This window comes from Lissotriton helveticus, chromosome 2_1 (assembly GCF_964261635.1).
Source record: "Lissotriton helveticus chromosome 2_1, aLisHel1.1, whole genome shotgun sequence".
NCBI classification, from domain to species: Eukaryota; Metazoa; Chordata; class Amphibia; order Caudata; family Salamandridae; genus Lissotriton; species Lissotriton helveticus.
The window spans coordinates 1,409,457,875-1,409,602,053 of NC_136059.1; the positions used below are offsets into that span (position 1 = coordinate 1,409,457,875).

General features: G+C 44.8%; 1 pseudogene; it reads right to left on the minus strand.

The window, feature by feature from the left end:
* Positions 1-108,963: 108,963 nt before the first annotated feature.
* LOC144819137 (uncharacterized) lies at positions 108,964-112,112 on the minus strand (annotated as a pseudogene).
* Between the last annotated feature and the right edge of the window lie 32,067 nt (positions 112,113-144,179).

The window sequence follows — 144,179 nt, forward strand, 5'->3', positions numbered from 1 at the left end:
CACAGAGTCATACACCTCCCAGCCACCCACACACTCACTCAGTCTCCCATAAAAATACTTGGTCAACCAATCAATAACCCATATAGTTACTCATATAGCTACTGATCAACACATGCAGCAGTTTACAGAACAACAGACATAATGATGCACAAATTAAGACAGTTTAGTCACTAACCCATGCACTCAGTGAGACACATTTAATCACTCACTCATACAGTCAGTCATGCACCTACTAAATCCTTCGTCCAGACACTTATACATCCACTCATTCTTCAATATGTAAGACATATTTAAACTTTACAGAAACATAAAATCACTGGATGTTGTCATCAGTGATGTCATTTGAGATGTCATCAGTGATGTCATCAGTGATGTCACTGACCATGTCATGAATGATGTAATATGTGACATCATCAGCAGTGGATTGCGGGTGCGCGATATATAGTTAGTGCAACTAACTATATATGGAATTTCAATGGTTTTGTGTGAGTAAAATAAGGTTTTGTAAATGCTAATTCCTAACTATATATGGTCTATAACCTATGGTTTTTTCAGTGAATATATATATATATCCAACCAAAGCAGAGTCCCATTCAAGAAGTACGCCTCGTGAAGGTAAAATAAAAGCCCACTTTATTGGTGATGAACAGCCTGCCAGCAGGCTCATTCCAGGAAGCATAAGTGTCCAAAGTTCAGCCGCCAGACGCGTTTCAGGCGAAGTGCCTTTCATCAGTGGCGTTAATTGGCAAATGCAAGCTGGAGGCGCTTACGGGAGAACACTCCGTCTTTCATCCCATGCTCCGGTAGGCGTGGCCTCATATGAGGCCTGCTGGGTGATGTAGTCTTCTCCTAATTGTCCACAGTGGGCGCGCCTCCACGCCTGTATGAAAAAATCAGCCTAGCAAAGTGGATCTTCCAGGGCTGCACCTGCCCCGCTTTGCGCGCTGTTCTCTGGGGCACCGGAGCTGACCTCCTCTGCAAGATTACAGCTCCGCCTTCACTCCTTCGTGGACAGCACCATTTGGATACCATCCAGGATCCGCCGTAGCGACAGGCTCGTTCTTGCGACCGGGAGGGCCGCTATAAATCCAACCAAAGCAGCATCCCATTCAAGAAGTACGCCTCGTGAAGGTAAAATAAAAGCCCACTTTATTGGTGATGAACAGCCTGCCAGCAGGCTCATTCCAGGAAGCATAAGTGTCCAAAGTTCAGCCGCCAGACGCGTTTCAGGCGAAGTGCCTTTCATCAGTGGCGTTAATTGGCAAATGCAAGCTGGAGGCGCTTACGGGAGAACACTCCGTCTTTCATCCCCTGCTCCGGTAGGCGTGGCCTCATATGAGGCTTGCTGGGTGATGTAGTCTTCTCCTAATTGTCCACAGTGGGCGCGCCTCCACGCCTGTATGAAAAAATCAGCCTAGTAAAGTGGATCTTCCAGGGCTGCACCTGCCCCGCTTTGCGCGCTGTTCTCCGGGGCACTGGAGCTGACCTCCTCTGCAAGATTACAGCTCCGCCTTCACTCTTTCGTAAAACCCACTTTATTGGTGATGAACAGCCTGCCAGCAGGCTCATTCCAGGAAGCATACCATCCAGGATCCGCCGTAGCGACAGGCTCGTTCTTGCGACCGGGAGGGCCGCCAGATGCATTTCAGGCGAAGTGTAATCTTGCAGAGGAGGTCAGCTCCGGTGCCCCGGAGAACAGCGCGCAAAGCGGGGCAGGTGCAGCCCTGGAAGATCCACTTTACTAGGCTGATTTTTTCATACAGGCGTGGAGGTGCGCCCACTGTGGATAATTAGGAGAAGACTACATCACCCAGCAGGCCTCATATGAGGCCACGCCTACCGGAGCAGGGGATGAAAGACGGAGTGTTCTCCCGTAAGCGCCTCCAGCTTGCATTTGCCAATTAACGCCACTGATGAAAGGCACTTCGCCTGAAACGCGTCTGGCGGCTGAACTTTGGACACTTATGCTTCCTGGAATGAGCCTGCTGGCAGGCTGTTCATCACCAATAAAGTGGGCTTTTATTTTACCTTCACGAGGCGTACTTCTTGAATGGGACTCTGCTTTGGTTGGATTTATAGCGGCCCTCCCGGTCGCAAGAACGAGCCTGTCGCTACGGCTGATCCTGGATGGTATCCATATGGTGCTGTCCACGAAGGAGTGAAGGCGGAGCTGTAATCTTGCAGAGGAGGTCAGCTCCGGTGCCCCGGAGCACAGCGCGCAAAGCAGGGCAGGTGCAGCCCTGGAAGATCCACTTTACTAGGCTGATTTTTTCATACAGGCGTGGAGGCGCGCCCACTGTGGACAATTAGGAGAAGACTACATCACCCAGCAGGCCTCATATGAGGCCACGCCTACTGGAGCAGGGGATGAAAGACGGAGTGTTCTCCCGTAAGCGCCTCCAGCTTGCATTTGCCAATTAACGCCACTGATGAAAGGCACTTCGCCTGAAACGCGTCTGGCGGCTGAACTTTGGACACTTATGCTTCCTGGAATGAGCCTGCTGGCAGGCTGTTCATCACCAATAAAGTGGGCTTTTATTTTACCTTCACGAGGCGTACTTCTTGAATGGGACTCTGCTTTGGTTGGATTTATAGCGGCCCTCCCGGTCGCAAGAACGAGCCTGTCGCTACGGCGGATCCTGGATGGTATCCATATGGTGCTGTCCACGAAGGAGTGAAGGCGGAGCTGTAATCTTGCAGAGGAGGTCAGCTCCGGTGCCCCGGAGAACAGCGCGCAAAGCGGGGCAGGTGCAGCCCTGGAAGATCCACTTTACTAGGCTGATTTTTTCATACAGGCGTGGAGGCGCGCCCACTGTGGACAATTAGGAGAAGACTACATCACCCAGCAGGCCTCATATGAGGCCACGCCTACTGGAGCAGGGGATGAAAGACGGAGTGTTCTCCCGTAAGCGCCTCCAGCTTGCATTTGCCAATTAACGCCACTGATGAAAGGCACTTCGCCTGAAACGCGTCTGGCGGCTGAACTTTGGACACTTATGCTTCCTGGAATGAGCCTGCTGGCAGGCTGTTCATCACCAATGAAGTGGGCTTTTATTTTACCTTCACGAGGCGTACTTCTTGAATGGGACTCTGCTTTGGTTGGATATATATATATATATTCACTGAAAAAACCATAGGTTAGAGACCATATATAGTTAGGAATTAGCATTTACAAAACCTTGAAAATTCACTGAAAAAACCATAGGTTATAGACCATATATAGTTAGGGATTAGCATTTACAAAACCTTATTTTACTCGCACAAAACCATTGAAATTCGCATATATAGTTAGTTGCGCTAACTATATATCGCGCACCCGCAATCCACTGCTGATGATGTCACATATTACATCATTCATGACATGGTCAGTGACATCACTGATGACATCACTGATGACATCTCAAATCTCTCTCCATTTGATTGATTGTTATCCAAGCATTTACTGTTTTAGAATTGGTTCTCTTTGGTTCATTCTCTATTTACAAACAAGCACGGAGTCGCAATACTCTGTTTAGTCTTTGCAGATAGTGAAAAATCGTGTAAAAAAACAAAAGGAATCGAGCAAAATCAGTAGGCCACTAATGGGATCTCTTTTTGACCTCGCTAAAATAGAAACATTAGGAACAACCCCTCATGAGAAATACAAAACTAGTGAGATGAACTGAGCTCCACACCATGATGGCTGCAAGACAGCTCGGCTCCGCCACCCACCCCGCCCAAAATAACGATAAACTCTATGCAAATATTACAAATATATACAACACACCAGCAAAGTAACAGGGTAAAACATTTTATTAAATAACTATTTACATAACTATTTTATACTTTTTGTTGCCCGATCCGGCTAGCTCAATCGATCGAGCATGAAACTCATGCACTCTGATAGTTCAAAGTTTTGAGGAGTGCTTGTTAGACTGTCTGAAGCTTATTTGCACCTGCTACAGCTTCACTATTCTCAATGTAAGTGGGGGCTGTTTGAGGACGTGACTGCATTTGAAAACAATGTGATGCGGTGCCTCCCTGAACCGCTTGACGGAGGCCCCCGAGGGACGGTGTGATGGCGCGGACTCGGAGGGGGCGCTTGGCTCCGGCCCCCTCCCCAAGTCGTGTTGCCCTGGTGTGGCCTGAGATCGCCCCCGACATAGGTGGCCGGCTCCCGGGGTCAAGCGGAACTTTTTGCCTTTTGGTGACTCTTCCATTCTTGACCTTGTCCCACAATCCGTTTGACCTAAAGACACGCTGTAGTGGGGCGCCCCTTTACCGTTTCAGTTGCCATTCGGCCCGCTTTTGCTACACTGTGCCTCTTCCGCTATTCAGCTGTTTACCGCCCGCTCTTGCGACTACAGCGTCTCGCTCACCATGTAGTTGAGTTGCTCCCGCTCTTGCGGTGCAGCGATAGGCGGCTGCCACAGGACTCTCAAAATGGCGGCCGGCTCTTCAGATTTGGGCGTGGTCCACTAAAATGGCCCTGCGACACCTTGGAACTCGGACGCTTGTCTGCTAGGGCTTGGGCTCCATTCTCGAAAGCGTCCCCTCAGCCTTGAAGATTCTACAAAAGTCTTGGGGGCCCCCGACTCCCGCAGGCTTCTGGTGGGGAGCGGCTGCCATGATTGCTCGTGGAATGGCCACGACGGAGCTACGAGATGGTGGTGCTCTCATGCTGACGCCAGCTTCAGTCTGAAACATCCAGAAACACTGTAGACTACCAATTTGATCAGTTCCGGTAGCGCCCCAACGTGACCCGGTAGAGAAGAACTTGCCCTCCCCTCTTTGACTGATGGTTCTTGTTGCCTGTCCCTTCTGTTGTCATTTAACAGAACTATTTAGCCTGCTGAAAGGGGTTGTGTTCCGACCGCTGGTTGGTGGAGACATTTTGACTATATTCTGGACCTGCGTTGTCGCGTAATGCGTCATATGACGCGCCGAGTTAGCGCATCCGGAAGTGCTCCGGTGCGCGAAGCGCAGCTTCCCGGAAGCGATCCGGGGCGCGGCGCGCAGCGCGTAACGTAAGCATAACAGGTCATGTGACTTGTTAATAAAACTTTTCATTGGTTCATTTTACTTTTCTTATTCTAATGATGAAAGGCTTGGTCATATGACCTAAAAATTACACTTTTTATTACTTTCGAACATTATTTTTTCTTAAACATATATGTTATAATGTTCCAGGCTAATGTACTTTCCCGGAAAATTTACAACTGTCCTGCAAGTAAAATATATTCCTTTTTCGAGAAAAAGGGCGTTTCTTCGTCCCATGACGGAGCCGTTGAGCAAAAGAGGCTCGGCCTGCTGTCTTAGTCGCCGATACGCCTGAATATCAGATTCTTATCGATCACTTTATGTTGCAGGAGTAGAAAACACAACAGCCCTTGACCATTTATTTTTACTGCGTTCCTGCGTATTATACCTTTTACCCTTCATGTAATTGGACTGCTTTATTTCACTTGCCTTTTACTGATTCGAAAACAGTGACTATTATTAAAAACTTTACCAATGTAAATACTACTACCATGTTTTCTTTTAAAAACCTTTATTGTGAAAATGTCAGTATACAAATACGGGCCTATAACCACGTGGGCCGGCCACGGAGCAAACTGTAATCGTATATGATGAGGAGACATTTACACTGTAGAGGAACGTAACGGGCGGGCCATTAGGTTGCAAGAACTAAGGTGTCTAACAGTTGCGGAATCGGTGGACGTACATTTTATAATTAAAATACGACAGGGCCAGTTACAATAAAATTATCTAGATATACATTTACGGGCAAGTACCATGGGTGACGTTAATTCGAACTTTCAATAGTACAGTAATCAATAACACATCAGAACTTAATATCAATAGGGATGTCGAAATATTCAATCAATTCTCGTCCCCGCCCGCCATGTGCTTCAAAACTGCATACGTATCTCGTGATATCAAGGTTGTGCAACCAGTACACAACAAGGAGTTACGAGTCCCGATTATTCCGGCGCCATTTTGGGCGAGGACGGGCAGGTCCAGGATATAGTCAAAATGTCTCCACCAACCATCGACTATGATGATGTTCATATGCTGTATTTATTAGAGTAACACTCATCTGTCCACATGAAATTAATTTGCCACAATCTAAACATGTCATTTTAAGCTTTCCAAAGTTCTTCTGAATATTTGGGACCGTTTCCCTTGCCTCTGATGCTGTCAGTGCCACTTCTTTGGTGAATGTACTGGCAGGTCGGGGGTTGTCCTCCAAATCTCTCTTTTGTGCAGCACTATAATTAATCGGTGCCACCTCTCCATATGACGATGCATGGTATAATTACCATAACTATATTTTTTTTCGGTTCCTCTGGAGAGTACATCGTGGCAGATGAGGCAGGTAACGTACCGGGCATTTACCTTTTTTGCATGTAGAGGAAAGGAAAAAAAATTCGAGCGTCCGAGTTCTCAGGTGTCCCAGGGCCATTTTAGTGGACCAGGCCCAAATCCAAAGAACAGGCCGCCATTTTGAGAGTCCTGTTGCAGCCGCCTGTCGCTGTAGCAGCAAGAGCGGGCGAAACTCAGCTAGACGGCGCTCCACTGCAGATGAAGTGCCTCAACCTGGAGAGGCTCGTTTGCGCCGCCTCCCCCCCCCCCTTCGGGCACCCCACGCCGTCTGTCGGCGCAGCATTGTAGGATGGCCACACCAGTGCGGCAACTTGCTAGACACCACCTCGGTGCCATCCGGATCTCGGCGCCTCACTGCAGATGAAGTGCCTCCACATGGAGAAGCGGGAGAGGCTCGTTTGCGCCGCCTCCCCCCCCCCTTCGGGCACCCCACGCCGACTTTCGGCGCAGCATTGTAGGATGGCCACACCAGTGCGGCAACTTGCTGGACACCACCTCGGTGCCAACCGAATCTCAGCGCCTTGTGGTGTCTTCCATTCCGAAAATATTGTTGGCAGCATTTTGAAAGGAAAGATAAACAGCCGTTTGTGGCGCTCACTACACCGTTCTCCTAGTGAGTCTCATATTGTTACATTTAGGAAGAATGTTGAAGAGTAGTATGTTGAAAATCTGAAGCCATTGTTCTACAAACTCTCAACCAGCCTTGGATGGAAAAATCCTGAAGAATGTACAAACTGAAAACCAGTTTTTGTCTGTATAGCATCAGCAGCAACGCTTGAGTCAGCTTTGTGTGAAGCCGCCATTTTGATTCAATCAATAGCGTCCCCCTGCACACATTCAGGGACCTGGTCGTATCTTCAGGTCAAACGGATTGTGGGACAAGATGCACAAAGGAAAAGGAAAAAAGTTCCGCCGGACCCCGGGAGGCGGCCGCCTATGTCATGGGCGATCTTAGGCCACACCAGGGCAATAGTGAAGCTGCAGCAGGTGCAAATAAGCTTCAGACAGTGTTACAAGCGCTGCTCAGAACTCTCAACTATGACACCACCTCGGTGCCATCCGGATCTTGGCGCCTTGTGCTGGTTCCGGCCTATTCACACATCGGTCCGCTACTGACGCCACCTCACAAGCCAACGGGGCACCCCACGCCGACTTTCGGCGCAGCATTGTAGGATGGCCACACCAGTGCGGCAACTTGCTGGACACCACCTCGGTGCCATCCAGATCTCGGCGCGTTGTGCTGCCTTCGGCCTATTCGCCGCAAGTGCGCACGCAACTCAGCTGCATAGCGAGTGAAACACCAAGGGGCGCCCCACTGCAGCCGAGGAACCTCCATCTTGGGGGCGACGCACAGGATCACATTGCTTTCCAATGCAGTAAGATCCTCAAACAGCCCCCACTGACTGATGCGAACTCACAGGCCAACGGGGCGCCCCACGCCGACTTTCGGCGCAGCATTGTAGGATGGCCACACCAGTGCGACAACTTGCTGGACACCACCTCGGTGCCATCCGGATCTTGGCGCGTTGTGCTGCCTTCAGCCTATTCGCACATCGGTCCGCTACTGACGCCGCCTCACGTGCCAACGGATTTTCTACGCTTTTTATAGCCCTATGCCGCATAACAGGTCATGTGACTTGTTTATAAAACTTTACATTGGTTCATTTTACTTTTGGTTTCCTAATGATGGAAGGCTTGATCATATGACCTAAAAATAACACTTTTCATTGGATTAAAACATTTTTTTTTCCCAAACGATGAAAGCCCCACCTTGTTTCTGGATGTTTCAGACTGAAGCTGGCGTCAGCATGAAAGCACCACCATCTCGTGGCTCCGTCATGGTCATTCCGCGAGCAATCATGGCAGCCGCTCCCCACCGGAAGCCTGCAGGAGTCGGGGGCCCCCAAGACTTTTGTAGAATCTTCAAGGCTTAGGGGACACTTTCGAGAATGGGGTCCAAGACCTAGCAGACAAGCGTCCGAGTTCCAAGGTGTCCCAGGGCCATTTCAGTGGACCAGGCCCAAAAAGGAAAGAGCCTGCCGCCATTTTGAGAGTCCTGTGGCAGCCGCCTATCGCTGCACCGCAAGAGTGGGCGCAACTCAGCTGAATGGCGGATTTTGGCACAGTGTACCAAAAGCGGGCGGAATGGCAACTGAAACGGTAAAGGGGCGCCCCACTACAGCAGACGAGCCTCCACCTGGGGAGGCCCGTTCACGCCGCCTCACCCCCCCCCCGGGGCGCCCCACGCCGTTATTCGGAGCAGCATTGTAGGATACCAAAACCAGTGCGGCAACTTACTGGACATCACCTGGGTGCCATCCACATCTCAGCGCGTTCTGCTGCCTTGGGACTATTCGCACAACAGACCGCTACTGACGAGGCCTCCCCCCGCACCTCCCGGGACGCCCCACGCCGTTTTTCGGAGCTGCATTGTAGGATACCAAAAACCAGTGCGGCACCCAGGTAACATCACCTGGGTGCCGTCCAGAACTCAGCACGTTGTGCTGCCTTGGGACTATTCGCACAAAACACAGCTACTGACCATTGTTGCTTCTTTTTTCAAAAAAATTTGTAAATGTATTTACTGTTTTTGTTGCGTTGTATATATTTATAAGTTATTAAAGTTTTATAATCCTACTACTTTGTTGGAGTGCTATATATTTTTAATGTGACACATAATTGTAAAAACTTTGATGTACAAAGAGGCATCCCTGGAATCTTCCGCTTCAGGCTCGGTCCCCTCCCCAATCACAATACAGGATGGTTTTCAGATAGTAGGAACACGTGTGGTGTGACGGATCTCATCGGGTGGGGGCCTTGATCTACTGTAACTCCTTTGAAGAGGGGTGATTCTTTACAGCTGGGGCCATAAACTACATCTGCAGGGCTAGGTGATAGCCTGGGACCGGCCTGGACAATCGGACACAGAGGAAGAGGAGTGTCAGAGGGTGCGGTAGTGAATAGGGCGAAAGGGAGGTGTCGGGCGGGCACAGGGTGTGATTCTCAAGGAAGAGCAGCGCAGATGGGGGGAGGTTTATTGCCCATGCATAAGACAGAGAGCGGGGGTGACCAGTGCCTGGGGGAGATGCTTGCGAGGGTGGGGAGCCATGCTAAGGATCGACAGCGTGCAGAGAGTGGGTCTGGTCAAGACATCTAAAATGGCTGCCGTGCACGACAAAAGTGTGGCATTTGAAAAAAGGCAAGATGGCGCAGACAATGTTTATCAACACTTCCTGATTTCCTTCGAATCGAACGTTAACAGACGTTATCTCTCCCACACTACCGGTCCCCCTGGGCTTAAACGCCGAGATGGTAGGGACTGCATCCCGTGGAGATAGGCCGAGACGTCACTCAGCAGAAAAAAAAAAAGTCTATAAACATACAATAAGTTAAAAGTCAATCATTCTTGTTTCCTTGTAGTACGCTCCCCAGTCCGCTTTCCGTTACGCGTACCGGGCGCACCCCACGAAAAAAAATGATTTTTTTTTTTTGCCCCGCGGGGCCCTTTTAAAGCCTTCACATCAAACCTAGGGGGTCAGGGAGGATCTACTATGCCCCCTTATGGTCATTTGCCCCTTCGCTTTGGCCTCCTCTTGTCTCTCGATCCTACCGAGAGACAAGATGGCGGCCGCTCCGGACTGTTTAGAATGTTGACAGACACCGGAGAGCCAATCAGCTTCGCTTCGCGAAGTTCCGTTACGCGTCAAGTACGCGAACCGGGGCGCTGCCCGGAGCGCTGTTACAGATATATATCTTTTTTTGAACGTTAATTTCTCAAAATCCACTGGAGCACATATATTGAGACCTAGCAAAGGCACATCGGGCTAACAGTCCCTACAATTTTGCCAAGTTTCGTGCAAATCCATTCAGCCGTTCGGCCCCCCCTTGACAAACCCCCCCCAAATTTTCAGTGGCTGCTCAGAAACAAAATGTTCAATTTTCCTGAAAATGTCAGCCAATTCCGTCCACAAACGCCAAAGTTATTAGACATAGAATTTTCAAAAATCCCATAGAGAAAAAATCCTAACTATATATACCTACTGGCGACCGCCAGTAGGTAATATATATATATATACATATAATATATATATATTACCTACTGGCGGTCGCCAGTAGGAAGTTATAGTTAGGACCTAGTTTCCATAGGAAATCCGCAACATTCTATTGGGAATAACTTTGGCGCCGGTTGAGGAATTTGCGTGTAATTTTCTAAAATTTAGGCCAGCTCCGCTGTGCTCCTTCCCCGGAAGTTTTGGGGGGATTCGTTATGCGGGGGCGGAGAAAAAAGGGGGGTCCCAAAATGTGTTTTCACCATGTTAATTTCCTTAGGAAGTTCAGACACGACTACAGCCCGAACCGCTGATTGGAATTACAACAAACTTTGCAAAATTGTAGGGACTGGTACGCAGAAGTGACTTTACTATATTTGGTGAAAATTGCTCCAGTGGTTTTCACAAAAATTAACTTCGAAAACACATATATATCTATAGGCGCGCTTCGAGCGCTTACCGGTACGCGTACAGGTAAGCGCACCCGGCGCGCCACGGAAGTGCGCGAGCGGAAAGCTGATTGGCTCTCGGGTGTCTGTCAACATTCCAAACAGTCGGGAGCCTCCACCATCTTCTGTCTCGGTAGAATCGAGACACAAGAGGTGAAAAAAAAGGGCGAAATGATTAGGAGGAGGCAGGGTAGACACCCCCTGACCCCCTAGTTTTTCTGAGGGGGGCCTAGAAGGACCCTGAGGGGCAAAAAAACTTTTTTTTTTTTAAATTTCGCGGGGTAAGCGTTGGGTACGTTCCCATGTACGCTTCCCGGTACGCGTACCCTGAGCTTATCACAGGGAAAAACTGTGAAAAAAATAGTGTAAAATAAGAATTTGGAGTGCTTAGAGGTAGGGTAGCTCTAAAAAGAGCTGTTGTGTTATGTGAGTGATTAAAGTACCTACAAGTAGGTACCGATGCAGAGTCTAAAATTCAACAAAAAGACTCTGTTCCCCTCATCTGAGAAATATACACCGTCTCCTTTGTAGATATCTTGCATGTAGTAACGCAAGCTATTGTGGTATATGGAACCCATACCATAGTCTCTCAGGAAAGTAGAAACAGATCCTTTTGGGACCCCCTGAGAAGACCTAGGGGGTCAGGGGCACTCTACCCTGCCCCCTTTTCACGTTCTGAACTATTACATTTCACTCTCTTCTGTAACTACACAAAATTGCGGCGATAGGGTGCATCAGTGACAGACAGTGAGAGAAAGGAGGCAGGAGATGAAGAAGAGATGTCAAATACACATTGGAGAAAATATAGTGGGAGAAGGGAAGTACATATGAGTAAACTTACTATGTAACATAAAAATGTTGCACTCTATTGTATATGTATCACTTTATACTACAATCACTTCGCTACTACCTCATAAATTAGAAATAAAATGAATAATATGTCAAAGAATTTTTAATTTCTAAATATTAATTTATTGTTCTGAATTTTCGTAATTTAAAAGAACTTGTAACATGTCTTCATCAGGACTTTCCTCTTCAATTACATCATCAGGAATCTCCTCATGAAAAGTCTGCAATGATGATTCTTGGAACTCTATGGTCTCCAAACATTCGATGAATTAGCCGTCAAGAGACTGATCACAAAAATCACTCAGGTCATCTCCTCCAAGAGAAAATATTTCATTATTGGTACTGTCAATATCCGGGACATTTAGAATCTCAATAAATGTAGTGGAAAATTCCAAAGAAATTTCAACGGTCTCTTCATTGTGATCCATTTTTATTTTAATTTCTTGCTGTAAATTGCAGAAAGAAATAATCACTTCCATTAATCGTTTTTAGTAATATATAATATAACACTAGCTTTATCAAGTATTTAGTTCTTTAAAATTAATATGCACACATAAAAAAAAATATATAATTATATCAGTAGAGTTGGGGCACTGTAGGGGTCAAGTTGACAAAGGTACTTCTGAGTTTTTAACAGTGAAGTTTTCTTTGAGCAGTGTATAGTATCAGGCAGGAACTAGAAATATAAAGCACTGCATGTGATGAAGCCTATCTCAATCCATAACTATAACAGAAGGACTGTAAATAACTAACAGAAAATATTTTTCAAATTATCTTAAAGTGTACAACATAGTTCCCCTTACAAATTAACAAATCACCTTTTTGAAAGTAGGAGAAGAGTTAGTACTGTGTAAATCTAACACCAGAAATTGAACACCAAAAATTCCTCACAAATGTACCTCAGACAGTAGTATCACAAAATGGCCGTGTTTTCCTCTCATTTTAGATATATACATAACCAATCAAACTTCATCACACACAAATTCAAAACCAAAGTAACATTTTAATTGGTTCTAAATGTCAACACTTTCAAATGTGTTTTCCCCATGCAATTTTCCATAGGACATTTAGACTCGGCTACAGCTCGAACGGCTGAACCGAATAACACCAAACTTGGCAAAATGGTAGGGACTGGTACGTAGTAGGGCCTTTTCCATATTTGTTTAAAATAGCTCCAGTGGTTTTTATGAAAAGTAACCTCAAAAACACATAGATATCAATTTGCGCGCTTCGAGCGCTTACTGGTACGTGTACCGGTAAGCGCACATGGCGCGCCACGGTAGTGCGCGAGCGGAAAGCTTATTGGCTCTTGGATGTCTGTCAACATTCCAAACAGTCCGGAGAGTCCGGCATCTTGTGTCTCGGTAGAATCGAGACACAAGAGGTGTAAAAAAAAAGGGGGAAATGATTAAAAGGGGGCAGGGTAGACACCCCCTGACCCCCTAGGTTTTCTGAGGAGGGCCTATAAGGAACCTGAAGGGCAAAAAAACTTAAAACATTTTTTTTTATTTTCGTGGGGTAAGCGCTGGTTGCGTTCCCATGTACGCTTCCTGGTACGTGTACCGTGAGCGCACCACGGGGGAAACAGTGTAAAAAATTAGAGTAAAAAGATAATTTAGAGTGCTTAGAGGTAGGGTAGCTCTGAAAAGAGCTGGTGTGTTATGTGGGTGTTTTTTGTACCTACAAGTAGGTACCGATGCAGAGTCTAAAATTCAAGAGGAAGACTCTATTCCCCTCATCTGTAAAATGTACACCATCTCTCCTACAGATGCCTTGCATGTTGTAACGCAAGTTGTTGTGGTATATGGAACCCATACCATAGTCTCTAAGGAAAGCAGAAACAGATTTATTCACATGTTTCCTTGCTTTCTCAATTTGTGGACAAAATTGGTTGGACCAGTTCCATTTTTGCCTTTGGCATATATTAGAATATACCAAGGCAGTTTTTGGAAAAAGTGACATCAATTGCCCAAACATGTCCTTTAAAAGCATTTCCAGACCGATCCCAGTCAAAGTGCCCAGGTCATTTCCACCACAGTGCACAATTATGAGGTCAGGGTGTGGTAGATGCATAAAGGATTTTACCAATGGCATCAATTGGTGACATCTCAATCCTCTCTGGCCAATCCACATAATATCCACATTTGGTAAATCAAGGTTTTGAATACCTCTGTTAGCTGCATATTTTTCACACCAGTGAACAAAGCTATGACCCACAATCCAGACTTTAGGCATCTTCAAGGTAGATGTGGTTGTATTCAGATGAGTTGTGGAAATGAAATGGCAGTTTGAAAGTAGGAGTTATGAAAAAAAAGTGGTTGAGATTCAGTGCACTTTAAAGAGAAGAAATGATTGGTGAATGTTAAAATTCTACACTGAAAATTAGGGTGCATGCTTTTGTTTTTTGAAAGAAGTAATTCTAATGGTTGAGAAAAAGTCATTGAAAGAAACATTGCACATGATTAGCTAGTATATTGAGAGCTCAAACACCCTTGCTGGATTCATTTGCAACATAGTATGATGAACTTTTCACCTGTGTGTTGAGTTAGGTGGGAGTTACCATGGTAACAGGCTGAATGAGCACTGGGGGGGATGGGTGAATATTATGTGACTTTGAAAGTGTTAAAATGTGGAACCAATTAAAATGTCGGTTTGGTTTTGAAATCGTGTGGGAAGAATTTTGATTGGTTAACTCCAGGGATATGTGTGAAGAATTACAGGGAATCTGGGCCATTTGTGGTTGCAGTGTTTGAGGTGCATTTCAGAGATTCTGCTGAAGAAAATCTGGTGTGTGTGACTGACACTGCTCTAAATCTTCTAAAGCATTTTTAAAGGCGAGTAATGAATCATTTAATATAGATAGACTGCTGTATGCACTATGGGGAAGATTAAGAAGCATATTGGGCTTGTTTATTCTTGCATTGTGTCTCATGTTTCTATGTAATGCTGCCAAAAAAATTAATGGTGCATATTGGAAATGTATTTTGCAAATGAGTTAGGTTTCTGCCTTGTAATGTAGTGATCATTAAAATGGGCTGTGCTCTGTGTGTAAAACGATTTACTATGCTACATGTTTTTTGATAAAATGTAAGATGGTGCTTGATGGTGAGATGGTATGAGCGGAGACACACATATTGCATGCAGAGACAGACATGGTAGATTACATGTAACATCCTGGTCATGTGCCTAAGATCACACTGTGAGTCAAGCTTGATTTTAAATGAATCCGGGTGAATAATTTGCTTAGTTGACGTGTTTAATAATATGGGAATACATGTATTCTTGAAGTCAGTTAGGCTTTAGGGTTTTTACTAGTAGAGAATCTTAGGCAGCATGTCTGTCTGGCCTCTTAGTTGCCAAATAGGCTCTAAGCTGTGCAATAAAGATCCAGGGTGTGCTGTTGAAATGAAAAAGGAATGTTATGTCTTGCTTCTATATATATGGTCTGTTTTTTGCCAGTAGAGACAGTGAGATATTATGAGCACAAACACACATAGTGGAGGGAGAGACAGACATGGTAGATTACATGTAACATCCTGGTCATGTGCCTAAGATCACACTGTGAGTCAAGCTTGATTTTAAATGAATCCGGGTGAATAATTTGCTTAGTTGATGTGTTTAAAAATATGGGAATACATGTATTCTTGAAGTCAGTTAGGCTTTAGGATATGTACTAGTAAAAAATCTTAGGCAGCATGTCTGATAGGCATCTTAGTTCACAAATAGGCTCTAAGCTGTGCAATAAAGATCCAGGGTGTTCTGTTGAAATGAAAAAGGAATGTTATGTCTTGCTTATATATATGTGGTCTGTTTTTTGCCAGTAGAGACAGTGAGATAGTATGAGCACAAACACACATAGTGGAGACAGAGACAGTCATGGTAGATTACATGTAACATCCTGGTCATGTGCCTAAGATCACACTGTGAGTCAAGCTTGATTTTAAATGAATCCGGGTAAATAATTTGCTTCCTGGTTGCAGCCATGTGTACAAGGACCAGGACGCTATCCCCGAGACAACTGGAAGGGTGACCTTATCATCCTGTATTCCTGCTATTGACTTTTTAACCATTTTTAACTTTTTAAACTGTGTATGATTTATACCGATGTGAACCTTTATACGTATGTACAGTGGATACCTTGACAGATTTGAACCCTCGATTGTTTTTAACTTCATGAACTTTGTTAAAATTGTAATCAATTTTTTACTATATGTCGTTTGTTGCTTTTATGATTTTAAATGCAATCGAATAAAGCTTGTTCTGACTGACTGAACCCGGGTGAATAATTTGCTTAGTTGATGTGTTTAAAAATATGGGAATACATGTATTCTTGAAGTCAGTTAGGCTTTAGGATATGCACTTGTAGAGAATCTTAGGCAGCATGTCTGTTAGGCCTATTAGTTAATTTGCAATATGCACCATTCATTTTTTTGCCAGCATTACATAGAAAGATGAGACACAATGCAAAAAGAAACAGTACCCTTTAAGCTAAGAGATGCAAACTGTGAGCAGACAAGGTGACATTATTGAAAAATGTGAAAATATAAATCCTTATTTCACACAGACACTCAGTGTGATCCTTGTCCAACATGTTAAAGCCATACATTTTACCATAAAACATTTACCAGAGTGACATGAGACACACGGAAAGAGAGAAATGATACACACAAAGAGTGAGATGGTGCAGGCAGAGAATGAGATTAATAATAAAACTGTACTGCACTGTTGCTGTGACACAGTTGCTGTGCTATCATCTTACTTATGTTGTAAACTAGTGTTTTTATGGTTCACTTATAGTAATTGCTATGTAGTATGTTAGTAGTGGTCTATAATATGTTATTTTTTCTTTACCACAGATTGTAATCATCTATAGAAAGATAAAAGAATATGCCGACGAAGGAAAGAAGAATAGAAAGTTACAAACATGGTTTATTGGCCAAGAAAACGCAATTAGAAGATTCATCCAAAACACAATCTTCAGTGAAAAAAAGAATGCTCCTGGTAAGCAAACAAAGGACTTTTTAAGGAAATTAACGCAATGTAAGAAAAATGTGATATTGTTTCAAAGAAAAAAAAAACATCTGAAAATACAAAGAAAAAGCAGAGTGCCCCAAAAAATGTTAGACCTGTAGAAGGAGATGATATTGTCTATAGTAATAGAAGGAGAAATCAATTTATTGACATTCGTAGAGGAATGTTTTATAACAGAATTGTTTTAAATTTATTAAAAAATTTATAAAAAGAAGACTGATTTTTATAAGAAAAAGCAAAGTATAGTGAAGATTGTGGATCATGCTTTTGAAGTGAAAAAAAAATTCAGTTTAGTAATCAATAGAATTCGTACTCTAGATAAGGTAATCAATGTTTTGAAATCAAAATGTAAGTGGAAAAGAGTAATTAATCGGAACAATTTTTGTGATGTTTTTTCTGGAGATTGGAAGCATAGTTCAAGTTGTGAGCCATTTTTTAATGAAGAGAGTTACTTTCAGGATAATGATTTGGTGCATGCAGTTGACACCAGTGGTCGAGCATATGAGGTGTTGGATGGTTGTCCGGTTGAAAAAGAAAAATTGTGCCTAGAAATGCAGAAGAGGTGTTAGCTGATGAAGTTTTAGGGAGATGTCCTAAGGCTCCAGTGTATACTTAGAATAGTAGTAGTATTTGTAGTGTGCAACAGGATTCAATTGATTTGTTTCTCAATTTCTTACGGACATATACTAAGAAAAGTCTAAAACAAAAGTTGAAAATGTTGCAAGAGGTAGATCCTTGCAGAGTGAGAGAAAAAAACAGGTTTGCATGGGCATTCACTGGCTTGTCTTTCAAGAAAAGTATGTCAGAGTGTTTTTCACCATTTTAGGATGTTAGCAGTGCATCATAATAAAGTGAGGAAATTAGTGAGAAGGTTGTATTATGCAAAAAGTCCAGCACTTAAGCTAAAACAGTTAAACAGTGCTCTTTTGCATGGATCTGAATTAGATGTGAAGAACATTTGTGAAGAAATTGAGTTTTGTTCTTTTGGTGAAAAAGAGGACAGTGCAGAAACTGATACAGTAATAGAAGTTAATGTGGAAGGGAATGTACAGATTTCAAGTACAGAAAAATTTAACCATGAAATTACAAAGTTTAAGGTCAATTCAAGTGAAAGGCCTAATTTTTCTTATGTGTGTTGTCGAAGAACTCATTATAAGAATCAGACTAGGTTAGTTGATTTATATGTAAAAAGTGAAATGGAAAATAATAATGAGTGGAAGGATTTTGCAACTTATTTGTTGGTAGAAAATTGTTTCGATTTGGGTTCTAATCAACGTATTTGTAAATATTGTTATAATAAATTAAATGAAAACAGAATGCCTGCTAGAGCTGTTCATAATAATCTGGAGTTGGTAGACATTCCCTCTGAATTGATGGATTTAAATACCTATGAGTCTATTCTGATTCAATGTGTGCATCCTTTTCAGGCTATTGTTCGCATGGAGCCTAAGACAGGGAAATTGCCTCCTTCAGATTTACAGAGAGGATTAAAGGGAAGAGTTGTTTATTTGCCTCTAGATTTTAAGAAAAATATTGATACAATTGGTGTAGAAAAAGTAGAAGAGGAACCTCTGGTTATTCTAGTTAATGGTGTTCCGACAAAGAGTAAGAAAATCTGGCAAGAATTAGTGGATGTTAGGAAAGTCAAAAAGGCAACGTTGTATTTGGTAAAAAACAATCACTACTAACAAAATGTATATGTTGGAGAAGAGGAAACAACTGTAGAAGAGGACAGTGATTTCTCAACTGGGCAAATTGAAAAAGTTGATGTCTCTAGAAGTGAAGAAATGTATGAACATTATAGTGTTCATCCTTTGCATTCCAAAGAAGTAATGGGGAATGGTATTGACTTGTTTCAAATGAAAAAAGCATACGGGAGGTCCCATTAGTGTATGGGAAGAAAGTTTGGAAGCTCGTTGTTTTCCTCAGTTATTTCCAACAGGCATAGGTGGACGATATGATGAACACCCTGTGCAGATTCCTGCATCTGAATACCGGACTTTAAGAATATATGCAGAAGATCCAAGGTTTCGCCAATGCATTCCATATTTGTTTCATCTACTGTTTGAGAGTGACTTGTCTGGACTTTCTTATGCAGTGAACCATATACTGAAAAGTGGAGTACATCTGCAAAATGTTTCAGCAAGGGACTTTATGGATAAAGTTAAACTGCAAGACAGTGTTTTGGAATCTCAGCTAATTAATCTCATGGCATGTCAGCGTGGTACTAACGAGTATTGGTACCGTCGTCATGGGGATTGAAATGTATGCTAAGAAACTTAGGAACTCCAACATGGTTCCTCACTCTTAGCTGTGCTGAGTATGCTTGGGAAGACTTCCTTCAATTTCAACAAGAGGCAAATGCAAACATTGAAAATATTTAATACAAGACACCTGGAGAACTGTGCTCTTTGGATCCAGTTAATGTATGCAGGTATTTCAATCATAGGTTTGAAGCTATGATGTCTTTTATCACGAACAAAAAAAATCCTCCCCTTGGAGAGGTTTTGGATTTCTTTTGGAGAAAGGAGTATCAAGCAAGAGGTGCTCCTCACATACATATGCTGCTATGGATCAAAGATGCACCCAAATTTGGAACAGATTCGGATGACACAGTGATGAGTTTCATTGAACAGTATTCTACATGTGCTGTTCCAAAAAGTACAGAGGAAAACAATTTAAGACATCAAGTTTTACGCTTTCAAACCCATCGCTGTGGAAAATACTGTCGTCGAAAGTTCAAATCCAAGGACAAGTTCTACACAAAATGTCGTTTTGCATTTCCACGTCCAGTAACATCGAAAGGAAGAGTGAACAATTTTATGTCATCTTTACGACATACTGTGATAAGAAAATCACCAAAAAATACATACAACTTAAAAAGAAATGAAGACTCCAAATACATAAATGACTACAACCCAGTCGTTTTGTCCATGTGGAATGCTAACATGGATATTCAATATGTTGCTGACAACTCTATTGCTGTGGCTCGATATGTGACGTCTTACATCACAAAATCAGAAAATACGGAACTGAAGGAAATGTGGGAGGAAATTTCACATAAAAAGAGTCTAAGTAAGAAATTGTACAGTTACAGTCTGGAGATGTTGTCGCATCGAGAAATTGGAGCATATTAATGTTCTGATCGGTTATCATCAGCAAGTCTATATGCAAAATCTAGAACAATCATTTGGGTGAGTCTAGGTCTTGCTGCAACACGAAACCGTGTTTTGAAATCTGTACAAGAAATTGAGTATTTGGCGGAGAAAGAACCAAACAGTACAGATATTTTGAAGACAAACATGTTGGATACATACTATCCAAATAGAAGTAGTCATCTTGAGAATGTTTGTCTCTATGAAGTTCTGCAGACCTATACTTTTAAGAGGAAAATCACAGAAGATATCAATAAAGGAGTATATGCTGTAATTGGATGTGAAGGATGTCTGGTGAAACAAAGAAAAGGCCATTTGATTAATCATCGAAAATTGAGTTGCGAATCTCCTGACAAAAGGGAATTTTACTATTTAGCTCTTTTGCAACTCTTTAAGCCATGGTGTACAGAAGAGGAACTACTTGGAGATTTTCTCAGTTATGAAGATTCCTTCAATGCAACCAAGGATACCATAGAATGTCCTGTTTTTTCAATTATCTGCAAATGTTGAACGAGGAAATACAACAAGAAGCTACAATTGCAGCAGAGATTGCTAGAGACAGTTCTCAAGATAGTCAGAGTTCTGCTTCATTGAGTCAGGATCCACTAGGAGGACCAATTATCCAAAATGAAGCTGCTACTGCCATGGATGATGTGGAAAGAGCCATGGAACAAGCTCAGGAGGATGAAGTTAACTTAGAAGATTTGGAAAAAGAACTAAACGTTGGACAGAAACAAATATATGATGAAGTCACAGAAAAGATTGAGCATGGTTTAAGTCATGAGAAAAAAGAGTGCTCATGTACGTCATTTATGCCTGTCCGACTGTACGTCAGTGGAGAAGCAGGAACTGGAAAAAGCTTTCTGATTAAAGCAATTGCAACTTATCTGCAGAAAAGCACGGAGTCATCACAGTCTTGTGTTGTTACCGCTCCAACTGGGTTGGCAGCACATAACATTAAAGGGATTACTTTACATCGTTTAATGATGCTGCCAGTAGAGAATGATAATAAATTACAATACCACAAGCTATCTGGAGAAGCTTGTTATGAAGTTTCCAGAGTCCTGAAGAAAATTAAACTTCTTATCATTGATGAGGTAAGCATGGTATCAAATGTAATGCTTGCTTTTGTGCATTTAAGAATGCAAGAAATTCTTAAAACAGAGTATGATGTGTTATTTGGAGGCAAACACATCATTGTTTTTGGAGATCTACTGCAGCTAACTCCAGTGAAACGACAACCAGTGTTTAAAATGCTCAAGATACAAGGAAGTGCCTAGGAGCATTGGAAATGTTAACATATGGTTAAATTTCAAATATGCAGAACTGCTTCAAAATATGCGACGATTAATTTCAAATTTGTTTCCAAATAAAATATTCTCCCAGAGAATATTTTTAAGAAAATTCCGGAAAACAAATCTGTGATATGCTTGATGCCAATTCTGCAAGAATGTTCAATCTTCAACAACAAAATGTTAAAGTTTGAAAATCAAGAGATTGTGAAAGTGGAAGCTATTGATAAAATAGAGCATGAAGGAGCAACTATTATTTTGTCATAAAAGTTAAAATCAAAGTTGGATTGTTTAGAGAAGACAATATCAAAAACTGCTGGTTTGGAAAAGACTCTGTATGCATGTTTAAATTGTCGTATACTTTTATGATGGAATTTACATGTGGAAAGAGGTTTAGTAAATGGAGCAATGGGTCATGTTGTTGATTTTGTGAATCACCAAAATAGAGATGGAATTGAATTTTAAAAAATGTAATTTGATGGAATTGAAGAAGTACAACAAATCAGTCGTTGTTCTGCTCGATTTTTGCTTGTGAAAGATTAATATGTCCGCCGAAAACATTTTCCTGTTTCGTTGGCATATGCGGTGACTATTCATAAATCTCAAGGTTTAAGTGTAGATAGTGCTTTGGTAAATATTGGAAGTTCTGTGTTCAAGGAGCATATGGCATATGTTGCTTTATCTCGAGTCAGAACTTTATCTGGATTGCACTTGATTGATTTTGATGAGACAAAGATTAATGCAGATCTAAATTGTGTAAAAGAATATAATAGGTTAAGAAGAGAGTAAGCTCTAAATTTACCTCAAATCCTCTATTTGAAAAGCGTGTGGTAGGCCGAAAAAAAAGAAATGAGAAAAATTGTAGTGAAGTTGTAGCAAAAAGAAAAAAGTAGATGAACCAGTAATTGTAAGTAGAAAGGGAAAGGATTCAGTTAAAGATGTTGTTGGATTTCAGTTTGAAAACATTTCTGGTGTCAACTGCTATGCTAATGTAGTGGTTAATGTTGTTTTTTTCTCCAAACTTTACAAGAACAGATTGTTGAAAATCGGGATCAAAGATGTTGTTGTTTGTTGAATTCTGTGTTTGAGAAATGTAGCAGTGATAGAACAAAAATAGAAAGTGTTTCTGAAATTCGAAATGTTTTAGACATATGTTCTGGTCTAAATCAATTTTCACAGAATATTCAGCAAGATTGTCAGGAATTTCTAATGTATATGCTTGTTGTATTGCAAGATGAAGGTATAGATGTAGAAAATCTTTTTGGCCTTTCTTATAAATGGCAGCATAACTGCGACAATTGTTCCTTTTCAAGTACTACTACAATAGACACTGAAAGATTTATATATTTGACTTTACCAGACTGCAAATCAATGTCTTTTAATAATATAGTTAGAGAAGCAAATCTAAACATGGTCTGTACTCAATGTAAATCTGCAATGCTATCAACATTATTTATACAAAGATATGGACAGTATGTAATTTTCATGTTCCAACGATGTAGTCCTGATTTATTTATTTATTTATTATTTATTTATTTATTTATGTAGTTTATAGAGCGCATAGCTACCCCCGAAGGGGTGTCCCGGCGCTAGAACCAGAGCCTCAAGGGAAAAAGGAAGGGAGGATATCAGCAGGATGGGGATCAAAGTCCGGAAAACAGCCAGGTTTTAAGTCTAGCACGAAAGATGGGTTCAGAAGAACAGAATCTGAGATCGATTGGAAGACCGTTCCACAGTTTGGCAGAGATAACACTGAACCCTCTGCCGCCCATTCTGGCGCGTCTAAAGCGAGGAGAGATCAAGAGGCGTAGGTTGTTAGATCTCAGGGATCTAATGGAATGAGATATTGACACTCGCTTTTTGAGGTAGTTGGGTCCAAGGTCGTTGATAGCTCGGAAAGCGAGGGTAAGGATCTTGAACTGAATGCGGCTAGCAATGGGAAGCCAGTGGAGCTCTTTGCGATAGGCGGTGACTGACTGACGGTAGGGGATGTTTCCGATCAGTCTGGCTGCCTCGTTCTGAACGATCTGAAGCCGGTCGATCAGATACTGAGGAGCACCAGCGTAAAGGCTGTTGGCGTAGTCCAGGTGAGACGTATTGAGAGCCTGGGTAACTGTTCGGCGGGCGTCCAAGGGGAGGTAGGGAAGTATCTTCTTAATCATGCGCAGCTTCATGAAGCAGGCAGATGTGACCTTGTTGACTTGAGCTTTACATGAGAGAGAGTCGTCGAACTGATATCCCAGGTTGCGGACTGAGCGGACAGGGGAGAGAGCGGGATCAAGTGCCGTGGGCCACCACCGTGAGGGGGGGATGGGATTTTTCTGGTTAAAAAACAGCACCTCTGTCTTATCCGCATTGAGTCTTAAATGATTGTTAGTCATCCAGACACTAATGCTGTCAAGACATTGGCGGAAGTTGGCGAACGTGGAGTCCGAGTGGTCTCTGAAGGAAAATATCAGCTGAGTTTCATCAGCATAAGAGACCACTCTGACTCCGCAGGACTCCACCACAGCGGCCAGGGGGGCGAGATAAATGTTGAAAAATAGAGGGCTGAGGGCAGAGCCCTGTGGCACACCACACAGCGGGGGTTTATCCTCTGATTTAAAAGGCCTCAGCATCACCCTCTGACTTCTTCCAGTAAGGAAGGATTCAATCCAGGTGAGGGCAGTGCCGCCAATGCCGACCTGTTTGAGTCGGTCTAGGAGTGTGGAGTGGGAGACCGTATCAAAAGCGGCGGATAGGTTGAGGAGGACAAGCATGGCCTCCTCGCCCCTATCCACACACTCACGGACGGTCTCAGCCACTTCCAAAAGAGCCGACTCAGTGCTGAAACCCGCTCGAAATCCGGATTGTGAGTCGTGCAACAGAGAGTTGTTCTCCAAATACTCCGTAAGTTGCAGTTGCACGGCCTTTTCCAGGATTTTAGCGGGTTTGGGGAGGAGGGAGATGGGGCGGTAGTTAGCGAATATTGTGGGGTCGGCATCAGACTTTTTCAGGATGGGGACCACCAGTGCTTCCTTCCAAGTGGTTGGGAAGAAGCCATGGTGGAGGGAGGCATTCCAGATGGAGAGAAAGGAGTTGGCCAGTGAAGGGGCCAACTCACCCATAAGTTTGGCAGGGACAGGGTCGGAGGGGGCACCAGATCTGCATTGGGTGAATAACCTGAGTGCGGTCTCAAGGGTCAGCTTGTTGAAGGATAGTAGGGAAGAGGATACCGGGGACCTAGTGTGGGGGGGATAACCCATTGGAGAATGAGGCACAAAGATTGTTTATTTTTTCAAGGAAATAGTCAGAGAGTCCATCGCATAGAGCCTGACTAGCAGAATTCTGCGTGGCCCTAGCGGGGGGGTTGATGAAGTCTTTGACGATGGTGAAGAGGATTTTTGAAGAGTTCTTGGCGTTAGCAATTTGTAGTGAGAAGTAGTCTCTCATAGTAGTTTTTTTTTGTTTAAGGAAATTTTTCAGAGCGGATTTGTAAATGATTTTGGCTTCAGGATCGTAGTTCTGCCTCCACTTGCGTTCGAGTATTTTACATCTGCTTTTTTCCTCACGGAGGGTGGTAGAGAACCAAGGAGCAGAGGGGCGGGATCTGGCGGAGGAGATGGATTTAAGGGGGGCGATGGAGTCGATTGCTTGGAGTAGAGCAGTATTGAGCCTAGAAACATTTCCATCAATGTCAGTGGAAAGATGGTCCGGTTGAAAGTGGAATAATGGGTCTAAGGTGGCACAGGTGACCTTATGCCATTTTCTTCCCAGCTCTTTTCTGGGGACCGTAGGGGCAGGTTTCAAGCCCAAGGCAAGGTCGAAAGGGATAAGATAGTGGTCAGACCCGGTGAGGGGGAGGGGGGGGAGGACTGTGATATTAGAGAAGTTGGCAAAGATAAGATCAAGGGTGTGACCCGCAGTGTGAGTAGGGCCATTGACTAGTTGTAAAAGATTCAGACTTTTCATAGTTTCCAACAGGTTATTAGCTTTCGCGCAGAGAGAATTGTCTACGTGAAGGTTAAAGTCACCTAGCACCAGAAAGTGTTGGTGTTTGAGGGAGAGATCAGCCAACTGGTGAGTAGGTGCAGTAAGTGAGAGGGTGGAAGCGGTTGGGGGGTTGTAGACTAAAGTACCCGCCAGTATTACTGCCGCAGAGTCGGAGACAGAGAAATACATAGCTTCAATTATCCTGATGTTTGTTAATTTGGTGGTAGTCAAACGAAGATGGGATTTGAGTATGACGGCTAAACCGCCTCCTGATTTGCCCCCAGCCCGGTTGATGCACTTTATGGTGTACCCTGGCGGGGTGGCAAGGTGGATATCAGGGGTAGAGGAGTCTGTGATCCAAGACTCAGTGAGAAATAGAATGTCGCAATAGTCAGAGGTGATTGACATCCAAATATCGTTGGCATGGCGGGGCAATGACCGGCAGTTGACCAAGCCTGCTTTCAGCTTCCGGGGGTGAGACAGGTGGTTCTGCAAGTTAAGGCGGGGGGGCAACGAAGGTTCCAAGGCGGGAGCATAAAGTTACAGTGAGGGCAGTGGAAGGGGGCATCTTACAAGTGGTCAGGACTGCAGCGAGTAGTAGCCGAGCAGGTAGTGGGGTTTAAAAGGAGTAGTTGGGTTTTGGTCCAGCACATGCGGGCAGAGACAGCCGGACGGGCAGGGTGACTGGCCCTAGGCACGGTCCAGGCGCGGACGGGCGCAGACGGGCTTGCCTTAGGCGCGCCTTCGGCGCGCAAACGGCGCGCCCGCTGCGCCCGTCCGCTGCACGTACGGAAGTGACACATGCTTTAAGCAGGTGAAGGGTGAGGCGTGGCCACCAAGGGGGCGTGGTCTAATCGCACGCCGGCAATGCCGCCGAGTTGGTTTTACAGAAACCCGCTGTCAGCGCTGGGGCAGCGCTGGGGCAGCAGAGCGGTGAATTTCGCAGTGACAGGTCCTGTGCAGCAGGTAAGAGTGCTAGTAAAATCAGCAGAATTAAAGTGACACACAAATATAAAAACAATCTTTCTCTACCTCCCGGCTTTTCGCCTCAGGAGGATCAGGGTTCTGACAGGCAGCGCTGTGGCTTTGGCTTAAATACCCGTTCAAAAGGGGGCGTGGCCACCAAGGGGGCGTGGTCTAATCACACGCCGGCAATGGCGCCGAGTTGGTTTTACAGAAACCCGCTGTCAGCGCTGGGGCAGCGCTGGGGCAGCAGAGCGGTGAATTTCGCGGTGACAGGTCCTGTGCAGCAGGTAAGAGTGCTAGTAAAATCAGCAGAATTAAAGTGACACACAAATATAAAAACAATCTTTCTCTACCTCCCGGCTTTTCGCCTCAGGAGGATCAGGGTTCTGACAGGCAGCGCTGTGGCTTTGGCTTAAATACCCGTTCAAAAGGGGGCGTGGCCACCAAGGGGGCGTGGTCTAATCGCACGCCGGCAATGGCGCCGAGTTGGTTTTACAGAAACCCGCTGTCAGCGCTGGGGCAGCGCTGGGGCAGCAGAGCGGTGAATTTCGCGGTGACAGGTCCTGTGCAGCAGGTAAGAGTGCTAGTAAAATCAGCAGAATTAAAGTGACACACAAATATAAAAATAATCTTTCTCTACCTCCCGGCTTTTCGCCTCAGGAGGATCAGGGTTCTGACAGGCAGCGCTGTGGCTTTGGCTTAAATACCCGTTCAAAAGGGGGCGTGGCCACCAAGGGGGCGTGGTCTAATCGCATGCCGGCAATGGCGCCGAGTTGGTTTTACAGAAACCCGCTGTCAGCGCTGGGGCAGCGCTGGGGCAGCAGAGCGGTGAATTTCGCGGTGACAGGTCCTGTGCAGCAGGTAAGAGTGCTAGTAAAATCAGCAGAATTAAAGTGACACACAAATATAAAAACAATCTTTCTCTACCTCCCGGCTTTTCGCCTCAGGAGGATCAGGGTTCTGACAGGCAGCGCTGTGGCTTTGGCTTAAATACCCGTTCAAAAGGGGGCATGGCCACCAAGGGGGCGTGGTCTAATCGCACGCCGGCAATGGCGCCGAGTTGGTTTTACAGAAACCCGCTGTCAGCGCTGGGGCAGTGCTGGGGCAGCAGAGCGGTGAATTTCGCGGTGACAGGTCCTGTGCAGCAGGTAAGAGTGCTAGTAAAATCAGCAGAATTAAAGTGACACACAAATATAAAAACAATCTTTCTCTACCTCCCGGCTTTTCGCCTCAGGAGGATCAGGGTTCTGACAGGCAGCGCTGTGGCTTTGGCTTAAATACCCGTTCAAAAGGGGGCCTGGCCACCAAGGGGGCGTGGTCTAATCGCACGCCGGCAATGGCGCCGAGTTGGTTTTACAGAAACCCGCTGTCAGCGCTGGGGCAGCGCTGGGGCAGCAGAGCGGTGAATTTCGCGGTGACAGGTCCTGTGCAGCAGGTAAGAGTGCTAGTAAAATCAGCAGAATTAAAGTGACACACAAATATAAAAACAATCTTTCTCTACCTCCCGGCTTTTCGCCTCAGGAGGATCAGGGTTCTGACAGGCAGCGCTGTGGCTTTGGCTTAAATACCCGTTCAAAAGGAGGCATGGCCACCAAGGGGGCGTGGTCTAATCGCACGCCGGCAATGGCGCCGAGTTAGTTTTACAGAAACCCGCTGTCAGCGCTGGGGCAGCGCTGGGGCAGCAGAGCGGTGAATTTCGCGGTGACAGGTCCTGTGCAGCAGGTAAGAGTGCTAGTAAAATCAGCAGAATTAAAGTGACACACAAATATAAAAACAATCTTTCTCTACCTCCCGGCTTTTCGCCTCAGGAGGATCAGGGTTCTGATGGAACTAAATTGACAACTTTAATTAAAAATGTTGTGGCTTCTCAATTAACAATTTCAGGAAGAACCTTTGCAACTGCAGCAATTATTTACCATGATGGTCCTTCGACAACATCAGGACATTACACAGCTATTTAAAATGTCAAAAAGGCTGGACTAATTGTAATGATACTCAATTGACTTTCAAACTACGTTTGCTTTCTGACTTACAAAATTCTTACCTAGTGTTCTTACAACGGAAATTTTAGGAAAGGTAATTGGCCTATGAAGATTAGAGCAGTTAATAAAACTTAGTTTACTGTTCAAAATTACTTTGTGATTGAGAGTGATCAAGATAATAAAAAACTTGTACTTGTCATAGAGGTAGTGTAAGTGTAAGTGTATCATATAGTGAGTGATATCAGTATTATAGGAAATGTTGATCATGACTGAGCCACAGCTGGAAATATAACTATTGTTACATGATGTAAAAGATGTTGGAGCTTTTCTTTCATAAACTCGGGTAAATGGAAGTTTAACAGAACTATTGAGTAATTTCCAAAGAAAAGGACTTTCCATATACTATTTGGCCTCGTGGAAAAGTAAGTGGATCAGAAATGAATTAAGATATGTTTTTTCTAAGTTTTACATTATTTATTGAAACATTGTATGGGTTTTTTAAACACAATGTTTTTGATTGTGTTTTTTTGCCCACTGTCATATGATGAGTAGTATTGAACTCACTGTTTTAAGTGAAATTCAATATATTCTGAGAACAGCAAAAATAAACCATATAACATGTTGTACAAGTTATTTTATATTTTGTATTATGAAATATATATTATACTCCCCTTGTCTCACGCTCACTTTCCACCCTCTATGACCCCTCTTAACTCACCCTCACTGCCCTCTCATCCTCCCTCACCCCGTTCCCTTACTCCACTTCCCTCACTACCCCTCATTCCTCAGTCCTTCACTGCCCTTTCCCTCTCTCCCGTCCACCACTTTCCAGCTCTCAGTCACTCTACTTCACTCCCCCTCCCCTTCTTTCCTTCCTTTGCTCCCACAGTAATTCCCCTTCCCTTACTCACCTTACTCCACTTCACTCACTCCTTCTCTCACTCCTACTGTCCTCTCACATCCTCACTCCCCTTCCCCCACTCTCTCACTCTTAGCCTCACTCTCATCGTCCTCTCACTCTCTCACTCCTCTTCCGTCACGCTCACTCCTTATAACTCACCCACACTCCCTCACTTACCTTTCTTTGCTCCCTTACTTAGTCCTTTTCTCTCATTCTTTCCTTCACTACCTCTATTTCCTCACTCCCTCAGTCCCCTTGTCTTACACTCACTCGCCTTTATCCACCCTCTATCACTCCTCTTTCCTCAACCTCACTGCCCTTCTCTCACCCTCCCTCACCCCCGTTCCCTTAATCCACTTCCCTCACTTATCCACATTCCCCATCCTTAACTGCCCTTCCCCTCACTCTGCTCCCGCAGTCACCTTTTCACAGTCCCACTGCTTCACTCCCCTTCCCCTTCTTTCCTTCCTTTACTCCCTCAGGCATTCTCCTTCCCTTACTCAACTTACTCCACTTTACTCACTCCTTCTCTCACTCCCTCCGTCCTCTCACTTCCTCACTCCTCTTCCCTCACTCCCTCTCGGTTACCCTCACTACCTCTGTCCCTTCACTCTCTGACTCCCCTTTACTCACCTTTACTCACCTTCCATCCCTCATTGTTGTGAATGCACCCTCAGTCACTCCCCCTTCCCTGTCACTCACTCCCCTTTCCTTACTCCCCTTTCTTCCTTTAGTTTTGATAACTCACATTCCTTTAGTATCTTACTCACCTTCAGTTCATTTCTCTCTCCCTCTCTTCCTCTCTGTCACTGAATCTATCTGCTTTATTATCCTCTTAGTAATTTGCTCTCCCTCTATTTCTTTTTCCCTCTCTCTGTCATTTACCATTCCTTTGTTTCCCTTTCTGTGTCCTTCACTCCTACTTTATCTCCTACTACCCTTTGATGACTTTTAATCTCCTGCCTTGTCTCTTGTATTTTGAAATATATATTATAAATATTATAACTTACTTTTTTTATCTCTTCCACAGATATTAAATTTAGTAAAAATATGTAATTAAGTTTACATTACTTATAAGGTAAGTTTGACATACAAAATGTACTTTCTCATCACTCTTTTCCTTAACCTCACTACTGTTCTCTTACCCACCCACACATCCGTTCCCTTACTCCGCTTCCCTCACTTATTCTCGATCCCCATGTTTACTTCTCTTTCCCTCACTCCCCTCCCACACTCACCTTCTTTCAGACCCCCTGCTTTACTTCCCTTTCCCTCTCTTCCCTTCCTTCGCTGCTTCACTCTTTTCCCTTCCCTACTCACCTTACTCCATTTCACTTACTCCTTTTCTCACTCCCTCTTTCCTCTCACTTCCTCACTCCCCTTCCCTCACTCCCTTTCTCTTAGCCTTACTCTCTCCGTCCCTTCACTCTCTCACTCCTCCTCCGTCACGCTCACTCCCTATAACTCACCCACACTCCCTCACTTACCTTTCTTTGCTGCCTTACTCAGTCCTTTTTTCTCACTCTTTCCTTCACTACCTCTCTGTCGTCACTCCCTCAGTACCCGTGTCTTACACTCACTAGCCTTTATCCACCCTTTATCATCCCTCTTTCCTCAACCTCACTACCCTTCTCTCACCCTCCCTCACCCCCGTTCCCTTACTCCACTTCCCTCACTTATCCTCATTCCCCATCCTTAACTCCCGTTCCCCTTTCTCTCCTCACACACTCACCTTTTCCCAGTCCCTCTGCTTCACTCCCCTTCCCCTTCTTTCCTTCCTTTGCTCCCTCAGTCATTCCCCTTCCCTCACTCACCTTACTCCCCTTTACTCACTCCTTCTCTCACTCCCTCTGTCCTCTCACATCCTCACTCCTCTTCGCTCACTCCCTCTCTGTTACCCTAACTCCCATTGTCCCCTCACTGTCTTATGCCCCTACACTCACCCTCACTCACCTTCCATCGCTCATTGTCATGAATCCACCCTCACTCACTCCTCCTTCCCTGTCACTCACCCCCCTTTCCTTACTCCCCTTTCTTCCTTTAGTTTTCCTAACTCACATTCCTTTAGTATCTTACTCACCTTCACTTCATTTCTCTCTCCTTCTCTTCCTCTCTGCCACTGAATGTATCCATCTCATTATCCTCTTAGTAATTTGCTCTCCCTCTATTTCTTTTTCACTCTCTCTGTCCTTCACCATTCCTTTGTTTCCCTTTCTGTGTCCTTCACTCCTACTTTATTTCTTAGTACCCTTTTATGACTTTTAATCTCCTGCCTTGTCTTGAAATATATATTATAAATATTATAACTTACTTTTTTTCTCTTGCACAGATTTTATATTTAGTAAAAATATGTAATTAAGTTTACATTACTTATAAGATAAGTTTGAGAAACAAAATTTACTTTCTCATCACTCTTTTCCTTAACCTCACTACACTTCTCTCACCCAACCACACGCCCGTTCCCTTACTGCGCTTCCCTCACTTATTCTCAAATTCCCATGTTTACTCCCCTTTCCCTCACTCCCCTCCCACACTCACCTTCTTTCAGACCTCCTGCTTTACTTCCCTTCCCCTCTCTTCCCTTCCTTCGCTCCTTCACTCTTTACCCTTCCCTTACTCACTATACTCCACTTTACTAACTCCTTCTCTCACTCCCTCTGTCCTCTCACTTCCTCACTCCCCTTCCCTCACTCTCTCTCTCTTAGCCTCACTCTCTCCGTCCTCTCAGTCTCTCACTCCTCTTCTGTCACGCTCACTCCCTATAACTCACCCACACTCCCTCACTTACCTTTCTTTGCTTCCTCACTCAGTCCCTTTCTGTCACTCCTTCCTTCACTCCCTCTATCCCCTCACTCCCTTACTCCCCTTGTCTTACCCTCACTTACTTTTATCCACCCTCTTTCACCCCTCTTTGCTCATGCTCACTGCCCTTCTCTCACCCTCCCTCACCCCCGTTCCCTTACTCCAGTTCTCTCACTACCCCTTATTCCCCATCCTTCTCTCTCCTTTCCTTTACTTTCATCCCCCACTCACCTTCTCTCAGTACCTATGCTTCAGTCCTCTTCCCCTCTATTTCCTTCCTTCGCTCACTCACTCATTCCCCTTCCCTCACTCACCTTACTCCACTTCACTCACTCCTTCTCTCACTCCCTCTGTCCTGTCACATCCTCATTCTCCTTCCCTCACTCCCTCTCTTTTAGCTTCACTACCTCTGTCCCCTCACTCTCTCAGTCCCCTTCCCTCATGCTCACTACCTTTAACTCACCTATACTCCCTCACTTACCTTTCTATGCTCTCTCACTCAGTCCCCTTCTCTCACTCTTTCCTTCACTCCCTCTGTCTCCTCACTCCCTCACTCCCCTTGTCTCACACTCACTTGCCTTTATCCACCCTCTATCACCCCTCTTTCATCAACCTCACTGCTCTTCTCTTACACTTCCTCACCCCGTTCCCTTACTCCGCTTTCCTTACTTATCCTCATTCCCCATGTTCACTCCCCTTCCCCTCACTCACCTCCCACACTCACCTTCTTTCAGTCCCCCTGCTTCACTTCCCTTCCCCTTGTTTTTTTTTGTTTATAGCATCTAGCTCATGTGGCCTATCAAAAATATATTCATTATTGATCTTACATAAACTAGACCTCACCTCGGCTAGCCATGGGATTGTAAAGGGTCGCCCCCTCCCCCCCGGGCTCAGCGCTACTGCAGGAACGCCCATACGGGCGGTATCACTAACCGACAGCCAAAACCGGCTACACCTCTCTCTGTCTCCCTGCAGGCACCGACAGTATCCACGGAACACAGCGGACCGGAAGCGACCTGGATTGACCCCGGAAGGGCACCGACTACCGACGGACCGGAAGTGACCTCGCCTGACCCCGGAAGCCGTTTCCCAGGAACACAGTCGGATGATAGAAAAGCCAGCGACGCGGAGGAGACAGGGTTCCCAGCGGTGGACTCGTGGCAAGAGTTGGCGATACGCGGAGAACCGACGGCGGAGTCTGCAGGAGAGAGGACGAGCCGAGAGAAGGAGGAAGAGGAAGACGTCTGGTGCGAGGATTGGTGGCATCCTCAGGAGGCGGCTGGAAAGCGGCCGTAACTCGGATGAGAGTTACGGCGGGGCACGTGAGTGAACTGTTAACATTCTCCGTGCTTACCCTTCCCCGTGTAGATAGTGTAATTAGTGTACAGCTGTTCTGCATGCACCAAAGACGCACACCCCACTGTATATTATAGGCACCCTCCACTGTACATTATCCTCCACCCCACACCCCCTTTTTTCACCCTGTCCCTATATCCGGTCTGGTCTCTTCCCTTCTTTCCCTACCCTACCGCCCTCCCTCACGGTCCGTTTCCGCCCTCACACTCCCGGGTGCTGGTGTCAGTCGATCGAGTTCCATGTACATAGGAACTAACTGCCCTGTGTCTCTTTCCATTATCTCCGAGGGACGCCCCAAGGCCCGCAACCCGGAAGAAGCACCCAGCCCAGCAGTGGACATCCTGTCTGTGTTCTTACCTGCGGACGCTCCTCACAAGGGACCATCCCGAACCCCAAAGACTGTACCTAAAAACCGTGCACCAGAGCTTGTCTTTGTGAACTGCAATAAAACTCGTGCTAGCCATAGCCCATTTCATCCGGCCTCCACGCCTGTTATTCCGGCCCGCACAACCCCACACATCACAGGGATATTCATGCCTTTTTCACATTTGAGGCAGTCTATTATAATTTCTCTTGTAAGTAACACTGCCGTGTTCTTCCATATGGCTAGCCAGAATAGTGCGGGTGGGCCCTAATGTAATCTTCAATGTAATGTAAATGTAATTCACTATGACAAACGTATTGGGACGTAGAGTTAGGGGCTTCAATAAGTTTTAGACAAAACCTGTTCTCCTGGTACTGAATATTACTACATTTGTGGATACCCCATACCTCAGCGCCACAAGTTGCCATAGGTATGCACTGAAATGTAAAATTTAAGATGGCTAAAATAGCCCCCAACCTCCTGGTTTGGGGTGGAATAAGTACCAAATTGATTGATTAAAACAACTTGTTACTGTAATATGCAATATGATCTGTCCATGAATCATTAGCAGCAAAAACCATCCCCAAATACAGAAATTCTATTGCATTGTAAACTCTGGTTGCCCATAGAGATAACATTTAAAGAGTACTTCCTCAGGTCACAGACCATTATAAAAGATTTTTTAAAATTAGTACATAGGTCTAAAGAGGCCATAAAGCCCACAAAGCCCTGCACTAAAGACGCAAAGCATTAGGACAGCTTCATTGGCATATAACAGGGCTGGGAGTATATGGCCATTAACTTGGGACATCTTTGGTTAAAGAGGCATGTAAATTGTTAATATATAGAATAAAAAGTAATGGGCCCAGAACGCACCCCTGCCGGACCCCTCTGAAAACACCAATATCATTAAAAACCTCCCCATGTACGTTAATTCTAATCCTGGCTTTTAAACCTCTATGTAAATATGCTAAAAAGTGTATTAGTGCCTCATCCATTTCACAATCTTAAAGGATAGACCATAGATGGGACCAGTTAACATAATCAAACGCAGATGTCAAGTCCATGAAAGCCGAGTATATTGGTGACCGCCGGGCAATTCCATATTTCCCAATCATTAAGTTGAGATTAAGGCATTGTTTAATTGTACCCGCGTTGTTCCTAAAGCCACATTGGGAAAAATGCAAGATAGAGTTCTCCTTGGCCCAGATCTTAATCTTGTTGCATAAGACCCTTACTAAGATTTTCAGCAGGGTATCTATCAAGGAAATGGGTCTATAGCAACCTGGCTGGGAGCGGGAGCCCTGTTTAAAAATTGGAACGATAATGCTAGTTGACCATGTGCTTGGAAGTGGGCAACAAGTTAAATTATTAAAAACATTCAGCAGAAGCGGGTCCCAAATATCCGGTTTATGTTTGCTAGGATCTATGGGTAACCCGTCAGAGTCTGAGGCTTGGTTACCCAGGCTCCTGTACTTGGTTTCCTCCACTTTGAACAAGGATATCAATACTCCTTTAGGGGTGGGAAACCGTGACAGGTCTTTATCATGTTTCGAAGCTGTAGATATCACGGAAAAGGGTGCTTCCCATGCCTCGCTGGTTAAATTACAACTAATTGGTGTTAATGTCTGTCCCATTGCTCTCATATCTTTAACCCCTTCAGTGCTAATGACAAGGGTAACTCGTCATGTAGGGCCCATTGATTTCAATGGAAAGTCAATGGACCTACATGCACACCCCTTAGCAGCCAAGTGGTTAAAGATGGCCCAAAAGAGTTTACCATTCTTTGAACTTACAGCACTAGCAAGTGCATCCAAATGTTCAATCAGTATTTCTTCCTTCCTCAGGGAGGTAACTAACTTAAACTTCTTCCTTGTCAGTTGAACTGATAGATGACACCTACGTTATGCAGATAGGGCCTTACGTAAATGGCAGTTTACTACTGAGCACTCACTATTGAACCATCTGGGGACATGAGGTGTGGTAGGAATGGGTTTCATTCATTCAGATTTAATTGCTGGGTAAAGTTTGGTATATGCAATCATTACTTCAGGATTGGATTCCTGTACTGTCAAACAGCTCCCGAAAAGTATAGGGATTTCCCTAACTACCTTGTGAAGCAATTCTGCAGAGTCAACCCCTCACCATACCAATCGCAATTTATCTGTTGAGGGCACCAGGTTCCTTGCACTATAATCTATGTTATACACAGGCCTAGGGTACACTCTCAGCACTGCTTCAATCAGGTTGTGATCGCCGTGTGATGTGGGAACATCTTTGGCGTGCAGTAGAAAGTCCTTTAGACTAGGGGAAATAAAAATATAATCAATCGTGGCGGCACAGCCCCTGCCCTGAATGTTGGTTAAGGTGAGTTATCATTGTTATTAAGAACAACAATGTCCATGACATTACTTAAATTGTGATATTGCAAATGCTCCATCAGCTCTACACCCCCATTACAAATTTGTGCTCTGCTACAAATCCTGGGAACAGAGCAGACTAGGGGGGGGGGGGCGGTAACTTGGCATTAAAAATACCTCCCAGACATATCCCGGCTGTGTTACCAAAGCCCTTCGAATTCCTTGGGGAGGTAATAAAGTCAAAAAGATTGATCACATTTGCGTTGGGAATACTATAAAAATCGTTTTTATAAAAATGAATCAAATACCGAGATGTTCCCCTTTTATATTTTAAAGCTTGGAATTTATCACTATGGGTTTGTAGGGCCTTGACGCTACCCAGACCGCAATATTCTCCCATATGGAGAGACCACCAGACGGGTGACTGAATTTAGGGGATGTAGCTAAAATTTTAAAACACTCAATCCCTTCAAGATTTATGTCTTTGGTCGCCCACTTCGCTTGAAATATTAGGATGTCACGTTGCCTAGCTAACTCCAACTAATATAAGTTCTGTTTTACAATCTGCATGCCTTCTCTTCTCCTGCACAAATGGCAAAAGCACCAAAACACTCATGCTTACCTTAACGGACCACTTCAGCCAGGCACTTAAGAATGACAGACAATCCAAGAAGAAGGCAGATGCCCTGCCAAATTTGGCAATACAGTATAATTTTTCTTTTAGTAATAATTTTGTAGAATTGTGTGTTGTTTCCTTCACTCCTACTTAATTTCTATTTACTATTTTTCAAAGCTAGGTGACAGAACATTTAGATGTGTAATAATATATTATAACTTGGGTCTTGCTGATGGACTTTGCAATGCATTTAAGTTAACTGTGCCATAGTCTTTCCTTTGCTTCCTCCCACAACAGATTGATGATGGTTGGCTCCTCATCGCCCAGATGAATATTGCCTTTGTGTTGTGTTTGTGTTTTTTAAACCTTTCCCCAAATCTCCTTTCTCATTCAGTCATCAAACCCCTAACCCTCTTTTCCCAGTCTGTGTGATTTATTGAGGTGTGACTTAATGAATTACACCATTAATTGATCATACCTTTGGTGAAAGCAACACCAACTCAGTGCAGGTTATTCAGTACTTCTATTACCTAATTAATAGCCCACACTGGCCTCATTTACTCACTGATGTATAAAAAGTGATTGATATTTTAGATATAGAAGAATATCATTTGTCAGCGTCATCATTCAGGCATTGTGTTGCATAAAAGCTGAACCGTGTCTATTCCAGATTTTGAGTCCCCTTCACAATTCGAGTAATTACTACTTTAGTTTTATTCAACATACCAGCTCGCATTTGCTCTGAATAATTTAGTACTGCATGTTATATTTTTACTATTAGGTATTCTTTGTTGTGTAGTAGTATAGTCTCAATTGTTTTTAAAGCTATGATATAATAATATATAACTCAATAACTCCCTCTGTATTCCTCAGACTGCCTCATTCAGTTGCTAAGGCAGCTGGGTGACGTAGCCTCACCTATTGAAAGTTTAATAAAGATGTATTTTCATATTTCAGCTTCTGTGCCAAGTTCTTTATTGATATTAGTAAGTATTCCCTGAACTTCTATATTACATTTCTTCATCAGAGAAGTGGCTTTCTGTTGGAGTGATCTTGTCAGGAGACGGAAATCTACTGAGGAGGACAGAACAGGATTCTACTAAGAAGGTACTCTGTGCACAGGGATTCTGGAGATTCTTTGATTCTGCAGCCCAGTATATTTCTGATCTTCCTGATTTTGATCCTCCACATGATGTCACTCCTGACTGAGAACCTTTGTGGCATGAGTATTCTTAAAAAGACCGTTAGGTCATGTAGAACTTGACAGTTAGAATTTGGATAACCTTTTGATTAGTAAAAGTAAGAGTTAAGTATAAGTGGGTCGCTCCCAGTCCTTTGTTCCTTGGTCCTTAGTTTGGTTCTTAGTTTGTTTTGTCCTTAGTTTTATTTGAAGATTGCAATTTTCAAAAACCGAGGGTCTTGTATATTTACGAGTGTAACGATAGAGATAGCCCCTTGAAGTTTGAAGCTAGATTAGTGAGCTATAAGATGCCTGATCTTAGCAAATTTGGAGCTTTGTGTTGGCCAACTTTGTATACGTTTGGATAAGCCGGTTTCCCCTAAAGGGAATATCTAAATAGGTTTAGATTTAAAAACATATTTCTTCCTTGGTGATTTTGCATCCCTAGGGAATTAAAATATGACATAATACAAAACAAGGATCCTTTGTTCTGCGCAGTTTTAGGAATGAAGATATGCAGAACGATTTTGTTTGGTGTTCTGCTAGCCAAAGCTAGTGAATTTAGTGTATTTTCGCTTCTTGGACACACATCAGTCTGTTGGGCTGTTTTTGCAGTCTTTTCAAACACAATTGAGAAGCGTTTCTTGTAAATATGACTTACAACTAGTATTTGCAAATGGTTTGGTTTAAGTACAGTCTGTGGGCTGTCCTTTATTTCTGTCCTGAGTATTGATATGTGGGTTAAATGTGTGTTTAAATGTCTATGTGGTTTTCTCATTAGTGCAACTTTTGTAAGTGAATAGCGATGGCGCTATTCACGAAATACATGGCGCGCAAAATGTCTAAATGTTTAAAATAATAAAATTAAAAATTCACATACACTAGGAATAAAGAAGCCTCAAAAATGAAAATGGTGTGTTTTGTAGGAAAACAAGCTTATAGTATTTTTTTTGCTTACAAATATTGCATCAGATATTAACAGGCAAACACTCTTCAGCTGAAGTAAAGTCTTGCTGAACTCAGAAGTATATTATAGAACATGCATTTATGTGTTTTCGTTTGAAAAAGACTGCCATTTGTGCTCATGTTACAATGCTGAGAGACAATCTAAATAAACAGGAGTATTTACTTAGCCAGGGTTTTGCTCTTAGTTAAACACGGGTGAATACTTGCATTTCAGAATGTTGTTTTCAAAAGGTTCCAAAACTAAGGTTCATTATTTTGTATTACAGGAAGGCATTCCAATTAAGGGGTTTCTCTCTTTAAGCATTTTTGTAAGCGTATTCTGGGGTCTGCTGCTAAATAAAATTGTCCTTTTTATAAAAAAAAGATAAAAAGTGGCGCAAACATTTTGTCATGTTTCAAGTTAGGCGTCTGTGCTTAGGCTTGTAAATGAGTGCGTCTAAAATGATAGGCAAGGGATGCAGCTTGCTCTTATATGTGGAATTATCCAAAATAATTGGGTTTATTAATTTTTTTATTAATTATGAAAAATAATAATTAAAAATAGGTGCTACAAAATTCGTTTTTTTACTATTCATGAAGCTTAATGCTCATACTATGACATCCTAGCATTAAAATGTAATTTAAGTTGTGCTATACTGCATAATGAGAACATTAGCATATGAAATTTCACTTAGCGCAGGCGTAAAAAACTCATTTTTCTAAGGATTTACATGAGATATGACTAATGTCTAATCTCTGTAATGTGTAAAGAACATTCTGAGGATGATTAATATGTAAAACAATTATAGGATATTTATTTTTAAGTGCCCCTAATATTAAAGTCGAATTTGGGTAAAATAGACCATTTAAAACAGCATTCTTGCCATTTACAATAGCTTTAAAGTGCTTTAGGCTTCAGTAAATGCATACATTTAGGTATAATACAAATTTGCAGGTTGTCCCCATTTGGGTTTACTTTTAAATGGCCCAGTGAGGTCCAATTAAAGTTGCTGAAATGAGTACCATTGCAACAAGCATTTGTTCTAAAAACTGGTATGTGTGTTATTAGGTTCTGTGAATCACTCACAGTAAATGTAGTAGGCCTTCTGTCTTTGTCAGCCTCAGAATGAGCCGAAACTGTGGGCTAGGAGAACAGGCTGCTCAAGTTGCGCTAAGATGCTATCTTTAGTTTTCCTGTAAACAATGGCGGAGGCTGTCATGTTCACATTTGTGACCTTTTAAATTCGAACCTTGTCTCTGTGAAATGCAGAATAACCTTGCTAAACAGGCCTCTGAAAGGTGGAATTTCTGGTTTCTCCATAAGCACATCAATAAAATTAAAGAACTTAATTCCAAAGGGAAATATAAAAAAGGTTTCTTTAAAAGTCCCAACATCATGACATTTTTATTTCTGCTCTAAAAAATAATGTCTGCTAGTCGCTTTTATTTGACAGAAAACGAAGTGTTGCATTAAGTCTTAGACAAAAAAAAATACGATGCAGCCTTTTACTAACATTTTGAAGCCTACATGAATAAGTAAGAACGATTTGCCAATTAAGAATTATTTTTTATCGTGGAGACTGTGGCACAAGGCTAATATGGAGTGTCAGTGAAAGGATTTTACTTTTGGAAAGTTAAAAGGGCTTCATGTTGCAAGGTGACTGACAAGATGGTAACAGTTAAGTAATGGAAATTTATTTTTGTGTTTCTTAATGTCTATCATGTTTTGTCTTCTGATTAAAAGTTATAATTGATATTCGTTTGTTATCAGAAATGTCTCTCTTTTGTGTGTTGTGTATGTTTTTTTTTTTTTTTGCTTCTGCCTACAGACCATTTATGGATGGTTCTGGGTGATTTAAAGCAGAGAAGACACGTGAGTTTGGTTGGTTGAACGGAGATGTGTTTTTGCGTAACTCCTTTGGAACTAAATGTTCATGTGTTTTTTATGTTTGTGTATTTGGTCCTTTCATGAATTGTTCTTGCTGGTCCTGTATGTTAGACAGTTGTATTTGACAGCAGATATCCACTACTGGTGATCTACTGTCAAAAGGAGGGTGAGGATTTTAAGCCTGACAAATTAAGCAGGCCTGAATATTCTGTTTTGGGCTGCAGGTTCACAGTGCATAAAGTACAGGACGTGCTTGATATACAGCAAGTATATCTGATGGCTTGACATGTGCGTTCTGTACGTTTTTTTTGCATGTTTTATGTTTTATGTTGCTGCTTATGATACTATTACAAGTTTACCTGTGTTGTAAAGGGATATACATGACGATGTGTATCCTGAATAGTTGGGTAGATTTGATTTGACACTAAATTTCACAGAAAGACAGACAACACTGCATCAGTGTATGTCAAATTTGGCTTTAATGGTATTTGAAGGAAAATAAAAAGATATACAGGAAACAAGGTTTCACCTACAGTAACATTACTGCCCCCTTTCCTGTAAGGAACAGGCAGCCCTAAATTTATATATCCTAATTGGACGTAAGGATAAATTATAGATCTGTGACTCTTGTACATGGTGACCTAATTTCTATATTAGATTAGTCAGTTTTATTCTTCTTCCTAAGTAGTATATGGCTTTGTACCATAAAAGAAACCAGGTTTCATTTTTCCCTGAAGAAGGAACTGGAACATTAGCTGAGATTACCGTATATGGTGTAGCGGCCAGCGGTAGAGTTAAATTTGTAAACTATTGTGATTTTTTTTTGTGTATCACCCATACTCTTGGTATTATGTCACATGCCTGACTATCACCCAAGCGCATCGTGCCTAGTTATTGGGGATTTTAGCTGTGTCCTAGTCCCATTTCTCTTTTCCGTATTCCTTTCACCAGTCAGCTTTTATTATTAATAGTGTATTGTTCAGGTTCACACTTTCAGATTGCAGTAATGTACCATGGACCCCCATCTTATGTATAATTCCCTTTTGCATAACTAGACTGGTTTCTAAGAATTTTCTTTAGGCCTATTCTGATGCTTTTCCAGTCTGACTGTTAGGGTAGTGATGGACTGATTAACTGACTCAATACTATAGTAAGATAAGCTTTCCACCTCTATAGGAGACACCTTACGTTTTTTTGAATATGACAAATTCAATGCCTATTCTAATTTGGTTTTTAGTTCCTTTTTTCTGCTCCTTTAATTTTTGATGGACCGGATGTATTTTAAATAATGGAAATACCAGGACTCTCTTTTGTATTGCATAGTCCACCTGATGCACAATTATTAAAGGAAGGTATCTACATGTCCCTGATAATATGTATTATGTGATCTCTCTTTTGAGATGTTCTAGATGAGGAATTTAGGAACACCTATATGTAATCATTGAGATAAAATGTGTTTACTCCATTAGACGATGCCACTATGTGTGAGGACATCCATTCAGATAGAATTCCCATGTCGCTATCTACCCTTAGATGGTGAAGGATATGCTCTCACACGGAAACCCAATTGAAGTGCCTTTGTTTTTGTATTGTCTTTGAGAATGACAGTGTATTTCAACGCAGAATTGTCCCATGGCGTATGGCCACTCCTTTGAAGATTGCAGGCCACCTGTTTTCAGTCCTTTTGTTATACAATGAACTGTTTAAAGCATCGCACTTGCTTCATCAGAAGGCGTTCAACATCAAAAAAAGAGGAGCTGGTTTTGCCACAGAACCAGAATTTCAGTGCAAAAGAGCGCCTGTCTGAGGTACTGGGTTGTTCAGAACCGGTACCGAACCGGTAACCTGTCATGATCGTGAGGCAGCGTACAGCCCCCAACCCTCACCTCTCCAGGTTGCGCATGTAAGTACGAAAGTTGTAGGGACTACATGTCCCATAAGGCCAAGGGACAAGCAACAGGAACACAGGAAGGAGCACACTCCTATATAAGTCCCGCCTCCTGAGAAAAAGGCGCTTGACAAACTGCCGTCGGAGCCTGGATGCAGGTTGCTGTATCTTGCCTACACTTTCCTGTGCCCGTGTGTTTTTGACCTGAATGAAACCCAAGCCTTGGAGCGCCATCGCGCTTTGTTTAAGTCCTGCCTTCGATCGCGGCACTGCCGCGGAACAGAGGGAGGAGCCGCGTCTCGATTTCCTTGGAGCCGCTCCGGAGACGCCGACCCTTGCGCTGTGTGGGAGAGTGGTGTAACCTCTCCACAGCGGCACTTTGGTTCCACCTGCAGTCTCGGTTCTGGAACCGAACCTAGAGACTTTGTGGAAAACTTCTTTTCTTTGTTCACGACTTTGTTTTGGGAAGTCCCGGTACCCTGGGGTATCTGGCAAGCCAACCGTGATATCCTCCGCACTCCGAGGACAGGAGTCGGAGGAGACACAGAGACAGCACCTGGCTGCCTGCGACGGTGCTTGCCGGTATTCTTTGTTCTCCACTCGCCGGACCCGCACTTCCAGGAGCCTGCCTTCTCTGACACACCTCAGCATTCAGAAACGCCCTTTGGACGCCATCCAGGACGCTTTTCATGTAAGTGCGTGTGTGAATGGTATGAGTCTGAGAAGGAGTGGGAGGGAATACAGTGCTACTCATTCTGTTCTTGTTTTCTCCCTAAATGCAGGGGTCCCAGAGGGAGTCTAGAGCAGGTCTCCGATTCCTGTGAGCGAAACAGGCTTCTTTATTATTTTGTCCCCTTCCCCTTTTCCCTAGAATACTTCACTACCCATAGTGCTCTGCTTCATTGTGGTGGGTGTAGTATTTAGGGGACATTGGGAACTACTCTTCACGGCATCGTTCCCGCTGGCTGTTCTTAAGGTTAGTGGCTGAGTATTGTTGGCGCTACTGACACCTGACAGATTGTCAAGCCCAAGTTACTAGCCAGCCCGAGCGATGGATACTAACGCAGTACTCACCTCGCTCTTAGAAAGCTTTAATGCCTTACAGCATGAGGTTCATTCCTCTAGGCTCGAAAACCAAGACTTACGGAAAGAGATGGGCACCATAAGGAGAGAAGTGGCGGGGATTTCCAGACAAGGAGGTAGATCCTATATCCGAGAGGCAACCCTACCCCCTCCTACTCAGGCCACTCAGCCCGCTACGATCACTCCCCCAGACGGAGGGTTCTTTGCTCCCAGTTCCCCGGCCCAGATAGCTGCAGGACCCGTTCCAACGGTGCACGTTCTCCAGCACTCGGGAATCCCATTGGCCCCTCCTGAACGGTTCTACGGGGATCCGAAAAAGTTCGAAACATTCCTGAACCAATGCCGCCTGCATTTCTTGTGCAAACCCGCCATATTTCAAGATGAATCAACAAAAACAGCGTTCATTGCACTTGCCCAGGGGTATCTCTGACCACTCTCCGCTCTGGCTTCGTTTTGAGGTTGGGGTGGAAGCAGCGGGCAGGGTGGCTCCCATTAATCCGTGGTATCTTACCTCCCCTGAGACCCGCACCCTTTTACTTAAGTCCCTCGACTCGTATTTTCTGGATAACGAGGGGTCGGTTTCATCTGCTGTGTCCCTGTGGGAGGCCTTTAAGACTGTGATTCGTGGGCAGGCCCTCTCCCTTATTGCTGAGGCTAAGAGAGCGAGGAATAGAGAAGTGGTTGATCTTGAGGGGGACATTTCTGTACTGGAGGCGGGCTTGGAATCTGGTGTCACGCCTGAGAAGCTCCATGCCCTGGGTCTGAAACAATTTGATTATAAGTCCTTGGTCACGGATGCCGCCAAAGTGATGTTTCGGGAGCAACAGGGACGTTTGTATGATGTGGGTGATAAAGCGGGTAAATTGCTGGCGTGGCTGGATAAGAAGGAGAGAGCTAATCGTGTGGTACCCGTGATTCAGTCTGCCTGTGGTGTGAGTGTAACGGACCCGATTGGGGTAGTTGACCGGTTTGCCGAGTACTTCCGTGTGGTGTATACCCCTGTGTCTGTGAGGGATGTGGTTGACTCTCGCCTTCTGTTGCGTGATATAGCCCTGCCCATTGTTTCTGATTCGGACCGTGTGGCGTTGGACTCCCCCTTTACGGTTGATGAGATTGCTACTGCCATCCGTTCCCTCCGTTCTGGCAAAGCATTGGGCCCGAACGGGTTGCCAATCGAATTGTACAAATTGCGTCCGGATAGGCTTGCTCCGTATCTCCGCGCCATGTTTCTGGAGTCCCGGGAACGGGGTATTCTCCCTTATGACCAGAGACTAGCCACAATAGTTGTCATCCCCAAGGAGGGCAAACCACGTGATCTTTGTTCCTCCTATAGACCCATATCCCTACTAAATGTTGAACCCAAGGTGTTGGCGAAACTCCTGGCCACCCGTCTCTTGGCGGTCATTAGTGACTTGGTCCATCCGGATCAATCTGGATTTATCCCACATCGCAACACGGCTCTGAACCTACGTCGTCTTCATGGCGCGATCGCGAGGGCGGGGCTTCTGACGGAGCCGGCCATTTTGGCATCGTTGGATGCATCCATGGCCTTCGACACGGTGGAGTGGCCCTATCTTTGGGCGGCTCTTGAGAAATTTGGTTTTGGGCCTGATTTTATTGGTTGGGTCAAGTTGCTGTACGCGGCACCTCTGGCGCAAGTGGTGGTGAATGGTAGGGTCTCGGCTCCTTTCACCCTCGGCAGGGGTACCCGTCAGGGATGCCCCTTGTCTCCATTACTGTTTGCTCTCGCCTTGGAACCGTTGGCTGCCTGTTCCGGCTTTAGATCCTGGTGCTAGCAATGTTCCATTCGAGGAAATTGCTGCCTTTGAGGCTGAAATGCACCATCTCACTTATGAAAAATAGTGTTACATTCTCACGGAAGGAAGCTCATCTAACCTCTTCTCCAGCACTCTGTATGTTGGACTCTGATACTCAAGATGGATTGTTGTTAAGGATAATCTGTCTTTGTACCTCCATCCCCCTTTCAAAAAGGACACAGTGCTTTGACTGGTGCAGATTCCTTTACCATTCCCCCTCCTACATGTCTGGCAGTCATGAATACAGATAGTAACCTACTGCATAACTTCGGATATCTCATTGTCCTGTGTGGTCAGCTTCCACAAGGACAATTGGTTTAGGGGTGTCTGACATCGTAAAGCTAAAGCAAGAAGTTGTCTGACATGAGGTGCCATTCTGTTGCCTAGCAGTCTGACATCATAAAGCTAAAGCTAGATGCTTTCTGACTAGAGGGCTACTCTGTTGCGTAGCAGCTGACATCATTAAGGTAAATCAAGATGTTGTCTGACATGAGACAGGATGCCCAACTGAAAGATGAGATGGTAAGATGAAAGAAATTAGGACTTTATTTAGACTTGAACATTTCTACGAACGGAGGTTTGAGCAAAAGAGTCTCAACTTCACCGTTGCTGAACCATCTCTAAAGGGGATTCGCTGGTCTCCGGACTTTGAAGACCGCGTTTCGCTTTACGCGGATGATATCCTTTTATACCTCACCTCCCCGCGTAAATCTCTGTCTGTTCTGTTTGATGTTCTTGCTTCTTTTGGGGCCAACTCGGGCCTCGTTATTAATTGGGCCAAGTCCTGTGTATATGTTCTTTCGGGGGTTTTGCCCCCCTTGCCGAGTAGACTTCCCATTCAAGTGGTCCATTCGGGCTTCAAGTACTTAGGGATTTTTATTACGTTGGACCCGACGCTCCGCTTTGAGCATAATCTCCTCCCACCGTTGCTTAGACTGCGATTGGATGTGGCCCGTTGGCGCAAGCTTCCTCTATCACCGCTGGGCAGGGCGGCCCTGTTTAAAATGATGTCCTTGCCGCGATTCCTTTACGCGCTTCACAACTCTTATGACGCTATCCCTAAGACCTATTTCCAAGAGATTGAGAGTCTTCAACGGCAGTTGATATGGGATGGGCGACCCCGTATCGCACTCGCAAAGCTCACCATCCCCTGGTATGACGGGGGCATGGCGCTCCCCGATATCAAGCGATATTATTGGGCTTCCCAGTTGTCAGCCATTAATCATGTGATGTTTTCCCCGGGTCGTAATCCTGCATTCGAGATGGACAGACTCCAGCTTTCAGGTGGGGACTTTACTAGAGCGCTTTATTCCCGATCGGCCGGGCGCCATCTTGTGGGCCCATCCAGGATTGCAGTAACGGTGTGGCGGGCTGCGAGTGTGAGTTTGGGGTGGGAGGATCGATTGACGTTAGCGACACCGCTTTATGCATCCGAACGTTTGGGCGGACTCTGGTCTACCAAGGGTTTCGACCGCTGGGATGTGATTGGGATCTGTAAGGTGGGTGACGTGTACTCGAATGGTTGTGTGAAGTCGTTCCAGGCCCTCCAGGCGGAATATGGTTTGAGTGGTAGGGAATTTTTTCGCTACCTGCAGGTCCGACATGCCCTCGTCTCAGTCTTGGTTCCTGATGAGGCCTTGCCTGACTCTTCCCCCCTCGAGGACCGTGTCCTTGATGGGCATCTTCCCGATAGTACTATTTCTCTGATTTACAAGAAGTTGATTAATAATCGGGTGGACTTACTGATCCGACTTCGGGAGGCTTGGGTTCGCGATGGGTTGGAACTGGACGACGAGGATTGGCAATCGGCGCTCTCTTCTCCCAAGGAGGTGGCCATTCCTGCCCGTCTCCGTTTGGTTCAGCTTAAGATTCTTCATCGAGTCTATGTCACTGGTCCGCGTCTGGTTACGATGGGCTTTTCTTCGGATGGGCTATGCAAGCGTGGATGTGGCTTGAGTGCGACTTTTTTGCATATCCTTTGGGAGTGCCCGGTTATAGTTGCTTATTGGACTGCTGTGCTTGAGGTGATGACTGCTGTTACGGAGGTGGCCCTGCGACCGGAGCCTCGCAGATGTCTGTTGAATGTATGGGAACCCACTGACTACTCTGTGGCCCAGACCAGATGGGCTACCCTTGGTTACATGATTGCGAAGCGGGATGTCGCGCAACTCTGGGGCGCTTCCAGGCCCCCTGAGGTCTCGAGGTGGGAGGACAATATGGACTGGTCCATGTTTCGTGAAAAGACGGTTTATGTGGCCAGGGGCAGACCCAGGGCGTGGACGAAGGTTTGGGGCCAGTGGAATGATTATCGTGGGGGTATTTGCACCCCTCCCCTTGACAACACTGCTGAGATTGTCCTTTCTCCCTAGACTAGAGTTCCCGGAACCTTTCCGTAAGGTTTCTTATACTTCCGGTTCTCCCCGCTGCTCCCCTCCCCCCCCCCTCCCCGACTTGATTGGAGCCTCCGGGCTCTGGGTGTGTTCTCCTGATCGTGGAACCGTCCCCTCCGCTCTTTGGGCTGACCTTAATTATCGTCCATTCGCCTTTAGTGTTTATGTTTTCTTTTTGTAAAAATAAAAATACAAATTGTTCTGTGATGTCTATAAAGTAACGCTCTGTACTTGAGCTGTACCTATCCACGGGTGTATATTTTCTTACATGCATTTTGCCTTGTTATTAGCGGCCAGCCCGTGAGGTTGTAGGCCCATTCTTGTACTTTTCTATGCTTACTCCAATAAAGGTTTTGAAAAAAAAAAAACAAAAAAAAAACAGCGTTCATGATGTCGTATTTGGGTGGAAACGCGGCGAGCTGGTCCATTCCTCTAATGGAACTAAACGACCCTGTACTACAGAACTACGCAGGATTTTGCCTTGAGATGAGAAAACTGTTTGATCGCAAGTCGCACATGCTAACCTTAGATCGAGAGTTGTTAACCCTTCGTCAGGGTTCCCAAGACCTACTGTCGTACATCACCACCTTCAACAGATTGGTTGTGGAATCTGATTGGCCCCCAGCGAAAAGGACTTCTCTTTTCTATCAAGGGCTTCGGGGGGAACTAAAAGATGTGCTCTCACAGGTAGTACAGCTACCGCAGACCTGCGAAGAAATGATTGACCTCACTGTGCAACTGGATCACCGTTTACTCGAAAGGAAGGGAGACCGGTCCAAAGCGGACGTTCGTTTTATGCCTTCTAGACCTAGAGGGAATCAAGAAGAACCCCCGAAACAAGGTGACAAATCAGAACCCATGCAGATTGGGGGAATTCGAGGCCCCTTGACGGCTGAAGAACGAGAGAAAAGAAGGAAAATGATGCTCTGTATGTATTGCGGAAAAGCAGGCCATTTTATCAAAGACTGTCGTGCACGAGCCCAAGTCTCCAACCAAAAACCAAACTCAAAGGGACAGGCCATAGTCCGAGGAATAGAAGGGTCGGGAAACGAACAGGCTTGAACCGGGGAGAGGTCACTGGTTCAACATGCGCCTGGTCAGCGATCTCTTCTGTGATAGCGAATACCCTCCAGAATACAGCAGCCCACCTCACTGTGGAAGTGCGGTTCAATCCAGAGGAGACCCATCAAATCGTGGTAGCTGCCCTGATAGACTCTGGAGCGACTGGTAATTTTATCGACCAAGCCTACTCTCGTCTGATAGGAGTGGGATGGCAGAAGAAGAAGGCCCCCACGCAAGTCCACGCTGTGGACGGAAAAACCCTCACATCGGGACCTGTCTGGTATAATACGGTCCCTCTCCGTATGAAAATGGGAGAGCAGCACTATGAAACCATTCAATTCGATGTCATAGATGCCCCGCAGTTCCGCTTGATATTGGGAATGCCGTGGCTCATAGTACATAACCCTACTATCGGATGGGCCGAGCGCACAGTACAGATGAACTCGGTATACTGTCGCGAACATTGTACACCCAAGAGGAGGGAAAAGGGGACGCCTGAAGAAAGCAACAGGGCCGTTTGCCTCGCCACTGCTTGCCCCCAGGAGGTATATTGCAGCACGACCCTCTTGCCGGGAGAATACGAGGCATATCGCTCAGTGTTCGATAAACAATTGGCCACACAACTCCCCCCTCATCGGGCATATGATTGCCGAATAGAGCTGATCCCGGGAGCGGAAATCCCTTGTAGCAGAGTATATGCTTTAACGGAACCGGAAACGCGGTACCTCCGCAATTATATTGATGAACATCTTGCCTCCGGTTTCATCCGGCATTCCTCCTCGCCGGCTTCATCGCCCCTCTTTTTCATCTCGAAGAAGGACTGTGATGAACTTCGCACCTGCATCGACTATCGGGCCATTAATAGAATCACAATCAAAAATCGATACCCTTTACCCTTGATTCCGGTTTTATTGGATCAACTGAAAGGGAGCAGGTACTTCACGAAGCTGGACTTACGCGGAGCCTACCACTTGGTGAGAGTAAAACAAGGGGATGAATGGAAAACCGCCTTCAGAACCAAATTCGGCCTCTATGAATACAGAGTGATGCCCTTCGGGCTCTGTAACGCCCCCGCGGCGTTTCAGTACTTCATGGATGAAGTGCTGAGAGGATTACTAGAGACTATCTGCATCGTCTACATCGACGATATACTAATCTACTCCACCACTCTGAATGAGCATGTGAAGCATGTAAAGACCGTCCTAGAGCGTCTTCGAATCCATTCGCTATACGCCAAATTGGAAAAGTGCTTGTTCCACGTCCAGGAAATAGCCTTCCTTGGGTATATCATCAACAAGGACGGATTCCAAATGGAAAAAGGCAAGGTGGAGGCGATAACCCGTTGGAAAACACCTACCAATGTCCGAGCTATCCAGTGTTTCTTAGGCTTCGCGAACTACTACAGACGCTTTATCAAAGACTTTTCGCGGATCATCCAACCCATCTCTAGCCTTCTCAGGAAAAACACCCCGTATGTATGGGGTACGGAAGCGGCGAAGGCCTTCGAAACACTCAAGGAATGATTCACAAACGCACCTATCCTGCGACATCCAGACACTCAATTGCCGTTCATCCTAGAAACGGATGCTTCCCAGTATGCTTTAGGAGGAGTGCTCTCCCAAAGACATCCATCCACGGGGCAACTCCACCCCGTAGCTTATTTCTCGAAAAAACTGACTCCTAGTGAGATCAATTATTCCATATCAGATAAGGAGCTCCTCGCAATTAAGAGGGCATGCGAAGAGTGGAGACATTACCTTCTGGGGGCTCGGCACGTAGTTGAGATCTACACAGACCACAGAAACCTGCTCTTCCTAAGGACAGCAAAGGCGTTGACGCCCCGACAATTGAGATGGACGTTGTTCTTCGCCGACTATGATTTTGTAATCAAGTATAGACCAGGCCCCCAAAACGGCAAGGCGGACGCCTTGTCGCGGAACGAAGACGTACAAGAAACAGGCCAGGAGGAAAGAACGGACACACCCTCCATCTTACCGGCTTCCAGTTTCACTGATACGAATCTAGGGTTGATCGAGTCCCACGACTTCTTGGACGACCTAAAGGTGGCAAACTCGGTACTAGACAGCGAGGCATGGATTCAGGAGGACCCAGAATACCGCACAAAAAAGGACGACCTTCTCTACCAGGCGCACGCCTTATATGTCTCACACTCCGCTCTCCAGCAAAAGGTGTTAGCATGGGCTCATGACTCCATCGTGGGAGGACACTTGGGACGGAGTAAAACCATCGCCGCCATCGAACGCTCTTTCTGGTGGCCATCACTGCGAAAGGATGTGGAGAAATACATACAGACCTGTGCTATATGTACACAAGGAAAGGCAAGCCATGCAAGACCAACAGGTCTTTTGCGCCCTCTCCCCATACCTCCTAAACCCTGGCACACCGTTTCGATGGACTTTATAGTCGAGATGCAGCCATGTGACGGATATACCACGATCTTAGTTGTTGTGGATCACTTGTCCAAAATGGGCCATTTTATACCGCTCAAAAGATTACCCACATCCGCAGAGTTGGCATTTGTATTTCTCCAGAACATTGTACGATTACATGGAATCCCAAACGTCCTAATCACAGACAGAGGGTCACAGTTCATCTCCCGTTTCTGGACAGCAATGTGCAAATCCATGTCCATTGAAGCGAAACTGTCTAGCAGCTATCATCCTCAGACTGACGGAAAAACGGAACGCCTCAACCAAACACTGGAGCAGTATCTCCGTTGCTTTTCCCTACAGAACGCCACCGACTGGTATCCGATGTTATGGGCCGCCGAGTTCACATACAATAATTCTGAACACAGTACATTGGGGTGCTCCCCTTTTTTTTGTGTCAACGGTTTCCACCCTAACATACTCCCGTTTGAATGGCCTATACAGTCTCGCCTGCCAAGTGTCTGCGAACACCATGCTCACCTGAGGGCGGTATTGACGGATGCTAAGAGGCATTTGCTAACCGCCCAACGCTCACAAAAGCAACAAGCGGATAAGAAAAGGAACCCCGAACCCACCTACCAAGTTGGGGACAAGGTCTGGTTAAGCACGAAAAATCTGCATCTGAAAGGCGTGACCAAACTGAAACCCCGATATGTGGGACCCTATGGAATTGAAGAAGTCATCAACCCTGTTGCAATGAGACTGTCCTTACCCGCTTCCTGGCGCATCCATCCTGTCTTTCATGTCTCTCTCCTTCTCCCATGCCCTGCGAGCACTAGATTGCCTGTTCGTCCTCAGCCCATTGACATAGAGGGGTGGGATGAGTACGAAGTACAGTCCCTCCTGGACTCCAGAGTAGTGCGTGGAAGGATCCAATACTTGGTGGACTGGAAGGGGTTCGGGGCGGAGGATAGGACCTGGGAACCTGTGGAGAACCTCCATTGTCCTGACCTATTGGAACAGTTCCATTCCACCCACCCGGAGAAGCCAGGTCGACCTCCGAGTCGGCGGTCCTTGAGAGGGGGTTCTGTCATGATCGTGAGGCAGCGTACAGCCCCCAACCCTCACCTCTCCAGGTTGCGCATGTAAGTACGAAAGTTGTAGGGACTACATGTCCCATAAGGCCAAGGGACAAGCAACAGGAACACAGGAAGGAGCACACTCCTATATAAGTCCCGCCTCCTGAGAAAAAGGCGCTTGACAAACTGCCGTCGGAGCCTGGATGCAGGTTGCTGTATCTTGCCTACACTTTCCTGTGCCCGTGTGTTTTTGACCTGAATGAAACCCAAGCCTTGGAGCGCCATCGCGCTTTGTTTAAGTCCTGCCTTCGATCGCGGCACTGCCGCGGAACAGAGGGAGGAGCCGCGTCTCGATTTCCTTGGAGCCGCTCCGGAGACGCCGACCCTTGCGCTGTGTGGGAGAGTGGTGTAACCTCTCCACAGCGGCACTTTGGTTCCACCTGCAGTCTCGGTTCTGGAACCGAACCTAGAGACTTTGTGGAAAACTTCTTTTCTTTGTTCACGACTTTGTTTTGGGAAGTCCCGGTACCCTGGGGTATCTGGCAAGCCAACCGTGATATCCTCCGCACTCCGAGGACAGGAGTCGGAGGAGACACAGAGACAGCACCTGGCTGCCTGCGACGGTGCTTGCCGGTATTCTTTGTTCTCCACTCGCCGGACCCGCACTTCCAGGAGCCTGCCTTCTCTGACACACCTCAGCATTCAGAAACGCCCTTTGGACGCCATCCAGGACGCTTTTCATGTAAGTGCGTGTGTGAATGGTATGAGTCTGAGAAGGAGTGGGAGGGAATACAGTGCTACTCATTCTGTTCTTGTTTTCTCCCTAAATGCAGGGGTGCCAGAGGGAGTCTAGAGCAGGTCTCCGATTCCTGTGAGCGAAACAGGCTTCTTTATTATTTTGTCCCCTTCCCCTTTTCCCTAGAATACTTCACTACCCATAGTGCTCTGCTTCATTGTGGTGGGTGTAGTATTTAGGGGACGTTGGGAACTACTCTTCACGGCATCGTTCCCGCTGGCTGTTCTTAAGGTTAGTGGCTGAGTATTGTTGGCGCTACTGACACCTGACATAACCCAGCAGTGTCAGGGTACACCCAAAGACCTCGAGTACTTTCCTGATTCAGACCACAGAAACTCAGAGTCTTCTAGGTGAAGTCAAGGATCGATTTTATTGGCTGCAACCAAGTAACAGGCGTCCTAGCAGTACAACAACACGGGATGTATATTCTCAGGAGACTGCTCAATCTTACAAAGCGAGGCTTCTCTTTTTATACAAAATATTGTGCTTCAGGCAAACATTCTTGGATTTACAGTATACCATTCACATATTTTCACTGCAAAGGAAAAGCAGAGTCATGATGACAAGCCCACATTTCTGTTTGTCCAGCCCACAACAAATTACCCGGCAAGGCCCAACATTTCCATCAGATACCGGTGGACCCCCAATAAAAACGGGCACCTCCCCATCATAAAGCAAGTGAGAGAGAAAAGAGCAGGGACAGGTGTGAGCAAGATTCGGCAGGGTGTGTGTGCGATGAAAAGGGTTTATGGCCTGTTGTGCCTTGATGCTATCTCGTTCGGCCACTGGGAGAGGAACTGACCAAACAGGTTTTGCCTGGGGCAATGGTTCCAGCTTGCCCCGGTCGCAGAAAAGTCAATTAAGGTGTACGTGTCCTTTGGAATCGAATTTGGCTTAATTCGTCTGCCTATGTGAGGGCAACTCACAAAATGGCTGCCGTACACAAAATGGAAGCCAAGGGTTCAGGACGAAAATGACGATTTCGAGATGAAATCGTCACTCGAATATGACGAAAATGCTTGTACATAGTGTACTAGCCATTCTCGGTCTTTTGATATAAAAATCGTCATGTTACGACAAAGTTTTATTCACGAGTCCAGAATTTCCAGAACTACAACCCCTCCTTTTGCCCTTACGTAGGCAATTTAACCTAATCTCATGCTAATCTGAGTCCAGGTCTATATTCCTAAAGTCATTGAGATGTTGCTGTAACATCATTCTAGTACTTAGTTCGTCTCTTGATACAGGTTTCCTTACACATGATGTAGCACAGAGGCCTCATATTGCAGGAGCACACTGCACGCACAGACAGAACAGGAAAAGAATTGCTAAGACCATCCCTATGACCATCAGAATTTTCCATCCCCAGCCGGATATCAGTTCCCAGAACCATCCCATTTACGACCAATCTCCTTTATCCACATGAATAGATTCGGAAATCTTATGTAGTTTGGAGATGGCCTGGTACACTGTTGGAGCGTTATCTGGAATGAAAACACAGCAACTCGATTGGATCAATTTACATTTACATTTACATTTACATTTACATTTTACGGTCTGCAAGTATGACATCTAATGCGACCCTGTTCTGAAGGGTCATGAAGGGTCATAAGACGATCCGACTGGAGCTCAGCAGTCAAGTTACTAAGGGCACCAGCAGTTTCAATTACGGTGGACTCAACCACCTTTGTCAATTGCCTTATGTTCCTGCTGTTAACCATGGGTCCCCAGAATGGCAGAAAACCCTTTACGAAGTCCCCAAATTCTTGACCTGCAGTGTCTTCTTTACTCAAGACACCTCTAACTACCCTTGTCTTGTGGTAGTCTGCAGCTGCTGTGTAGGTGGGAGGCAACAGGAACGAAACAAAACATGAGCCCGAAAAGTCAGGGGGCAACCATGGATAGGCTCTATCATGGCAGATGAAATAGGTACCCTTAGCTGCTAAAAACGCAGGGGAAGTCTGAGACCCAAAAACATACGTTTCAGTACAGATACTCTTCCCTAACTGAGCCCTGGGATTCTTGCCAGTACCTTGCAGACACAGGTGACCCTGATGGGGTACAATCCAAATCGGGGACGATCTCTTAGCTTGCTGTTTCTCACTCAGAGTAGCTCCATAACCGGTCACGTTCCATCCTATATATGCAAGTGTCTCATCTTCGGGGGTAGTTTCATAAGAAATATCTTCCTTAATCATGTCGACTATACCCTTAACCAGAGCACTATTCCTAGGATTGTCTTTTACAGAACGTAGGGGGTGGACTTCACGTGCATATATGAACATTGTTCTGTATGCCCACACAGAACCATTATGGCTGAAAGGCAGGACCAGATAAGGGATACCTTTATCCGTTGTGTGAGGCATGAGACCACACACCCAACAGTTAGTCGTGTTCATTACAAGTTGGTGTTGGTGCAAGAACTGGACAAAGGAGTTATTATTAAACTCTAATCTCCTAGCGGATTCATGTTCAGGAAGAGGTTGGAAAGAATGAGAGGAAACAGTAGGAGGAGGTATGGGCGATGTAGTGGGTGCAAATGTTACTCGAAAAAGAATAAAACATATCCTATTAAAAACATTATCATACTGAATAACATGAAAATGCACAATACCAAAAAGCTTTTCTTTGTCATCATTTTACATATCTTGGCTTTAAAGTTCATTATTTTGGCAGGTCTCTCCATCTCGAAAAACTCCATCCTCTCTAAAGTGCTGCCCGCGATGGGAGGTTGTTTCTGCTAAGGAATGCTTCTGTCAGTCTAGGGCAACTCCCTTTGACCAACCAGAACTGTCGACCTAACGTCGTCAGCTGCACCCCAAAGACTTTGGGCAATCGCGGCCCTAGCAGCGGAACCCGGATGGTGGTTCGAAAAACAAAAATAAGCAAGTTTCTCAGATGGGAGAGCTGCACTTTCAAAAATAGCAAAAAGGAAAATTTTATTTATTCGTCCATAGGTCTCGGTCTCAAATTATAACGTTTTCTCCCAGGTACTGTTTGGTCTTGAAAAAGGAGTTCAGGTTCTGTAGTGTCCAATCGAACTGACGGTGATACAGCTCGTTGCACAATAATTGTCACTCTCTTTTTCAGTAAGTGTTCCTTTTACACGTGCATCACTGAAAGGCAGAAAACGTGGCACGGTTTCAGTCTCTGAGTCAGCAACACCCTTCTGGACCCACTGGTCGTACGACAGAGGTAATGGTACCCTTTTACAATGGATCCCGTGGATCCAGTGCTTCTTCCCTTCCACTCGAACAGCTGATCTCGTGGAAAGAAGGACGAGGTGCGATCCGGTCCACCTGGGCTGGTCGTTCGCTGGAAGTTCTTCACGAGAACCCAGGATCCAGGGTCGATGGGGTCACCTGGAGTTTCAGAGACCGGAGGCAGGGTGTCATGGACCTGTTGATGCAAAACACGCAATTTAGCCGTCAATTCGTATAAATAATCAAGCAAAACAGGGTGTTCGATTTCACTGAACTTTGTGGGCCTTAGCACTCCCCATATGTTGGCCGGGCGGCCGAAAACTATTTCATAGGGACTAAGTTTCACTCGCGAATGCACAGTCATTCTGGTGGATAGGAGTGCTAAGGGTAGAGCGTCAGGCCATTTAAGACCTGTGCTCGCTTGTATTTTGGCCAATTTTAACTTAAGCGTGCCATTGTAACATTCTACTAGTCCAGCTGATTGGGGGTGATTTGCAGCGTGGAACTTCCGTTGAATGCCTAGCACTTCGCATACTTTCTTCATCACACGACCCACAAATTCACTCCCATTGTCACTCCAGACCATTCTAGGCATTCCAAATCTGGGGAAGAATTCTTTCACAAGGGCTTTCGCTGTGGACAAGGCAGTATTGTCCTTTAGGGGATATGCTTCTACCCATCTTGAGAAGGCACAAACAACAACGAGTACGTATTTTAAGTTGTTGCACCTTTCCATGTGGATGAAATCTAGCTGCAAAACCTCAAACGGATACGTAGGAGGTGCAAAATGACCAGCTGGAGTTGGGGTTCCCCTACCAGGATTGTGTTTCAGACACACCATGCAATTCTTGACCACATTCTCTGCACACTTGGGAATTCCTGAATTTTGCCATACTGGAGCCAACAACTTGCAAATCCCTTTCACGCTGATGTGGGCCATTCCATGAGCCATTGTAACCACTGCAAGCACGTACGCATCGGGTAACAACCATCTCTGATGCTCTGACAATTCAACCCAACAACCATTTGCATCCATTCTACCCGTACTTTCTCTCCACATGTTCAACTCTTTCTCTGTAGCCTCAGCTTGAATAGACTTCACACTCTCTATCGTGTCTTCACACATTCCAACATCACCAACCCATCTTGCAGGACCTGCAACATACATTCGGCTCATCACATTCCTTGCAGTTTCTTTCGCGATTTTGTCAGCAAATGCATTTCCACGACCAACATCATCAGTCACCTTCTTGTGAGCACTACATTTCACAATCGCCACTTGCAGAGGCAAGGTCAGTGATTCAAGAAGCTCATTCACCAACTGACCATGCTGAATCTTAGCTCCATGCGAAGTCAGGAACCCACGTTCTTTCCACAATCGTCCAAAACTGTGAGCCACTCCAAACGCATACTGGCTGTCGGTGTAGATGTCACTTTCATTCCTTTCGACAACACACATGCTCTTGTAAGTGCAATCAACTCTGCTGCTTGAGCTGAATTATGTGGAATACGTGCAGCTTCAACAATTGTATGCAAAGTCGTGACAGCATATGCTGCAGTCGTGTCACCATTCGGGAGCTTGAAGCATGAACCATCCACCCATAATGTACCATCACATTCAGCAAGAGGAGTGTCCTGGTGTCTATTCTCTCTTTCGTTTCTTCTTCTGTTCTAAGAAAACAAGCATGCTGTTCTGAAGCATCTAATTCCTCTACAATCGGTAACAACGTAGCTGGGTTTAACGTGTTACATCTTTTTATGTGCACATGACTTGCTAACAAGGTTAATTCGTAACCTGACAATCGAGCACTAGTTAAGTGCTGTGTCTTGGTTCTGTTTAACAACGTGTCCACTGCATGTGGAACCATCACAACTAACATGTTATTCATCACTAAACCAGCAGACTGTCGAATAGAAACAGCTGCTGCCGCTGTTGCTCTTAAACAACTTGGCAATGCTTTAGCTACCGGATCCAAAGTCGACGAAAAATATGCACATGGACGCTGCTTGTCTCCAAACAACTGTGTCAACACGGACAATGCACAACCTTCTTTCTCATGGACATACAATGTAAAGGGCTTACTGTAGTTGGGGGTACCCAACACAGGAGCCGAACATAATGCTGTGCGCAATTCAGAAAAACTTTTCTGACACTCTTCAGACCAAGGAACGGGATTGGGTGTATCTTTACACGTTAATGCCACCAAGGGTTTGGCTAATAACGAAAAATTTGGAATCCACTGCCTATAGTACGATGTAATGCCCAAGAAAGCACGCACTTCTCTCTGTGTTCTTGGCACACTCAATTTTGCTATTGCCTGAATTCTTTCTGGGGTCAGTTTCCTTTCCTCCTTCGATAAGAGATGACCTAAGTAGGTCACTTCTTGTCGACAATATTGCAATTTGGAAAGTGACACCTTGTGATGCAAATCACACAGATGACGCAACAATGACAACGTGGCTTTCTTACATATTTCCTCAGTATCTGCAGCAACAAGGAAATCATCAACGTACTATACAAGAGTAGCACCTTCAGGTAAAACAATAGTATCAAGATGTGTCTTTAAAGCTTGACTATATATTGATGGACTTTCACAGTAGCCCTGGGGAGCGCGTTTAAAGCGGAAGCTTCGTCCTCCTAAACTGAAGCCAAAAATATCCCTGCTCTCCTCAGCAATCGGGATGCTGAAGAAAGCATTCTTCAAGTCAATCACCGAAAACCAGGTGGCAGAAGCTGGAATCATAGTCAATAGGGCAGTAATGTCAGGAACAACTGGAAATTGTGGCACAACTATTTTATTCACCTCTCTCAGATCAATCACAAATCTGTACACAGGTGGCTGGGAAGGGTCAGTTCGTTTCAAAACAGGCAGAACAGGACTATTGCAAACGTTGCCTCTTGTCTCTTCAATCACATCTTTTTCAATCAGATCGTAAACGATCGCTAGCAACGCTTTTTCACCTTCACTAGAGATTTTATATTGGGGAATGCGTGGCATTTTAACATTGGCTTTCAATGTTACAACATATGGTGGTATTTCTAAAAGACCCACATCATTAGGACCAGTAGCCCAAAGAATATCAGGAAGAAACGACAATTCTGTTGGAAGTTTATCCCTTGACAAATACATTGGAGAAACCACTTTCTTACCCAGTGTAAGTTGTACTCCCGAAGGAGAACAGTACAAAGTCGCATACAATCTTTTTAACAGATCCAATCCTAACAAGTTTTTACCACAACCTGTTGTCAGAATAAGGGGTGCTTCGAATTCACAAGGACCAACAGAAAGAGACAAAGGGTCTGAAATCGGATTTCTAACCGGGGCGCCAGAAAAACTTACAGAAACATTCATTTCGCCAGACAAAGGTGCGCCAGGGAGTTTGGAGTGCATAATAGAACTCTTTGTAGCACCAGTATCCAACAGAAAAGGCTCTGACACACCTGATGTAATCACCTCAACGTATGGTCCACTCTGATCTACTGGAACTGAAACAACTCCCTCTCTTTGTCTATGGCTGTCCTAGCAATCATTACCTTCCATATGCTCATCTTCTGCATAGTAATCATCAGCATAGTACTGAGCTGTCCTACCAGATGCGTTATTCTATTGATCGAACCTATTCATAGAATTTTGAGGTGGAAGGGGACGTGCATTCTGAAGGATGTTTCCACGTCCTCTACCTCTAGGCGCTTGCTGAACACCTCTACCTCTTGTGTTTGACACACCATTTGCACGCTGTAATAGAATAGGGCAACTATACTTAAAATGACCCTCTTCCTTGCAATACGAACACTGGTTGGGACCTACAGGAACACGTGGCTGAGTATACTCTACTCTTTGCCTTTCAAACTGTTGAGGTTGCTGATAATTATTCTGATAGTTATTCTGACCACCATTATTCTGGCCACCACCACCACGTTGCGGATACGCTTGCTGTAACAGAACCTTCGTTTTCAACTCTTTAGTTTTCTTTTCTGCTCTATCTTTCTCATCTTTGTCTCTATTTTCATAATATTGTGCAGTAGCCAATATTTGTGCTGAAGAGGAAACTGCCCATGAGCTCTCTGAATCCTTCAACTTTTTACACAACTCGGGAAGCAGATTGTGCACAAATTTATCGACGAACAATCGCTGACCACCTTCTGTGCTCATATCTTGACCACTGTGGGCGACAAACGTTTCTTCAAACCTGGTGAAGAAATCTGACAACATTTCATCTTTCTTCTGCTTACATGCAGACAATTTATCCCAATTTACACGCATCGCAGGCATTATAGTTTTCATATAATCAATGATCTTACCAGGAAGTTCTGCTACTAAAGGCTCAGGTTTAGCACCACCAATTTGTAGGGCATCTGCAGCAGCAATATTAGCCCATGAGTCACCTAATTCCTGATCATGATCTGTGTGGCGAATCTTTCCCCATAAAGGCTGTGCAACAACATTCCCAAATAACATATCGATATCGGCTAAATTCATGATGCATGACCCTGCAGTCTGTGACAATTCCTTGTAATACCCTGCAGGATTCTTACGGGGATCAGGCAATGTCTGTTTAAGGGCCAAAACTTCAGCTCGCTTCCATGGGACATGTACCCACACACGCTGAAAATGAGGCTGAATAGGTGGGTTAGCTTGTAGGTCCCCTTCCCTCCATTGTGGGGGAACTTCTCTCATGGGATATTGTCTTCCCTTCTTCTTAACAGAAGACTCAGACTCAAACAACGACTTAGAAACACCTTCAGTCCTAAGTGACAACAACGTCGCAACTGCTTTCTTAACGTCTGAACCCACAATTGCGCCTTTTGAAAACTCAAACCGTACATGGCTCAGCTCGGGCGGATTAGAGTCCAAATCATTTTCCTCTAAATCTTCACACAGAAAAACACACATTTTTTCAAAAACGTATCTCTGCTTTGATGCTTCCCACTGATGGAAGACATCCATAACAGAATTTAGATCATATATTGTCGGGTCAGTCACCCATCTATGTGCCAAATGATTTAACGTTTCCTTCTCCCTAGAATCAGGCTGTTGGCTACGCAACTGTTTATGCTCAGAGACAGGAGCCGGACTTGCCGCTCCAAAGAAAGGATATAAAATACTAGTAACAGTACTAGCCACTCTCTGACGAACAGAAGGAGAAGTCGATGAAAAGACAAGAGGGAAAGCAGGGTGAGACGAGGCAGATGCAGAGGCAGTGTCAGGGGAAGTACCAGGAGTGGTAGTCGATATAGTAGTCAAAGTTGTAGGAAGTAGAGGAAGAGCAGGTGTAAAAGTCGGTGGCCCTTGAGGAGGCTGCACCGGAGGAGCAGGAGCCAGCTGAAGAGTAGCTGGTGGGTGCTGTGGAGGAGCAGGAGGTAATGCAACCACGGGTTGCGCAGCTGAAGGTTGCGGAGGTGCCGTAGCATTTTGCGCAAAGGGGGATGGCGAACTTAACAAATGCGCCATTAACGGATCTTTTTCAAGCTCTTTTGCTGCATCTTGCTGAAGAGGCGGCAAAACTGGATAGCATTTATCAATGACCATTTTACGTTGCCTGTGCAACTGCTCACTCATCTGTTCTTCTTCATTGTCTTTAAACTGCATAGCAGCTTGCATTATCGAAATACCCCTTTCTCTCTTATTTTTCTTCGCTAATTTAATTTCCTTCTGTTTGGATTCCTTACGCCATAGGCGGAAAGAGTCAAACATTGCCGGCCGGGCTTTCTTCTTAAAAAGTTTAACTTCAAGGTTATCTAAGATTTCCGTGTCAAAGCTACCATATTGGGGCCATTTTAAAACACCATCTTTTCTGGTGTATTTGATCCACACTTCATTGTATGTGATGGGGCCTACTCCATGTTTCACATACAGTTCATAAGTTGGAGTTCCAACCGGAGGAACTGGACACGAGTCCTCCAATCGGGAATCCCTATTACTACAACCAAGACAAAACAAATTTCCAAGTCTGCTAAGACCAGGCATCTTCGCTCTCTAGTCTAGCTCCAAACTTCAAAGGATTATCGATTACGATATTCTCGTGAATACACGAGTCCTTCGGTTTTGGCACTTGCAAGTTCCAAACAAAGTGATCCCGAGGATTACCCAAAACTAAGAACCAACTAAGGACTGGGAGACGCTCCACTTATACTTAACTGAGATATCGATGACGTCACCAGAAGACTCGTCTTATCGTTTCGCTCTACCAAACTTCAAGGGTCCAAATCAGGGCGATAGCCAGGGCAGCAGTCCTTCGTAGCCGTCGGGAAGCGGGGAACCTCGCAGAAAAGACTTTCGGACCACGTCGACATGCAGGGGTCGATGAAGTGGTTGGCCTTCCTCCAGAATTTTCACACGAAGCTCCTCACAAACCTCTGGCTGGACCGGTACCGCTGGTATCGCCCCGCGTTGGGCGCCAACTGAGGTACTGGGTTTTTCAGAACCGGTACCGAACCGGTAACCCAGCGGTGTCAGGGTACACCCAAAGACCTCGAGTACTTTCCTGATTCAGACCACAGAAACTCAGAATCTTCTAGGTGAAGTCAAGGATCAATTTTATTGGCTGCAACCAAGTAACAGGCGTCCCAGAAGTACAACAACACGGGATGTATATTCTCAGGAGACTGCTCAATCTTACAAAGCCAGGCTTCTCTTTTTATACAAAATATTGTGCTTCAGGCAAACATTCTTGGATTTACAGTATACCATTCACATATTTTCACTACAAAGGAAAAGCAGAGTCATGATGACAAGCCCACATTTCTGTTTGTCCAGCCCACAACAAATTACCCGGCAAAGCCCAACATTTCCATCAGATACCGGTGGACCCCCAATAAAAACGGGCACCTCCCCATCATAAAGCAAGTGAGAGAGAAAAGAGCAGGGACAGGTGTGAGCGAGATTCGGCAGGGTGTGTGTGCGATGAAATGGGTTTATGGCCTGTTGTGCCTTGATGCTATCTCGTTCGGCCACTGGGAGAGGAACTGACCAAACAGGTTTTGCCTGGGCAATGGTTCCAGCTTGCCCAGGTCGCAGAAAAGTCAATTAAGTTGTACGTGTCCTTTGGAATCGAATTTGGCTTAATTTGTCTGCCTATGTGAGGGCAACTCACAAAATGGCTGCCGTACACAAAATGGAAGCCAAGCGTTCAGGACGAAAATGACGATTTCAAGGTGAAATCGTCACTCGAATATGACGAAAATGCTTGTACATAGTGTACTAGCCATTCTCGGTCTTTTGATATCAAAATCGTCATGCTACGAAAAAGTTTTATTCACGAGTCCAGAATTTTCAGAACTACTTGTCATGTGCTGGTTAACCTCTGACAGTGTGCAGTCCCTTGAGCCCCTTGGCCTGAGTTTTGGCCACACACACACCCCCTTTTTCCTTTGCTCCAACGGAAGTGCAGTGCACCGGAGGATCCAAGATTGGCAAAAGGCACTACATTCTGGTGCCCATGAAAGAGCAGCCTGAGCGTCCTCTGACACTGAATGATGAGTGTTGGAGCCTGAGAATGGTCCCGGGTATGCACGAGATGATCTGTGCCCATGACCAATGAAGAGCACAATATCTGTAGTGTCTGCCGCAGAGGAGAGATACTGGTGCACTGCCTTGAGACATTAAGACTTTTGAATGAGCTATGAGTGTTTGCCAGGAGGGCACTCCAACGGATCATGAAAGGCCTAAATGAAGAGGCCCATGCAACAACAAAAGAAGATTTGATGAACAATAGAAGCCTGCCCGAGAGGCTTTTTGAACGGACTCTGGGCATAGTTGGTTGTACAAATGGTTTCCGTGCGAGTGCATAGAATGGGTGTTAGGAGGCTGATTGTTTTGCTGGCATTGTTTTAAGTACTATTCTGTTTAGTAAAAGCAGAATAAAGTCCATTCACTGTGGAAGAGTATCCCCTTTTCACCTCAGAGCATTAATGAGGGTCACCACTGTTTCACTTGAACATACAATAAATTACTGAAATGCATAGGAAGCCCTAAAAATGTTACTAGATAATTTTAGGATTTGCTTTTTTTTGCTTAGGGTTGTGAAAAATTATAATTTCATTTGTAATAGTGGTCACTACTTTCTCCTGTTGTCTATATGTTCTTAATACCGTGTTTTCTAGTGTTTTATTTTAAACATGATGTTGTCTTTTATGGGTGGACATCTGTACCCACCTCCCAACCTATGTCTCTTCCTACTACTACTTCTTTGCATTCTTTCCATATTTTACCTGAACATGGACTAGTTAGGAGGTCAGAGTTTACTGATAATTCCTTTTGTACAGTTTCTGCATCAACACCAGTTAGTAGTGAACATCACTAATTGTTGGGTGTGTGGTCTTATACCACATACTACAGATAGAGGTATTCCCTATTTGGACCTGCCATATATGGTCTTTGTGCTACTACGTGTGTAAGGAGACCTGTCCCGAGAGAGTTGCTAAGTAATAGGATTATGCTCCAGCAACATCTTGATGATCTGACGAGTATAGACCTGGATCCAGATCGATGTGAGTTTAGGTTATTGCCTATGTAAGGGCAAAAGGAGGGTCTGAGGTTCCGTGAATTCTGAACCTGGGTCATAAAGGTCGTGGTTCTGTTACGATTTTGCTAATAGTGAACCGTAAACAGTGAGCTCAGCAAGTATGAGTGTTTTCATCATGTTACACCGATGGATTCACTGTGTATTTGAAGATTTCGTTCTGAATCCTTGGGTTCCATTTTGTGCATGGCAGCCATTTTGTAGTTGCCCTCACATAGGCTGATGACTTTAGCTGACTTCTGAATGACCCGAGCGAAGGGACCCTCCTGCCTGAAGCCAAACCTGTTAGGCCAGTTCTTTTCCCAGTAGCTGATCAAGATTAAGCATCAAGGCACAGGACATCACACAACTATGTCTTATCTTACACCTGTCTCTGCTCCTTTCTTTATGGCCTGTTTACGATGGGGATGTGCCCGTTTTTATTATGAGTTTGTTCAGCTTGTGTAAGAAGGAATGTTGGTTTTTTTGCATGCTTGCAAAAGCTAGGACTGCCCCTTACTTTTGTGCTGAGTCATGTAACCCTAAAACATATAAAAGGCCTTTGTCCTCTGTATTCCTCAGACTGCCTCATTCAGTTGCCAAGGCAGCTGGGTGACGTAGCCTCACTTATTGAAAGTTTAATAAAGATGTATTTTCATATTTCAGCTTCTGTGCCAAGTTCTTTATTGATATTAGTAAGTATTCCCTGAACTTCTATATTACATTTCTTCAGGAAGCTTGGTCCCATGAAAACGGAATACTACCCATAAATCAAACTGTTTTTTTAAGTGTTCATGGTACTATCACTAACCTTATGGTGCTGAGCCTAATTAGAAACAGAGCAAAGGCTAGAGGAACATCGCTCTACATGTGTTTCTTTGACTTTAAGGCAGCTTTTGATTGCGTGCCACGGAACAAACTTTGGGCTAAACTTCAGCGTTGGGACATTCCATCCAACATCATTTGTGCAATAAGGCTAGTCTACTCTGACACTTGGGTCAAGATAAAAATTGGTAATGGCACGCATGTATCAAGGAAAGTGCAAACAAAAACCAGCGTAAAACAGTGCTACGTGTTAGCCCCCTTCTTTTTAATTTGTATTTGGGGAATTGCTCAGCAGAGCTAGATGGGCAGATTGCTCTTGCACAGAGTGTTGGAGGCCGCCCAATGTCTCACATTTATATGCCAATGATCTCCTGTTGTTTAGTAGTACTCGAATAGGGCTCCAACGGTTGCTTAATTGTCTTGTAACTTATACATAAAAGTACGGCTTGGAAGTGAAGGAAACTAGTGTGATGGTTTGTAATAGGGGACCCAACAAAAGACGAAAATTGTATTTTGATGATAATATCTTGGACGAAGTTCCCTCCTTCGTATACTTTGAGGTCAAAATTGATGAAAACGATGCCTTCGCATCTCAGAAGAAGGCAATTAGAGTAAAAGCACAGGCCATTAATTATGAATTTTCAACATTGGCTAGATCCATTAAAGGTCATGAACTGAAATCTTTGGGAGCAGTCATGAAAGCAAAATTGTTGCCAACCTTCGCATATGGATCAGAAATAATGCTAGGCGAGGAGGCTCCTTTCCTTGGCACATTGTTAATAAAATCTTATAAGCAAACTTTCCGTCTTCCTAGGTCTGCCTAGCCCACTCAACTCCGCTTAGAATTCTGTCTATAAAAACAGTCTCTTGCCAGGCTGGTGGCATTTCTAAAGCTTTGCCATGAATTGCGTGCAGCAGTCCATAAGACCTTGGCAAGCCTAGTCTGGTATGAGATCAATTTACAACAGGGAAACGGCTTCCACAAGAAACAACTTGCTAATAGTATTAGGTTATTAGAGTTTGGGAACCTTTGGAACTCTAATATCACTGGACCATCTTTTAAGAAAGTGGTGAATAAGTCGACCAGGCTGCACTCTCTCCCAATTTTGCTGATGCTCCCAGAGGCCGTATCCACTGCCATGCCTGCCGCCTGCTGCTAGGAGAAAGGTGAGTTGGTGCTGCTCATAGAAAACGAGCGCAGCCTGCTACACCTAAAAAAAAATGGCACAGGCTGCACACCTTCTCTGTAACACTAGAGCAAGGCAGGCGGCTCCGTCTACTGCTACAGGTGGTTTGGTGAGGCCTGAAGCTACAACTCCCCTGCGCTGGGTAGGGGAAGAGAAGAAAGAGGAAAAGGAAGAAAAGTAGGAAGGAAAAAAATAAGAAAATAAAGTGAAAAATAAAAAAAGTACAAAAGTCACGCAAAAAAACAAAAAACATATAAGAAACACAAACACAAAGACATGGTAAGATAATAAATAAAAATGAGGGTTAGACTATTTTTAGAGGTTTAAAGCAAAAGTAGGCTTTGCACCATAAACAGACCAAAAACTAGATGGCCGCACCCATGCGATCCATGTGATGCCATTCACACACGATTTCTAGAGCAAGAACCCACTTTGCATTGCATATGACGTAGAATGTCATGTAAACGGGCACAATGAGCGACTCCACCCACTCGGGGAACTCCGTGTAGCGATGCAGAGTTTTTTTGACACTTTGCAGAGTTCCGCATAGCACGAATATGTGAACTCCTTCCGGGACTAATTGTGCTTTACCTTCATGTTCAAGTTCAATTACTTTATTTGGCAGCAAAAGCAACCATAAAAGTACAAATGTTAAAATAACAATGAAATCAATCATACATTATTAAGAGTAAATAACACTGCGGTAAAAGGAGACAGTGCAATGTCCATTCAAGATGAATTCATGCACATTAACAATAACATTAAACATTGTGATAAGATCATAAAATTAAAAGCAGAAAAAAATGTATATAGCAATATTTTTCCTAATAATACATTCCTGTAAATAAGGGCAAAATGCGAAACAACCTTGTAAAAATGTGTTCAGTTACACTGCCAATAACAATACCGATATGTCACTCAAATTTTCATAATTCATTGACGGCTACTTTGAGAAAATTACGTACATGAAAACAGCAATCTATATCTGCCAGCTGTTGAAATTGGTATGAAGTTGGTCTGCATTGCTGAAAGTAAAATTTTGTAATAAATTAAATAAAAAATTTTTTGCCTATTTTATATAACATTTACAGAAAAAGATGTAAAACAGATTGAACTGATGTGCCATCACATGGACATAGGCAGGAACAAAAAAAAATCGGATTGCCCAAGGGAAAACAGAGTAAGTAAATAATTGTACCTGCCCTAAAATGAAACAATACAGATCTTTGCCAACAACCTTGCATGCTAAATAGTTCGTTACCCGAAGTGCCTAAGGTGCTCAATAACAAATATGCAAAAATTTAGGCATTTTCCCTTCCCTTGCTAGACTTTGTATGTGCATAATTTCTAATAATATAGCTTTCACACTTTTATCCCAATAGTACTTGGTAATCAAAGAGGTAGGACAACCCAATGTCTTGAAGAGTCTTTTGTATCATAGGATAGCCAGGTGATACAAGTGACCTTAACACATGCTAGGCAGTCTTTAATGATGGCTTGGTACAAAGTTGCGTCTTTGGTATGCCACATAGATAGCCATAGGAGTTAGGGACAAGCTCTGATGCAGCCCTCAATATAACTCATGTAAAGTTCCTTGTAACATGTGAAGTGTGATGTAGATAGAGGAAGTGACAGCACCCTACAACTCACCTCGATATGTAGCCAGAGGTACAGATTGAGGGCCTGATTCAGAAAGGTAAATTTACACTTTTTGTATGTTTATGTTTGTTTTGGAAATCACGAATTCTGATTTAATAGTAAGTTTACGACTGTGGAGATTCTGCAGTTGAGGTGAAGAACTCCACAGATAAAAATATACAAAAAATGCTATCTGTTCATGTGTGGAGTTCTCTAACCCGACTGTGGAGTCTCTGCATTGTAAACTTAATATTAAATCAGAGTTTGTGAATTCCAAAACAAACGTAAACTCCAACAAAAGTATAAGTTTACCTTTGTGAATCAGGCCCTGAGTTTATAGATCTGTAAAATAGGGAGAAGTGCTCTCCCCTCAGGGGGCTGGGGAAGATTAATCAAAGAGCCAACTGATGTGAAAAGCTTTAATCTACAATTTTTTATATTGGGCATTCATGAGCAAGATGAATCAAAAGATACCCTAAGACATGAAAATATATCTATTTCGTCCACGCGTTTGTTGCCGACAGCATGAGAAAAACAACAAATGCATTTAGGCCACATGTCATAATATATGAGTTTGTGAAATTGGTGTGCAGGTCCAAGTTGGCCATAAATTGTGTAAAAGATGTTACTAATAAGCACAGAGCTCTGGGGGTTTGGGCCATCAATAATGCATTGTCTGCATAGAGGAGCGTGGGAAGGGGCTGTACCATCAACTCTAAGCACATCCGGGATAATAGTAGTTAGGTCAGAACTCAAGTTGATAATATATAATGTAAATAGAAGGGGAGCCAGAACTCAACCCTATCTTATATACCGGGATATTTCAAATGTACCAGAAAGTTTGATATTCTCCCCATATCTTACTCGACAGGTCATGTTCTCATGCAGGGTAGCAAGGACATACACAAGAGCCTCGTCCAACCCTGTAGAAAGCTGACTCTTTACACGGTGGACCAAAAAAGAGGCGCACTATGCAGAGTCCAAGCACACCCCAAAGGAATTGCAGGGGCACACATAAGCCTCCTGGTGCTCTGTTTTGTGGCATATCAGAGGGCAGTGCTAATAATTTACTATGCACACAAAGGCAGTAAGTGAGACACACTCTTTTAAAAAAAAATGTATTAAGGAAAAAGGCATGTTACAAAAACAACACATCTGCAGACAGGGCGGTTCATACAGTGGACGGTCTCAACCCTCTCCTAGAGCACATCGTACAATAACTAGATGGCAACCTTATCATACAACATCAAGACCCTCAGCAACATTTTCTCTGGTCCAGTGTGGTGCACAAATCTCCCCTCTTTAGGTGTTCCTCTGACCCCAGACATGTGTCAATTTGTTCGGGTATCCCCTGGATTCGTAGATGGATTTCTCGGTCACCATGCATCAATTCATATCGTTGGACCAGTCCACTATTTTCAGCGGGTTTGGAGCCCTCCAAAGTCATGCAATATTTTGTTTAGCAATCATGAACCCATTCGACACACAAAGTCGCTCTCTGGAGTTCAGGTCCGTAGGGTCCCAAATATTTAACAGTGCTAACTTTTTGTTACAATGAATCCATTGCCCCAGTGCCTCCTCCATACGGCCCACCACCCATTCCCAATACCCCTGGATCACTGCACATTCCCAGATAATATGATTAAACATGCCTTCCTGCCCACACTACTTCGCACAGCCGCCCTCCATGACGTAACCCATGCGAACCAGCAAAGGGCCTGACAAATAGGATCTATGAAGCAGCTTAAGTTGTAACAGTCTGAGGCAGGAGGAAATGGCCACCTCGCGAGGGGAAGCCACCACAGCCCACCACATCTCCTCGTCCAAACCTGCGACATCGTGGTCCCACCTAGCCCGCAGGCTGGTAAGCGGGTCCGCCATAATACTAATGAGTTTTTTATAAACAAGGTAAATAGCATTTTCTGGTAGATCACCATTAAGTAGTCTATCCTCAAGCGTGGAGGTGTCAGGGAGATCGCTACCTCTAGGGAGAACCGCGAGCAGGGCATGTCTAATTTGAAGATACCGAAAGTATTCAGATTTAGCAAGATCGTATTCCTCTTGCAGTAGGGAAAAGGGCACCCCATTTCCAGACTTCCAGAGGTCGCCAATCCTGGAAATGCCAATTAGGTTCCACTTGTCAAAGCCCTTAGACCGGATCAATCTACCAAGTTGTTCGCTGTGTCATAGTGGCGTGGCTTGGGTGAGTTTGCCCTCCCAGCCCAGACTCCAGTTGCCCGCCTTCCATATAGCCACCGCGTGCCCTGTTGGGCCAGCGAGGACAGTCCGCAAGGGTTACTCATAGATCGCACCACCGAAACCACCCCCCCGGAAGAAGCCATCTATCAATTTGGAAGGCTGGGTCTTTATGCGAAAGATGTGGGCACTGGTTAATCGCAACTGAGTAATATTTTTTAATATCCGGGAGCCCTATACCCCCATTGAACCACCCGAGCGTAAGTTTATGAGTAGCGATATGTGGTGGTCTACCCTCCCACAAGAGATCTTGAACAACACCTTTGAGGTCTCTGAAATACGTTAATGGGACTAGAAGTGGAGTATTTTGTAATGCGTATGAGAATCTAGGAAGGGACATCATCTTGAACAGGGCTGCGTGCCCCTTGACTGTCAGCGGAAGCGACTTCCAATGGAGAATGCACCAGTAGTGGTAGAAGATTTTTATCAAAGGATCAGAGGCGGTCTTTCGAGTCCCAGATTCCCAAATATTTGAAGCCACCAGCTGCTTCCGCTAGCTTGCAGCCCCGGGGAAGCAAGGGCCGTTCACCACAGAGGACGTAGAGCACCGACTTCGACCAGTTGATGGTATACCATGAAAATCTGCCAAACACGCAGAATATGTCCAAGACGACGTAAAGGGAGGCCGCCAGGCAGGCCAAGTAGAGCAGGATGTTGTCCGCATATAGGGAAATGCGGTCCTCCCATTCCTGTGTCCAAAGAAGGCCCCGGATAGCGGAGTCCTGATGGACCCAAGATGCCAAGGGCTCTAGGGCCAATGCAAAAAGAAGCGGTGATAGAGGACAATCCTGTTGGGTGCCTCTACCGAGAATGAAAACTGGGGATTTCCTGTTGTTGACAACCACTTGTCCAAGCGGCTGGCAATAAAGAAGTCACACCCAGTCGGTGAACTCCGACCCAAACCCCAATTTGTGGAGTACGGCAAACAGATAAGGCCATTCAATGATATCAAAAACTGATGCAATGTCCAGGAATACCACAACCAGCATCCTCCCTTATAGTGTGTACCCCACCCAGAACCCCGTGAAGCCTGCGCAGGTTAACAGAGGTGTTTCTCACTGGCATAAATCCCGATTGGTCTGGATGGCCCAGGCGTGGGAGGACCCTGAGCAAATGAGTGGCAAAGATCTTCGCCAGGATTTTCGCTTCACAACTAAGCAATGAGATGAGTCTAAAAGGTGAACATTTGTTTGCGGGTTTGCCCGCTTTGGGGATGACGACTATGTTTGCCAGCCTCTGATCCTCACTGTCATGAAACTTGGCGACAAAGTATGGGTGGCTCTTACTCGCCGTGATCTTGAACAATTCTATAGGTATGCCATTAGGACCCGATGCTTTCCCTCCCCGCAGGTCATGGATGGTCTTTTCGACCTCCTCCACTGCGATCTCAAGGTCCAAGTCAGAGTGTTCTTCCCCAGTAAGGAGCGGCATCCCAGATATCACGCAGGAGAGAAGTGGAATATTCCTCAGAGTGAGTTGTGCGGGACGTGTAAAGTGCCTGGTAATATTGGCTGAACGAGTCCGTTATGTCTTGGGGCATAGTGAGAAGGGGAGGAGAGTTAGTCTCCAGCTCCACAACAACCCTCTGGGCCCTGTCCCTGCGGTCCAACCAGGCCAGCAGTCTGCCTGCCTTGTCTCCCACATCGTAGATCTTACTGAGTGTGGCCCGATGGTATGCCTTAGCGGCCTCTGAGGCCAAGTCGGAAAACTCCTTGACTTTTATGCAGAGTTTCTGGCATACTTCTGTCAAGTCATTGGTTCGAACCACAATTTCCAAGTCGAGGATCTCTTCCTCCGAGCACGCCATAGCGGCCCCTCTTTCCTTTCAATGTCCTGCAATATGGGACAGGACCAATCCCCTTATGACTACTTTGTAGGCCTCCCACAGCACCGTCGACGAGTCAACCGAACCGTTGTTTTCTTGAAAATAGAGATCATCTCGGTCAGGACCTTATCTCTGACGGAGGGATCTGTGAGATACGATGAGTTGATCTGGCCACACAGCCTACCGTTGGTTCCCCGACTTCCAAATGACATAGAATAGGTGAATGATCAGAGATTCCCCTGGCTAGGTGCTGAATGTCTCTAACCATATGGATTTGATGAGCGAGCATCAGCACATAATCTATCCGGGACATGCTACGGTGAGGCCCAGACAGGTGTGTGTATTGGAGATCAGTCTGGGGTAAGCCCCTCCATACGTTGACAAGGCCCATTGCACCAAGAAAACTATGGATCCGCTTGCAAGAGGGCGGCAGATCCCGCTGGGGCAATCGGTCAAGCGAGTCAGAGACAATGGAATTAAAGTCACCCCTCATCAATAACCTGCCATCTGGTAAACCGAGAAGGAGATAACCAAGGTCAATAAAGGCTTGGGTATGCAGGCCTGGCGGCACATAGACCGAAACTAGGTTGAGAGTTCAACCTTCCTGAGTCCCTGGGATGGCTACAAATCTGCCTAGAGCATCATTGTGGACCGAGGCCACAGTCAGGGGGAAAGATTTTTGGACCAGGATGCCCACCCCCGTGAACCGGAGCCGAAGGCTGAGTGAGCCGCCTTATGGAAACCCCAACGGGAAAGGGCTTTGCATGCATTGCCCAACAGATGCATCTCCTGTAGGAGTATCACATCCGGGGCATGACGCTTCACAAACTGGAGAACCACTCTCCTTTTAATTTTGTCAGCCAGCCCATTGACATTCCATGACATTAACTTAAGCTTCTGCTTTGTAGCCGTACCCATTACTCCTCTCTAGAGGAAGACATAAATCCGGAGGGAACCGCCGGGAGTAACCCTTAAAGGGAGACTGTCCCAGGTGTCATGAACCATTCACAAAATTGTGCCCTAAAGTCGAGGAACCCGCACCCGCCCATGTACAAAACCTGTCAGTAGTGTCATGCCTACAGAACAAAAAAGTGCAACATACATTAAAACAATCCCCCAGCACAAGAAACCAGCCCCAAAACCCCCCTCCCTGCCTCCCTGTGTCAGAACCTCCCGCCCATCCAAACTAGCAGAGTGCTTATAGCCCATCCTTACCATACTTGTGGGTGTGTGTGCCAACCGAGCACCCGTCTATGCAACTAGCAACTGGTACTCACATTTGATTTAACAAAGAATTATATCAATTGGAAGCAGCTAATAAATCCCCCAAAAACATTTTGGGGACACTACAAAGAGGCCAAGGATCACTAAAAAGTCACATGAAGTCTGTTTCAGAGGAGTCCACTACCAGGCCCTGTCTCAGCCCGAAAACATGGACAACATCATAGGAAGAGAAGGCAATATTAGGTTCAGTCCGCGGAAACAAGAGCAACCCCACCATCCCTAAGGAACCTACATACAGACCGGTCACGCTGGCACACCAGCCGCTGCCTCATGCTCTTCAGGCGGGGTACTTCTTCCGGATAAGTTGTGCCCTCCTCCAGCCTCACTCTCTGGACGCGTTTGCTCCTCAGGCCAGCCGTACGCCATCCATCAAGCCAGTCCCGGGCCTCGTCGGGGTGGTGAAAAACCAAGCCTTCCCCTCCGATTCCACCCTTAGCTTGGCAGGGAAGAGCATGGCATACTTCAGTTCCTGCGCACAAAGCACTTTTTTCACATCCTGGAAGACTGCGGCGCTGACGCTGTACCTTGAGGGTGAAGCCCGGCTAGAGGGTGATATGGCTGTTCTGGAATGCCAAAGGCGCCGCTGACTGGGCAAATTGCAGGATGACATCTCGGTCCTGGAAGGTGAAGATCCTAGCCAGCAAGGGCCGAGGGGGCCCCGGGCCTCGGCCTGCTGCCCGGCAAGCGATGAGCCCTTTCAACAGAAAAGAAATTGGAAAGGCCAGTCGGCTTCAGGTAGGTCATGATCAGTTCTTCCACAAAGAGGTCCGCTGATGGCCCCTCTGCCCGCTCTGGCACCCCAAATATGCAATCGTTATTGCACCAGGAGCACCCCTCGTAATCATCCAGCTGTGCCTCCAGTTTTGCGGCGTGGGCCTGCATGCCCTCCATCTTGCATTGCATGTCAGAAGTGTCCTCGATCAGGGAACTTGTCTTTATCTCAATGTCTTTCAACCGTGAGTTCATCGAGCGCATGTCCGCCCGGATAAGGGACACCTCCGAGGACACAGCATCAATGCGTGACTCCAAAGAAGTATGCACTGTTGTAATGGCCTCCATAATATCCTTCAGCGTTGGTTCCTTCTTCTTCCTCCGGCTTCTCAGGTGTAGCGCGTCCTTCCTTTATGCTCGCGCCAGGGCCACCATCCCACGAGTACTTGGCCAGCTTGGCCTGCACCACTGCTTTAGAGCTGCAACACTCCGCTATGGCTCCGCAGACATGGAGTACAAAAAACGAAGGGCAGAGGACTGGCCCGCGCAGGCGGCACACAGCCTGGCCTGTCCCTCAAACCGCAGCAGGCCAGGCCCGTTGGAGCAACTTAGGTCAAGGAATATAGGCATACAGGCACCAGCAGCACATACAGGCACCCCCTGCAGGAGCTCCAGGTTGGCGTTGTCTGCAAAGCACACCGATTTCAGGGCTCAAGACCAGCCAGGCCCGGCAATCCCAGAAGGCCCCCAACAATGGGAAGGCCCAACAACCCCAACAGTACGCCAGAGGTGGCTGTCACACGATGCGTTTCCTCAGTGTCCCACAAAGAAAGTGAAATCAGACCAAGGACTCCAAAGGCATCTAGGGATCGCACCCAGCCAGTGCAGTGTCGTCAAAGATGGTGGGATCCAGGTGGCCGGACTAACATTGCAGTGCGGGAGGAACGGGGGTCCCAGAAGGGAAGCTACGCCACGGAGACAAAGTCACTCCTTGGGTGTCAAGCCGCATTCGCGTGAAGTTGAGGCTGCACCGCCTCCACACACAACAGATAGCGCCCGGGCGCTGCCCCAGGCCAGGCAAGGGACACCGGAATCATCACTCACTGGTGTCACTGATGGGGGCAGGCAGGGTCTCTTCACTGCTGGCGGTGATCAATCAGTCCCGCCAACTCCAGGATCACACCTTCCCTGTGTCTCTGGGTGTGCCGCCACAGCTGCAGGCGCCAGAGCACAAGTTCCAACAGGGCCCATTCGCCGGGAGTGTCACGTGGATGTTAGCCCCACATGATTGCCAAATCAAGGCCGCAGGCCGCGGCACTGCGTATGCCGCGTTCTCAGAGAGGCGGTGCTTTAATGGGCCAGAAACTCCGCCGCCAAGTTTGTCGCGATCCCCGAATGGAAAATCACAGGGATAGTCTCTTTAGGTCCAAAGAGTCGTCTGCTGCATTCCGGTGGCTCAATCCATCAGCTGCCGGATCAGTATATATCGGAAATTCTTTGTAACAGGGGCGCTCGGACGTACCCGCCTCAAGAAGCGGACATTTCCCCTTGCGGTTGGCGACACCCCGGAGACACACTCTCAATAACTAAATCCACCACCAACTTATAGAAATAGCACATATTTGTATATACATTTAGAAACCAAGATCATCAGAATCGGGTAAGTATTTCTTGAGTTATACATTTTTTCATCTTTCAAAACTGGACACTGCAATTTCTGGGTCGAAAATGTAATCTTATGGAAGAAAAACATGTATTGCATTTGGGCACTTAGCAGCAACTTACAGGACTGTTCTTCAGGACTTAAGGGGAGCAGTGGCAGCCTGCACCGGTATAAGAGGTGAGGTAGGGCAAGGTGGGAGGGGGGAGTCAACAGACGGCAGAATATACCTAAATAAATAAATATTACCTATTCCGTCATCTGTCGGCTTCACCCCCGCCACGCCCTGCTTTGCCCCACCACCCAACCAGCCCACCACGCTTACCTGTGCCAACCGCCGCTGAAGGTGAGTATGGGGCAAGGTCCAAGGCTACCCCAACAGATCGCCTTGCGAGGCTCTGGGGCATCCAAGTGCAGAGGTGTGTCAAAGCGTCGGGTGTCCAATTCACTTCAATGGGAGAATGTTTGGTTACAAAGAGGCTGCAAGGTGGGACTGAGGGGCCAGGCCATGGGAACCCGTGGGGGGCTCGATGCTTGAGATCCTGGGGAATACAGGGACAACCTTTGTCCACTTCTCAGGCTGTGGGGCTCCGGTGCAGTGGTGTCTTTTGGCATCTGATCCCATGCTGGAGTCTCTCGTGGTTGGAAGGGGCCTGCAGAAAGAGGCTGCAAAGACTGAAAATCTGGTCTGGGCAAACCGTGGGATGGGTTTAGCTTCTGTGGGTCTCGGGTCACCGTTGGCACCATCTCCTCTCATCGGTGCTTTGAGGTGTCGGGCAGTATTTCTTCATTTATGCCGCATAGGGGCAAACAGGACAGCTAGGTCACTCTTGGTGTGAGTCTCACTGTCCCTGAAGTCCCTCGATGTGCACGTCAGTCTTTCTTAGCATCTGTGTCTGGACTGGACACAACAAGCCTTGGCTGCTGCAAGGGGTCCGGCACCCTATGTGTGGGTGTTGTGCGGCTCAGTTAGTCCTGGCGCCCACAAACTTGGAGGGAGGATTGATCTGACCTGTAGGAGCATGGCTACCTCTTCCTGCACAGCTGCTGGATTGGTTGGCTCCGTAGGCGACAGTTCAACGTACTAGGTCTTGCTTCTTTGGTGCCTGCGTTGCAGGGGAGTAGTACCTGTACTCCAAGGGAGTTCCTTTGGCAATTGGCAAAGCACTGGCAGCTCTCTGGGTTTCTCAAGGTCTGCACCATGGCAGGATGAGCTAGTTGCTCCATAAGGGTCAGGTGTTACAGACAGGCTGAAAAGGGATAATGTCTGGTTATTTATTGCACTGTGCATAATTTCACTGAAAATTCAAATCTTCACTGTATATAACCATTATTAATGTATTCTGCATATTGTTCCCCACCCGTTGCCTTATCACAACTAATAGGAACATAGGCGATAATGAGGTGGAGAGTGATGTCTTGCTTTGGCACATTTTCCACAGAGTGAGTGATGCCAATCTAGACGCTTGACTATTGGAAAACACCGATCACAGGTCTGGCGGTATCATTCCATTAAATATAGGCTTAACTAACCACCGTATATGCATATGTCAGCGGACAGTTACTGCGAACTTCGGCTTCTCCACGTGATATGTTCACGAATACTGAATCGGCAATGCCGCCTCACGACCTTTTTGTATTATACCGGCTCCAATTCAAACATAATTGAAGCGCTAACAAAGCGGACAGCAGCCGCGAATACGGGTGACTCTCATCCCCGTTTCACTAACGATGGTAGAATCAATCACGCCACCCGCGTTGGTTGTTTGGAATGTACCGGTTTTCAAATTTAAAGATTATTGTAGCGCTAACCCCGCATTCAATTTATCCTATTCACACTACCAAGCGGACAGCAGCCGCAAACACGGGTCTCTTTCATCCCCGTGTTACAAACGTCGGTAGATTCAGACACATCACCCCGCATTGGCTGCTTAGCAACCGCCCGAGTGCCAGGAATGTGGAAGCATCCTCGCGCACATCAAAGCAAACCCTGCGATGAGACTTATTAATTCAGTCCGCAGAGTGTTTTGAAATATTGTGTTCTCTGGCCACCACCCCCACCACTCTTCCCCCAATCACCTTTGTATATATTACCGAGTCACCACAGCACTGAGCACCAAATGTCACCTTTGTCACATATTACTTGTCACGATGTATATATTCTTTGACAGCTTTGCAAATGTAAAATTTGGTATTTTTATGAATAAAGCAATTTATAAAAGCTCCTAAATACCCTATATGGTTTGTGTGTGTATTACGATTAATTTTTCATTGTATGTGTAGTCTTTTGAGTAATCCAAGTACCTCAAGAAATATTTTGCACCCGACAGAACCAATTGTATTCTGGTACAGGCAGGCTGGCAGCATTGGCACCGAGTCAGTCATGCTCCTCGGTTCTCGGGTCAGCAGTCTTTTTCTTGGTCCACCTCTTCTTTTGGTCTGTAGAAAACTGAAGACATGACATCAGGGGGTCCCATAAATACTCAATTTAGGGGTGTTAAGGGGAGTGAGGAGTAGTAGCCAATGGGATCACTACTAGATGACCACTTCCTTTGGAGAGTGTGCATCCCTCTGTCCCAAAATCTAAATTTCACCACGCACAGTATGGTGGAATTTCTAAAGTCATGTTCACATCAGGCCTGGTCACCCTAGAGGGGTGTCCCACCTTGCAGTGCAACGCTCCTCCTGCATAGCTAATTTTCCCACCTGTCCTGGTGCCAAATGGGCCCTAGACAGGGGGGAGGTCATCCCCTCACCTCTGAGGGTACCCGTATTTGCATACCAAAGGCATTGGGCTCTTTGAAGCTCCCTGCCTTGGAATGCTAATTTGCAGGTCATCCTATGGGAAGGGGTGCAAACACCCTCTGCCCAAGCAGGCATTGTTCCTGACCTCCTGAGAGCAAAGACCCCCAACCCTGAGGGTCATAAACACGTCAGTGGTAGCAGGCTGGCTAAGACCAGTCTGTCAGCATACCAGTAGTTGGTAGGTTTTCTGGGGATACCTCTAAGATACCCTCTGGGTGCATGCATTACAAAATCCATCACTGGAATCAGTGTGAGTATATTAATACGAGGTGTTTGATACCAAACACCATATGTTTCAGTGAAGCCAGTATGTAACTGAGGAACTCGTTTTGGCCAGTGCCCCATACATAAATTAAGATGGCATACCTGCTCACTTGCAATATCTAGTAATAGAACTAGACATGCATGGCAGAGGCATATCTGCTCATGTAGATGTGTCCTCACATACAATATAATGCACCCTGTCTGACAGCTCAAAGGCATGCTCAAGGGGTGACATATATATTAGATGTAATGACTTTGGGATGACACACAGGATCTTTCATGTCATGTTTTCACTCGTGGTTTGCCCCATCTCACACAGCCTGCAATGGCAGTCTGTGTGGAATTTGTATGTGGGTCCCCTAAGGTGTGATAAGATATGCTGCAGCCCTTAGGGACCTTCTTTGGTACCCCAGCCCAAGTTACCTGGGATAACAACTACTAAGGATTTACTAGGGGGTTTAAGTCCTTTGCCAATTGCAGCATATTTAGACAACACCATGTTTTAGGGAAGGCGCACTGGCACTGAGGTCTGGTTAGCAGGCCTCAGTACACTATCAGAGTAGAAAATGAGCATCTATTAGCTAAAAATGGGGCAAGAAGTGTGGGGGGGGGCAACTGCAACAAAAGCCTAGTTTCCCACAAACCCCATAGCAAAAAGCAGCATCCAAAATTTCTACTGGATTACTCAATCAAAGGCAGGCAACAAATCCATAAAACTCAAATGGAGTGGGCAACGGTTGGCCTTTGTATACTTGCCAATAATTAAGTTTAGGTTTAAACACTGCTCCATAATGCCCACACATTTCCTAAACCCATATTGGCAGCTTTGTAAGATAATATATCCTGAGGCCCGTTCAAAATTCTACCTAATATTTTGACAGACGTATCAATTAGGGAGATCGACTGATATCAACTGGGCTCTAAGCAATAGCCTTTATTAAATAATGAGTCAAAATTGAAATTGACCAGAAACTGAGGAAAGGGGTCCGAGCAAGACTGTTAAAAAAATAATTTGTCAAAAGTGGCGCCTAAAGATCAATCTCACACTTTAGCAAACCTATAGGGACCCCATCAGGTCAGTTGCCTGTAGTAAAGATGCTGAGTCATCATGGTTCGGTAAATGAAGCTTTATTCCAACAACCCCTACAGGTCTAAACAGTTCTTTTTAAAAAAAATATTTTTATTGATAATCTTTACACCAATTTTTACCCCCTCCCCCGCACCAGTCAATTTCTTTCAATAGCAGGTAAATTTCTAGATAATCACATAAAAGATTCCAATGCATACTTCAAAATATATACATAAACAAAATTAAAGAGAGAAAAACAATAATCAACAATAATCAACAATAATCAACAATAATCAACAATCCATAGTCCCAGTTCCGAGGACAAGGATGTAGAGAGGGCAGAAAATACCCCGAATTGCATATATATATTTTTTATCCCATCCAACTATACACTCCCCTAGGCACTTGCCATCCTACTTTTCCATTCTGCAATAGGCTTCCACAACTGTATACCAAGCGCTCTACCCTTTTTTCCCCTTCTGGCGTAAATAGCTTTCTCCAGATTATACATATACAATAACTTGGCCAACCAGTGCTGGAACGGGGGTGGTATCTTATCTTTCCATGCAGCTGCTATACATAAGCGCAGAACAGCCATAGCCACAAACATAAAACCCCCATCTTGATATTGCTGTGAAGTACTCCCCTCCACTCCTAGTAGTATTACTTCTGGTGTCAGCTTCAATTTATATGCCAAGGAGTTGTTGAGGAATGTTTCGATACTTTTTATTAGCGGAGAAAGGTTTGGGCATCCTGCAAACATATGCACTATATCTGCCTCCATACTGTCACACTTAGGGCACCGAATCCCCTGTGTTCCTCCCCACTGAGCAATTCTGGCTGGTGTGTAATAGAGTTTATATAGGGTCTTATAGTGTTGTGCCTGCAACGCCGCCGAGCAAAGGGTTTCCCGTCCTAATCTTAGTGACTTTAAGAATACGCCCTCTGGTACTCCTAGGGCTTCCCTCCATTTGGTCTCATATTTTTCCAAGTCATCCCCTCGGTGTTCTATTAATTCTGCATACAACCTTTTAATTGAGCATAATTGGCCCCCCTCCACCATCTGTAATATCGAATTTCCTTTAAAGCCCATCGGTCCGCCTCGTTTATTTCCTAGGAAACTTCTTAATTGCAAATATTTAAAAAAAGTCCTATTGCTAACACCAAATTCCTGCTGGATTTCTGTGAATTGCCGTACCCCTCCCTCCCCTATTAAGTCCCCCATATTTTTAATTCCCGAACGAGCCCATTCCTTGAATATAGTATCTGCAAATATTTCTGATGGCAACGTTGGATCGTCCACTAATCTAGTGTATGCATGAAATCTCCCCAGGCCAAAACTTTTCTTAAATGCTTTCCATATTTTATCGGCAGCTTCTAATGTCTTGAACCTGGTTCGCTTAAAATAACTTGGCTCCGAGTACCTAAGGAAAGCATTGTTTGTCTCCTCGCCGAGTATTATCCCATACACTTCCGTTGACCCTGTTGGGATTTCCGTTTCCCCCTCAGCCCCTCCCAATAAACCCGTCATCTGCTGTAATGCTGCCGCCCAATAGTACATTTTAAAATCTGGCAACGCCCATCCCCCCCTATCCCGTGGTAATGACATATATTTCAATGCTCTTCTCGTCTTCCCCTGGGACCACACAAATTGATTTACCATATTCTCCAACTTATAAAACCAAATCATACTAAAAAACAACGGTATTGTTCTAAATAAATACAACAATTTCGGCAACAAATTCATTTTTACGTAGTTTACTCTGCCTACTATGGACATGTGTAAATTATTTACCCTATCCAAATCTTTCTTTGCTTTTATAATTATGGGGTTGATGTTAATTTCCACCAATTTTTCCAGTTCGGCCGTGATCGTGATACCTAAATACATCCCCTCGTCAACCACCCGTGCATCTGTGCATATTGTATAAGTGTTCTTTATAATTTGTGACTTGGTTTTATTCAAAGCATACCCCGCTATTCGTCCAAACCGATCTGCCTCTAGTTCTATTTCCCCTATTGCATCTATTGGGCTGGATGTAATAACCGCAATGTCATCTGCATACGCTAGGACTTTAATATCGCCCCTACTAGTAGTTATCAAATTAATTCGATCATTCTGCTCTAACCTCAGTATCAGGGGATCAATGTACATAGCGAACAAGAGGGGTGAGCAAGGACATCCTTGCCGGGTACCCCTTGTAATAGCCAGAGGTCTAGTGCGACCAGAGTTCACCCTAACACAGGCAGTAGGATTCGTATAAAGTGATTGAATAACTTTGACAAAAACTTCACCTACCCCTCCCCTTCTTAAAACCGCCCACAAGTAATCCCATGCCACCCTGTCAAAAGCTTTTTCTGCGTCCAGTAAGATAGCCGCTATAGGATTCCCTTCTACTGCCTGAGCGTCAAAGAGTGTTATCATTTTTCTAATATGTAAAGTAGTACCCCTTTGCGGTATAAAACCATGTTGATTAATGCTAACTAATTGGGTAATTATCTTAGCAAATCTAGCTGCCTGTATTTTCGAAAATATTTTGGTGTCTGCATTAATTAATGTTATAGGGCGGTACGACCCTGGTTCTGTTGCATCCTTTCCTTTTTTAAGTATTATTACAATATCCGCCCCTGCCCAACTTGCCGGAATTGCCTGCCCCTGCTGCACCCCCCTAAATGTTCTTGCTAGGTCTTTAAATATTGAATGCAGGAATACCTTATAGAACTCTCCTGGTATCAAGTCTGGCCCTGCTGCTTTCCCCTTTGGTAAACCCAATATAGCCTCATTGATCTCCTCATCCCTCAAATCAGCATCAAGAAATTCTCTATCCTCACTATTTAGAACTTTACCTGGAGATATCTAATTCGGAACAGGACTCTGAGTCTGACCCCGAATCTGAGACGGGCCGGACCCAATCCTCCTTCGATGATAGTATTCAGAGGCAAACGGTTGTGAGAAAGAAACAACAAAATACCAGGAAGCAGCAAAGAAGGATCCGCCCTAGACATATGACCTGGGACTATTCAGCAACCTCTGAGTTGTATCACGACGAAGGAGGTAATAGGACCCGGCATAATAATGGTTCTTCAGGCACGCAGACTCAAGGACAGGGCCCTACAATGGAGATGCTCTACACAACTCTTAGGCAAGTGCAGGGAAAAGTTAGAGCTGAAGCTAAGAGAGCGAAAAAAGCAAGCAAAAAAATCGAGGGGTCACTAGGCAAAGTGAACAAGTTGTATGCGGAGATGGCTGGTCGAATGACAGAAGTGGAGGAAAGAACTGGCCAACTGGAGGACGAAGTCTCTCAGTGGAAGGAGTTCAAGACGGCGCAGGAAAAATTCAACGAGGACTTACAATGGAAGGCAGAAGATGCGGAGAACAGACAGAGGAGGAATAACATTAGGCTACTGGGGATCCCAGAGGGGGTCGAGGAGCAGAATCCTAGGGCCTTTGTGATCACCTTGCTAAGAGAGTCATTTCCAGAGGTCACTGCCTGGAATTGGGACATAGAGGTACAACGGGCCCACAGATTTCCTCTGACAATTAAGAAATCATATGGCGCTCCTCAGAATGAGAGACCAAGGGCTATGCTTATATACATTGGGAATTTCCTGGCCAGACAGGAGATTATGGACAAGGCTAGGCCTCAAGATCACCGGGCCTTTAAAGGAAACTCCTTCTTTGCTCGTCCGGACTTTTGTCACGCCACGGTTGAGAGGAGATGGAGATTACGGCAAATGATAGATCCGTTTCAAAAAGCTGGATGTGAGGCCTACCTCCTGTTTCCTGCAAGGCTGAAAGTAATATTAGAGGGGCGCACTACAATGTTTTTCTCGGAAATCAAAGCACAGAGCTTTTTGACTGAACTAAGAGAAAAGGGAAAAAAAAGAAAATAGAACCACAACTAGAAAACAAGAAAACAAAGGATGAGATGCTAACTGAACTGGTCGCAAAGGACTTAATGGGGTGCTGGTCGGAAAGGTCTTAATGGGGTGATGGATTATAGTACTTTGTAAATACTTTGTATAGACACAGGGGGAGTTGCATTGGTAGGACACGATGAAGGGGTAAGGAATTCTCAGAAGGGGGTTATGGGATATCTTTAAAATCAAATTCTTTACTTTTGTATTTGCAGCTAATAAAGGAGTGTACATGCAGGGAGAGGGGGGGGGGGCACAGCACCACTCATGGGGATTGGGAACCAGTCATACGTAGGTCAGGATTGACCTTGTTGCCTGTGGAAAGGGGGGTTGGGGGGGTTAGGGGGGGTAGCACCAGAAAGAGAAAGACAGGGGTGATCGTGCAGGTTGTGGGTAAAAAAGAGAAACAAGATTCCAGCATACAGGGGAAAGAAAAGAAATTGATGAAAACGAGAAGAAGCAACAAAAATAAGAACCGCGTAGGATATCGGGGCATAAGAGATGGGTTAAGAGAAGGGAAGCATAGAATGTTGGAAGTTCTGAAAATCTCCTATGAGTACAAATATTAAAATTGTGACTATGAATGTATGTGGGTTGAACGACAGAATAAAAAGACAGCGGGTAGCTCTATTACTGAAAAACACCGGGGCGGATTTCTTTTGCCTACAGGAAACACATGTAGAAGGGAGTAGGTCTTTTTTGCTGGAGCAAATGGGTTGTAGGTTACTTGCCAATTCCAAACAGGGGGCTAGAATTAGAGGGGTTGCTATCCTGACAAAACATTCAGACATCAGAACGAGGAAGAAATTTGAGGATCAGTGGGGGAGATGTGCCTTGATCGAGTGCTTCATAGGGGAAGAATGGGTCACTATAGGCTCTATTTACGGGTCAACAGAGGATGATCCAGAGCTGTTTGATTTTCTAGACACTGAAATATCCGCATGGGCGCCAAGAGTTATCTTGGCAGGAGATTTTAATATCGATGGGGCCAGGGGATTGGGGTTAGACTCCACGGGACAATACCAGGGGAGGAAAAAGAGGGTATGTAGGGCAATACAGAATCTAGCAAGAAATAATGCATTGATGGATGTGTGGGGGGCAAAGAAGCCCTCTGACCCTGGCTACACATTTTTTTCAGCTCCGCATCGGAAATGCGTTAGGTTAGATTATTTTGTTGTGTCTAGGACACTATTAGGTGACTCGGCGATAGATAGGATGCCAAGGATACTGTCAGACCATAATCCTCTAAAATTAACAATAGAAGGAAGCGGGTTCAAGAGGGTGGTAGGTTCATGGACATTTGAAAGGGGATTGTTGAAAGATGATGATTATATTACACACATGCACATGTGGATTAGGGACTTTTGGGACATTAATAGGGGGAGTACCACCATTGGGAACGATTGGGACACATTTAAGGCAGGGGTAAGAGGTGAGACACTGAGCTACTCTATTGCCAAACGAAGGAAGGAAAGAATAGAGACTGAGCGGGTAAATAATGTCTTGAGAATAGCGGAAGCAACATTAGAATAAGCCACTTTAGACAGTGTGAGTACAATGAGCGGGTATTGGAAGTAGCGATAGCAAGAGCAGAGGCTGTAGAAGGAGTGGCAATTAAGGCTGCTAGAATATACGATACACAAAGGGAAAGGTGCTATGAATTTAGTGAAAAGATAGGACATACCTTAGCAGCACGTTCAAGACAAAGGGTGGCCAAGGGAGAGATTAAGGAAATAAAAGATAATGCTGGGCGTCTAGTTATGGATGAGAAGGGGATAGCAGAGGTATTTAGGGAGTTTTACAGCAAGCTATACAAAGAAGAACAAGTACGAGACGGGGGGAGATAGCGGACTATCTACAGAACATCCCAGGTAATGTTCTAAATAGTGAGGATAGAGAGTTTCTTGATGCTGATTTGAGGGATGAGGAGGTCTAAACAGTTCTGAGGTTGGGGAGTTAACGGTAAAGCTGTTAACGGTAAAATGTAATGCAGAATGTTGTGGGAACCAATGGAAAGGGGAAGGTGAAACAATAATGCCCGCTCTCGTGCAGGTAAGTCGCGAGTCAGTTACTGTCATGCGATATGGCATGGCGCACAGCGATTGCAACACATCTTTCTCTCTTAAACATTGTTGACAAGTGCATTTTAGTCACAGATAAAATCATCACATTTTTTTTGTTTGTTGATGAGTCTACCAAATCTTCCCGTGATGCCATGACTGTCACCTGCAACATCTAAATCAGTGTGCAAATCGATTTCATCTCTCTGGTCAGGTGTGTGAGGATCAGTTGGTTCACTGGAAGGAGGGACACCATCTTCATTGGAGTAATTTTATTTCTTGGAAGCATTTCATTACAAGAATTCATAAATCTGGGTACAATTTCTGGCTCATCATGCTCAACCCATAAGCCATTACTGCTACCGCTCAAATGTTATTGAACAAGCTGTTTGCCATCTACATTGCAGTTAGCTAATCTGTTCATGTGCAACACTTTGACATCACTGAGTTTAGCTGCGTTGTTGTACAACTTGCAGATGCGAAGGGGTGTAGTAAATCTACTTTCTCCTTCCTTGACTTTTTTTTCTAGACAAACTTTAAACAGATCTCCACACTTAAACGAGTGAGCTTTGACACCATGACTTTTGTCATACCATTCTTTTTAGCACATTTGTGCTTCCTCAATTTTGCTTTTGATAGATTCAACGACCATTCAATTTGTTTTGAAGTAGGCATACACCCTAAGTCTGTGCTAATGGGTTGTCTACTTCTCATGAGGACAAACAGAGATTCATTCGTGCTAGCACTGGGTGTCCAAAAATGAAATGACACAATTGCTATCAGCACTTGGAACAATTTTGATCTCTGACCATTTTGAAAAATGATCCATGACCACCAGAATGTATTGATGACACAATCATGACCTTCAATAAGTCCTATTATGTCCAATCCTATTCTTTCCCACGGCATTCTAGGGGATACTATTGGATTTAAGGGAACCTTAAAAACTTTAGGAATTTTGTCTGAGTCATTGCCACTTACACTATTTCCGATTAAGAATTCAGTCTGTTTATTCACCCCAGGCTACCAATAGTTGTGTTTGACCCTTTATTTAGTCTTAGAGACTCAAAGGTGGTCAATGTGGCAAAGTTTAAGAATTTTCTTTTTGAGCGTGTCTGGGGGAACAGCTTTTCCAATCCTAAATACTATATCATTTTCTATGCTTAATTCATCTCTTAGTTCCCAAAAAATACCGGCATCACTGTCAAGGTGTTTTTTATCTGGCCACTGACTATTGATGTATTTACAGACATTTTGTAGTGTGTGATCTCTCTGCATGTGTTCTTTCCATTCTGTACTTGTGATGCCATTAACATCTTCATCATAAAGCAATGCAACGGTCTCACAGTCCTCTGGATATTCATTGACTTCTAAGTTGGGTAAAGGTAATCTACTTTAAAAGTCTGCAACTTTGTTCTTGACATCAGGCCAGTATTAAACTGTAATGCAATAAATAATCTGGTAGTTTAATGGACATTTTGCTCAGTCTGGGAGAAGCGTTTGTAAGCCTGCCGTAAGTCTGAATTTTGATAATGGGTTTGTGATCTGTTTGTAGATGAACATTGTAACCCCAGACGTAAACTCTGAAGTGGATAAAAACCCACAAGCATCCAAGTATTTCACGTTCTATCACTGAATACTTTTCTTCTGCAGGGGTCAGTGATCGAAACACGAAAGCTACCACCCGCTTGTTGTTGTCCGAGTATTTCTGTGGGAGAATAGCCCCAAGCCCCTTGTTGCTGTTATCAGTGGTGATGAAAATTTTAGCTTTAGGATCGAAACCTTTAAGAAAAAGTGCACTACTTATTTCATTCTTTATGAGTTCAAACGCATTCTGGCATGATTGGGACCAATTGAATTGAATTTTACTCTTAAGTAAATGCCAAATGTAGTATGTCTTTTCTGAGAAGTTCTGTATGAATATTGAATAGTATTCGGTTAATCATCATCTTTGCTGGAGGGACATGGGGGCATTTTATCAAGGGGGTTTATCTCTGCTTTTTTGGCTTTAAAAGCCAAGAAAGCGGAGATAAAATTATCTCCCTATTACCTAGCTGTCGCTAACACCAGTTAGCGACAGCTAGTAGGAGATAGCGACCATCTTGGGCCCCGCTTTGCATGTCAGTGAAATTTATCACTAATGACATGCAAAGTGGGCGTGCCAAGATGTTAGTGACTGGAAACAGTCGCTAACATCGCTATCTCCTATTACCAACTTTTGGAGATATTCGCGCTAAGCGCGATTATCTCCAAAAGCTAACATCTGCCCCTGAGCAGTTCTTAGCCATGTTATCCAATGGTAGGTGGATAACATGGCTAAGTGCATTAGCTCGGTAATGCATGAATATCTCGGACTTTTCAGCGATATTCATGCATTTCGGCTGATTTTTATCGCTTAGGAGATAAACCTTGATAATAGCAAGGTTCCTAAGCCGCAGCTCGGCGATAAAAATATTGCCGCTAAGCCAACATAGCGATAATCATCGCTAGTTGTTGGTAATATGCCCCATGGTGCTTTGATGATGGCTTCAACGAGACCCTGTTTAGGTTTAATACCATCCTGACTGATGCAATGACCTAAATACACAACCCTGTTTTGCGTGAATTTACATTTATCTAATTCAACAGCTAAACCATTTTGTTTTAAAATATCAAACACCTGTTTTAATGTGCATCATGTTCCGTTTTGTCGCTGCCCATGACTAGGCTATTGTCTTGGAAGAACTTTATGCCGACAGTGCCCTTAAAGATGGATGAAATAATTCTTTAAAAAGGGCTGCGGCAGAAGCCTAACCAAAAGGTACCCGAGTGTAGCAATAACAACCAAACGATGTAATGAAGGTTGTGTACTTTTTGCTATCAACATGAAAAGGTACCTGGTGATAAGCAGACTTTAAATCGATGATGGAAAACAGTTTCATATCCTCAGTTGCATTAAAATTTTCATTGATACGTGGCAGTGGAAACTGGTCAACAAGTATATTCTTGTTAAGATCTCTAAGATCAATACAAAGCCTAATTTTGCCATTGAGACGCTTAACCACGACCAAGGGAGAAGCCCATTCAGCAGATTCAACCTTCTCAATGACCCAATAGTGACAAATCTGTTTAATTCTAACTCAACATCATCTCTTACTGATAACGGTAAATGTCTGACTTTATGTACACCTGGTGAAGCGTTCTCCTTTAATTCGATTTTTTATGTTGCAAAGTGTTAAGTAAACCCACTTTTCCAGAGAAGACTTCTGGGTATTCTTTGAGTAAATTGTTGTTACATTCATTGTTATCCTCAATAGACATGACTGGATCAGAACTGTTTGGATCCAAAATGATCCCTAAATTAACTTGGTCATTCCACCCAAGGACAAAGGGTCCTTTTTATCACCACAAATAGTTTGCAAATAGCTTTTCTACTTTTAACTCAAATTCAAGTTCACAAGTCCCAATAAATTCAATGTTGTCACCTGTATAACTTTTAGCTATTACATTACTGTAGAATGTTGGGGAAACCAATGGGAAGGGGAAGGTGAAACAATAATGCCTGCTCTCGTGCAGGTAAGTCGCGAGTCAGTTACTGTCACGCGCCATGGCACGGCGCACGGCCGTAACTGTGATTACAACAGTGCCTTACCACCATCAATTTGCTGAATGGCCTCCACAACTTCACAAAGCAAAAACAATAAACCTGTCTGTGGATTAAAATTAATAGTAGACTGTTTAATGAAATCCACAGAATAAATTCCGGAAGAATAGCCTTCCCAAGCTGTGCTCGAGTTATGATAGCTAGATAAAGTTAGAAAGGGTGTGTAGAGGCTACTGTTGACCAAAATGTCTTAGGGATATTCAAAGACGCATCTTCCACTTATTGCACCCATTTTTGGGTAACAACTTTGGCCGGCCTTTTGGAAACAGCTGCTTTATATATTTTATGCATAGCGGTTACTGTGACAGGATCTCTGGAGTTGGCAATGAGGGTCCTATGCAGCTATTGATTGACACTTGAATAGTCACTATTAAACCATCTTGGTATATTGCTTTTGTTCCCCATAGGTTTCAGGAGGGCTTTTCTTATGCTAGGGCAAAGGATGACGGAGGAACCCACAACCAAATCCCTCTCAGACTTCTCCACCAGACAGACCAAGTACACTTCACTATTATCCCTAAGTAGTAAGGATTTAAGAAAATAAACTGGTCCTCAGACCAGTCGGACCATCTGAGGTTGATTGGGGTCTATCAATTACTACTGCTGCTTTTTTTGTTTTTGCTGCATGTAACAGCAAGACTGCTTCAATAGGGTTGTGATCACTAAACGTTGAAGTAAAAACAGCCCTGCGCTCTAGGAGAGAAAGATGTAGTCAATCACAGAGGCATAGCCTTTCTCTATCAGTAGGAGGTAACATTTCATTTAAACCCCCTATTTACATAACATTACATAGATCATGGGAGGCAGCGTGGGTGCCCAACTCCTTTCCTCACTGATCTAAAGGACCCATGTTCCCCACTGAATCTCCCGTCAGTGAAAATTCTCTCAATTGTGCATTAAAATCACCACCTAAGATCAGGTGTATTTCGTGCCCCTCACTAGGATGAGCTATCTTCATTGAATCAATAAATCCAAATACATTGGAAACCTAGTGTTCGGAATGTTTAGCAAATCACAGTTTCAAAAATTAATCAAAAAAACACCAAACGCTTTGGACCCCCTTAACTGGCGTCTTCACATCTAAGACTGACTAATCCAGATAGGTAGACCCTCAGAGAGCTGCCCATGCAGAGATGGGGTTGCTGGTGTGCAGAAACAATAATGCGCCTTAAAATTGAGGGGTAACAAGTCCCAAGTCTCCTGGAAGAATAGAATATCAAAACCGATTACGAATAATGGTCATTCTAACAGGCCGGCTGCATTCCAAATCGAAATTCTTACATTAGAGGATAGCATAACATTTCCATTACATATATTTTGCAATAAGGAGAAGGGGGGAGGTTGATTAATTTGTATAACAACAGGCCCTACCTTTTTGATTCTCTTATTATCAGGAAACAAACATTTTTGTTCAAATTTGACAACATATCAAATCTATTACTGACCTCCATGGCTGGCAGGTAACCCTGCTATGGATGGAATGCTGGGGGTTTACAGAAGAAACCAAAGGCAGTGTGACAATCCCCATACAGTAGCTCTCTCAACCTGCATGCAGATTCAAAATATTCATGACATAGGCCGGATGTTTAAAATTCACCACAATACAGTCCCCGACATGTGATGTCCTTTTCCGAGAGCCCAACCTATCCTACCCTGTGGGCATTGCAATCTTGTCACTGTGTGTTATATTAAAGTTTCTATTTCTGCAAAACCGGTAAATTATTTTATTGTGCAATTTGACCCAGGATTCAGACTGATTCTGTACATCAACACTAGGGGACAGGGTGATGGTGGTGGGAGATTCAAAACCATTTGGTATGATTGGGATGTTCAGTTCAGCAGCACTAGGGCCACATACATCAGTTATCACGCGAGACTGACTATCCTTTGAAGTGCGCACTAGTTTGGAAATAGGGCAAGTATTAACTGTAGAGGTGGGGTTACCTCTCATCCCAAAATTACTTCCAAGGGGTGGTTCTCTTATGAGCACTATGTAGGCTTGAATTATCACCCTCAGCTATGATCCCTCGAGTACACCCTAGGGGGTGTTGCTGACTGCGACTACATTGAGAGGCTTGATTGATAAATGTCATAGGTCGGCTCTCATTTGTTGAGATGAACAAAGGCTATCCAGTCGCTCTTTAATACGACTGACGCATTCAACAAGAGGGTGCAAAGGTTCTCCTAAAATATACTAAAGTTGTCTGCACAAGTTTTCAGCATGCAAAGGGCCCGCTATTGGGATATCTCACCCTAGCCATGCGCAGCTGATCAGGGGGACATATTTTCTTACGCTTGACCATCTGTTTTTGCAGTGAGGAGGCAGCCGCAGGACAAGATGGGGCAGGAAAGATCTCGTTCCCAGGATTATTGTGGGCAGTACAGAGTGCAGGTTAAAGCTGTCCCCCAACACCACTACCTGCCCCCCTTGTGTTTGCCTGTTCATGTCGAGGTAGATTATCTGGTTGTGGTCACTGATCAAAAGACAATCTACGCTCTGTGTTGGAAATTTCCTGTGTCATGATTCCTACTGCTCTGCGAGGCATGCTAGTGGGACCAGTCAGCTTGTATTTACCCATGATAAGTGTGAGAAGAAGAACAAACATTCACAAAAAATAAACTAATGACAAAATAATTTCCTTGTAACGGGTGAAGGAGAGAGGGCCCAGCTGTGGCATGGAGGCTGATAGAATGAACTCTGACTCTCGGACTGTATTGGGGTCAGAGGAGATTGTTGAGGGAGAGAACTCTGAGCGAGAGAGGACAGTTGGTGAAGGTGCATGAATCAAGCCTCACTGACCTTCATTTGTCTTCTGCACATTCTTTCTGGGGACATTACAATTTTGGCAACAGTCTTTGGGATCAGCTATCAGGAACTGGAGATACACCTTAACAAGGCGACACCGGTGATGAGAAATAGTTCCTGGTTTTGAGTAACCTGCAAGGGGGACCGGTGCTTCGGATCTATGACAAAATATAGAAAGATAAAATATCGACCTACAAAAATATCCGAGCACTAATATCGATGTCAACAATATCGACATCCTATCTACAAAAAGGTAAGTACAAAAATTTCGAGAAAAAAAAAATCGATGTCAAAAATATTGTTTTTTTTAAAATATTGTTTTTTTAAATGAAAAAAGATGTAAAATTATTTAAACAATACTTAAAAATATAATAAACATAGTACAACATATATTATATTATTTAAAATTAATAAGTAATATACATGATGTAATAAAAAAAAAATTAAACATATACATATACCATATAATATATATACTTAATCATCAGTTGTAATATTTATTGTAATAACTTATAAATAATTAAAAATATTATGTATTACAAATTCATCTATACACATAAAAAATAACATAAATAACAATTAAATAACTATGCAAAACAAATGAAAAAAAGTTAATGTATTTTTAATATTTTTTTAATTAATTACATACTACATTAACTAAAACAATACAAAAATTATTAAGTAACAGAGGGAATAAAATACTATTCCAATTCCCAAAAAAACAACAGTAAGGAAAATGTTGGATAGCAGAGGGGTAAAAATTACTATTCTTACTCCAGAGAGTGCAGCAGTAGGGAAAGTGTTGGATAGCGAAGGGGTAAACATTACTATTCCAACTCCAGAGAGTGCAACAGTAGGGAAAGTGTTGGATAGCATAGGGGTAAAAATTACTATTCCAACTCCAGTTAGTGCAACAGTAGGGAAAGTGTTGGATAGCGTAGCGGTAAACATTACTATCCCAACCCCAGTTAGTGCAACAGTAGGGGAAGTGTTGGATAACGTAGGGGTAAAAATTATAATTCCAACTCCAGAAAGTGCAACAGTAGGGAAAGTGTTGGATAGCGTAGGGGTAAAAATTACTATTCCAACTCCAGAGAGTGCAACAGTAGGGAAAGTGTTGGATAGCGTAGGGGTAAAAATTACTATTTCCACTCCAGAGAGTGCAACAGTAGGGAAAGTGTTGGATAGCGTAGGGATAAAAATTAATATTTCCACTCCAGAGAGTGCAACAGTAGGGAAAGTGTTGGATAGTGTAGGGGTAAAAATTACTATTCCCACTCCAGAGAGTGCAACAGTAGGGAAAGTGTTGTATAGCGTAGCGGAGGGCAAGATGGCTGCCGACAGGTTGTGGTGAACAGTCGCTGCTAGACCTCTCTCCTCTGTATCCCCCCTGAGGACCCTTACCTGAGGATGTGTGCTCCCCGCTGATGTTTGAGCGCCTGATCGAGGAGAGCCTTCGTTTCTATGAGGCTCTGAAGAAAGCCATCACCAAAAGACTAAAATTCAGGGTCTTATATCCAAAAGCGGAGTCGGGTTTAGGAATCCTTGGTATTCTCGGAGTTGCTCAGGGGGCGAAGTGCCGTAGGATGCCTCCGCGACCTCAGCGGTCAGAAAAGGAAAGAGAGAAGGGGAAGCCCCCGCCAGACTGCAATGCCAGTAATGCCAGCAAACAACCTCAAGACGCCGTGAGGAAGGAGGCCACACCAGAGATTTTGAAATCGGGCGCAACACGAAAGATCGCCGTCCCGACTCCAGCGATTAAAGGGAAAAAAACAGAAGTCCGTAGCAAAGTGCCGGCAAGGGGTGAGCAGCCCCTAGATAAGGCACTGACAGCTGCATCGGACACAGAGAAACAGAAGGTGGGGGCGCAACCACGAGGCAAGGATGTTGTTCTCCAATAGCCCACTCTGACAGAGGCATTTACCCCGAAAAACGGGCAGAGGCTGGAGGAAAGCTTAACCCGCACGGAAGGCGTCCTCGAGGACCCTGCAGAGGAAGCTACCTTGGACGCGAACGCGGCTCTGGGCATTGCTAGGCAACGCTCGCGCATAGACTTGGCTCCAGAACTGCATGGAGACGGAGGAGGCGGCGGCGACGACAGAGGCGGTAGCAATGGCAGAGAGCTCGCAGACAGCCCATTAAGGTTAAACAAAACTATGGCGATTCCTGTAACCCCTGAGACTGCCAGAAACTCGGGTAAGACTTTTGATATTGGCATTGGAGGAGCATTGGCACTGGTAGATAATGGCGGGAACGAGACCATAGGGACCAGGATACCAGGGAATACGGATATGTTGGACGCCCTTATGCAGGTCGAGGCCGAGCTGAAGGCAGGGGGCTCATGGGGCAGCAATGTTAGCCTGGTTAACAAGAGGTCTCTGATACCCAATAGTATGGAGGTGGTGGATGGTGCAGAAGGAGGCTCAGCAGAGGGGGCTTGCTTTTACTCTGTAGATGAGGAAACGGATCTCTCAGCCACAAGCGAGACTGGGACAAAGGGGGAGGATGTTGGCTCACTATCGGACTCCAGTCTATCAGGAAAATAAAGCACACAGAAGAAAAGATGTACCAAAGGGAAAAATCAGACCTCGGGCTCAGGATCTCCTACCAGAGGGGGTAAAAAGCTTGTTTGGGACTACTCGGCCACTTCACAGACCTATGAGGAGGCTAATCCATCACAGCTTCAGGCCCCTTTGGATGCAATAACTAACACACTGAAACAGATTCAAGTGGAGGCCAGGGCCCAAAGTCGAAGGGCTAGACATGCCACGAAGAAACTCCATAATACTCTGAAGAAAGTCAATAAACTGTACGAGGGTATGGCAAACAGGGTTACCGAAGTCGAAGAGAGAACAGGAAGACTGGAGGACGATATGGGAGCTTGGCAGGAGTTTAAAGCTAATCAGGAAAAGGTGCCCGAAGACATGCTCTGGAAGATGGAGGAGTTCGAAAACCGCCAACGGCGGAATACCATTCGCCTCTTGGGGGTGAAAGAAGGGACAGAGGGTCAGAACATTTAGAAATTTGTTGTAAATTTGCTTCGTGGGGCTTTTCCGGAATCAGACTGGCAGTGGGAAAAAGAGATACAGCGAGCTCATAGGTTTCCCTTTGCAATTAGGAAAGGGCGGGGAGGAGGAGGCGGTCAGACAGGTAAACCACCTCTTTCCAGAGCAATCCTAATATATGTTGGGAATTATCTCCTTAGAGAAGAGATTATGGAAAAGGCAAGGCCAGAGAGCAGACGATCATTTGAGGGCACCTCTTTTTTTGCTAGGCCGGACTTCTGCCACGTCACCGTGGAGAGGAGGTGGAGGCTGAGGTAGCTTATTAAGCCATTTCAAGCATTGGGCTCTGAGGCTTACCTCCTATTTCCAGCAAGACTAAAGGTGGTTACAAGAGGTAACGTAGAAATGTTCTGGTCAGAAATCAAAGCTCAAAAGTTCCTGGAGCAAGTAAAGTCACAGAAAGGAGGTTGAAAAGGTCGAAAAGGAGGCGCTCGGTTAACTGAAGCTTTTAAGGATATGAAAATAAGATGTCAAGTTTTGGGTATTTTGTTTAAGGGGAGCACTGGGATTTATAAGGTCTCTTGGGGGGGGGTCAGAGAGGGAGGTTAGCAACTTCCACACACTGTAGCAACCACATATAGGTCTAATTGACCTATTTGCCCGTAGAGGGGGGGAAGGGGTAGGATCTGGAAGGGTGGGTAGGAAGGGACATGGGGGGTTAGGGGGCGAAGGGGGGAAGAAACCGTTGACACAAATTGGTTTGCACTGGCTGGTTCAGCACAAGAGAGGACAGAGCAGTCTTCAAGCAAAACAGCAAATGCAGTACTTGGTTATTAAAATACAATGTATGCAAACAAGTGATGGTCTTAAATTGAGAAATGACATGAGGGGTTGGTCATCAACAGGAATGGAAGGGATCTCAGCCCATGGGGAAATGACTATAAAATCTTAAAGTGTTGTAGGATTGCTACCATAAATATCTGTGGTCTAAACGATGTAAATAAAAGACTCAGGGTGGCGGCACTGTTGAAAACTCTCCGATTGGATCTAGTATGCTTGCAAGAAACGCACATTGAGGTATCAAAAGTTATCTTCTGGGACAATTGGGATTTGTTCTTCTCGCAAACTCTAAGCAGGACTCTAGGAATAGGGGAGTGGCTATATTGGGGAGGACTGGTAATGTTGTTGTGATCAGGAAAAAGGAGGACGAGGGTGATCGATGGGTGATTTTAGAATTAACCTTTAAAGGGGAGAAATTCACCCTTGCTACGGTCTATGGATCAACGGAGGATGACCCCGAGGTACTTCAGTACTTGGATATGGAATTGGCACACTGGGTAGAGGCAATAGTTATATGCGGGGACTTAAACCTACACGATCCTAAAAGTACATTTTCACAGGTGGGTGGATATTATCCGGGTAGGAAAAGGAGAGTGTATAGAGCATTATCTGATCTGGTTATCCATAATTCTTTGATCGATCCTTGGGTTAAGATTTATCCAAATAGAGACGGTAGCACATTTTATTCTGCCCCCCATAGAGTTTTGGTCAGATTAGACTATTTTTTGGTTTCAGGTCCCTTGCTGAAGGGAGCAAAGATGGAAAAACATCCCCGGGTGGTATCTGATCATAGCCCTTTAGTTTTAACTATTGCGATAGGTCAAGATCAGAGGAAGGAAAGACAATGGACCTTTGAGAGAGCTCTCCTCAAGGATGAGGGATATAGGGAGTATATGGAAGGCTGGATCAGGAGCTTTCTGGATATCAACAGAGGAACAGCTGCTCCAGGGGTGGTCTGGGATTCGTTCAAGGCCAGTGTTCGCGGGAAACTATGAGCTATGTACTCTCAGCGCAGAAAAGAGAGAAGGCTAGGATAGAGGAAATAAATAAAAAACTGATGGAAGCTGAAGAGGAGTTGACGATAGCCATCCGTCAGCGGTTGCCACTAGAAACACACTTACTTAGAATTGTTTCTCTTAAAGCTGCAGCCACAGAGCACATATCCAAGAAGGCAGCAGAGAATTACTAAATTAGAAAGGAAGGGGTATATGAGCTTAGCGAAAAGGTAGGACATCTGTTGGCGGTTCGAACTAGACAGAAGCTCGCAGCAACAGATATCTTGGAGATCACAGATACCCAAGGGCATAGGGTGGTAGGAGTTGAGGGAGTGAGGGAAGTCTTTAGGCAGTTTTATGCATCCCTATACCAGGCGGACAGGTTGGGAGGGCTCTCAGAGATTGAGGGGTACCTAAGGGGTGTCACACCGCCGCTTATTACTGCGGAATGTAAGGGGGAATTAGAAGCGCACTTTAAGGTGGAGGAATTTTTATGGGCTTTAAGTACACTACCATCAGGTAAAGCCGCCGGTCCTGATCAACTGCCAGTGGAATTTTATAAAACATTCCAGGGAGTAATAGGCGCAGATATGTTCAATATGATGAGGCAAGAACAACTCGGAGAGGCAATTCCCGATACATGGGGAGGAGCAGATATAGTAGTGATTCTTAAGAAAGGGAAACCGGCAAATCAGCCAGGCTCTTATAGACCAATCACCCTCATGAACGCCGATGTTAAAGTTTACTCCAAAATATTGGCCAAGAGACTTGAAAGGGATAATCGAGAGTTTAGTAATTTGTTCACAACATGGATTTATACCGGGTAAAGGGACAACACAACACACCAGGCAGGTGATTACAATGTTTGACGCAGCAGGTATCCTGGGAGACCCTATGGCGGCACTATTTCTCGACGCCGAGAAGGCATTCGATAGGGTCTCCTGGGAATACCTATGGGGTACTCTAAGGTGGAGCGGAATAGGTGAAGGGTTTATTAAATCAATAAAAACCTTATATAAAAATCCATCGGCCAGAATTAGGGTTAATAGAGGGCACTCAGCAGCGGTTAAAATAGAAAGAGGAACTAGACAGGGGTGTCCATCATCTCCTCTTCTATTTGCGTTATATTTAGATCCCTTTTTGCGTAAGCTGGAAGGTAACCAAGGGATCCCCAGACTGTGCTTGAATGGCTGCGAAGCAAAAACGCCGGCTAATGCAGATTATGTAGCCATTTTAACATCTAGCCCGGAGGTTGCTATTAAGGAGGTGGAGATAGAGGCTCAGAATTTTGGCCAGGTTTCTGGTTATAGCCTGAATAAATCTAAGACTCAGATAATTTGTAATCAGCATGTCCAAGGAGAGATGGATCCAAGAGTCGTAGCCTCAGCAGTGTATCTGGGAGTGGCAATATCGGCGGATGTCGAAGTTGTTGTGCAGAACAATATGGCTCCATTGGTGGCATCTTTCTCTAATGGGGTGCACGAATATAATCAAGATGCTTATTCTTCCCAAAATTCTTGTATCATTTTAGGGCAATCCCCCTCTTTTTCAAAGCAAAATTGTTCAACATATTGGAAGGGATCCTCAACAGATTTATTTGGGCACAGGGTAAGACCCGCAGGGCATATAGGTTTATGACACTGCCGAGAGAAAGAGGTGGATGGGGGGGCACCGGATTTCAGATTATATTATTGGGCTGCTGCAATCCAGTATATGCAAGGACTTATAGGAGGAGGGGGGTTAGATCAAAGAATAACAGATTGCTCTTCTAGAGTTTACGCTGCCGTGTTGGGGTAGGAAGTGGAACATTGTTTTTTAAAATGTATAGAGTATGGATACTATAAAAGAACTAGGTTCAAGACAGTCGAGGCAGGCATTAAGGTATGGAGTGCTTTTATGAAAAAACTGGGCATAGGGAGATTTAACCGGTATACAAAATTGGTTAAAAATAGATCTTTTCCGGTAGAGATATTTGGAGATATGACAATGGAAAGGTGGGCGGCGAAGGGAATTGAACAGATTGGAGATCTTAGGAACTCGGAGGGATTTCTTTTATTCTCAGACCTAAGGGACAGGTATGGATTGGATAGACAGGACTTTTTTAAATACCTACAGATAAGGAGTTTTCTAGGGAATAAGCACGGGGGGCAGGTGGGGTTTAACACAATTGAGATAATTGAGAAAATAAGGGTAGGGGGGGACTGTTCGATACGAAGCTTCTATGCCAGTCTCTTGGATACAAAGCAGGATGATATTGATAAACATAGTGAGAAATGGGCAGAGAAATTGGAGGGTGATTCAGGGTGGTTTCAGGACTCACTGGAGCTAGGACGGACACTTTTATGCTCTGTGTCGCTGCAGTCGCAACACTATAAAACCCTCTACTCACTCTACTATACCCCGGCTAGGATAGCGAAATGGGGTGGGACTACAGGTACTACCTGCCCGCGGTGCAATTCAGGAGAAGCAGATATAATACATATGTTTGCACTATGCCCACAGCTTCATACACTCTTAAAGGATATAGAGATCTTCCTTGAGGCATCTCTGAACATTAAAATAAGTCTTAGACCTGTACATATATTGTTAGGAATCGTTCCCGAGGAGGGTATCCCACAGCGGGAATTTATTTTTGTTGCCATGGCAGTGTATAGGCTATGCATCGCCAGGGCTTGGTTGGACAAGAATCCCCCAGGGTTGCAAATATGGTTGTCTAATCTGCTAGCAGTATATAACTTAGAAAAACCTATCTAGGCAAGGAAAGGCAGGAAAAAAAGGCAGCTGGGAGTTCGAATTTGGGAACCGGTTAGTAACGGGAGAGCGGGGATTGGATAGTATTTTGGGGACGTGTAGGAAATATTTGGATTTGTAAATGTAAATAGAATATATCTTGCTTTCTTTCTATGTTTTATGTATATGTCTGAGATGAAGTACTATCATGACAACGCTTATGTTTGCATTTATGTTTTCGTCTATTAATTTATGGTTTTGGAATGTAGACGCTTTGTCTAAATCTTTCATGTGCTGTATGGAAAATAATAAAATATATATAAAAAAAAGGATAGCGTAGGGGTAAAAATTACTAATCCCACTCCAGAGAGAGCAACAGTAGGGAAAGTGTTGGATAGCATAGGGGTAAAATTTACTATTCCAACTCCAGAGAGTGCTACAGTAGGGAAAGTATTGGATAGCGTAGAAGGTAAAAATAACATACTTATAAATAAATTAATAATTTAAAATAATACAAAAATTAATTATTAAATAAACATAAACTATTTACAAATACCAATACATAATTATTAAAAACATGATTAGCAATAAATAATTAAGTAAAAATGAATTAATAATAAATACCAATTAATAATAATAAATTACAAATTAATAATTAATTAACAATAATATAATTTACAAAACAATGAATTTAAGTAAATTATTACTTAATTACATTTAAATTACTTAAAAAAAAAAAAATTGATACTTGTATAGCGCACTACTCACCCGCAAGGGTCTCAAGGCGCTTGTACGAATACCGCTGTGGAACCCATCCTGGCTTTCCCTGTGAGGTGTCCACTCCTGGGAACCCCCAAGGTGGAGGCCAGGCATCCTTAGTGTTGTGGGGGCCGTTGTGGAGATTAAGCAAGCTATTGCCCAGAGTTGCAGAGTGGGACTCCATGATCGGAATAGGCACCGAGGCGAGAATTATCAGGTCCGTGGAATTTTTGAGCCCAAGACCCGCCGAGGCGGGGTATTGAACCCTGGTCCCGGGCTAGACTTCTGCATCAGGGTCTGCCACTCTAACCATTGGACCACTACTTCCCACACTAATCCCCTATAAACCCATAACCCGCGACAGAACATAATTATCAATTAATCAATTAATTAAAATTAATTACCAATAATAAAAATTAATTACCAATTGATTAAAATTAATTTGTAATTCCTAATAATTAATAATTAATTTACTATAATTAAATTACTTTCCACCCTATTCCCCTATAAACCCATAACCCACTACATAACATAATTATCAATTAATCAATTAATACAAATTAATTACCAATTAATACAAATTAATTACCAATTAATTAAAATTAATTTATAATTCCTAATAATTAATAATTAATTTATTATAATTACATTTCTTCCCACCCTATTCCCCTATAAACCCATAACCCGCTACAGAACATAATTATCAATTAATCAATTAAATAAAATTAATTACCAATTAATAAAAATTAATTACCAATTAATTAAAATTAATTTATAATTCCTAATAATTAATAATTAATTTAATATAATTAAAATACTTCCCACCCTATTCCCCTATAAACCCAGAACCCGCTACGGTACTAAAATACAAAATGTACTTAAATGTACTTAAATAAAAAGTAAATACATAATAAATACATAATAATATACATAATATTCATACAAAAATCGATATTAGTAACATCGATATTACTAACATCGATATTAGTAACATTGATATAAGTAACATAGATATTACTAACATCGATATTAGTAACATAGATATTACTAACATCGATATTAAACATATCGAAATAACTTACCTTCTATATTATGTCCCTTCGATATTTAAACATCGACATTATTGTATGTCGATATTTAAAACTTGATATTTTTTCTGCCTACCGTTCTGGCTCTGTTTGTTTCATGCGGCAAGCGTTGCTACGCTCCATTGTAGCATGATGAGGAGGCCGTAGTGCTTCTGCTTTGGCACATGTGAGGTTGAGCAAGGACAATTGCTGAGCAGACCCGGCGCATGAGAAAGCAGCTGGAGAGGTATGTGGTGTGGCACCCTGCAGCGGAGGATTCGTGGAGTCAAGCTGCGGCTACGTAGTGGACGTTTGGAGCTGGAATCTCACTCGTCATTCTTGGAAGAGGAGCGGCAGAGACTGCACATGCTCACTGCCATCAGGGAACACTAAATGCAGCACCCTGCAGCGGAGGATTGGCTGGAATCAAGCTGCTGTTGCATAGTGGGTGTTTGGAGGCGGAATTGTACTTGTTATTCTTGGAAGAGTATGGGACACAAGCGGAAAGCTGGAAGTGACAATAACTAAATTCAACGTTAGCTGTCATTATGGAGGAAGCGCTCGCCTGCTCTGGAGGAGAGCTTGCGCCTGCACGTTTGAATTTTTCTAACTTATTCAACAACTGCAGACATTTTGCTATGGGATTGTGCCATTGAGACAGGTATTCTTTGCGTTCTTCACGTCAAACTTGTTGTCAGTGGGTCGATCTTGGGAGTTCTATTTGGCTGCGCACGCCTACTGCATGTCATATGATGTTGTGTACATCTTGAATTTTGTGTCAATAGGTTAACTCTTAAATTACATAACCCCCGCACTCTGCCCCACTCCCACATGTGATCCCATTACCTTTTCCTTTCCGTACTTCCCCTCCCGCCAAGAAAGCCACTACACTTCTTGTCTTGTGGTGGTCATTTGCTGGCCGCAGTTTCTTAGGGTTAGAAGGAAACAGGTATATCTTTCACATTTGCATGTTATGTCATTATACATTTCCCTGATATGGTCTTTTGGCCCTTCTGGGGCGGTTCTTTTGTAGGTTGGACTTACTTGCGCTTCCTCTGCGTGGGAGGGGGATATCCATTGTCCCGGAGTTAGGCTGCCTCGCTACCTTGTCCGACTTTGTTGTGCCCTGCCATCCGGCGGGGGCTGGGCTGCGAGCGCCGTCTCAGCTTGCTACCCCTTCCCTTCGTAGCCATGTCACCCAGCCGTGAGGCATCCCAGAGTCGCTGTCCTTAGGCCACCTCACCCAGCCGTGCGGCATCTGAAGGTGAGTGGACCTATTCTGGCGCACCGCCCTTCGGTGTGCCTCCATACCAACCGTTCTCAGCGTAGCCCTTCGCCACGTGTCCTCCTTTTCTCAGCCCTGTGACATTGCTGTTCCTTAGGTGTGGGTGGGTGGGACAAGATTTCCTTTTCGCCGTGCTGCTCCCCCGCTCCTTGTAGATAGGAGCATACGCTTATATGCCCCCCGAGGCCGCTATCGCGCTTCGTGTCTCTCCCCGTCATTGGGGGGTTTAAACATTGCCTGCCCCCCATTGGTCGCGATGCGAGGGGGGGGACAGACACCTTTGGGGGCTTCCCCTGCATCCTGTTGGGGCGACCCCATTTTCACTCCAAATCGTCATCCCCTACCCCCCGCCTAACTGAACTAGGGGCTCGACGCTGGGTTATGGCGACAGCTCTTGCGCCACCTTCGGTGGCCCGCCTCTGTGATAACAATTCGTGCACTGTGAATTGGAGCTTGATTATTTTTTTTTTTCACTAACCAGAATTAACAGGGGAGGTCATACAATATGTAGAATGTCACATCACCTACGTTTTCTATCCTCTCCTGGTGAACCATTGATTGGGTGGGCTAAGTAGAAAAACGTTTTCTGTAACTATGCATGTGTGTGAGGCACAAACGTGTGCGGAGAGTATACATGCCTTATTATTGCATTGTTTAGAGGCAGAAGGACAGGATGTATTAGAAAATGTACTGGAACTTCCACAAGCAGAGGCACATGATCTAAATGTATTTGTGATAGCCATAGCCAGATTAGATGGCCATTACTTACCGAAAGTGAGTACTATATTGGAGAGATATCATTTTGGGTTGAGATGTCATGTTGTGTAGTTCCTAAACCCCCCCAGGACCTCGGCGTTTTGGATGACCTAAACTGAGGGCTTGGTGTGCAGACAGACTCTGGACACCCCCACAGGATGAGTCAGCCGTTAGACCAGCTAGCCCTACAGTGTCACCCCCCTACATTCTACAGCGGTGTTAGTAGTTTCTGGCAACCACTGAACATGACAAATCTGATTCCTCAGGTATTGTGGAAAACAAAACTGTATCTTTCACTCTGTTACTCGTGCTTACTTTTCTCAGAATACACTTAGAATGAAGATTGGAACGGTTTCAATAATTATTTATTGATCAAGCGTTAGTCTAGTAAGAAACATATTCGCTGTGACAATCAAAAGCCAGGAGCAGACAAATGTGATCGCTAGCACCAATATTGTAAATAGTAGATATATTTTTACCATACTGCTAATAAGATGAATAAAAGCAGATTATATAAAACAATAGCATTGGAGTATTCCTACAATGCGCAGCACACCTAAATGAACCTAGCCTAGATATGTAGGTGATGCATGTGTATGTAAGTGCTAGGATAGATCCTAATGGAGGCAAGAATCCCCTGGGGAAGTGCTAACCCCTCACCTGATGGTTCTGAATGAAGGACCCCATCTCTGCATCGAAGATGGCACCCCGCAAGGGATGTCAGGTCTCTTGAAAGATCAGACTGCAGAGTCTCAGTCTAGACTCGAAGGAATTCTCCTCTCAGTCTGTAAGAGGGAGTGAGAGTCTTTTATACTAATGTGGTCACACCAGGGTTTCTTCTATAATCGATATGTTTTGAAAACATTCGCTAATCCTCTGCTAATCATTTTCTAAACAAACATGATCATTCACAGCTGGGTGTTGGCCATGGATGAAAAAAGTGGTGACGCTTATGCAGAATAAGTCTGCCGTGCCTGGGGACATGTTTATGTATGTCAGGTTCAGGGATTAGGACTGGGTACCGAGAGTTTGGTGTTGAAGAGACAGAAGTAAGCTACTAGCAAAAAGGTCACCTGTGTAGGACCGTTATGTTGTGTGGATTGGACAACATGTATCTAATCGGTATCTACATGATGGGACAATTCTAAAGGACATGACACCCACTCCTCATCAAAACGTAAAGGTCAGCTAAGTAATGATATATTATGCTAAAAAAAGGCATAACAATCATGTACATTAAAACATACTAAAATCACTTTAAAAAGTCTTAAAAAATTTTCATAAAAGCAAGGTCTATAGTGAAAGCATTCTTCCATAAAAGCATTAAAAAAAGTCCTTTATATGTCTGAATATATTGTCATTTTTTTTCTGAGAACCTTGAAAGCCACTATGTTCAGACAGACAGAGCAGAGCAGAGAAGAAAAGAGAAGGAAAAACAAACTCAGTTCGACCTTTAATTTGGTACATGTTTAAATATTATCCAAACAGTTCCCAGGACAGGAAAGGCCAGAATCTGGCACTGAAGACTCAACATCATCCACAGGAAGCAGTCTCTCCAGAACCTCTATTATGATATCAAGTGAGCAGAGGTGGTCATCATTGGATCACACGGCAAACATTGGGGAAGAATTAGATGTCTGTGTGTCTGAGACTGATTCCTGTATATCTGTAGCAGAGCCGATCTCTGTTTCAACAGCAGCTGAAACATGCTGTGGAGACTCTAGGAACGCCATCATCAACATGGGAGTGCACTGTGGACAACTGATCACATTGGCCTGCAAAGGCGCCAGGAGCATGTCTATGTCCCGTGCCACAACCAATGGAAGTGTCAGACAGAGGTCCAACACGTGTCAGAATCCGCAAAAGAGGCAGTAGAATACTGGCAGGATGCAGTCAAGCCAGGCCGGTCTGAAAGACAGGAACCATTCCTCACACAGCTCTCGCAGCCGAGATATACCCACGAAGAACACCAATCGCTCACAACAACATCGCTCCAGCAGTGTTCTCTCCATGTCTCGAGTGATGCTGACATCCATTGCGAATCAATAGAATTAAAACCAGGATGCCTGCTACTGAAAGCAGGACCAAAGGAAGCCCCACAAAAACGCTTCCAACTATTGAGTGTATGAATGATGGAATCCCTCCAAAAATGGTTTGAAAGGTGGTTAACAGACCTGATCCAATGCTCTTAAATAAGTGTACTATCCCCCATGTATCAGACATGTTAAAGATCCGATGGGCCATTTTTCTGAAACGGAGTGGGAAGTTCGTTCAGAGCAGAGCCTGTATCTGCCGATGGGCCATTTTTCGGAAATGGAGTCGGAAGTTCGTTCAGAGCAGAGCCTGTATCTCTGCCGAGGACCTTGCCACTTGGAGATCAAAGATCTCTCGGGCTAAAGTTAATGCCACATTTTCCTGAAACAGTATGGCTTTCAGTCTGCTCAGAGAATCAAACCCTATGTTGGAAATATTTAGTAAAGGCCACAGTGGGGCCTCCCTAACTGTGCAAGCTGGAGGAAACAATACTTGCTTACAACAAATAACCCTGGAGTTCACTAGATAAGCGATGCCTGGCGTCATTCTACAACAGCCTTGGTCATTTAGCATCAAGTAACTCCCATTGGAAAGTAAATCAAAAACTGGATGAATTACAGCAGCTGGGGAACCCTTCAGGTAGCAGGACAAGTTCGCTATTGACACATTACACACATCATGAAGCAACACTTCTTTACACACTAAAGACCCACTCAAGGACTTTTCACAGTTTGAACCACTGAAGAAAACCTCCTTGTCCTTGTTCCTGTAACTATATGTGTATGGTAACTCACAGGTTTCTCGTGTGTACCCTCCGCCCAATTCTTCATACCTCCCTACTGGGTAATATTTCAGGGAGTATTGGAATTGAAATGTCATGATTGCCAGTGTGATATAGCCGTTGACTGACCATTCCGTAGACTGTGACTCTGCTACAGTAAAAGGTAACTTCTCTAGTTTTTCAATGTGCAGTATGGTGTACTTCGCATCTCTGCATGCCATGGTCAGCTGTCTGTTGGTCAGATTGTAAGCCGAAAACAGATTTGTCTCTTTAGTGTATCACCATGGAACGTGGCCAGAACGCAATGATTGAAGCTTCCAGCTTAAAAGCATAATAGTGCGCAGCTGAGATTATCCATGTTGTAAAATAGACAAATCTTTTTCCATTATGTCGATAGCCGAGGAAACAATGTTGCCCAGTGAATAAATACGAGACATGTGTGTGGTCATGCCGTTGTCTACCACAGCTAATGCCTTTTCTAGGTTAATTCTATCGATTTCACGAAGTCTCTCCACAGCGTCCTGTTGGCAGACTTTCTAGACTTCATTGTAGATGGTATATAAGAAACTTTTCCTATGTGGTATCTTGGGACCTAACATGAAATCCCTAAGATCCATGTTGTCTGACAGAATGGACAAGTGTTGTTTCACCTGTGATAGTGTCAAGGTCTTTAGCCAATCCAGGCACAATTTCCCAACACTATAGGAAGCCACTACCCCTGGGTCTTCTGTGTGGACATAGCGTGGGTCGGGCCTATGGATACTAAACCCTTCTGTGGTAAGCTTAAATCTTGAGTTACACATATTCATGTCTACAGGCCAAACAACCCAACCCTTCCAATCGGGAGAGGATGAATTGTATGTATTTGTACCATTTGTCCCCTCACTTCTTAGTGTGTTATTTGAGATACCCTTAATAGGTGTGGGTGAAGGGATACTTGGTGTCTTCAGGTCTTTGAATTTTTGCAAACCCGTAAAAGGTAGTCTGTTGCACTGTTCTGTTCAGGAAAATCATGTGTAATGGTATAAGGCAAGCTCTGAATAAAGAATCAATTCCCTGAACCTGCCACTCTCTTGTCCCCCAGATATATTTTGTGTCTATGGTGTCTCTCCAGTAGTCGAAACCCTGTAGACAGTTGAGAGATAAAAGGTGCTGAATATATCAGCTTAGTATTAGTCAGCATAATCTTCTTTGTTGTTGCCATAGCTGCCAAGGTTTCATATTGCCATGTGTGACATTTTCATAATTTCAGTGAAATTATGAGTGGCATGTCAACGACTATGAGTGACACTTTCTCGCGAGCAAAAATCATGCAATGAAGATGAGGGAAACTTCTAACTATCAGAAATGACAGCCATTTGAGCAACAAGAAACTGCAAGAAGTTCTTGAAACTGCTGCAGAGCACCATAAATGGAAGGGTACTAACCCTAGTGCTCCGTCCTGTAACCTGGTTGTACTGTAAACAAATGGCTAACCATGATTTTAAGAAATTCTTTCAGTAGATGTACTTTATTAAAGTGCTGTGTACATATGCTGACACATGCACGGTTAAATACAAAAATACGGAATGCAACAGATTGTCATTTGCATAAAATAAATATTATACTTTTAAAGTCCATGTGTACATAATAACTAGACCAAGCACAACAGCTGCCCACCCTGACAAACCTTGAAATAAGAGAAAACACTAAGACCAGTGCCAACAGTCCAGTCCGATCATTCACAGTGTCAAATATCAGAGGCTGACAGTAACCTGTTCCGCACAGTAACCTGTATCAGGGTTTTGGGCATTTATATCTGAAACCAAATTAACACATAGGTTGAGATTTTATTATGATCTTCCATGCACCTTGTTGTACTCCCATGTCACAGTTTCAGTTTTTGCCTTCTTTTTCACGTTTTCAGATGGAGAATATTTATAACATGTTTCACCTTGAGTCCTGTTCATTTGAAACATTAATATAGAAGACAATGTTCTATCAAGTGATAAACTGGGGCAGAATTTGGGTTTATTCTTTGTTATCCTTTAGAACACGCTTTCTTCATCAGTGTTGATGTGGGGCAACATAAAAATAAGTCGGACTACTTTAGATAGAAGGAAAAACTTGCTTCTCTGAGTGCCAACAACAGTAAATTCTGTGACAAAAGAAGGCCAAATTACATCCATCCTGTAAGTGACAACCTCACCAGTACCGCAGTTTATTTTAATAGCAACCCTTTCTCATGCATTTTTTATTTGTCCTGAAAGTCAGTGAACTGGCAATTTGCAAATTCTTGCTGTAAGCAAACTAGGTTCTGCTTTGCAAACTTGAGGTAGGTTGCAAACCGTTCTACTAAGAACAGCACACTATCAAAACTGTTTGTGTTTCTCAAAAAAGTTAAAGACCCGTGCATGCTTAAGCACATAGGGCCATATGTAGATAATCCATATTTACCGATTCCAAAATACGGAATTTTACCGAATTGGTATTTTAGAATTGGTAAATAGGATGTAGATAATAATTTGGTAAATTTTACCGAATCGGTAAGATTCGGTATTTTAGAATCGGTATATACCGATTTGGTAATTCCCATTCCTTCCTATGGGCCGGGAGGCCCATAGAATGAATGGGAAGCCATTGACTATTACCGATTCGGTAAATACCGAATTGGTAATAGGGGGGAACACATTCAAGGGTGGCAGGGTGTCGCATTGACACCCTGTTGCACCCCTGAATCGTGCATGTGTGCACATGTGGCACACATACATGCCCTAAGGGCATGTATGTCTGCCACATGGCACTTCAAATAAAATTTAAAAGTGAATTTTCAAATGAATTCGGTAATTACCACCATCTTGAAGTTGGTGGTAATTAATGAATTCTTACTCTTTAATGTGCTTTCTACATAGCATTTACCGATTCGGTAAATACCGAATCAGTAAATAAAGATTCGGTAAATACCGATTCGGTATTTACCGAATTGTCACCTACATTGGAAAGGGCTAAATACCGGTCGGTAACGGCTGAAATTCGGTAAATTACCGAATTTCGGCCGTAACCGACCGGTATTTGGCTACCTACATGTGGCCCATAGTCATTAACTGGAAGAACTTTTAAAGCATACTTTACTACATTTTGGTGAAAGCTGTGTACTGCTTCATAGAAAGCTTTCTGGGTTCCTGGCTCAATGTCCCCGCTTTCTAAGCATGTTTCTTAACTTTCCACGCACAATGATGCCATCATACAGATTTGAATCTGGGATCTGGGATTCTTCTGATGTTAAATCCGGCAAACTTGCATCTGGGCTCCCCTTGAATGACTGTATGACATCCACATTAAACACTCTACTCAAGAGCACAACAAATAGTTCGATCATGGCATCAACCAGGAGGTGAATGGCTGGTCTTCCCTTTAAAGCTTAATGTTAGAATTAACAAAAGCAGGTAACAGCCTGAAGAAATAGACAGTAGACCTCATCCATATGGTTCTCAAAACTGTGAACAAGTCTCCTTAACCTGACCTTGCTAGTTCTGTCACTGTCTGGTGTTGATAGGAAGCATGAACACAGAGCAGCAAACTGAAGAATCAGTCTATCCAAACATGTAGACATTCCTAACCACCTCACAGAAATACATTTCAGCATCTGGCATTAATCAGAATCAACAAATTGGCAGAATTCAGCATACACATTCTTACGTTTTGAAGAACAGTCAAACCAGAAGTAGACATCAACAAACAATTTGCCTATATCAAAATGTTTCAAGCTAGAACAGAAGGCAGAAGCTGCATGGGAGCCACCATTGTGAGCCATGTGGCATAACATTAGATACTGCAGTAAATATACCTTCAGGTGTACTTTCCTTGCTTAAACACATGTCAAGAAATTTGCAGCATATCAAACCCTGCTTCATATCAAAAATACGTACAGTATGGGTTCCTTTTTTTAATGCCTTGATCATTGCTACCATCAACACACAGACTAAAAGCTGATGATGTCATATCAGCCACTAAGTCAGTCAACAACTCTGGTGCAATGGCATAATATAGTACACAGGTTGCTTTTGTTCTAGCACAATATTAACCCTGCACGATTTTAGAGTCTGGGAAACATGTCCTTATGAAATTGCCCAAATGATCAGCAGCAGCAAAGGGCAAATATGCTCTGACAAAAATTGTGTGAATTTTATTTCTGCCTCTCTGGCAAGGGAGTCTTCACTGGAACTCTTCTTTGACATGTAGCCTGAGATTGGGTTCATTTTAATCTTTGTGCCCTGAAGAAATGTATAAACTTTACTGCTAATATGGAGTTTTATATCAAACTCTCCTTGATGCCCACAGGAGAAATTCTTCTCACAAATCAAGCCGCAGAGAGAATATGGATGGGTCTTAACAAGAGCAATGTTCCCTGCAATAAAAAAGATTTTCCAAATGTATGATTGTCCCCTACGAGTTTTAACCTATGAGTATTTTAAATTAAAGCAATAGTGCATACAGTGGCTAGGCTGCTCACAAACACCTACTGACCACGCCTATCGCTGGCTGCTGTAGTACACCATGAAAAGTCAATGCTATGCATTATGACATTTGTTGAGGGCTGATTACACACTGTTTAGGAAAGGACACCAAGCAATGAATTGAGTCTACCGTGACCTCCATTCCACTGACATAAAATAGAAAAGCCCAGTTCATCATAGTGTAGCACTCCCACATGACTGACTGAAAAGTAAACTGTGCAGAAAGAGAAACTGAAATGCCCAGGAACACACAATGTATGAGAGCCTTTATTAAAATTAATTTTAGTCTCCCAATACCTGATGCACATAGTAGAAAATATACACGTTCTTCATATAATGAAAGGGAAACAAACATATAAAACAGTTAGCATTTTGGTGGTTTGAGTCTTAAAACATACAAGTCATCTCAAAACTATTAACACAAAACCTAGGTTGCAGCATGGTGTAGCAAAAAAAACTTGCAAGGAAATTGATATGCTATAGTCCACACACTTTAAAGTATATAACCTTATTGAAATACCTTTGTATTGCTCTGCTTGCATCCAGGGCAGATCAAATTTAGTTAGATAGTACCGTGCCCCAGATTTCTTCTCACTAGATTTCCTCTGGCTAGCAGCAGCCTTTCCCTTTTTGGAAGTCATAGCTGAAATGCAGGGCTCACTGTCATCTGTATCAGACATTATTCTTCAAAGACAGGGAAGGGAAATAAACTCAAATATGCCCAATATTCCACATGTATGACCAATGGGGATAAAGCATGGTTTTGCCTATCCACATTGCAGTCACAGTGAAGCTGCAGTCCAGCAGGTGCTGCCTCCCAAATTAATCTATGATGCTCATGAGCTCCTTGTTTTTATTCCACATAAGGACATAATTTTGACTATTCACAACTATCTCTGGCATAATTGAAAATCTCTCTTTTCATACAAGTCAGCCTTGTGTAGCCACTAATATGTTCAGAACTTCTGAAATATTAAATGATGCCCTTTCGCCAATACTAATGTGTCTACACCTGAGGTACAAAGCCAAGGCCAAATTTAAGAGTTTAGTACTCACAGTCCGCTGGTGTGTCATTGACTCTGTTCTGCTATGCAGTGTGCAGGAGCTGATCATGTTCTGTGTAGTCCTACAAATATTTCTTAGGTCTCTCAAGCACTAAAAGCAAAGATGGTGGACTATGAATATCTATAAAAATACACACAAAAAAACACAATTTGAATTTACTGGTCCAGATTTATAATGAAGGTTTTAAGCATATGTATATGATTACTGATAGTACTCAATGCAGTATTATAACCCAGAATGCACTATAGCAACAACAATTAAGATTTCAATATGGTGTCAGTCACCAAATTGAATTCAACCAAGCACAACTTAGATCGTGAGACATATCATGGAAGAAACACAGGGTTGAAGTCTGAGCTATATCAAGCCAATTGTTCCCAGCTACTGCTCATCCAATTCTCAGTTTCCACTAGGCCACCGCTCAAAGAGAGATAAAGACCAGTTAATACAACCACACACCAAATAACACCACAATATACCAATGCAGCTAGCCAGACAGTATCAACGTTAATTTGCACAGACACAATGTGCTTTAAAAAAAACTTACAGCAGGGTGCTGTGTTATAAGAGTGCTGAGCATTGTGATGGCAGGCTTACAATCATGGATGCCATCCCCTAGTACTAGGCTTGTTTTATTTAGCTAACACACTGCATTATTGGGAATTGTGGTTTTCGTTCACCATATAGACACAGGCAGTATTAAACTTTACCAAAACCAGCCAAGCTTAGGGGTAGGCAAGCAGGTGCACTCAAACTATTGAAACTTCTGTGTCAACATAAGAGTAAAATGTATAACTTCTGTAGGCCCTCTCGTCTGACAATTAAACATTTCTGGAAAAATCCTTCTGTACCTTATCAAAAACACATTATACACAAGTTTAAGCATAACAACGCTGTAACATGATTAATCACAGCCTTAGGACACAGTTGATGGACCATGATAGTTGTTTCTTTTGACATGTTTGGAGGACAGCCTTAGGACACTTATACAAACCACCGTGAACTCCACCTCTTTAGCTCAGGTGCCATGCACAGAAATTCCACAAGTAAGAAAAGGATTTTTCAGTGTGAAATGCAATAAGTCACAGCTAACCTCAAAATACACAGTTCTGATAAAACATGTGGTTCATGATCTTTTGTGAAAACTGTCAGTAGACAAAACTCTCATCTTGCTGCAGGACTCGATTATTCACCATTTATGTTGACATGTGTTAATGCAGGAAAACTCCTGGGTACACAAATCTAACCCCAACATCATTTAAACAAAGCACCCCTGAGCACCCCATCAGAAGCAGTCAGGGCAGAAGTTCCAAACACATGTAAACAAAACAGGTTTTATGATCTGGTTATGAAAAGCAGTAACACAGTCAACCTCAAAACACACAGTTCTGGTAAAATGTGAAAACAGCAAAGCTCTCGCACACAACAAGCAAGGTATTACAGTGGTAGTTATTTAAAAGTCAATATTGTAAACATATAGCCAATGAATTGACATATGCAGTTTCTTATGTATATTCTTAAAGATGGGTAGTTTAATGAATCCACAACCAGCCAACACGTGTTTCGTTGTGCGGGAACAACTCACAACGACTCTTCAGGGCTTGTGGCATGACCTGCACTCATGGAGGTCTGGACGAAAATGTTCACAAGAAATCAAAATTCATAGATCATAGTTTCACCGGTTTGGTGATCTGTCTTTGCAGTCAAATATTCGAGAAAATCCTGGTATTCATAAGCACATAGGGTCAACGAGTGCTATATGGGTCACGCTTAATACGTGTACATATTAAGTTTATAACCGGGAGGGGATCCACAATCTGGTTCCAGATCCTGCGGGTATAGCTGGAGTCTTGGAAAAATCAACTCTGTGGCATCCCTCCTCCTTTGTTTCCCGGTCGCCGTTTTTCAACAACTGGTAAAACGTGGTTCATGATCTTTTGTGAAAACTGTCACAAGACAAAAAACTCATCTTGCTGCAGCATTATTCACCAGTTATCTTGACATTTTTGTTGTTGCATGAAAACTCCAGGTTACACAAAGACTTTAGATCCCCCAACATCTAAACAAAGCACCCTCAAGGTGAGCACCAGGAGCAGCCAGGACAGAAGTTCCACAAGTAAACAAACAGGGTCTCATGATCCGGTTGCAAAACACAGTAACTCACAGCTAACATAAAAATACACAGGAGTGCTACAAAATCCATCACCGTTCTTTAGCCCACTCTGCCACCCCAGTTCAGACATGGCTCTATGCAAATCGGTCTGACCCTGTGCCTCATGGGAACAGTCCAGCCCGAACTGCCAAGCCATGTCTTCCCTGGACCGGAAACAAGCTTCCGAGGGCCGGTTTCTGGCATTCCAGCCGTCTTCAGCCCGGCTTGCTTGAATCCAGTGGCAAAGTGAGCAAGGGACTCACGTCTGAGCATACCCTGCCACACTTATGGCGGCCAAAAGCGGTACAAAAACTCACCTTCCCATCATGTCTGATGAGTAAACGCTGACCTTATGGCTTACCGTAACTCAACTTCACATCATGGAAGATTAACTAATCTTGACCTTGCAGACTGCCATCACCGACAGTATAGAAACAGCACTCATCGCTACCACAGAATACTTTTGCATGACCCTTGGAAGAGGAGGCACAGCAGCCCTTATTGTGCAGGACATCTCTGTAGAATTTGACACAGTCCAACATCTCATTTTCATCAGGTGCCTGCAAGAGATTGCCATTCAAGGACCATCTCTCCACTGAAGCTGCTCCTTCTTAACGGATAGAACACATGCAGTCAGCCTGACACCTTCCTCTTCAGAACCCCGCAAACTCATCTGCAGAGTGCCTCAAGGCTCATCTCTAGGCCCCATCCTCTTCAACACATACATAATGCCTTGGGCCAATGTCATCCATGCACACATCAACATTTCTCCTATGCCACACCTCCTACTCTACTTCTCAGACAAGATTCCTAACACAAAAAACAAGTTCACCGCCCGCATGACCGAAGTTGCTTACTGAATGAAAGCTAACTGTCTCCAGCTCGAAACTAACAAGACAGAACTTCTTACCATGGGGCACCAACTGGTTCCTGGCCCCTCAGACCATCATCCAGAACCCATGCCAGGAACCTTGGAATAATCATCAACAGCAAACTTGAAATGACCTAACAAGTCAACGCTGTCACTGCATCCTGCTTCCATACCCTGACGATGCTGAGGAAGAACTTCAAAGGCCTCCCTAGCAACACTAGGAAAACTGTCACTCACCAGGAAGATAAACTATTGAAACACCCTTTATGCCAGGATCACCAAGCAACTCATTAGAAGACTACAAATCATCCACACTCTGCATCCAGATTCATTCTCAACCTCGCACACAACACTCATATCACATTATACCTTAGGGAACTACACTGCTCCAGATACACAAACACCCTCAATACAAACTCTTTACACACATTCAAGGCACTACACAACTCAGGCCCATCATACCTGAACAGTTACATATCCTTCCACCAACAACCCAGACAACACCTCCCACACATCCCATGCTTACACAGAAACAGGTCAGGAGGGAGGGCTTTTTTTTACATCGCTCCTAAAGTGTGGAACTGTCTCCCACTCCACCTTACAGCCTCCTCCACCCTACTTGAATTCTACAAGAAGCTGAAGACCAGGCTTTTCAATTATCCAACCTGCCATGAGCAGGGCTAGACATGCACACCTGCTCAGTTCCAGGATACCCTTGCGGGTAACAGTACACTTTATAAATACACGTAACATTATGCATTATCTGTTGCTAAATGTATTTGACCTGCTTTGAGAAAATGGTTGAAAATTGTTAAATTATGTTGATATGTATTTTATTCATTTCTTATTTGCCAACGATTCTTATGCTATTCAATTTTGTTTCTACTAGGTGGAAGGATTGCACACTCTGAAATAAACTGACATTGACCTTACTTGATTGCAATGAGCCATTGGTAAGATGAACTTTGGTGTGACTATGTGAAAAAAGCAACCAAACGATGAGACATGCATTTGCTGTCATGCTACAGGACGTGGTGTACTAAAGGGTTTTGCGATTGCACACCCTGAGATTCACAAATCACTGGGTTTGTGACTACACACTCCTTATTTGTTAATTGCTTTTGAATGTTGTCAGTGATTCAGGCTAATCTGTCTGCTGTCTGCTTAATCTGTCCGGTTCTGTGCACTGTGTACTACAACGTCTGGAGCTAACTGACATCACACGTCTCCTGAGTTGACGTCTGGCCCCCTGGCTCCTGGCCCGACCGCCCAGCCCCATCGAAGGAGAGGCACCAAAAACTAAAGAACGAGATCAGAAAGAATAAGACAGTTGCCTGGACAGAAGAATACCAACCAGAAGCATGCAAGTAAGACAGCAACAACTAGTAAGCCTACAAAGATAAACAAGATAAGTAAGGCAAGTGAGGCAAGTGCCACCCAAAGGAGTCCATTCATCTCACCAATACTAATTATGTTTGGAAAACTGAACATACATGCAAAGTTTAGCTTCCTTAAAGATCCAGAAGCTGTACTTTACTCAATGGCAGGAAACGTAATGGGTCTCCCAATACCCTTGGTACCACAGAAAGAAAACCCCCAAGTAAACCTTCAAGAGAAACATCTACCTTCAGACTTGACACGTGCCATATCAAAAGATATTGTGGGCAAAGGAAACAGCCAAGGTGCCGAACAGACTGAGAGATCAGACACACCATTGACAAAAAAGGGGGATACTGAGGCACTTAGTAAAATACTTGAAAAACGAATAACAAAGGCGCAGATACATGTTGCAGGTCCTCTGCGGGTCAAAGAAGAAAGAAACAATGTTGAAGTTGAAAAAATAGTTCTATCTATAAAACTCAAAAGTAGAAAGTTGGAAAATATGGAGCCCGATAAAAACCCCAAAACCATGGGGCCGATTCACTGAACTATTCTGAGACAAAATTCTAAACGTACTACTTCTGGTATTCACAGAAGGCATTTAGTAGTAGTTAAGTTAGTATTTTGTCTTAAGTTAGTATTTTGTCTTAAGTTAGTATTTTGTCTTTAGTTAGGATTTTGTCTTACATTAGTATTTTGTCTTAAGTTAGGATTTTGTCATAAATTAGGATTTTTTCTTAAGTTAGGATTTTGTCTTAAATTAGGATTTTGTCTTAACAAAACTTAAGACAAAATCCTAATTTAAGACAAAATCCTAACTTAAGACAAAATATTAACTTAAGACAAAATTCTAACTTGAGAAAAAATATTAACTTAAGACAAAATCCCAACTTAAGACAAAATCCTAAATATTCGGTATCACCCTTAATCTACAGCTGGGAGAAATGTGCGAATTTTGAACACAGCAATATTCCCATTGGTCATCAGTCACTCCTGTCCTAATTCCTCAACCCAATGTATGCGGGCCGAACTCGTAATGCCCTTTTGCTGTGCGCGCATGCAGCTATATAGCCCTGATACCAAATGTTTCCCATCTGTGGAGCCCAGCATGTGGTGCAGTGGGACAAGGTTCTCCGGTTCCTGGGGGAAGTCTGGGACAACCGCCCTCACCCCTTGCCTTAGTCGTACGTATAAGAATACATCCAATGGCGTAGGATGTATTCCTTGAAATAAGTGGTCTAAGGAGGGGAACACTCTTTCATGGAAAAGGTCTCCCCATGTAGCGGCATGAATTCGCTTGCATAAATTCTGGAATCCCTTTTCTTGCAGTAATGTCATAGCTGGGTGGTACGTCAATGGGAGGAGCGAGGAGTACAGGAGGGGTGAAGAGAGGAGGTCGGTTATATGATTCCATGCATCGACTGTACTTGTGACCGTTGTGGGTGGTGTCCTACAGGATCGAGCAGGACTTTGTATGATACCGTTCAGTGGGACAGGGTCTGCGAGCCAGTCCTCAGTGGCCACCTGTGGCATATATTTAATGGGATATATCCAGTAATATGCATAATGAGCATGTGCGCTTACATAATAAACCTCGAAGTCTGGAATATCAAAACCATCTTGATCATACGGTCTCGTAAGCATGGATCATTTGAGTCTTGGCTGCTTCCCCTCCCCAGAGTAACCTAATCAGTTCAGTGCTCAGGGTTTTAAAGAAATAGGTCCCAGGGTGATAGGGTATATTTAAAAACAGGTAGAGGAATTGCGGGAGCACAATCATTTTTATAAGATAGGCTCCATCCGCAAATGAAAGAGGTAAAGAGATCTAGCGGGTGATGTTGCTGGCCAGGCGCGTGATAGCCGTACCATAACTGAGCCGTATCGTTTCTTCCCTGTCTCTGGTCACCTGTATGCCTAGGTATCGGAGGCCCGAGCCACACCACTCCAATGGAAAGTCAAGCTGAAATTTGGGGACCGCTGGCATGAGAGGGAAAATCTGTGACTTCCCCCAGTTAATGTTGACACCAGACAATCTTCCAAATACTATGAACTCTCCTAGCAGGGGATTGATGTTTTGTTGGGGTCCCTAATATATAATGTTACGTCAGCATATAAACAGATCAGGATTTGACGCAAGCAACAGCGGAACGCTTTATCTTGGTGACATTGACGAAGTCTGGAGGCTAGCGGTTCAATTGTTATGGCAAATATTAATGGGGACAATGGGCATCCTTGTCGGGTGCCCCTTGAGATGGAAAACGTGCGGATATATGCCCATTTATCAATACCTTGGTTGTGGGTTGGTGGTATAATAATCTAATCCAAGTGATGAATAATGGCGGGAAGCCCATACGCTGCAATACTCCGAATAGGTAATCCTACCTTACAGAATCAAACGCCTTGGTGGCATCCAGAAAGACTGCATCAAGCGGGAAGTCAAGTGCCACGGTCTGTATCAGGGAGAACAAGGTATGAAGGTTATGGGTAGTGGCCCTACCGGGAACAAAACCTGACTGTTCGGGAAGTATAAGCTTATCCATTAAGAGAGTAAAGCGATTGGCCAACACTTTAGCCAATATCTTCGTGTCGCAGTTTATAAGCGACAGCGGCCAGTAGGAATCGCAGGAGCCATGGGGTTTGCCGGCTTCAAGAGGGATGTGACCAATGCTTCCCTCTGCCTCTCCGTACCTACGAGCCACCCAATACCGTCCTTTGAATTTCACCTCCCTAGCTGCAGTCTCTTCATATTCGGACAGCTTCTCACGGAACTCTTTCTGTACCTGACCTATCTCTCCCCTCCCCATCCGTCCCTCCAGCCTCTTCAGTTCCTGTTCCAGTTGTTTGATTGTTCCCTGCATGTCCCTTAGTACTCCAAAGCTCTTTGAGATGCAGTACCTCCTGATCGTGGCCTTAAATGCCTCCTATATGACCTCCACACTATCCTCTGACCCTTTATTTCTGAGGAAAAAGTCCTTTATTTCCGCACCAAGTTCAGCTTGAAAGGCCATATCTAGTTAGGCGTTGGGTTGTAACCGCCAAATAGGCCTGGGCTTATCATATCCTGGTGGCACGAGCAAGAGTTTCACGGGGCAATGATCAGAGTAAGTCCTGGCAGGATGTGTGACATTATGGATAGTTGATCCCAATGCCCTTGAAAGCAGAAAATAATCAATCCGTGTCTATGTCCCGGTGTGTGACGTAAAGTGTGTTCCCTCCTTCACCTGTGGATGTGTGTAGCGCCAGCTATCTATTAAGCCAACCTTCCTCCAGTATTCCCTGTAGTACTTCCTGGGATTTATTATAGTGATGCATGGCAGCATTAGACCTGTCCTGCGCTGGGTTTAGAGCTACGTTAAAATTGCCCCCCGCCCCCCAGATGACATGAATGGACCCCACATTCAGTATCTTCCCCAACATGGTAGTGAAAAACTCGGGAGTATCCACATTAGGTCCGTAGTAGTTCGCCATCGTTACCGAGTCCCTGCCAAGCCGCTAATACAAAGGGTGTCTGCTTTTTGATCAATATAGCTGTGTAATGGGCATAGGAGGAGTAGTAAGAGAAAACCCTTGCACTCGCCCACTTGCTGGCAAATGTGTTTGGGGACCGTGGATGAATGTGTGTCTCTTGCAGCAGAGCCACTTGTATCTGCTGTCTGTCTAGATAGGCCAAAATCTGTCTGCGTTTTCTAGGATCGCCCAAGCCTCTGACTTTCCAAGACAGCACCCTCAATACAGCGTTATCTTCCTGAGTCAACATATTTTCCCATACCACAATATCTGCCAAATTGTGACGTTAAACATTTCAACAGTTGTCCATTAAAAGAGTCATATTTTCTGAAAGGATAGCGCCTACTAGTGTTGTCAAAGCTTTGAACTCCCCTCACCCTTCCCCCCACCCACTGGAGCATCCCAATTATGCCAGTTGCAAACAGCCCTCCCCCTCCCTAGTACCCAAAAACCAAACCAGTACAGTCAATGTCTCAAACCCATTCTAGAAGAGATCTGAAACAGAGACAAACAAAAACAAAGTGAACAAAAGAAAAGTAGTGGGGTACACCCATTTGGGGAAGTACTGCTGGGTGGCCCACGGGTACCTCTAGCCTTTCCAGGAGGCCTGCATCGCTGAGCAAGTCCCTCAAGAAGCTCCGAGGGTATCCGGCTCTTCGTTGTTTCCATGTCCTGTCCGGATGTATTGTTATCTCTGCAATTGCATTACCCGAGCACAGTTGGGCATATCTTGTAGTCTACAGTTAAGTCACGTCATTGCTGTGTTCATGTTGAAATTACAAGAGTTTTGATCCCAGCAAAATTCATTCCAAATCTGATGAGTGTGCTCTTGGCGAGTCATCAAGAGCAGGTGACATATTCTTTTGTCTCTTGAGCTTCTTGAGGAATTACTCCAACTGCTTTGGCTTTGTGAATATTGTCTGGGTGCCCTGGTGCATGATTCGGAGGTGCGCCGGGTAAAGTAAGGCATAATATATCTGAGCTTGCCTCGGCTTGTGGTTTAGGGTGATGAATTTGCGCCACTCCTCCTGGACATGTGTTGTAAAATCAGGGAACATGGTAAAGGGCACCCCTTCATAATGTAACTGCTTTTTCTCCCTGGCCACCCGTAGAGCTGTGTTCCTGTCTCTATAATTCAAGAGACACACGATGATAGGTCTGGGTGTGCTTCCAGGGGGAGGTCACGGTCCAAAGGAATGATGAGCTCTTTCTACAATGAAGCGAGGCGATAGCAATTTTGAACCAACCACCGATATGAGCAGCTTTTCGACATACTCCTCCATCTTGCCCGTGTTTGTGCTCGCCCGTATTCCCAAAACGCGAATGTTGTTCCTTCTGCTTCTAGCCTCTTTGTCCTCATTCTTGGCAGCAATAATCTTTAACAGCTTATCCATCTGTGTTACCGTACTTTTCATTTGGGACGTGGTATCTTCTGCCTCTGCAATTCGCTGTTCAGTGTCCTTTATACGTGTCTCATGTCCGTCGATTTTGCAAACTATTGCATCCACATTGCAAACACACACATTTCACGCCAAGAAAAGTTATAAATCAGGAAACCCCTCAGGTGTTAAATATAGATGCAGTGCTACAATTGGATGACACAGAAAACTCCTGGCTAAGATCCTTCTCTCTTTAAGTTAACGGGGACCTCCTCCAGGCAATTGAAGAAAAGACGATCAATTAAGAATGTGCAACTAATGGACCTGGAAAAGCACAACAACAACATTATAACAATATCAACCGAGCACACAGAATCAATAAAGAACAACAAGGAATCGCCTGACAAGTGCATCATCCCGAGTAAACTTGATACTGCCATGGATCTTGCTCATTTAGACCCAGGAAAAGTAGACTCAAAACTAAATGCTAGCACAGAAAAAATAAAAGAACACTCAGAGAGAGATCAGGGCAGCCTTCAAGGCCTCTACATTTTGCTCCAACACACTCTACAAGCTTTCACAAAGGCATTGGCAATGCAGTCGGACAAATTAGACATAGAGATAGATTTAATGAATATAGCAGTCATGTACATGGCCACGTACGTACATCTCAGGTATCAACACCAAACGTGAAATACTCACTGACTTAATAGTAAGAGTACAAGTGACCCACTCCCCAAGACAAGCAACCTGCCCATATGGGCCGATCATCAACAAGCTAAGTACTCTTCCCATAATTCTGGAAGAAATAATAAGAATCAAAAAAGTCAATCTGGCCAATAATCCAGTGGGCAATCATTGTCAACCACAAAAGGACAACAAAAACAATGAAATTCAGGAAAATAGATTATATGAGCAAGGCAACACAGAGGAAAGGAAACTCGCTGAACCTTATGCACTCATTGGGGAAAAAACAGACTCCCAAAAAAAGAAGCAGCTGAGTATGGCAATCACGTAGGAGGATCAGACACCCATAACAGGTGCAATCAAACAAGACACAAAAATGAGGAGGCAATCGAGAAGGCAAAAGAAACATGAAAAGCAAGGAGAAAATACAAGGCATGTGCCAAATCAACAAAGGCCGAGAATATGTCCTATATTTGAAAAAAATACAAAATAATACAGTGGAATCTAGCTTACTCAATTAACAGAATGACAGTATAGCTGATGGAGTGGGTCTAACTAAGTGGGATGCAAAATAGGCAGATATAATAGAAAAGTTGAGTCCAATCAGTTCCACATCGCAATCGCTGCCAAAAAGAATACAGGACAGTACAACAGCAATATACAACACCAACGACAACCGTAATGCGGAAGGGAAAGAAACATGACCGAAACACCCCAAAAAGGAAATTAGCAATGGAACACAGGCAAGCCCAAAAACGCAATACCAACACAAACGTCATATAAACAACTTAAAATAAATGTTATGGCATAACTCACAAAACTGGGATAATAATAGCCACAGTTCAGGTTACAACTACGGAAATCAGAAAGATACAATATCAAGTAAAATGGAAGATTATAACATAACCTTGATTGAAGAGTCCTGATCAACAAAAGCCATGGGTGATGGAGCGACCAGGAATCAAATAAAGCAGAAGATCCGCAAGGAATTAAAAGGTGTCCCCCCATGCCCCCCACATAAACTATACTAGAGCAAACAAATACATAAAGAGGAAACAAATAGACATACACCCCAAACAAATTTCAGGGTTGCGGACAAACCTATAGAAAGCATACAACACATAGAAAACACTTGACGCCCCCACCAGATTATGAGCACCTTCTCCCTAAACAGTAACGAGATGCAACAAATCATCTTCACCCCATTATACAATTTGCAAGGTCGAAATTACATTCTTAATATGGGGAATATATTTAAACTGACTGCAGAAATCCCAGGACTGAAACATATAGTAATCTGTAAATCTGATATCAGTGGAATTTCTACCCAAAAAGAACTTTAAATGGCCTGAGCACACCTTAACCACATGGCAGTCTGAAGATACGGCACAACTTATACTGAACCACATGCAATACGTTGACACGTTGGATATAAAACTAACAAAACAATCAAAGAAATGCTACCCCCCCCAACCTCTTAGGGCAATAATTCATTACCAAAAACCACAACCTCCAATAAAGTCACCCAGAAAAATCCAGGTCTACTCTGTCCCACAGAAAAGCCCGAGGAAGCAGCCAAAGCTCATCACAAAAGAAGTTCGACCCTGACTCGCAAACAGATACAAGCCAAACACAGTGGACCTGAATTGCAACCACGCTAAACGCACACAAGGGAGAATGACCCAGGGAGCCCCCACCAAGAAAGATGGAGTGAGATGATCTACATATTTTTTCATAGAACATAGCAGGGGCAAAAAATCTGGTAGAAGATGGCATATCGCATCAGGACAGGGCAGGATATGATGTAATAGTGCTCCAAGGAGACTTGGGCCTTTGATGACATGCCTCTGGAAGGTTTCATAATTTATTTTGTGGAAGCAAACAAAATGACAGTTATGGTTGCCCAAAAGTGAGACTGGCAGTCTATGTGTCCACAACACTCAACATTAAATCTGGACAACTGAAATCCCCGGCCTGCAATTAATCAAACTCACATATAGAAGGAATCTAGAATCAAGATCAGTATTGCTGATGATTAATGTTTACATACACCCAAGTTCAAATTTAAAAAAACACATCGTTATCAATGACAACAGTCTCAGATAAAAGACATGCACATCCTCTCTGGGATATAATCTTAACAGGCAACTTCAAGACTATTCTAATCCATACACCAGACGAGGATGAAAAATAGACATTTGATAACACATACTGGGATGTGTTACTGCCATACCAACTCCCAACATTACCATCCAGATCGCAGAGGGCGGGCATTTGTGACAATGTTAGAGTGTCTTGGAATGTGGGTTATTAATGACAGAATCATGGAGGATTTGCCACCGAAATGAAAATTCCACTAGCTATTGTCCAATCTATACTGGATTACACTATCATCTCATTATGTCTGATGCAGCATGTAATCCAGCTTTCTATTCATTTTTCAACGCAGAGTGATCATAGCCACCAACATATACATTTCGAGTTAAACCCCAGAAGGCATATGAACACCCAGGCACTGGAACGCACTATAAATTCAACAAACTTAAAACGTCTGAGTTGGACCAATGCATCACTACAAGATCTGAACAGCACAATAATGGATCTTGTATTGTCCAATTGCGTTAGAACTGGGAGTCTCTAGTTGGCAGGGGTAGGTACCTTTGACCAAATAGGGACCCTTGCTCCTAGTCAGGGAAGAGGCTACACTTCTAAAATAACCCCTGCTCACCCCCTTGGGAGCTTGGCACGAGCAGTCTTATTTCAGAGGCAGTGTGTAAAGCATTTGTGAACACATACAGTAATACAGTGAAAACACTACAAATGGACACCACACCAGTTTAGAAAAATAAGTAATCTTTACTTAGACTTAATACAAGACCAAACAACAAAAACCCACAATACTGTAATCAAGAATAGACTTTAAAATGGTAGAAATAGCTTAGTTCAATGTAGAAGGTAAATGTGACACTTTGCTCTCGAAGTACCTTAGATGTGTCACGCAAAACAAGCAAAAGGGTCGCAGGGGAGTTGATGCGCCGTTCCTTACACTCAGGGAAGTAGATGTGTCGGTTCCTTACTGCTGCGCAGGGGAGTTGAGGCTCGCTTCCTTACTGTGTGGTGAGTTGATGCGTCGTTTCTTACTGTGGCCCGGTGACGATGTGACAAGATGACGCCTCGATGCAATGCAACGATCCAGTGCGATGTGACCAAATGGTGTCCTTGATGCGTTGCGACAATGTTGGATGCGATGCGTGCATGCCCGACGGCCATGTGGTGAACTCGGTAACTTCTGAGCCACGACAGGCCCTGCGACACGCTTCTCTGGTGCTGTGACAGGGACCTCTGCGGCGGCGACACGCTTCTCCAGTGATTCGACATGCTTCGTTGGTGACGTGACGGTGGACAGCAGCTGCGCGGCACACTTCTTCGGGAATGCGACAGCAACTGCTGCAGCAGTGACAAGCTTCTCCTCGTTGCGTCGAGCTCCCAGCGATACGCAGTCCTCTCAGAGGGCCCACACAACAGTAGGCACCTCTCTGCAAGTAGAATTCCCAGCAAGGAAATTCAAGGGGAGCTGGTGGTGAAGTCTTTGTCCCTGAGACTTCAAAACAGGAGGTAAGCTCAGATTCAAGCCCTTGGAGATCTTTAAGATAGTAAAAGTACACACAAAGTTCCTTTTCTACTTTCTTTGGCAATAAAGTAACCACTGCAGGCTAACCCCAACAGCACAGCACAGGGTCAATCTCCTCCTCCAGCTTCCTTGGTTCTTCTCATTGGCAAAGGTTTGTCTTGATTCCCAGAAGTGATCTAAGGTTCTGGGGTCTGGGTCCCCCTTTTAATACACACAAATTCTTTGTCTCTGGAGGCAGAGAGTGTCTGTACCTAGTCCAAACCAGTTCTGGGTGCACTCTGCCAGTGCACAGCTTCTTCCTTTGTCAGTGGGGGCCTTGGTCATCAGAAGCACCACAGGAGATGGAGCCAGCATTGTGGATGGCAGGCACAGCCCTATGAGAGCCCAGGTGCTACTCCTCCCACCACTTCAAATGCAGATAGGTCTATTCAGCCTAGTGCTGACTCACCCAAGCTCCTGGAGCCACCCCAGCCCCTGTCACTCACAAACCAGACATGAAAAACACTAACCTAGCAGAGGCAGGCTGGATGGTTAGGCAAGAAAATACTTAGTTTCTAAAAGTGGTATTTTCAAACATAGAATGTAAAAACCACCTTCACTAAAAGATGTACTTTACCATTCGGAGTTCAAGCATTCTAAACTCTAATTTCTACCTAGTTCCCTGGGTCAGTTAGGATTATAAGATGTTATAATCAAACTGCCCATTCTGGCCTATGGTAACAGGTTGCCTTGCAATAGTAAAAACCAAAATTGGCTGCAATTCACTATCAGGACATGCCACACACATCAGGGCATGACCTACCTTTTACATACAATGCACCCTGCCCATGGGGGTACCTTGGGCCTACCTTAGGGGTGACTAACATGTAGAAAAGGGAAGGTTTAGGAACTGGCAAGTGGGCGCACTTGCCAAGTCGACATGGCAGCCCCAGGCTGCATAGAGGCTCTTCAATGGCAGGCCTGAGACACATTTTACAAGCTGCTTCTGTGGGTGGCACAATCAGTGTTGCAAGCCCACCAGCAGCATTTGATTTACAGGCCCTGGGCACACATGGAGCACTGTACTAGGGTCCGACAAGTAAATCAAATAAGCCAATCATGGAGTCACTAATCCAATACAACACTTTACAATAAGGAGCACTTGCACTTTCTTACTGAATAGCAGTGGCAAAGTGCCCAAAGCATCTAGACCAGCAAAACACATAGCAAAAATACAGGAGGCAACAGCAAAAATGGAAGAGAGACCCACGCCAATGGTGCCAGGTCTAACAAATTGCAACAAAAATACTAATTTTATAAACTCCTGGATAGAATTTACAACCAATCTGCAATCATTACTGACAGGCTGTTCCAGGTGAAAACCAGGGAAGGAAAATAAAGCTGCATTGTGGAAAGCGCAAGAATTTAAATGAGAACTAAGAAAGCCTGTTAGGAATTCCAAAAGCAGATACAGATCTACAGGTATGGGAAAGTATGCTAGCTGAGGAAGGAATACAAAAAACTACTATGGGAAGAGAAATGAAATCGGAACGAGGCAAACTGGTCCAAACAAGTGTTCAGTGCTAAACAAACCAACTTGAGTGCTTTCTGGGATCTAGTTAACAATCTGAGCAAGCCGATGAAAGTTCTAAACAACTCAAACATTCAGGAGAAACCTGGGTAAATTTCTTGGCCAGAAGATTTGAGGGGGAATTCTTTTCAGAATTTGCGCCAACCCTGCAAACAAATCAACCTTCCAACTATGCCAACGACGCAGGAACAACAACAAATCTGGGCATTTTAAGCAGCCGTCTCGTAGATAAGGCTACTGACCATACCTTCCAAACTGAAGATACCATAATTACAATAAGCAGAGGTAGAAGTGACAGAGCACCAGGACCAAATGGCATTCCTCAAGCCATTTTTAAATGTGAAACAAAATTCTAGGAAACTCATCATTCTATGTTATTCAGGGAAGTGGAACAATTTGGCTGCACTCCACCTAGTTGATTAGGTTCTATAATTAACCAAATTTATAAGGGGGGGTGATCGATCGAACCTGGCAAAATATAGTCTTGATAGCACTACTCAATGTTCAAGCAAAATATCACGCTTCAATGATCCTGGCAGACTCGATTGAATGGTCGGATATGTTAAACCTGATCCCGGTCAATCAGGCAGGATTTAGGAAAAGGACAGAAACAACAGCAAATATACTGGCACTTTTGCTAATTGCCGACAAATGCAAAGGAAAAAGCAACAACTACAACTTTGCTTTATAGATCCTAAAACAGCCTTTGACTGTGTAGATCGACACAGGTTGTGGAGAAAACTGGAAGGTTGCCAAATTTCAGGAAAAATACTGTGAGGAATAATGCAACTCTACACCAAAACCTAGATCAGAGTCAAGCTTGTTGGATGGCACTAAGGTTTCCAGAAAATTTTAACAAATAGGGAATCAAAGTATGGATGCATGCTGGCCCCCATCTATTTAACTTGTTTATGTCTGATCTTTCACAAAGGCTCGACAGGATCAGCTCTAACCGGTCCTGGCTGGGAAAATTAACCCTGTCACACCCTTCATAAGCCGATGATGTGGTATTAATGAGCATAACATAAGTAAGCCTCCAGAGGGCACTAACAGAAATGCAGTATTATGTCACAACCAACAAACTGGAAATCAATACAACTAAGGGCCTAATTAGGATGTCGGCCGGAGTTTCCTCTGCTCGAAATCGTCTTGGTCCAGGGACCGACTAATACCCGAGCGGCAGTCCCAACCGACTAATTAGGATGTGACTGAACACATGTCGGTGACACTCCTATACTTTACAATTGAAGCATGCATTCCAGCTGAAATACATGCTCCCATTGTAAAATGCGAGGTGCAGTTCATCCCTGCCCCGTGGCATGCACCTCAAGGTGCCTGTCACAAGGTGCAGGCATCAATAGGGGGGCACCATAGGTGCCCCCTCAGCCTCCAACTGGAGGCCACGCACCAAAGGGTGTCCTGCTAGGGGCCCCCATAGTCGAGTTCCGACAGCCTTTCTGTGTCGGAAAGGCTGGCACAGAAAGGCTGTGTCAACCCGACATTGTAATCCCTCAGACGGAAAGAGCTGCCCTTGGGATTACTGGCCGCTTTCAGACTGGCAGAGGGGCTCTCGGTGCCCATCGGGAGCCATTTGGAAAGCCAGTTCGCATTCCTTTCCGACCGACTACATCATAATGGGTTGGTCGGAAAGGAATCCGACTGGCATAATACGATGCGGTCGGTACGGCTCCAACGAACGCTTGGAGCCATTTCCGACTGAATCATAATTAGGCCCCAAAACCATGCTGATCAAAAATCAAACCGACCGTAAACATAACATCTGGATGGATGGTAAGATACTAGAGAAGTTACAAGCAATAAATATTAAGAGTCTATTTAGGTAACAAATGTAATCAACAGGGGCTGGCAAGCTAATGCTTGCCTTCAACACATTAGCAAAAAACTGGAATGCCTGTCCTTCAAACCATTGCTTCCTGTGATAGCAGCAATATTTCTACCAACAATATTCTATGGAAGTGTCACTCTACATGGAAAAGACTCAACATTCCTAAGCAAACTACAAGTTGACGTCTATAAAACGAATTTTCGAATTTCCCAAAAACGCCTCACCAGCACAGGTGCGGATGGGATTTGGGCTACTTAATGAATCATTTGGAAGGATGTATTCCACTATAAAAAGCTGATACACAATAAAACTAAACTCAGAACACGCGCCAGTTGATAAAGTGCTATGGACAGAAGTGGAAAAAGGTCAAACTTCCTCATACAAAGCCCTCCAAATCCCCAAGACGGGGGAATTGTGGAACAGAAACTTGTACTTCACATCTTTTTGATGAATTACTAACAAAATGGCAACACTTCAATCCCGAAGATACAAACACATTCAGCTGGCGAGCACACGCACGGTTGGTAATCAATAACTATGGCTCCTTAAAACAAGCACCTTACTTGTGTGGTGTTTACCACATAAATGATGATAAACAAGTAATGAAATTTAGAAGTATGGTTTATTCAACCTCAGCCACAAACAGCATGTCACTCACAATAAATTCCATTTCTTTAAAGAACATTAGCATAACATGCAAAAGATATAAAGCATACCATTACAACTTGAGCCTTACGTTTTCGGTATTTTTAAAGAAAAACTATGGGGCATACTATCAAGGGGGTTTATCTCCGCTTTTTTGGCTTTAAAAGCCAAGAAAGCGGAGATAAAATGATCTCCCTATTACCTAGCTGTCGCTAACACCAGTTAGCGACAGCTAATAGGAGATAGCGACCATCTTGGGCCCCACTTTGCATGTCAGTGATATTTATCACTAATGACATGCAAAGTGGGCGTGCCAAGATGTTAGCGACTGGAAACAGTCACTAACATCGCTATCTCCTATTAACAAGTTTTGGAGATATTCGCGCTAAGCGCGAATATCTCCAAAAGCTAACACCTGCCCTGAGCAGTTCTTAGCCATGTTATCCAATGGGAGGTGGATAACATGGCTAAGAGCATTAGCTCGGTAATGCATGAATATCGCTGACTTTTCAGCGATATTCATGCATTGCGGCCGTTTTTTATCGCATTTGCGATAAACCTTGGTAATACCAAGGTTTATCTGCGATAAAAATCGCCGCAGCTCAGCTGTAAAATTTTGTCTCTAACCAAGCAATAGCGATAATTATCGCTATTGCTTGGTAATATGCCCCTATATGACACTTTGGTTTGGCGAGCTTCCAATGATAGCGGACCAACCTATGTGGAAATACAACGGCGCAACAGCATGCCGATTTTGGGAACAAAAAAATAGGATTTTACTAATTTGATTTGCACTTGTCCATAATTTTATCATGCACATATCACTTTATTGAGGTCTGATTTAAATCGAGAAGGATCAGGACATGCAGGACGGCCATTATTCAGAGTTTCAACCCTGCAGATCCTCAATTGAACTGTAACGTGCTACGGTTTTTAAAGCTCCATGAACTTGCCCTAATAATACAAATATTAATAGCCTAGCCATTCCCCAGTGCAACCAATAATACATGGAGGTTCTTAAGTTCAATAAGAAGATAGAATAATTGCACTATCCCGAGTAATACACTTTGAAATCTTTTTCTTAGGCAACATACCATGCAGGTTTTATGCACTGTAAGGTCTTTTTTTTAAATGTCTATTATTTTGAAGGTTTTTATGTAACATTGTTACAGTTTTAATAAACCCAACAAAAAAAAGCTTACGTACTTGAAGAAAAATATAAATATATAGTGCTTTATGACCACAATTCCTGCCATTTATCAAATTTTCAAAGGAAATGGTAACTGATCAGATACGGGAAAACGTTTCCTTTGAGCATCTTCTTCTTTGGGAATCAAGTTGGCAACCTCCGAGGGTGTAGGCAGAGCTTCAGAAAAGCATTGCTTACTCCTTTCCAAACGGGGAAACTTGTTTTTCATTACATCAGCGCCAGTTCTTTTTAGTAGCTCGGGCTGTTAAAAAAAAAGTTTCTCCTTTGGGAATGCAAACACTGGAGACGGAGGTGTAACAGCAAAGGCCCACATGCATCAAGTATTTTTGGAGTCGCAAACGGTGCGATTCCTTAAAATCGGCCGTTTGCGATTCCAAAAGTGCTTTTTGGGATGCATGAAGCAATTTTAGAATTCCTAACATTTTTGCGAGTTCTAAAATTGCGATTGCTTTTAAGAAGTCGCAGATGTGCGATTTCTTGAAAGCAATGCATCATTACTTTTAAAAGTGTGAAATCGCAATTAGGGTGTCAAATTTACCGAGTGATTGAACCACTCGGTAAATTTGGAAAAAGTGTTTAAAATGCTGAAAATGCTTTTTTTTCAACATTCATGTTACGGACACACATGTCCTTAGGACATGTGTGTGTGAAACATGATGCGAAAAATACATTTCAGGGGTGCATGGGGGGGTCCTTTGGACCCCCCCCCCTGCACCCATGAAATTTTCAAAGTGCCACTCGCAATTTGCTAATGCCTTCCAATTGACTCCTAAGGGCCTTTTGGCCCATAGGAATCAATGGGAATTGCGAAAATTAACTTAAGAATTCGGTATTTATTTGGGATTCGGTAAAAATTGCGATTTTTACCGAATCACAAATGAATACCGAAAATAATGATGCATAGCATTTTGCAATTCTTAATTTGCTATTCGTTATTTTTCGCAAATTAAGAAGTGCAAAATATCTCAATGATGCGTGTGCCCCTTTGTGTCCTGGAAATCATATAGGTTCGCAAAATGCGACGTGCTTGATTATTGTTTATTAGGCAGGTCATTGTTGGAACCGTTTGAAGGGTGATTTTGCGACCAACCTAATAGTATATAGGCCGGTTCGCTAAATCAGATTCCAGTGGCAAAAAGTCAGGGCACAATTCGCGACCACTTTCTGTAAATGGAATAAGAATACCTTAGGCTAAATATGTCATATCACACTGATACTGGTGCATATATTGCAACTGCTAAGATTGCTGATAAAAATAACGATGACACGATGCCATAAATTATAATGATACATTTGATTTCTCCAGTTCCACGCAGGCACCCCTCAGATGTCTGTCACGCTGTGCATGTTTTTATTGGCGTGCATATGGGAACCCTCCTCCTACCATTTCTCGGTGCTCCATCTGCCCCGTTGTGACTTTGGAAGCAGCATTTTAAAGTGTATTTTCCAAAAGCTGATTCATTCTGAGTAGGCGGGTGGCACGCGGACAAGGGGAACCAAGGGCTTGGTAGGGGCTTTTGTAAGATAATGATGGTGAGCAACCGTATTAATGTGGGAAGCGCATCATGCGAGTGTGATCCTAATTCATGCATGCTGGGGAATGCACGCGTTGTACAAAACTAGCGGACAAGCAAGAAAACTCTCAAAATTCAGCAGCTGAAAGGTAACAGCCACTCATGCTTTTCTCTCACTCCTGATCCTCCTTTAGCAATTTTGCTGAGATTGCCCTGCCCTCGGTCGTTGCAAGACTTTTTTTCATACCTCAAAGATTTCATAGCCATTAAGTTGCAAACTCAAAGTAAAATTGGCTGCCTCAAAGTTTACCGCCAATAGATGGCACGACAGCCTATCCTTTAATGTTTTGTGGTTCTGAATAATGAAATATGACAAACTCTGCACATAACCAGAAATACTGATAGCATTAGCAAATCTAACACAAAAGAAAGAGTAACAACACCAAATTTAGGCTTACGCCTATGACTTTGGTAAAGTTACTCTTTTCGTGGGATTACCAAACTATGAAGATTACAGCTTTATTCTGCCGATCATAACGAAAAACACATCTTTAGTACGTTTAGCTGCACTTCTAGCGGCCATGTCTAATTTCAAGTTTTGGGAGTTAGCTCAGGTATGCGTGGCGTTAGAGCCACTTTAAACCCAGTTGACAAAACTCCATCTCGGCCATGCTCCATGTAGAATTCGTGTTACAGTAAACGAATGATGGACAATGCAAACATTCTCCCCCAGTCAAAAGATCTGGGTTAAATCCATCGTTCTTTTGCCCACTAAGCCACCTCAGTTTGGACCCAGCCATATGCAAATCAGCCTTGACCCTGTGCCCCATGGGAACAGTCCAGACCAAACTGCCAGGCCAGGTCCTCCCAAGCATTCTGGGTCCGGTTTCAGGGTATGTCACCCTTCTTCAGCCAGGCTATCTTGAATCCATTGGCACAGTGAGCAAGGGACCCAGGTCTGGGCATACCCATCCCACTTAGGGCGAAAAGTGTTACAGCAAACAAATGATGGACGGAATGCTGACAATGCAAACATTCTCCTCCAGTCAAAAGATCTGGGTTAAATCCATGTTCTTTTGCCCACTAAGCCACCCCAGTTTGGACCCAGCCATATGCAAATCTGCCTTGACCCTGTGCCCCATGGGAACAGTCCAGACCAAACTGCCAGGCCAGGTCTTCCCTAGACCGGAACCAAGCATTCTGGGACCGGTTTCAGGGTATGTCATCCTTCTTCAGCCAGGCTATCTTGAATCCAGTGGCACAGTGAGCAAGGGACCCAGGTCTGGGCATACCCATCCCACTTAGGGCGAAAAGTGTTACAGCAAACAAATGATGGACGGAATGCTGACAATGCAAACATTCTCCTCCAGTCAAAAGATCTGGGTTAAATCCATGTTCTTTTTCCCACTAAGCCACCCCAGTTTGGACCCAGCAATATGCAAATCAGTCTTGACCCTGTGCCCCCTGGGAACAGTCCAGACCGAACTGCCAGGCCAGTCCATCCAACGATGGATTTAGGCTCAGAACTCTGTACTGGGGTGAATGTATGACATTGTTCTGCATTCTGTCCATCAACGGTTGTTTTTCCATCCTGGGGCGTGGCTAGCAGCCGATGCAAGCGGACGTAGCCTAGTGAGGCTCCCGGCCCTCGGCCCACTTATCCGCATTTTATCCGAAATTCAACGCGGAATCCCCGTGAAATTCGGGTCGATTCCGCATCTACCATCGGTGCCTGCCCAGGGTGCGTGGCTGGCGCGCAGACCGACCACAACCAGCGCAACGAGCCGAACGGAGCCCGAGAGGACGGGGAGCAAACTGGCGGCGTAAGGAGGCAGAAGACACCGGACTGTTGCCGGCGGAGGCCCGGGGCGCAGCTGTCAACGACCGGCAGATCTGTAAGGCGGGGGTTGACCCCGAGAAGCGCCCCGGCGACAGCGGACTGGGTAGGGGCGTGTGCGGCGCTGCAGTACCCAGCGGAGACTGAGGCCCCGGGGAGCCCGAAAATCGACACCCCGGCTTCTGGGCCCACGACCCCCCTGACGTTGGCGCATCGGCGCTTGAAGGTGGAGAGCAAGCGGAGCCCCAGGCGGGCAGCGGGAGTGCCACCGGGCCCAAGAAATAGGCGGGTCATCACTGCGGACCAGCAGAGGTACGGGAGCGGCAGCGACGGAAGGCGGTTGGGGGCCCTGGAGGGGTGAGAGAGACGACGGAGGGCGGCGCACGAGGCCTGCCCGGAGATCCGGCTGCCTCCTCTAGCACAACCTGGGGGGAGCCCGGCTAGCTCCATTAAGGCACTGCTGGGCTGTGTGAGGCGCCTTTGATCCCGTGACTGGACCCAACTGCTCTGCAGACCCACTCCATTGTGTTACTCCCGGGGGCATCTGAAGTGGAAAACGGCACCCTATGTCCACCTGGAGGGGCACTTAGTGTTGGACTGACCGACGGAGCAGTGCCCCAGCAGAGGGGTGCGCTGGTGATCGCGAGCTTTAGCGCCCTCGGCGGATTTGTGCCCGGCCAGGGGCCGCAAGACCACCGATAGGGAGGGGGTGGCGACTGGCTGGCGACCTTGGGCCGATCTGGTGTGCGGCCTAGGTGGTGAATAGCGGCGGGGACTGGCTGCTCCACTCCCGGGAAGATGACCCGACTCCCCACTGGGGGGCCCGCTCCGACGGGCGAGCGAGAGTGCAGGCCCGGAAGCCCGGTACACCGGCTACTGGTGCAACGGCCCACGGTAAGAAGAGGACCACGGGAGAACGGCACCGGGGTGCAGCGTGGGAACCGGGCCCGCCCGGCAGCAGTGAACAGGACGTAACGGGGCCGAATTGAGGAGAAAGACAGCCACAGACACCCCCCCACGCTATAGAGGGGGGCACACGCGGGTGCAGCAGCGGAGCCCCTGGGGCACGACGGCCACTACCGGCGAGTAATCCCCGACAGCGCATACCGCAGGCCGCAACTACCTGGCAGGTGACGGCTCTCACTGGAAGAAGCGACCTGACATCCTGTTGAGTGGACTGTCTGTCACGACCTGCCCGAGCTGGACCGGCTGTTCACCAGGAAGTGGCATGGGAAAACCGAAAGGGCCGAAAGGTGAGGGGGGACCGGCCACAGAGGCTCCAGACGCCATGCACCAACCCCAGTCAGAGTTGCAAACGATGCAAGACAAAATCCTGGAAGCCATTGCAGCCACGAAGAATGCTCTGCAGCAAGACATTGCTCAGGTATCGACGGGCCTGGGGCTCCTGAGAGCCGACCATGGGAAGCTAGCCGACAGGGTCAAGGAGGCGGAAATCACTCTGAAAGACATAGTGCCGGGACAAAAAACTCTGGAAGGAAAACTTACGGACGCCCTGGACCGCATCCAGACACTAGAAAGAAGGGCAGAGGACGCGGAAAACCGAAGCCGGCGAAACAATGTACGACTGGTGGGCCTTCCGGAGAAAAAGGAGGGGACAGACATAATGGGATACGTGGACAATTGGCTGCGGACCGTGGTGGCTGCGGAGGGTCTGTCCCCATTCTTCACATTGGAGCGAGCACATCGTGTACCTGCCCGGCCCCCGAAACCGGGGCTCCCCCCGCGACCGGTGGTGTTTAAATTGCTCCACTACAGGGACAGAGACTGGCTTCTACAACGAGCGAGGGAAACGGGACCATTCCAGGTTGATAATAGCAAAGTTGCGTTGTTCCCGGACTACACCTTCGAAACTCAAAAACAACGAGCTTCGTTCCTGTCCATTAAAAAAGAACTACGAACGGAGGGACTGCAATATTCGCTGTTGTTCCCGGCAAGGCTCCGAATTTCATTGGATGGGAAGGCACTGTTCTTTACATCATCGGCGGATGCTTGGACCTGGTGGGACTCTTACAAGGCTGGAACGGATGGGGCCCGCTACAGAGCTGAGGAGGAATTCCAACAGGGCTCAGTGCGCAGATCCAAGCGGCTTCGGAAACGTGGCCAACATCGGAAAAAGCCGACGGAATCACAGACGACAGTGGAGCGGAAAGCAGCACTGCAAGCGGTGAAGGAGGTCTCGGGCGTGGTATCGCCACAGCAGGGGGGAGAATCGATCTCGGAGAGCAAAAGAACGGGGTCGGAAACTGAACTGTCGGAGGTGGACAGCACAAGGGGCCCGACGGTAACGCCACAAACAGCAGAGGAAGTCTTCGGCAGCTAAACCTCGAACCAGGGGGGGTCTGGCGGCGACAGCCTGACTGGGAAGGCGTGTCCAACCACTGGAGCAGGCGGACGTAAGACTGGACAATCGTGAGTCTGGATGCATATTGAGGGGCGGGGGAATAGGGAGGTGAATTCCATAGAAGAAGCTAGTTCACGAGCCCAGAGGCCCATAAGGCCCCTGCAGTACAGACTGCAGAGTAGAAAGTTTTGAGAGCACTTTGCTCAATTGTTTGGACGGGGGTAACTCTTTTGTAGTTAGGTCCTGTTCTAGGGGGGAGGATGTCTGGAGACGTTGGGGTAACTCAGGACAGGGGTGGGGGAAGGGGGGGAGGGGCTGAGCAGGGAGGAGACAGAGGGCTATGGGAGAGGGGGACGAAACTGTTGGGGATGGGTGAAAGAGGGGTCATTACTGGTGTCTGGCCACTGTTGCTCAGGGCTCTCAGCCGACGATACCGAGATAATGGATAGTGTGGGGTCATTAACATGTGTGTCCTGGAACGTGCGGGGTCTGAACTCAATGACTAAAAGGCACAAAATTCATTCCTACCTTGTCCGCAGGGGGGTCCACATTGCCTTCCTGCAGGAGACTCATCTAACTAAAAAAGAAGGGGCCGCACTACAACGGAGGTGGAGGGGTCACCTGTTCTACACTACATATTCAGCGTTTGCCAGGGGAGTACTAATTTGGATTAGGGCCGGGGTCCCCTTCCAAGTCACTAGGCATACTGTGGACCCGGAGGGGCGATTTGTAGCTGTTGAGGGATTGCTCAGGGGCCGTGATATAGCACTCTGCAGCGTTTACGCGCCAAACACTGAGCAAGCGGCTTACTTCACTAAACTATCCAAGCACTTAGCTGCCTACTTCGCTGGCCCTATATTGATGGGAGGTGACTTCAACTCTATTGAGGACACCGCCTTGGATAGATCACACCCGCCACTGCACGCTTCCCCAGTACATAGATTGGCGAAACACAGATTGAATTGGCAGGAGCAGTGGGACTTAACTGATGTGTGGCGCATACAACACCCTGTAGAGAGGGACTATTCATTCTACTCCAGCATGCACGACCTCCACGTCCGTATAGACGCATTCCTATGCTCCCAACAAGTGTTACCGATGGTTGCCCGTACAGAATATTTAACACGCACAATGTCAGATCATAATCCCCTACTACTCACACTGGCCTGGATGAACGGGACGGCGCCGATCCCGACGTGGCGGCTCCGGCCAGACACGCTGGATGACCCGCCGTTCAGCGCAGACTTAGAACTAAGAATCACTCATAACTTTACAGAGAACGAGGAGACTACCTCCTCAAGAGCCGCCGAATGGAATGCATTCAAGGTAGTGGTAAGGGGACACTGTATAGGGAAATTTGCAGGTGCACGACGGACGTTGATAGAGGACTTAGACAAGGCTGAACGGACATTGCGGGAAGCTGAGAAATCACGACCCAACCACCCCGAATTACAGGATAGGGTTTGTGCGGCACGAGAAGCGGTGGCTGTCGAAGTGGAGCGCCTACGCAGCTTTGATTACAAATCTTATTTGACTAAGGCTCTTGCTGAGGGGGATAAGACAGGGACACTCCTAACCTGGCTGGCCAACCCCAATAGGGGTTCCACCTCGATACTATCCCTAAAAGGAATGGGCGGGGAAGTGTACAACACCCAGCTGGACATAGTGAGGTGCTTCAAAGACTATTACGGCAACTTATACAAGAGGGGCTTGGAGGCCCCACCCCAAGTGACAGAAGCCTTGTTGGCAGAGATCCAGCTGCCTCGGCTAGACCCGGAACATGCTAAAACAATCGGAGGCCCGGTCGACCTCGCAGAAATTAGGGGAGCAATAAAGAGAATGGCGCGTAACAAAACACCAGGGATGGATGGGCTGCCTATTGAGTTCTACGCAAAGTATGTGGATTTACTAGCCCCAAGGCTTCGAATGATATATAATGAAGCCAAGGAGAAGGGCGAGTTGCCCCAATCGATGCGCGAGGCGATCATGATCCCATTGCTAAAACCGCGCAGGGATAGCGCAGATCCAGCGTCATACCGGCCGTTATCAATGCTGACGGCGGATTACAAAATCTTAAGCACGATCCTAGCCACAAGACAGATAGCCCATATGAAGGGTATGATTCATGGGGACCAATCAGGCTTCATCCCTACTAGAAACACATCCCACAACATTCGGCGGTTGCTTAGACTAATAGCGGACCCTCCGCAGACTGCAAGGGCCCCTATGGTGTTGTCAGTCGACATTGAAAAGGCATTCGATAGCCTGGAATGGGACTACCTCTACACAGTGATGAGGTGTTTCGGTCTAGGGGACGACTATATAAAATGGACCAAAGTGCTTTATGCACTGGCAGGCGCGAGGGTGAGAGTGGGAGCTTTAATATCGGATCGCTACGAGGTGAACAGGGGAACGAGACAGGGGTGTGCGCTTTCTCCTCTGTTATTTGCTCTGGCGATGGAGCCATTTGCAATGCTGGCTAGAAGAGGTGATGCGTACCACGGACTTGAAGCTAGAGGGACCCACCACCATATATCGCTGTACGCAGACGATCTTCTGTTATTCTTAGATAATGCCGAAGAGGCGGTTAAGGGTGCGGAGGATCTACTATTGAGATTCGGGGCACTCTCAGGCTTGAAGGTGAATTGGGCAAAAACTTGCCTCTTTCCGCTCCGGAAAGCGGAGAAATGTCCAACGGCCAACATTAATGTGCGATGGGAAACAGATTGTCTGCATTATCTTGGAGTCTACATCTACCACGATCCCGCCAACTTGTTGGACGGGAACGTCGGGCGATGTATTCGAGCATTGAAGGGCAACATGTCCTTCTGGGCTACCCTCCCCCTGTCCATGACGGGACGAGTGTCCCTCCTTAAGATGATCGCCCTGCCACGATTGTTGTATTTTTTCAGGACCCTCCCTGTATGGATACCGGGAGAAGTGTTTAGGCGCCTGAAGTCTAACATAGTATCCTTCCTATGGGGAGAAGGCAGGCGGCGAATCGCATTGGCGACTCTCATGCGCCCGAAGGATCAGGGCGGACTAGCGGTCCCAGACTTCGAGCTCTATTACCTGGCTGCGCAACTGCAATTCTTCACGCAGGAGGTGGCAAGAGTGTACCGGGGGCCTGATCAAGAGAGAGACGCGGGTACCCCCCGCCATGTGCTGGGATACATAGCCCTACAGCAGAAATTAATACTCAGAGGGTTGACCCAAGAAGAAAGGACGCTGCGGCTGTGTTGGAATCGCATGCAAAAGCGTGCCGGTCCTGGTCACCCATATGCGCCAGAGATACCATTAGGGATGATAACGGCGCTTCCGCATGGAGGGGATTGGTCGAACCTCCAATTGTGGGAGGAGGCGGGACTACAGATGGTGGGTGACCTATATACCGACGGGGTGCTGACGGCATTCCAGACTCTGCAGGAGCAATATGATCTCCCACGAGGAGACTATTTACTGCATGCAGCAGTAGTGAGGACTATTCAGGCACATTGGGGGGAGGGACTGATTGAACCTAAAACATCACTGGCGTGCCAATACACGATGATGACGGCAGGAACAGTCAAGGCAGTTACGTGTCTCTACTCCAGAATGAGCACGGAAAACATGCCACCACTAACACGCCTCAAAACACAATGGGAGACTGATCTACAAAAGGAAATCCCTGACACAACATGGTCCCAATTGATTCAGCGAGCTAAGAAAAGCACTAGGAACGCCCGTTTCCAATTAATACACCTTTACATCCTTCATAGGGCCTACCTCACTCCGAATAAAATAGCACAATACTTTGGCGCAGTAGATGCAGCATGCCCCCGATGTACGCTAGTAGGCGCTGACTTAATACACATGCTCAGGGACTGTCCACATTTGCAAGAGTACTGGATAGGGGTGGGGGACACCCTGAGTGAGGTTACAGATAGAGTCCTGCACTACGACAGCGCGGTCGTCCTTCTACATTGGTTTCCGCACACACGCAAAACCAAACTGTCGAGTAAATTTATAGACATGGGCCTCCTTATCGCAAAGAGGGAGCTCACCAAGGGTTGGAAATCTAAGACAGCACCGACACATCAAAAATGGTTGAAAGAATTTCTGAAATGGGCTGCGGCGGAGAGCACCCTTAGGTACCAGCTGGCCAGGCGTAAGGCAGATGAGAAAGCTCAGGAGGCGGCACTAGCATGGGAGATCCTGGTCCAGGCACTTAGGGACAGTACAGGAGCGAGGGACGAAGAGGAGGAAATAGTAGACATGGAGGCCCGGGGGGAGGCGGTGTTGGACCCCACACTAATGCCGGACACACGCACCTAATCATTGATTTCATAATCCTAAAACCTCCAACTCAACCAAGTTTACGACCATAACACGTAGGCTCAGACACCGGGGGGACGGGGAGGGGGGAGAAAAAGTTACACTAAGTTAGACACCGAAGAGGGTTCACACACCACTACTGAACAAGGGGGTACGGAGGGTATAGAAAAGTTAAAAGCGGAGGGTGAGGAATTGATGAGAGCATCTGTAATGAGGACTGAAGCAACACGACCTGTGATTCTACGCCACCCAACCTCCGGGATGTGGGTTATAAGGCTGTGTAAATAGTGACTGGATGTAGAATAACTGCTTACGATTCCGAGAACACTCTGGCGTGTATGTTGTATACCTCGCATTACCTCTGCAATAAAAATTGTTTTACAAAAAAAAAAAACGGTTGTTTTTCCATGGGAGGAGATTGGGCTTATATCATTCTGACTTTTTCGGGTAGATTTCTAAACCTCGTAAGATTTGAAAGAGTTGAGGACCTTGCTCCTTGTGACCCTGTGAAAACACGATAATTTATTTCTTTTTTTGCCATTGCACCTGATTACTGTCAGCTTAGTTTTGAACTGTTACCTTTACTTACACACTAGTGTGCCTTATAGCCAGCCTCCTTTTTAAAGCAGCACTCTGACTTTATCTGTGTACATACATGAGGACGAAGATTACTGCAAACACAAACACTTTTTTCAAAGAAGTTTCCTCTTCTTTGTTATATCAGTGTGCATTTGCACAAATGCCCCTTCCTATGCTGCACCACAAGAATACAGTGAGTTCGAAAAGAGCTATTAGTGTGCAAATGCCCAATTTACAGGTCCCAGCATTCACAGCTCTTAGCAAAATCACTGTAATATACTTAGGTATCAGTGCCGATGGACTTCAAAAGTTAGGTGAACGTGACAGATTTCTTTCTCACGTGCTTCTTGCTTCTCACCCACAGACTCTTCCACTGAGACTGATGCAACATTTTTAGTTCTGTTGTAGAGGCAGCTTTAGCTCAACATGCCACTTGCTTAAACCATCACCCAACAGCACTTGTTACAGCCACTTTAATCCTCACACGTTTGCTACTACTGAAACTATTCAACCTCATACTTACACAGTGCCGGAACACTTTTGTACTTATGACACTATTCACAAATACATACCACCCAGCCGTCAACCCTCACAAACCAATCATGTAGTGATGATACCACACAGCTCAATTTGCTTATTATTCACTCACGATTAGCTAAACAGGTCACCTTTGACACTAGCCATTCACGCGCATAACATAACACCCCCACTTGCATACCACTTATTCACCCCAGCCACCTGTACTTCAGTTCGCCAGTGTTATCGCACAGCTACTCACAACAACTCAGCAACATCACTCATGCTCACACTATGGGCAACACCTAATCGAAACAAAACTAGCTGCTCACACCGTTTTTCTCACCATCAGTCTTTCACAACAACCCTCACCAAGGGAGTAGCTTAGTCAGTGAGAATCAGGAGGTGTGAATCTCGATTTCTCTACTAAAAAAAGTGGTGAGATGCAGGGTGGAGGGTGAGTTGACCAATTTGTGATTGGACTGTGCACATTAGGAACAAGGTCAGCACTGATCTGCATTAGGTGGACCTCTGTCTACAGTGGCACAGTGAGCAAAACACAATAGGTTGCCATAGCCAGTGGTACGTTTATTTGCAAACATTAGTCCCATCACCTTTTGGGTGTTTGATTGCAAGTAGTACGCTTGGAAACCTCAGATTGGTGCAGCTTTCCAAGCCTACTACAGCTAGTGTTTGTGAATTCCAAAAAGTACTACATTTGAACTCATACAAGTAGGACATATATGGGTGCACAATTACTACTTCTTTCATAATCTGGAAATACAAGCATGCAGATTTTGTGGACAAAAAAAAGGATTTCATTCATTTGATTCACGTAGCTCAGGCTGCTGGGTGCCTGAGCAATAGGGTACATAAAGCAACTGGCTGCTTTTCCCTGATATGGTGAGTGTTTGTCAGGCTAACCTTTTCCTCACAGCCTGACAGACTCTCATTTTGTTTTCGAAAAGGGGGTAGCGAGATGGAGCCCCAGGTCCCATAACAACAGGCTACCATCCTGATCACCTGCAGAGACTTCCAGGGTTAAATACTGTCTCTTGCCGTCTTCAAAATAGATAACAGCATTTGAATTCACCAATATGCCAAGGATACACAACTCTACTTGAAAATCTCTTCTACTTCAGACATCCAATGCTTCAAACACTACCTGCTCGTGATCTCGACCTAGATGTCCAGCGCCTACTTGAGGCTGAACCAACCAAAAGAGAATTTAAGTTATTGGCCTATAATAGCAAACAACAGACAGTACACACTTGGCTCAATGACGTGAGCTTTGATGGGTTCATAGCCGAAATTTGAAAGAATGCGAAGTCACTTGGATTCTCCCTGGGCACAAACCTCACCCTCAAGGAACAAATTGCGAAACAAAAAAAGACTACCTGGTAGCGACTTTCTCATCTAATAGAGGTAACTGTTTGTTATTGAAAGTTTATTTAGAGCTGCTGTTCAAGCCCTTGTACTCTCACATCTGGATAGTGGCCTGCTAGACTCCACATTGGTGCCTTTTAACGGAATCTTACACTAGGCAGAATATTTTATCCAGGGAGGTGACGAAATATGACCATGTCACCCCCATCCTGCTAGATCTCCATTGGTTTCCCTTGCTGGCCCACACCATCTCCAAACCAGCTGCATCATTTACGAAACCGTCATGGCCAGCGCCA